This window comes from Salvelinus namaycush, chromosome 42 (genome assembly GCF_016432855.1).
Source record: "Salvelinus namaycush isolate Seneca chromosome 42, SaNama_1.0, whole genome shotgun sequence".
NCBI lineage: Eukaryota > Metazoa > Chordata > Actinopteri > Salmoniformes > Salmonidae > Salvelinus > Salvelinus namaycush.
This window is the reverse complement of record NC_052348.1, coordinates 5773779-5917957: the sequence shown is the minus strand read 5'-3', so window position 1 is coordinate 5917957 and position 144179 is coordinate 5773779. Positions and strand designations below refer to the sequence as shown.

The following is a 144179-nucleotide window of genomic DNA, read 5'->3' as shown; positions in this document are numbered from 1 at the left end:
TGGGTATGGCGCTACAAGCGTGGTACACCAGTATTTTGTGAGTTTCTCCCATTCTTCTCTGCAGATCCTCTCAAGCTCTGTCAGGTTGGATGGGGAGCGTTGTCTCTCCTGAGATGTTCAATCGAGTTCAAGTCCGGGCTCTGGCTGGGCCACTCAAGGACATTCAGAGACTTGTCCCGAAGCCACTTCTACGTTGTCTTGGCTGAGTGCTTAGGGTCGCTGTCCTGTTGAAAGGTGAACCTTCGCCCCAGTCTGAGGTCCTGAGCACTCTGGAGCAGGTTTTCATCAAGGATCTCTCTGTACTTTGCTCCGTTCATCTGCCTCATCTGCCTCGAAACATTCCCACAGCATGATGCTGCCACCACCATGCTTCACGGTAGAGATAGTGCCAGGTTTCCTCCAGATGTGACGCTTGGCCAAAGAGGCCAAAGAGTTCAATCAGACCAGAGAACTTATGTCGAGTCTTTAGGTGCCTTTTGGAAAACTCCAAGCGGGCTGTCATGTGCTTTTACTGAGTGGCTTCCGTCTGGCCAGTCTACCATAAAGGCCTGATTGGTGGAGTGCTGCAGAGATGGTTGTCCTTCTGGAAGGTTCACCCATCTCCATAGAGGAACTCTAGAGCTCTGTCAAAGTGACCATCGGGTTCTTGGTCACCTCCCTGACCAAGGCCCTTCTTCCCAGATTGCTTAGTTTGGCCGGGCGGCCAGCTCTAGGTGGTCTTGGTGGTTCCAAACTTCTTCCATTTAAGAATGATGGAGGCCATTGTGTTCTTGTGGACCTTCAATGCTGCAGACATTTTTTGGTACCATTCCCCAGATCTGTGCCTCGACACAATCCTGTCTCAGAGCTCTACGGACAATTTCTTCGACCTCATGGTCGTAAATGTGATCTGTTTTTTTTATGATTAATATATTTGCAACAATTTCTAAAAACCTGTTTTCACTTTGTCCTTATGGGGTATTGTGTGTAGATTGCTGAGGATTTTTTGTTATTTAATACATTTTTAGAATACTGAATACTTTCTGAAGGCACTGTACAAAACAAGTTTTGAAGGCCCATATTCAAAAATGTTTTTTTCCTAAAATTCATGTTCACCGCGATTGAACCGAAACCCAACTAATACAATGGTGAAGTGAATGCTTAGTTTAGTCAAAAATAATTGTTTAAATTAATCATATGAATCGTTCAAAAAAGTAAATCAACTTTTTCTGACCTTATTCATGAGTATTGGTGGAAAGTTTTTTGGAACATGATGAAAAGAGAAATACATGCTAATAATAGCTAAACAGTTAACTAGAGGTTACAACATATGTTTTGAATTGGCTACCTAGTTAATCTGTTCTCTATCATATTTTATAGGCTAGGCCTACCTGCTGCTGCAATGTCCGACTCGCTCGCTCTCCTTGAGCAATTGCCCACTAGTCTGGCACTATGGAGGTGATGTGCTCAAATAGATGCACTAGTGTTATTCTGATCCTGGCTGATATGTTGAATTTTATTTGATTAAATATTTTAAAACTGTGGCTAAATAAAATACATTATAAGAAATTATGAAATTCATTTCCATTACTTTTCAGATTCGATAATTTCCCCAAACTCTTCCAGGCCTGGGAAACACCATTTTAAAATTCCATTACTTTTCCAGGATTTTCATGATGCAAGAACCCTGCATCAGACAGAGCTGGGCACCTGGCTCATGCCTGGAAGGCAGCCCGGTTTCAAATCAAATGCAATCAACTTTCAGCCAGTGTGAAACACACCTACATGGGCGCCCAGGCGAGATTAATAGAACACCCTTAACCCTTAATTTATTTCTGTCAGGGTTACACCCCCCTCTCTGTCATTAACGCATTTTATATAATCTCCCCCTCCCTCTCTCTCTTGAAACTGTCCACAGAATATGCGCTCTTTCAAAGGAGTCCACAGCATGCTCTTGTTGTTGCGCGCCTACCTCTTTGTAATCTCCAATCAGTTAGTTAGCGGCTTGTTGTGTAGCTTCCTAAATATGTCTATGTACAATAAAAATGTGTTTATCACAGACATGGGGTGATATAAAAATGCTGTAACTTGAAAAAGGGAATTATTAATTCATGTTAAAAGACTGATGTATTTGGTATTTTATTAGGATCCCCATTAGCTGTTGCAAAAGCAGCAGCTACTCTTCCTGGGGTCCACACAAAACATGAAACATAATACAGAATTACATATTACTGAACATCATTAGACAAGAACAGCTCAAGAACAGAACTACTGATACGTTGCTGAGAACCATTCAAAATAACTGTATTTGACAAAAACTGGTACAACCAAATTCCCATGTGGTCTAAATTTAAAGGGCACTTAATTTAATATCATAATATAAATTCAATATGACTGCACAATGTCTACTTAAAATATTAAAGCAACGCAAAAGGGTCTCATTTCGCGGAATGACCCAGGTAGCTTACCCCTGGGATATCTTTTTGTGTCTTGTTTGTTTTGTGTCTTGTTTGTTTGAACTGGAAATGGATCCGAAATAATAATCTATGGCATAGACTTTCTCCCTCGAGGCAATGTTTATTTCTGTCAGGGTAATACTGTCATTCAGCGCGCTTCATCCTCCCCGCCTCCCTCTCGAAACTGGCCACACATAAGATGCGCTCCTTTCAAGACAGGAGTCCACAGCGTACGCAGTGCTCTTCTCTTGTTGCGCACAATCCTCGTAGAAAAAAAAGCCGTGGAGTTTTGCCAATATATATCACCGTTCAGTTAGTCAGCGGCTTGTTGTCTAGTTTCCTAGATATGTCTACTACTTGACGTGCGATACAATAAAATGTATTGATATCTAGGACATGTGATTTAAAAAAAATGCTGCAACTTGAATATAGGGAATTATTTCATGTTAATTTTCAAATACTAATAAGCTGATGAGAACCTTTCAAAAGAATGTATTGACAAAAAGGGGTACCATCTGAAGTGTAACGAATGCGTCTGTTGCAGATCAAGGTGAGTGGATTATTCTATAGCAGTTACTTGCTGATGGGAAAATATATGTTGAGTTAAGAATTCAATCAAATGTATAGCCTGTATGCTATATATTTTTTGTAGGCTACAACTATAATCTTGATATCACATCTACAGCATCCCCAACATTTCTGAATACCTTTTTGGGGTGGGAAATCAGTATCATGAAAGATTTCTTATGTCATATTTTCTAACCTTCTGTAGGTTGTAGACAAATGCAATTGAATTAGGAACGTCATAAAATGCCTATGATGTGAGACATAAATTCCTCATAATAATTTGAAAAAAAATCATATAGAATGCACTAAGATGTTGTGAATGATTTCCAAAGTAGACTTAGTCTATTTCTTGGTATATCATGCAGGATGCCAGTATATCAACTCTTATCATTACTCTTCATTCTGATTCAGTTGTCACGGGAAGCAATAGGAATTTTTGGTATGAGTTCCAAGTAACGTGTTATTATGAATTGACATGGGAATGGGAACAAGTGACAATTAAATTTGTCAGCCAAGAAGTATTCATGCAGGACTGTTTAAAATCCCAAGTTCACTCCTAAGATTCCTGCCAGTTAGAATACCAGCTAGACATCTACAGCAAAATTAATTTATTGATATTAAATGTAACCTTTATTTTAACAGGCAGGTCAGCAGATCCTAAGAATAGGTCATAAGAACAAATTCTTATTTACAGACACCAGGACATGCTGCTCATTAGGCCCATTTCCAGAGTGTATGTGGATAGGGCAACATTTTAAATGTTTCTAACAAAATAACTATAAAAAGCTTGCCTATGCATAACCAAGGTAGCAATTGAAAGACAACACGTTGGAGATTATGGCGAAATTATCAGACCAAAAAGGTGAGGTCACAACAGTTCACCGGACACAAGACTGAATCCAAACATTACACTTTGGAATTTATGTGCATTTGAACTTTACTGTACTTTTCACAGCATTTGTCAATAGCAAAATCTGAAAGTACTCTGGATACATTCAGTAACATAATAAGAATATGCAGTGCATTTTTGGAGTGCAAGATAAGAAAAAACGATTACAAGGGTTTGAGTGAGAGGTTTAACTGGTGTCTGTCTGCAAGTGGCCACACACCACTCCAAACTGTGCACAGCTCCTAGTTAATTTCAATGCACTTGACTCAAGGAAAGAGCCTTCAACTATGAGATGCTTTTTTTGAGCTCTCCTAGCTTTGCCACTGAGGAACTGAAGCAAGCACACATGTAGTTTTTTTGTTTGGAACACAGACCTGTGTCCCCCACCATCAGATGGGCATCATTTGAAAGCTTGCTCTTCACAACAAACATAGGCTCATTCTCTTCAGGCCAATCCAGGGTTAAACGCATGTCATCCTTGTAACTGTGGATTGAACATAGCTATCATAAAACGTTGATACTGTAAATGACATGAGTTCTCAAATATGGAAATGTGAACTGCACATATGGATTCATGGGTGTGGTTTGCCTGTATGAGATCATGGGTATTTATTATAATCCTCAATGTCTCATCTTTCATAACACATCGACTCCTCTCAATTTACAGCATTTCCCTCACTCAGAAAACAACAAATGTACAAAAGTAGCCCAATTAGGACGAGGGCATCTTCTTGTCGCACGCTGAAGTTTATAACGGCTGTCAGTCAAAACCCATACAGCACTGTGAAGCGGAAAACCTGAGCTCTGACGTCATGTATAGCATGTTACTGTACAGTCACTGCATTCCAATTTAGACACTTATCAATGATAGGCTACACTACGATTGCCACAAACGAGACATGATCTCGGAACAATAAGAGTGACAAATACTGGAACAGGCTACTGCCCTCGGGTTTTCACTGAGATTTGTTTTATGATTTTCCATATGTTTCCCATGCAGGCTATGCATAATTTGATAGTCCATTTACATCTACACTCAATTACCAAAGGTATGTGGACACCTGCTTGTCGAACATCTCATTCCAAAATCACGGGCATTAATATGGAGTTGATCCCCCCCCTTTGCTGCTATAAGAGCATCCACTCTTCTGTGAAGGCTTTTCACTAGATGCTGAAACATTGCTGCGGGGACTTGCTTCCATTCAGCCACAAGAGCATTAGTGAGGTCGGGCACCGATGTTGGGCGATTAGGCCTGGCTTGCAGTCTGTGTTCCAATTAATCCCAAAGGTGTTCGATGTGGTATAGGTCAGGGCTCTGTGCAGGCCAGTCAAGTTCTTCCACACCGATCTTGACAAACAATTTCTGTATGGACCTCGCTTTGTGCAGGGGGGCATTGTCATGCTGAAACAGGAAAGGGCCTTCCCCAAACTGTTGCCACAAAGTTGGAAGCACAGAATCGTCTAGAATGTCATTATATGCTGTAGCGTTAAGATTTCCCTTCACTGGAACTAAGGGGCCTAGCCCAAAGCATGAAAAACAGCCCCAGACCATTATTCCTCCTCCACCAAACTTTACAGTTGGCACTATGCATTGGGGCAGGTCGTGTTTTCCTGGCATCCACCAAAACCAGATTTGTCCGTCAGACTGCCAGATGGTGAAACGTGATTCATCACTACAGAGAACGCGTTTCCACTGCTCCAGAGTCCAATAGCGGCAAGCTTTACACTACTCCAGCCGACGATTGGCATTGCGTGCGGCTGCTCGGCCATGGAAACCCATTTCATGAAGCTCCCGACGAACAGTTACTGTGCTGGCGTTGCTTCCAGAGGAAGTTTGGAACTCGGTAGTGAGTGTTGCAACCGAGGACAGATGATTTTTACGCGCTTCAGTACTCGGCAGTCCCGTTCTGTGAGCTTGTGTCGCCTACCACTTTGCGGCTGAGCCGTTGCTGGTCCTAGATGTTTCCACTTTACAATAACAGTACTTACAGTTGACCGGGGCAGCTCTAGCAGGGCAAAAATGTTTGCAAACTGACTTGTTGGAAAGGTATTGTTTGTTGAAATTGTTTGTTGAACGTCACTGAGCTCTTCAGTAAGGCCATTCTACTGCCAATGTTTGTCTATGGAGATTGCAAGCCTGTGTGCTTGATTTTATACACCGGTCAGCAACGGGTGTGGCTGAAATAGCCGAATCCCCTAATTTGTCCACATATTTATATATATATATAGTGTATTTAAACCTATAGCGGTAGGTAAGATGACCCTTGGCTATTTGATCATCAAAGTGCAAACAGTATGATACAGGATGAGCAATCCCCTGCAGCAGTGTAGGTAATCGTATAGCTGATTTACAGCTATATCGCCTACACTCACATGACTGTGTTAAGGCCCGTACAAAGCTGGGCAATTTTTTTTTTTTACAGTTCTCATGCCCCTTCTACTTGGAACAAGCTATAAAAGGGCATGAAATTGCAGGAGCTCGTCTCTTTGAATGCATTTAAAGCTTGGGTAAAAACTATGGTTTAAAGTGAAGTGGGGGGGGATATCAATGTTTTCACCCCTAGATGCACCACACCTCCCCAAATCATCTTGCATGCTCAATGTGTAAATGTATGTTTTTAAAATGCAGTGCTTTGTGTGTTATGTGGTAAATGTATCTGACATTTTGTGTATTGCTATGTTATCCAGGTGTCTCTTGTAGAATAGATATTTAATCTTCCCTGGTAAAATAAAGGTAAAATATAAAATCTATAAATATATACAGTATTGAGACAAACTAGGTTTGTCAGGTGATCCTTATTACAATGTGCTGTAAAACAACCGAGTGAGAACACAAGTCATATTTTATTCAGTGGCTTGGGGGTGAGAGAAAATTTTTGAAAAAGGTTGTTGGAACGATTGTTATTTCTATGCTGCGAAATTCAACTAGTCTCCGGCTGCCAAATTCAACTAGTCTCTGAAGTCCGATGAGTCACTGTGATAGGCCCACCTCATGTCTTTGCCCTGCCCTGCCCTCGATGTTGCACTTTGATGATCAAACAGGTATGCCTCACACGAGACTAGCAGCTTGTACAATGGTCTTTAAACCTCCCAACAATGACATCATTCACTGCAGTCTAAAATATGAGCAGACAAGGAGCTTTAAAAATGTTTTTAAACAAATGTATGTCCTCTGTCAAAATGATCTCCCTCCTCTTGTTGCAGAATTTTTGAGGCCCGGAGAGGAACGATACCAATGGATACTGAAAGTCAAGTAAACATAACTCCAATGGAGGATTGGGCGAATTCGTCTAGACTTGCTTGTGAATTCTCAAACTGCCGCAACAACTTTCCAGACCTGGAGGACAGCACCAAGCTGGTGGGAGTGCAAGTGATCCTCATCTTGGCTTACAGCACCATCATACTGTTCGGAGTCATCGGAAACTCCCTGGTGATATACGTGGTGTACAAGTTCAAAACTCTGCACACCGTCACCAATTTTTTCATCGTGAACCTGGCTGTGGCGGATCTGCTTGTGAATACTCTATGTCTGCCCTTTACTTTGATCAATACTCTCCATGGGGAGTGGAGGTTTGGCCAGGCATTGTGCTTCATGCTGCCCTTCTCCCAAGGCATGGCCGTGCATGTCTCCACCATCACGCTCAACATTATCGCCCTGGACCGCCACCGGAGCATCGTCTACCACCTGGAGACCAAGATGTCCAAGGAAATGTGCGCCGCTGTCATCATCATGACGTGGGCCATAAGCGCAGTCCTGGCCAGCCCGCTCGCCATCTTCCGGGAGTACGGGACATTTGACCTTTCGCCCGAGCAGTCCATTCAGGTTTGCACGGAAAAGTGGCCAGGGAGCGGCATGGACGGGACCATCTATAGTATCTCCATGCTCCTGCTCCAGTACTGCCTGCCGCTGGCCATCAACTCCTTTGCCTACATCCGCATCTGGAGTAAGCTGAAGAACCATGTGAGTCCGGCAGGGAGGAACAACCGCCACCAGCGCAAGAGGAAGACCACTAAGATGCTGGTGATCGTGGTGGTGGTGTTTGCAGTGAGCTGGCTGCCTCTCCACGCCTTCCAGCTGGCCATTGACATTGACAACAGTGTCTTGGAAATGAAAGACTTCAAGCTGCTTTTCACCATGTTCCACATCGTGGCCATGTGCTCGACCTTCGTCAACCCCATCCTCTATGGGTGGATGAACAACAACTACCGGACTGCGTTTCTGTCAGTGTGTAAGTGCAGCCAACCTGTCAATTCTGGGTCGAGGAACATCATGAGCAGAAAGACACTGAGGGAAAAAGACATGAGCGATACAGATTTCAAAGCGACTAAAGTCTGAATTCATAATATCAACTCTAATGTCTGTTCTGTGCAACCTACTGTAAGGGTGAATTATGGATAAAACATTCCGCTTTTTTACATCCGTTTGTTGTCAAAAGGTTCAGTGAAGAACCAAGTGTGTTCAAAATGTGTAAATGATCAATTTCATGCAAGTGCCAAATGCATTGCTGAATTGTTCCATGTGATATTTAACTGCTGTTTAAAACTTGCTGTTTTGATATGCTTCTTACAACAAACTATTTTGGCCACATGCAAATGTTGATATTTAAATGCTGATCGTGGGACGAAAATGTTACATTGCCTTTGTGAATGCTACCATAGTAAATTATGTCGATAATTAATGATCAGGTATTCTTCTTTCCAAATGGATTCTGAGGCCTTATTTTGATAGATGTGCTTTAAATCACAAGCTGAGGTATAAAACAACACATTAGTTCAGAAGGCAGGTTGTCATTTATTGACACCTAATAGTTGTAAACTCAGCATGTAATAATATAAACTGACTAATCAATTTAATCAAGCTTTGTGTCAGTGCTGACATTTCCAAATTCAAACCAAATTTTATTTGTCACATGCGCTGAACAGGTATATAGACCTTACCATGAAATGCTTACTTACAAGCCCTTAACCAACAATGCAGTTCAAGAAATAGAGTTAAGAAACTTTTTACTTTAGTTTATTTAGTAAATATTAACACAAAAGTATATAACAATAACGAGGCTATATACAGGGGGTCCCGGTACCGAGTCAATGTGCCGGGGTACAGGTTAGTCGAGGTAGTTTGTACATGTAGGTCGGGGTAAAGTTACTATGCATAGATAATAAACAGCGAGTAGATGCAGTGTAAAAACAAAGGGAGGGGGTCAATGTAAATAGTATGGGTGGCCATTTGATTAATTGTTCAGCAGTCTTACGGCTTGGGGGTAGAAGCTGTTAAGGAGCCTTTTGGACCTGGTGAATCCAGGTGAAAGCTATGATCCCTTATTGATGTCACTTGTTAAATTCACTTCAATCAGTGTAGATGAAGGGGAGGAGACAGGTTAAATAAGGATTTTTAAGCCTTGAGACAACTGAGACATGGATTGTGTATGTGTGCCATTCAGAGGTTGAATGGGCAAGACAAAACATTGAAGTGCCTTTGAACGAGTTATGGTAGTAGGTGCCATGCGCACCGGTTTGAGTGTGTCAAGAACTGCAATGCTGCTGGGTTTTTCACACTCAAGTTTCCAGTGTGTATCAAGAATGGTCCACCACCCAAAGAACTTCCAGCCAACTTGACACAACTGTGGGAAGCATTGGAGTCAACATAGGCCAGCATCCCTGTGGAACGCTTTCGACAACTTGTAGAGTCCATGCCCCGACAAATTGAGACTGTTCTGAGGGAAAAAAGGGGTGCAACTCAATATTAGGAAGTTGGTCCTAATGTTTTGTACACTCAGTGTATATTGCAGCTCTGGCACAAACTAATATATGTACGCTATATTATTAGATAGTCCACGAGAGATCCGGAACCCCTCCCTCGCCTTTGGTTGTGTCACGACTCCGACCGAGGGTGACTCCCCTTCCCGTTCGGGCGAGGCTCGGCGGTCGTCGTCACCGGCCTACTAGCTGCCACTGACTCTTTTTCCTCCCCCTCCTTATGTGTTTATTTGGTACACCTGTGTTGAGGTGATTTATAATTAGTGGGGCTTTATTAGTCAGCCAGCCCGTACGGTTCTTTGTGCGGGATTGTTCAGCTGTATGTTGGATTCGGGAGTAGATGAACGTTTGTTGGTTTCGTTCATAAATTGTATTTTGGACTGGGTTTTTTGTCCTCCGTGTAGGGGACATTTGTTTGTTGCACCCAGTGTTTGTTCGTGTGGACGTTGTTTGCCAGTTGTGCATTAAAAGCACCAAAATTGAACTGTCTGTTGTTCCTGCGCTTGACTTCACACACCCCGACACCCAGAGCGTTACAGGTTGCAGCAAACTGTCTAATTACCGATAGTGTATGTCCTCACTATATTTCTGGATCCTTTAAGAGGCTGCCCTTTCTTCCTGTTTCTTAGTCCATCACCACTGTTGTATTGCGGGGATCGATTCAATGCCTCTGTTTTTAGTAACTCATTCATGGGCCATTCAGCACGTAAGCCAATAATGGTTTATCAGGCTGTCGAAAGCTATTGACCTGCGGCTTACAGAGAGCGGAGCCCGGGGGTGGGGGGGGGGAGCTGCCCCCGATCTAAATCAAGTCTGAAGGATATGAGCAATGGGGTTTAAGACTTATGTAATGTTCCTTTTGATTCGGTCTGTTCACTATGGAATTACATTAGGATGCAAACAGTGAAGTTGATGACTTACTGCTCGGCTAACATTTTGAAGTCAAAGTTTATGAACCGTGGACAGAATGGGAGTTATAGGCTAGTATGAGTATTTGTGAAACAGCATCAATATCAAAAGGCCCATTTGACATTTTCTCATGACAGATAAACATAAAAAAAAGTATTTGATGACATCACATGCTGAGTGTAGCATGAAATAACAGTATCAGTTACATCAGTGAAAGAATTAATGTCTGAAGGTCAAAAATATGTTTCCAAGATACATCAGAGAAATTAGTATTGATTCTGTCAAACAATGAGGGTTCTTACTTTCTGAAATGACTAAATAGACTATAGTTGGCAGGAGTAGCTAAGTATAAGTGTGCTGATGACAACACCTTACAACTGTCTTTCTGCCAGACAGATGAGTAACGGACAAGAATGAAAGCCTCAAGACATTATGAGATGTGAGTCATGAGTCGTACAGTCCCACAAAGCCCTACACTGATTGGCATGGCATGGCTAGCAGGGTATACAGAGGGACAATGTGCTCATCCGCCATCTGTGTAACCATAAGGAGTTACTTTACTTGGATAGTATAACGATCTGTAGAGCATCTACAGATGGACTATCAACAAACAATCTACTGATAAGCAACTGCTTGCTAGGGCTACAGTTAGGGTAAGGATTAAGTTTCGGGTTAGGATAAGGGCTAGGGTTAAGTTTAGTAGTTAGTTGACATGTTACTGATAGTCCATCTGTAGATGCTCTACAGACTATCCAAATAAAGTGTTAACTCAATGGGTGGGTTTCCATCAGACTTATTGGGTCTTTGGGTGCAAAATAGCAAACACTATAATGCTAGGCCTGACTATAAACAAGGGAATCAAATGTAAAACCTCACCAACTGGATTGTAATGCCCAGTGCATGCTTATTAGACATGTTAGTATGAATGGTGCATACAGCAGACTACATACTACCAACATAAACTGTGAGGACCCCTTCAATGTTTGGTTAAACCTTTTTGTTTTTTGAGGTCTAACAGATCCTAATAGAGGTGGCTCAACAACAACTGGATACAACAACTCCCCCTGCTGTTCAAAAATATATTTACCTTCTCCAAATGAAACTACATTTACATTTAAGTCATTTAGCAGACGCTCTTATCCAGAGCGACTTACAAATTGGTGGGGCATGTGCTGCACCCCAGCCACAAATAGAGCCGGGATGACACCAGTATCGCAATATTTTTTAGATGGCAAAATTTCAAACATGAGGCAGATCAGTCTCTTTGGTCCTTTGAAAACCTTCTGTATGAATGAATGAAAGACATTTTATTTGTGTGTCAAATCGCCAATTGGCAACCCATCCCTTATAGGATTAAGTGACACATAAACAAACATTACATTAAGTCACTGTGGTATTAAAATGATCATTCTTCTTCTAGTGTTCTCTGCATTGCGCATCGCATAAAGAGTGAAAAAATGTAAAGTAAAAATCTATACATAATAGTAAATAAGGTTACCAAACAATAATTATATCTCTAGAGCAGTACAATGTACATACATACACACTGTATATATATACGCATACATACATACATAACATAGAAACGGAAGGTATTTGAACCCAGTCTGGCACAAAGAGAAGATTCTTATGGGAGACAAGCCTATAGACAATCTTTATACACACGTGCCATTTACCACATAGAAGCTGAATATTTTTATAATTTAATTATAGGCAGCCCTTTTTCTTTTATTCCAGGCTTTATCTAAATATTTCCCAAACGGAAATACACAATGAACAAAAAAACATTTCAGTTAATCCTCATCGCTCAGCCACATAATGCTATGTCAAGGTATATCTGGTGTGCTTTCTGGAATAAGTCGTGGTAGAAAGGGCAATAGAGGATAAAATGAGTTTCATTCTCTATTTCTTCGAGGTCACAATAGTTACATAGTCTTTCCTCTTCCATTTCACCACAATACCGACCTGTTTCAATAAGCAGAGGCAATATACCTGATCTGACCTGTTTCAGTACGCAGAGGCAATATCCCTGATCTTACCTGTTTCAGTACGCAGAGGCAATATCCCTGATCTTACCTGTTTCAATACACAGAGGCAATATCCCTGATCTTACCTGTTTCAATACGCAGAGGCAATATCCCTGCTCCTATCTGTTTCAATACGCAGAGGCAATATCCCTGATCTTACCTGTTTCAGTACGCAGAGGAAATATCCCTGATCTTAACTGTTTCAGTACGCAGAGGCAATATCTCTGATCTTACCTGTTTCAGTACGCAGAGGCAATATCCCTGATCTTACCTGTTTCAATACGCAGAGGCAATATCCCTGATCTTACCTGTTTCAATACGCAGAGGCAATATCCCTGCTCCTACCTGTTTCAATACGCAGAGGCAATATCCCTGATCTTACCTGTTTCAGTACGCAGAGGAAATATCCCTGATCTTACCTGTTTCAGTACGTAGAGGCAATATCTCTGATCTTACCTGTTTCAGTACGCAGAGGCAATATCTCTGATCTGACCTGTTTCAATACGCAGAGACAACATCCCTGATCTTACCTGTTTCAGTACGCAGAGGCAATATCTCTGATCTTACCTGTTTCAGTACGCAGAGGCAATATCCCTGCTCTTACCTGTTTCAATACGCAGAGGCAATATCCCTGATCTTACCTGTGCACATAGCAATCTCTTGCTTTTAGGTAGGTTATACATAATATATCTCTCACACATAAATTCACCCTTAATCAAACAAAAGGTTATCAATTTGGGTTTATAATTAATCTCCTCCACCCATTTTTTTTATTGCATCATATCTATGTCTCCCTTAATTTGGTTTTCGTACAGATGTTCACAGTCAGACTGTTGAAAAAGGTCAGACATTTCAGTTGCCCGGGCTTCCCCTATGGATAGATCCCACTGAAAAACGTTACTAGCCATTCTGGCAGTTGGCATATCTAACATATCTATTCCAAAGTCTCACCATGCATGCCTTCCATCTCACCTCACAGGGTTCCCAGCGCACTTGTGGATACCTAAAAAGTAATGTACAGCTCTGTTATGGACATGTTCATTTATAAAAGACCTCTTAGCACCCCACACTCCTGCTGAATAGTCCAGAACAGGACACGCATGTCTGATACAGTTTGGAATACGTAACATAACCAATATCTTTGAGTGGTTTGTTTTTCCCAAGAGCTCTACTCGCTGAGTCAGCCAGGACAGATGTTCCGTATAGAAAGGTAATATGTTCATCAATAAAAATGCCCAAATATTTATACTTGCTAGTAAACTCAAGAAAAACACTTCTCTTAGTACCTGGTTTCTAAAAGTCATTATCTGTGTTTTTGTCTGGTTGATCATGAGTCTCCATCTTTCACACCAATTGACTGCACATAATAACATGTTCTGCAGGTCTTGTTCAGTTTCTGCCATCAAAATAATATCATCAACATACAAAAAGATACTTAGCACTTCATCATCATATCTCACTCCAATATTTAACTGTTTCATTTCTTTTGCCAAATAATTTATAAACACAGCAAACAATGTCGGTGATAAGGTGTCTCCTTGTTTTACACCCGAGGGTGTGGGAAACCAATCTGTACGATATTCATTAACACGCACACAGGGCAATTGGTACTTTGCAAAGAGACTGGATTGCGTGATCAAACTTCCCATCAACCCCGGTCTTTAACCAACTATAGGCTGAAATATCCCTATTTACAAAATCAAAAGCTTTCTGGAAATCAATGAAACATGCAAAAGTAGGCTTCTCTTCGTGTAATCTATTTCTGATTACTGTACAGACTGAGAAGATAGGGTCTATACAGGCTCTGGATTTACAAAAAACATTTTGTTCTTCCACCAGAATGTTCTGATCCTCCAAGAGGTCATTAGCCTATTGTTGAGGATGGATGAATATAATTTATAAACCGTACATAATAAACTTATGCCTCTATAGTTCAGTGGCACTCTCGGGTCATTTTTTTGAAGATTTGGGAATGGGATTCAAAATAGACTTATGCAAAGTGGATGGCAGTATAATGTACCTAAAACAAATTTGGAGCAAATCATGTAGGACGTCAATTAATTTAGGGGATTTTAAAACTTAATTTGCCAAACGCTTTCCCATTTTTTGCAGCGTTAATAACCTTCTTAACTTCTGCCACAGACTGCTCCTCATTTAAGTATGGGTTACATACAGTAGCAGTCAAAAGTTTGGACAAACCTACTCATTCATTCAAGGGTTTTTCTTTATTTTTACTATTTTCTACATTGTAGAACAATAGTGAAGACATCAAAACTATGTAATACCACATATGGAATCACATAAACTCAGCAACAACAAAAAAAGTCCCCTTTTCAGGACCCTGTCTTTCAAAGATAATTAAGGTCACAGTTATGAAAACTTAGGACACTAAAGAGGCCTTTCTACTGACTCTGAAAAACACCATAAGAAAGATGCCCAGGGTCCCTGCTCATCTGCGTGAATGTGCCTTAGGCATGCTGCAAGGAGGCATGAGGACTGCAGATGTGGCCAGGGCAATAAATTGCAATGTCCGTACTGTGAGACGCCTAAGGCAGCACTACAGGGAGACAGGATGGACAGCTGATCGTCCTTGCAGTGGTAGACCACGTGTAACAACACCTGCACAGGGTCGGTACATCCGACCATCACACCTGCGGGACAGGTACAGGATGGCAACAACAACTGCCCGAGTTACACCAGGAACGCACAATCCCTCCATCAGTGCTCAGACTGTCCGCAATAGGCTGAGAGAGGCTGGACTGAGGGCTTGTAGGCCTGTTGTAAGGCAGGTCCTCACCAGACATCACCGGCAACAACGTCGCCTATGGGCATAAACCCACCGTCGCTTGCCAGACAGGACTGGCAAAAAGTGCTCTTCACTGACGAGTCGCGGTTGTGTCTCACCAGGGGTGATGGTCGGATTCGCGTTTATCGTCGAAGGAATGAGCGTTACACCGAGGCCTGTACTCTGGAGCGGGATCGATTTGGAGGTAGCGGGTTCGTCATTTACATTTACATTTAAGTCATTTAGCAGACGCTCTTATCCAGAGCGACTTACAAATTGGTGCATTCACCTTATGATATCCAGTGGAACAACCACTTTACAATAGTGCATCTAAATCTTTTAAGGGGGGGGGGGGGGGTTAGAAGGATTACTTTATCCTATCCTAGGTATTCCTTAAAGAGGTGGGGTTTCAGGTGTCTCCGGAAGGTGGTGATTGACTCCGCTGACCTGGCGTCGTGAGGGAGTTTGTTCCACCATTGGGGTGCCAGAGCAGCGAACAGTTTTGACTGGGCTGAGCGGGAACTGTACTTCCTCAGAGGTAGGGAGGCGAGCAGGCCAGAGGTGGATGAACGCAGTGCCCTTGTTTGGGTGTAGGGCCTGATCAGAGCCTGAAGGTACGGAGGTGCCGTTCCCCTCACAGCTCCGTAGGCAAGGTCTACCACTGCAAGGACGATCAGCTGTCCATCATGGTCTGGGGCGGTGTGTCACAGCATCATCGGACTGAGCTTGTTGTCATTGCAGGCAATCTCAACGCTGTGCTTTACAGGGAAGACATCCTCATCCCTCATGTGGTACCCTTCCTGCTGGCTCATTCTGACATGACCCTCCAGCATGACAATGCCACCAGCCATACTGCTCGTTCTGTGCGTGATTTCCTGCAAGACAGGAATGTCAGTGTTCTGCCATGGCCAGCGAAGAGCCCGGATCTCAATCCCATTGAGCAAGTTTGGGATCTGTTGGATCGGAGGGTGAGGGCTAGGGCCATTCCCCCCAGAAATGTCCGGGAACTTGCAGGTGCCTTGGTGGAAGAGTGGGGTAACATCTCAAAGCAAGAACTGGCAAATCTGGTGCTGTCCATGAGTAGGAGATGCACTGCAGTACTTAATGCAGCTGGTGGCCACACCAGATACTGACTGTTACTTTTGATTTTGACCCCCCTTTGTTCAGGGACACATTATTCCATTTCTGTTAGTCAGATATTTGTGGATCTTGTTCAGTTAATGTCTCAGTTGTTGAATCTTGTTATGCTCATACAAATATTTACACATGTTAACTTTGCTGAAAATAAACTTAGTTGACATTGAGAGAACGTTTCTTTTTTTGCTGAGTTTAGTAAGCAAAAAAGTGTTAAACAAATCAAAATATGTTTTTTATTTTTGAGATTCTTCAAAGTAGCCACCCTTTATCTTGATGACAGCTTCACACATTCTCTCAACCAGCTTCATGAAGTAGTCACCTGGAATGCATTTCAATTAACTGGTGTGCCCTGTTAAAAGTTAATTTGTGGAATTTCTTTAATTCTTGATGCATTTGAGACAATCAGTGATGTGTTGTGATAAGGTAGGGGTGGTATACAGAAGATAGCCCTATTTGGTAAAAGTCCAAGTCCATATTATGGCAAGAACAGCTCATATAAGCAAAGAGAAACGACAGTGCATCATTACTTTAAGACATGAAGGTCAGTCAATGCGGAAAATTTCAGTCGCAAAAACTATCAAGCGCTATGATGAAACTGGCTCTCATGAGGACCGGCACAGGAAAGGAAGACCCAGAGTTACCTCTGCTGCAGAGGATAAGTTCATTAGAGTTACCAGCCTCAGAAATTGCAGCCCAAATACATGCTTCACAGAGTTCAAGTAACAGACACATCTCAACATCAACTGTTCCGAGGAGACTGTGTGAAATCAGGCCTTCATGGTAAATTTGCTGCAAAGAAACCACTACTAAAGGACACCAATAATAAGAAGAGACTTGCTTGGGCCAAGAAACACGAGCAATGGACATTAGACCGGTGGAAATCAGTCCTTTGGTCTGATGAGCCCAAATTTGAGATTTTTGGTTCTAACCGTCGTATCTTTGTGAGACGCAGAGTAGGTGAATGGAGGTTCTCCGCATTTGTGGTTCCCAATGTGAAGCATGGAGGAGGAGGTGTTATGGTGTGGGAGTGCTTTTCTGGTGACACTGTCCGTGATTTATTTAGAATTCAAGGCACACTTAACCAGCATGGCTACAACAGCATTCTGCAGCAATACGCTTTCCCATCTGGTTTGTGCTTAGTGGGACTATCATTTGTTTTTCAACAGGACAATGACATACCTCCAGGCTGTGTAATGGCTATTTGACCAAGGAGAGTGATGGAGTGGTGCATCAGATGTGGGAACTTCTTCAAGACGGTTGGAAAAGCATTCCAGGTAAAGCTGGATGAGAGAATGCCAAGAGTGTGCAAAGCTGTCATCAATGCAAAGGGTGGCTACCTTCAAGACGGTTGGAAAAGCATTCCAGGTAAAGTTGGATGAGAGAATGCCAAGAGTGTGCAAAGCTGTCATCAATGCAAAGGGTGGCTACTTTGAAGAATCTCAAATATAAAATATATTTAGACTTGTTTCACACTTTTTTGGTTTATTGCATGATTCCATATGTGTTATTTCATAGTGTTGATGTCTTCACTATTATTCTACAATGTAGAAAATAGTCAAAATAAAGAAGAATTTGTAGGTTTGTCCAAACTTTTGACTGGTACTGTATATAAGAGGGTTCTAACATTGTATTTTCCATTTTAGTTCTTAGGGAACATATGTCTTTATATAATTCTTCCTCAAAATATGCCCCATTTTCATTACCTGAGAACAAACTAGCAAACCCCTTCCTTAAGTACCTGTGTAATATCAGAGTTCAACCCCCCCTGCTCTTCGATTGGAATATTCTTATGTCGTTTTGGTCCTAACTTGTTTATTTGGCTCCAAAACTGTTGAGGATTTCTTGTCTGTATCACCTCAAGGTGTAATAAATGCCCTCTCTGATATCTCAGTTTGAATAAGTGCAAAACTTTTAAACACATTCCTAAAATGTTCTCTTGTAATTCCTATCTTTACACTGTAAAAATAAGTACTCAGCCTTGCGCATTACTGACAATAGAACCCTTAACTCATCATTCCGATAAGGCTTGTTCGGCTTGTAAACTTTCCTGGGCTTGGGGCTGTATTCTTTTTTTGCATCAGAATATATATCACAAAATGTTTCATACCACACAGCTAAATCAAATGGTGTTTCTTGGCATCTTGCAGAGTTTTGATGACTTCCACCAGAGCTCTACATGCCATTTTAGAACACAGTAAATAATTTGGCACATTTCTTTTCTTACATTTAGGCCTATGTGGGGTATGTATCTTTTGCCCCAAGTGATGCACAGTAATACCTGGTTGAGAAACAGAAAATATCATAAATAAAAGAGAATGATCAGGAAGTCTACTTTTTTCTTCAATTAAGTCAAAACATCCACATTCTACAACCATCTGTGGGGGTAACACCTTAAATTCCAAACAAGTTTGTAGACAGTTGTGGAGGGTAACTATATAGTCCACCACAGCTTTTTCTTTGCTAGATATGGATGTAAAGTTATCGCTTAAGGGGAATATCCTTCCATTAATGATATACATTTTAGAGTCTCGAAGGAATTCTAATAGGGTTTCCCAATGATGATTAACAAAGTCATCCAAAGCAACACGCGATGGAATATCATTAATATAATTTATATAGTCATCTAACCTCCCAATTCCACTGTTACGACTGTTAAGATCCCCACATATGTAAAATATTGTGTGCTTTAGCTTAAAAAAAAAAAATTGTGACTCTGGATAATGATGTTTGTTTCCAACATTAGGGCTGTTTTCCTAAAGAAGTTAAATCCGCTTCGTGTTTTGTTTTCTTGCCACATTACTAACGAGTATCGTAATACTTGTATCGTCCCGGCCCTGGCCACAAATTGCCTTGATATGCCATTTATCTAAAAACTATTATAAATGATAAATAACACTGACAAAATATTTTGAAAAGCATAATATAATCAGGGAATTAAAATCTGTACAGTGCATATGGTACATGACCTTGTGAAGGGCATATTGTTGGTAAAGTGATGCAAAGAGCTCTACAGTAGGCTACAGGATGCTTCACCTCTCTTGACCCCTCGTGGTATGGGAGGTAGAGGTCAACATCCAGTCTGCCTGGCCCACTAATCCAGCTTCAGCCTCATTCATTCTGATTGATGATGTTTTTGTACCTCTGGCCTCTCTGCTCCTCCTCCTCGAAACGCTTCCTTATATGAACAATTGCCTCTCCGCCTACAAAGTTCAAAGAAGAAGAAAGAAGAAGAGTCTTTCAAGACAGTTATGAGATCCAGGACGACTAGTGGTGATGTCTCTACTTTTAACATTTTCATCTTCTGTCAGCTAAATACATTTAATAATCGTATACAATCGACACAGTATCTAATGTTCAAACATTCTTTTGCATTCTGAATGACCTTGAATGAAAATGAATAACCTATTCAATAAACCTGAATTAAATGACAAACTGTTAAAATGCACTCTTTTTAACCTTACCTACAGGGCCATCCAGCATTTCTCTGGTAATAGGGCTGCTGTTCAGAGGCTGCCTTGGACTCTCTTGCTGCCTGGCTCCACTATCACTACCATCAGTCACCACATGTGACCCTGCTAATATCCTGGTACTGGCGATGGGGCTCCTCTCTCTCAGCTGCAGCGAGATGCTACTGCTGAGCTCGATGTACTCCTGGTGGAGCTGCCGCACCTCCAGCTGAAGCAGGTCTTTCTCCTTCTGCACCGTGAGCAGGCAGCTTTCCAATATGGCCTGCTCTTCCCTCAGCTGCTTGGCTCCACCCTCTGCCTCCTCGCCCCTCTTGACGCTCTGTTTGAGGTTCTCTCGTAGTGTCTTGTTCTCCTCTTTGAGATGGGCCACGGAGCCCGACATGGCCTTGCGCTCTTTCCCCACTCTGTCCAGGATGCGTTCGGCTGGGTGTTCATTCGTGCCCGACGAGGCCGGAAGGCTGCCGTCCCTAGTTGTGATCCCCTCAAGGGAGCTTCTCCTCCTGGCCCCCAGCCGATGGAGCTCGGCCCAACTCATATCCAGCTCATTCGTGAGGTGGCTGACCTCCCTTGCCAGCGAGGCTATCCGGTCCTCCAGCTGCCCCTTCTCCTGGGTGAGCTGGGTGCAGAGATCGTTGGCCCTCTCCAGTTGAAGCCGCACCCTGTTGTCACTACCACCTTCTTTAGGCTCCTGAGCCAGGCTGTGATCCCTGGATCTCTCCCCTGCCTGGCTCCCGGCCTCAAGAGCGTCGACGAGTCTGTGGTTCTCTGCGGCCTGCTGCTTGTTGAGCTTATCCAGGGTTTTATTCGAGGCTTTGAGGTCCTCATACTTTGGGAGGATCCTCTTGAGCTCGCGGACGCACTCCTTGCAGTAGTCCTCCGTCTTCCGCAACTTCCTCTGCAAGTCCTGTTTCTCTTTCTCCAAGTAAACACACCTGTCCTCCAAGGATAGGCTCTCCATTTTGAGCATATCTCCAATCCTAGGCTCCCCTATCTTGGATGGTGTATCTTGCCTTTGACTTTCTGGGTATGTTTTGGCCATGTTGAAAGTGACAGGGTGTGTATTGAGCTTGGAGGTGGGACTGTGAGTGAGACCACCAGCCATTTTCTGTGAATTGTTGCCACTTGTTGAGCCTGAGACATTGTGATTGGTCAAAAATGGGCGGTCTTCTGCCTTGTTTTCTCTTATCTTCTTGTTGAGGCTGAGGTTGTCCTCCTCCAGTGATACCAGAGCGTTTTTCAGTCTGTCCACCGTATTCTCCAAATCGACTATCATCTCATATTTGTAGTCTGTCCCGAGAGCTCGGTCTCCTGAGCCACTACGTATTGTGGAGCAGTCAGGGTCAAAAGCCCTCGGTGAATGCCTGTAGGATGCTCTACGCGTCTCCGATTCATTTGTTTCTTTCATCAATGAAACATTGTTAAACTTTTCTGAAGATATCCCTGATTTGCTGTTACAATTATGAAGAGGAGGCTGTGTTTTCTTCATGTGCTGTGAAACTGGTGTGGTCCACTCAACCTGAAATGAGTACAAGGAATGAGTGAGAGCCGTGTTGCATTCATTTAACCATGACCCATATAGTCAATAATACAATATTCTTGTGGGTTTAACACAGATTTGTACATACAGATGAAGTCGGAAGTTTACATACAGCTTTACCAAATACATTTAAACTCAGTTTTTCACTATTCCTGACATTTAATCCTAGTAAAAATTCCCTGTCTTAGGTCAGTTAGTACCCCTATTTATTTTAAGAATGTGAAATGTCAGAATAATAGTAGAGTGATTTATTTCAGATTTTATTTCTTTCATCACATTCCCAGTGGGTCAGAAGTTTACATACACTCAATTAGTATTTGGTAGCATTGCCTTTAAATTGTTTAACTTGGGTCAAACGTGTCGGGTAGCCTTCCACAAGCTTCCCACAATAAGCTGGTGTAACTGAGTCAGGTTTGTAGGCCTCCTTGCTTTTCAGTTCTGCTCACAAATGTTCTATAGGATTGAGGTCAGGGCTTTGTGATGGCCACTCCAATACTTTGACTTTCTTGTCCTTAAGCCATTTTGCCACAACTTTGGAAGTATGCTTGGAGTCATTGTCCATTTGGAAGACCCATTTGCGACCAAGCTTTAACTTCCTGACTGATGTATTGAGATTTTGCTTCAATATATCCACGTAATTTTCCTTCGTCATGATGCCATCTATTTTGTGAAGTGCACCAGTCCCTTCTGCAGCAAAGCACCCCCACAACATGATGCTGCCACCCCTGTGCTTCACGGTTGGGATGGTGTTCTTCGGCTTGCAAGCCTCCCCCCTTTTTCCTCCAAACATAACGATGGTCATTATGGCCAAACAGTTCTATTTTTGTTTCATCAGACCAGAGGACATTTCTCCAAAATGTACGATCTTTGTCCCCATGTGCAGTTGCAAACCGTAGTCTGTCTTTTTTATGGCGGTTTTGGAGAAGTGGCTTCTTCCTTGCTGAGCGGCCCTTCAGGTTATGTCGATATAGGACTCGTTTTACTGCGGATATAGATACTTTTGTACCCGTTTCCTCCAGCATCTTCACAAGGTCCTTTGCTGTTGTTCTGGGATTGATTTGCACTGTTCGCACCAAAGTACATTCATCTCTAGGAGACAGAAGGCATCTCCTTCCTGAGCAGTATGACGGCTGCGAGGCCATGGTGTTTATACTTGCGTACTATTGTTTGTACAGATGAATGTGGTACCTTCAGGCGTTTGGAAATTGCTCCCAAAGATGAACCAGACCTGTGGAGGTCTATTTCTTTTGATTTTCCCATGATGTTAAGCAAAGTTTGAAGGTAGGCCTTGAAATACATCAAATTATGTCAATTAGCCTATCAGAAGCTTCTAAAGCCATGACATAATTTTCTGGAATTTTCAAAGCTGTTTAAAAGGCACAGTCAACTTAGTGTATGTAAACTTCTGACCCACTGGAATTGTGATACAGTGAATTATAAGTGAAATAATCTGTCTGTAAACAATTGTTGGAAAAATGACTTGTGTCATGCACAAAGTAGATGTCCTAACCGACTTGCCAAAACCATAGTTTGTTAATTAGAAATTTGTGGAGTGGTTGAAAAAAGAGTTTTAAGTGTATGTGAACCTAAGTGTATGTGAACTTTCGACTTCAACTGTACATATTCAGCAGCCATTCTTTATTAGCCTACTCTCCAACAAGTAGGCCTAGCATGAGGTACACTAAGTCTTTCATCATGACAGGCTATGCTATATTCTTAATAACAATCATCGAACAATGTCTTTACATAAAAATGCCTAATTCAAATGCAGAACATGATATGTCCTCATTATTAACATTCAACCTGGTTGCCTTCTCTTGGAGACAGAGGGGCCTCAGGTGTGTAGGAGCTTTGTCTTCTCATGCTGATCTCTGGGGTGATGGCTGGATGGCAGCACGTTTGAACCCTGAACCCGAAATGGGCCTGAAATTACATTCACTGACAGGAACCTAAAACATTAATGAGCAGGGCTTAAATGCCATTTCATTTAGGATAGTTTAGATATTGTTCCAGATATCAAGGCTATCAACATTTCTGCTAACGTAGCTAAAGTTAGCTAACTAAATAACTCGCTAGCTAGCAGGCGTTGCTGGCTAGCTAATTAGCTAACGTTACAGTAAAACATGGTCAATAGGTAAATAAATCATAACTTACCCTCTGCAGGAACTCCGTTTGCTTGTAGCTACATGACACGTTCAAAATGCGAATTCATAATCGTAGCTCATTTGTTTCAAGATTTGCTAAACTTCGTTCTCTCTAATAAATCAGCGCGTAAGGTTACCACGGTAACCGGAATTCTGAGGTCCCTCAAATTTGAGCTAAACTCTGATTGGATGTAGTCATCAACAGTTCTTTCACACCATTTTTACACACTTTTCAATTTTGGGGGGTTTGTGAGCCTTTTGCCACTTTAATTAACAAGTCATGTCTTATCTATAAATATACTTAGTATCTTTTTCAGAAATAGACAAAAACTATTATATATATATATATATTATATTATATATATGCTTCAACTTAAATATTGTTCTATAGTAGGCCTATTTACAACGTTTCATGGACAACTGGGCTGTTGTATCGTGTGCCAACACTCACCCTTATGTCCATGTTGTAATACAGACTCTTGCCAGGGTACCCTTTTCCTATTACAGTTATAGCCAACGGGATCAACTTACCTGTGATCTCACCCTGTCAAATGTCTGATGTTTTGCCCCACTGAGAAATCATCTGGCATTATCTAGAAAAAGAGGGACGTGACACTTGAGCCCACCTAAAACTGTGGGAACTGAAAAGTTACCTACAAAAGTCACACAAGATGCAGTATTCAGAAAAAGAAAATGTATCATAGTCTGATTCACTGGGCCGAAGGGCTGAGGGTCTTTGGGGTGCTAATTGGAGCCAGGCCCTGTTTTAAAGGCCTCTCACAACTGGTGGAGGGATTTAGGCTACATCACTGTCAACTCACCTCCTAACATAACACCTCTCTGAGTTAACTTTTTTGAAAAGAGCACGCAAAACAAAATGTCATTGACTGTTATTGTGGCTAAATTGACACATCCAGGACCAACATGTCTTTTCAGACTACTACGTCACATCCATTCATTTCTTCACCCACACAGCTGTTGGGATGGCCACTGAACACCCGGGGAAAGTGTAGTCTCCTCGGGATAGAGGTTCAAATAATGTAGGCGAGCGACATGGATCAGGTTCCCTTCACTTCAGCAGTATGACTCCTCACAATCTCATAATGATCCGCTCGTGCACATAGTAGTTATATGACAAGCTCAACTGTTAGAAGACATGTAAACATCTTTTATCATCTCACTAGTTTTTGTCTTATCACAGTTGTCCTTCCTCGCGTTCATCCCTTTCCGTTGTCACCCAAACACTTGCTGACCTTACAACTCATTCACTGACGCTCGCCGTCTGGCTGGACGCCAAATCCCAGGTCGTAAACAGACAGTACCCTTTATGCCCACCGTGACACCCTGTGAGGAATAACAGCTGACACGGGGAAGGTGACACATTCACAGCTCCTCGTCGTCGTCCCCCGAGAGACTCTCAGTGCCCTCTGTGACACTGTGACGAGCCAGCACTTCATCTGCTGCGTCTGCCTATCAATCAGTCAGCCAGCCAGCTCAGGAAAGGGATGAAGAGTAAGACAATATGAGGCATTTCCACAACATGGAGTCAAAACCCCTTTATTTGAAGTAAGAGAATAGTATACATGTAAGTGTATTCACAAACAAATGCACTGTCAGGATGTGCAAAACAGAGCAAACAGACAATAGAACACAGGAGAACACAGATACAAACAGTTACAATCAATGGTGCCTCACTGGCAGACAGAATTTTTAGGATGGTGCGTGTGTGCGTGTTTGTGTGAGGAGGGTCCTATGCCGAGGGGAAAGCAGTGACAAGGTCATGGCCCTCCGGGGGTCTTGTCCGGGCTCGAGCGTGGGTCTCGCAGTACAGTTGGCCCTCCACGAAGAAGTAGCCCTTCTGTTTAAGGTTGACGTCACAGTCGGTGCACACGAAGCAGCTAGGGTGGCGGAACTTGTCTCTCGCTTTCACCACTGTGCCCCTATAGAAGAACAACAGAGGTAACAACAGGAGTAGGCTGAAGTTACCGCTGACGCTGATCTTGGGTCAGTTTAGCATTTCCCCCACTAATGGTTAGGGTTAGGATTGGGGGAGGGGAAGCTGGAGCAGGGTTGCCAGATTACAAAAGTACATCAATGATTTGGGAGGGTGCTGCCTACCTCATCTAACCACTCAAAGTACACTGAGTATACCAAACATTATGAACACCTTCCTAATATTGAGTTGCGCGTACAAACTCAAATTCCAACTTTCCCTTTCAAAGCCCAGTGCAGTATTTTACAACATTAACAATGTCTCCACTGTATTTCTGATCAATTTGATGTTATTTTAAATGAACAAAAAAAATGCTTTTCTTTCAAAAACAAGGACATTTCTAAGTGACCCCAAACTTTTGAACGGAAGTGTACATTTCTACACTATGAGGTTGGACTAATACTGTCAAATTGTGAGAATTATGATAATGCCCTTTTAGTGTAAGAGCTATTTAAAAAGATGGCCTGAAATTTCAGCCTGTTTCAGTGTGATGGAGTTTTGGCCTGGTTTTTGCCTGGTGACATCACCAATAACAGAGTTCCAAACCTCTCTGCCAATAACAGCTAGTTTTCCCCTCCCCACGCAAACCACTCCCAGAAAGTCCACAAAAATATTTTTCTTGAGAAATTGCTCTTTGCTTACAGTTTATTTGGACTATTTTAATTGAAAACAATCAAAGTAAGGTATTTAATTGTTGCCCAGAAATGATTTGATAATGATAAAAAGGGTCAACTAGTTTTTGGCAGAACTTTTTAGGTGTAACTCTTCTGGCTTGGGTACCAGTTTGTTTCTGTTATCATTATACTCCTTGCCACTCTTTGTCTGACCAAACACTTTTGATCAACACAACTAAGCAAACTCTCTGTAGAAGAAAGATACTGTTCGGCAACACAGGAGGTTGGTGGTACCTTAATTGGGGAGGACTGGCTCATGGTAACGGCTGGAATGGTATCAAAGACATCAAACGTGTTTAATGCTATTCCATTCGCTCCGTTCCGACCATTATTATGAGCCGTCCTCCCCTCAGCAGCCTCCTGTGTTTGGAATGACACAAAATAAAAGGAGTGGAATGTCATCTCAAAACAGGTTCTGGATTCCAGGCTATAACTCTTCTTATTATAATAAGTATTGAAAGAAATGGGTACAACTCAGTACCAACTTTTCATATGACATTCTCAGAGCAGCTTTGTCTTCGAAGTACTCACACAATGCCGTTTCCACACTTGTCACACAGGGGCAGTTTCTGCAGGTTTCCTGTGGGCGGTGGTGGCTTAGTCATTGGCGCTCTCACTGTCCTCGTCACCATGGGGCGAGTGCCTGGACAACACATGGGACACGCACTATTGGTACCCTAATCCCTATATAGTGCTCTACTTCGAGCTGGTCAATACAGTACATAGAGAATAGGTTACCATTTGTGACACAGAACAAGCAAATTATTAAAATTAGGAGCATACCGTAGTTGAAGGATATTAAATCATTTTTATATTGAAATACAAAAGGGAGCAGAGCGTTAGAGACATATACTGTATGATGTCACAGATATGATGTCACCATAGCACAGTATATTGATGATGACACCTTAGCACAGTATATTGCATGCACGGATACATCATCTCAATCTATTGCACACTTCCTGTATATTCACCAGCATTGAACCCCCCAAACAATGCAGTGCAATAGACAGTGGCGACCTGTCGTTCAGGGTAGGTGGGACAGAGTACCACCACCTGTTTTGAGCCCCACATTTTTAGCAAAATAATTAAATAATTAAATAAATAAATAAATATATATACATAAACATAAAGAAATAAAATGTTTTGGGCTTGCCTGTTTTGCATGTCATTTTGGCATTAATACGTGTCACATATCCGTTTGTAAACAATGAAAAAAAAAAAGAGAAAAAAAAAAGATCTATCATTGAGTTAATAAATCCGCATACAAACATGGTCTCTTTTTTGTTTTCTTGAATGAGGCAGCTCCAAAATGCAGATGTTTCAGCCTAGCTCAGTGCTTTCTGCGGTGGTGGTGCAAGCCAGCAGAAAATAGGAGCATTGCGCCGTGATTGGCTCAGTGTTCTGTCACTCATGGGGACACTACGTCATCACCAAGTTTAAGTCCTGAGTAAGTATAGACATCCAAAATTTCAACCCTTTGGGTCCTGCCATAGAGTTCTATTACAAGTACCCTTCCAAGAAGGCTCAAGGTCATTGGCCACAGATAACTTACGTAAAATCACGTTATATGTACAGTAGCTTTGATTGGACTGATCATGTCAACATTTTAGTTTCAAAGTCTTAGCTATCAGTCATCATCATGAATCAAGTCGACAATCTACTGACAAATCCTTTTTAATCCTTGTCATATGAAGAGAAAAAATGAAGAGAAATTAGATAAAACCTATCGGTGCTCATCGGCCATTGGACATAAAGATTACACAACAAGTTGGAAATCGCAAATTCAACAATGAGTGGTTTGTAAGGATTCAGTGGCTAACTGCGAGCATTGCAAAGCAACCACTAGCCTGCTATTCAATGGAGTGGATGTGTGTTTTTTGTGCCTCACCCTAATAATTTGGTCCATTTTCACCAACGTGGTATTGTAAACAAATCGTTCGTGGCCGATGTGTTTTTCAAACTTTTTTTGTACAGCACACACAACATTCTATAATAGGGAAAAGGGGATACCTAGTCAGTTGTACAACTGAATGCGTTCAACTGAAATGTGTCTTCTGCATTTAACCCAACCCCTCTGAATCAGAGAGGTGCAGGGGGGCTGCCATAATCGACATCCACGTCTTTGGCGCCCAAGGAACAGTAGGGTAACTGCCTTGCTCAGGGGCAGAACAACAGATTTTTACCTTGTCAGCGCTGGGATTCAATCCAGTAACCGAAAGGTTACTGGCCAACGCTCTGACCACTAGTCTACCTGCCTCCCCTAGAATTGTGTTATTTGATGTGTCAAATTAAAAGCTTATTTAACACGTCAAATGTGTTATGACGTGTATCTTTTTTGACACGCAAAGACCCAAACGGCGTTCAATGTGCCTCACCCTAATCATTTGGTCTATTTTCACCTCTTAATTTCGCCTACTGTTCTAACTTGGTGGTGCACATAACCTGTAGCCTATAACCTGTTTTAGAGAATTGTAATCATCGAATATTGTAAGCGCTTTCATTGTCTGTTTATATGCCCCTTTTATTTATCCTATGGTTCTGACTTGTACAGGGAGTACACTGTAAGAACAGCCCATGTTCTGAATTCTGTCACTGTACATTTCAAAAGTGCTGAACAAATAGTTATATTGACTACGTCCGTCGTCGTTCGCTCATTAATGTCTTAATCGAAATTACGAATGGCCTCTTATCCGCTTGTCGTCCCCTTATGCCATAGTTTGTACATCTCAATTGTCAGTAGAAACCACATTTGTTTAAGCAAGTCAGCCATATCAGCTGTTTTTTTTCATTTAAAGGCAGTAAATTAGGCTGAATAAACTGTTTCGCTGCCAGACAAGGCTCCGCTGATAGCCAGGTGTAGCAGTGGTAAGGTGTTGGGACTGCTGTACTGTATGTAGGCCCTAACAGTTTGTGGGCACCATTTGTCACCGTTATAGTGCAATTAATGTATTGTTTAGTGTTGTGTTGTGTAGTGGCTTTACTGGCATGCATCCCACTTTTTATTTTGTTTGCCCCACCAAGATTCACATGCTAAAATCACCACTGGCAATACAACAGATTCAGTTATTGTGTAATGTCTTTGCAGAATCTCTTTTCAGAAACACACTGTTTGACCATGTTCCTTTTTATGTTTGACTAATGTGTAACTAATACATGCTGCTATTTTGGACTATAGGGAAAACAGATGTGCCTAAAAAAGTGAAAAAGATTAAACCATTTATGGACTATATTTACATGGCTGTTCTGACATATTGAGATATTCTGCTCTACAGTCATATGAGTGACAAGTAAGACAGATGCAGATAGAGAAAAGTCCAGTTTTATTCAGTACAGATTCACATGAGTGACTTCTTAAAAGGGGCAATCTGCAGATGCTACGTCCATAGCTGCGGAAGGTAGAGGTGCTGAGGGTTCTGCAGCACCCCCTGGAAAATCTGAATTCAAAATCTTTGTAGATGTCATTTTTTTCCCAGCACAGCCCCATCTGTAGCACGGCTCCAAATTCTCCAGCCCTATATCCCTCAGCTTTTTTACTGAAACAGGGAGGACGCTTTGTTATTGTTTCAATAGCTGATTTCCACTTTAAAATTATATAACCTATCATCTTCTTATGGTTTGGGGGCAGTATTTCGACGTCTGGATAAGAAGCGTGCCCAAAGTAAACTGCATGTTACTCAGGCCCAGAAGCTAGGATATGCATATAATTGGTAGATTTGGATAGAAAACACAAAAATAATGTTTGAGTATAACAGAACTGATATGGCAGGCAAAAACCTGAGGAAAATCTATCCAGGAAGTGGGATTTTTTTGATGTGGGTAGTTTTCAATTTAATGCCTATAGAGTATCAAATGGGTTAGGACCCAGAATGCAGTTCCTATGGCTTCCATTAGATGTCAACAGTCTTTAGACAATGTTTCAGGCTTGTTTTCGGGAAAATGAAGAAGAATGAGACCTTTCTGTCAGTGGACTGTAGAATCATGCAGTGCTGGTTTGCGCGAATGACAGAGTGTGCGCCCTTCGTTGTTTTTACTTTCTATCGAATATGCTATTGTCCAGTTGAAATATTATTGATTATTTAAACAATTGACAACCTGAGGATCAATTATAAACATCGTTTGACATGTTTCAACGAACTTTACCGGTACTATTATGTATTCGTCTGCATGTTTTGACCGCCTTTGAGCCAGTGGTTTACTGAACAAAATGCGCCCCTCCCCAAAAAGAAGAGTTTTTGGGATATAAAGAGGGACTTTATCGAACAAAACAAACATTCATTGTGTAGCTGGGACTCTTGTGACTGCAAGATCTTCAAAGGTAAGTGATTCATTTTATCGCTATTTCTGACTTTTGTAATTCCTTTACTTGGTTGTAAAATGTTTGTATGCTTTTGTAAGCGGGGCGCTGTCCTCAGATAATCACATGGTATGCTTTCGCCGTAAAGCCTTTTTGAAATCTGACAAAGTGGCTGGATTAACAAGAAGTTAATCTTTAAACCGATGTATAACACTTGTATTTTTTATGAATGTATATTTTGACTATTTCTGTATTTTGAATTTGGCGCTCTGCAATTTCACTGGATGTTGTCGAGGTGGGTCGCTAGTGGAACGCCTGAGCCAGTTAAAGTCACTGTCTCCAAATGTGCATTATATAAAACTAGATTAAAACCACATTAAACTATACATATATTCCAGTGGTGGCTGGTGGGTGGATAAAACGGGCTCATTCCATTCTGGAAATTACGATGAGCCCGACCTCCTATATCTCAGCCCACCATCCTCCTCTGATGTGTTCAAATCAAGAGCTAATGGAAAATGTCTCAACCCAAAAACTTATTGTAGAGGTCATGGACAATACAATATCTCTTATCTTTTGCCATGTGTTAACAGGCACAACAGATGGGTTGATTGAACTCTTCATAGCGTTTCACCAGGTGGGAAATGGCCTTGAGGTACCGCCTCCACATGAAGTAGCTCATGTACGCATCAACGTTCTTGTCCAATTGGAGGAAGTCTGCCAGTGCCTTTGCATCCGGGAAGTCATTGATATGAATAAAGGAATCCACAGGAAGAAAGTCTTCGTGGTTCTGTCTAGATGGGCCCAATACTATTGGTACAGTTCCTGCCACGAGTGGTCCATTCACCTTTTCCGTGATGTAGTCTCTGTAGATTGAATTCTCGGACGAGAGGTAGAACTTGCAGCTGTCGATGGTCGAGTAATACTCTGTGCTTTTCAAACGACGGCCTGTAAAAGCAGTGCCGAAATGGGTTACTGCTCCTGATAATATTTTTCTCGGACTGACGTCCCTGTGTAAGGGTTATTATTGCTCACAATCCAGCAGACTAATTTATCTTCCTTGGGCAGCACAAAATCTGTCTCAGTCTTCATGGTTGTTAGTTCGTTTTTCGCACTACACTGACCCCAAACCGGCTGCGCGCGTGCGCCATCGTGCATAAATGCATTTTGTCCCCCCACACCAAACGCGATCACGACACGCAGGTTAAAATATCAAAACAAACTCTGAACCAATTGTATTAATTTGGGGACAGGTTGAATTGCATTAAACATTTATGGGAATTTAGCTAGCTAGCTAGCTTCCACTTGCTAGCTAATTTGTCATATTAGCTAGCTTGCTGTTGCTAGCTAATTTGTCCTGGGATATAAACATTGAGTTGTTATTTTACCTGAAATACACAAGGTCCTCTACTCCACCAATTAATCCACACATAAAACGGTCAACCGAATCGTTTCTAGTCATCTCTCCTCCTTTCAGGCTTTTTCTTCTCTTGACTTTATATTGCGATTGGCAACTTTCATAAATTACGTGCATTACCGCCACCGACCTATTTCGTCCTTCAGTCACCCACGTGGGTATAACCAATGAGGAGATGGGAGAGGCAGGAATTGCAGCGCGATCTGCATCAGAAATAGAACTGCCTTCTATGTTAGCCCTTGGCAACGCAGACGCTCGTTGGCGCGCGCGAGCAGTGTGGGTGCAATAATTGAATAATATTGACTTCTAAATTTATTTTGCAACGCTTGTGCACGCGACGCGAGCGGTGTAGTCCGCCTGTTAGGTTGAAGAGGTTTTCCAGACCTGGTATTTTTTTGTTATTTGTTGGTAATTTCATGTGATACCAGATCATTTTCTGAAAACCTGGACGAGGAGACCAGGGCAAGTCGGTCTGGTGCTTTTGTGAAAGAAAATGACAGCGTCCACTTTGTCGTAAAGGGATCTGTCGTCTGTCAGGACGCAACTATTGATGTTGAACAGGGTACACACCAATTGGCCAGAGCCACACCAAGACAATAGGCTTTTCAGTTGTTGTTTTTTTTAAATAGAGAAACTATTTTCAGTTCCAAGGATGGCGATTTTCCTAATCTGGATGGACAGACAATAGATGGTGGTTCAAAGTAAATTACACATAATATCACTGAACCCACAAGCCCTAGAGCAGCGATTAACGTTTTGTTGGAAGCTGCTGTTCTCGATTCTGATTACATTTTTTGCCCTGTAAAAAGGAAGAATTGTTTTTAATTATAATTGATAACCTAAATGATGTTAAATCTTTATATCATACCATAGGTACACATCACATTTAATTCACAGATACGTTCAGGGATAGCCTTGCAGCTGTCCATGCGGGTTATTTTAGTTATTACAGTACAAGCATTAATAAGAAGCTGTCAGTCAGTGCCATGTAAATCGGTATCATTGATGTAAGTCATTGTCTTATCGTATCTTATCTTAAACACTATAGGTTGTTCAGAGCAGGTTGCCTCAAGCAACTCAGTTCAACATTCAGGTTTATGTTTACATTGGTCTTTTACAATGGTGGACTTTAGAACGGATCATGTTTTGTTCGCAGTCAGTCTCTATTATGTAGAGTCACAATATGAGTTTGTGTGGTTAAATGAGGTTTGAGAGAGAAAATAATACATTGCTTAACACTGAAGATTGGTTTAGAGTTGGAAATCCACATGCATAGTTGACAAAATCAGACACTAACGAGCAAATAAACCACCTTGCACCTGGGAGGAAGTAAAAATAGACAACACTAGTCGGTCACAGGTCTGACTGGACAAATACGTTTTGCGTAAGCAAATCTGAGGACTGAGAATTCTTGCCTAAAGTTAGATTTTTTGTGACAAGGCAACAGACTGGGTATATAATATATACCGAACAAAAATATAAACGCAACATACAACAATTTCATTGATTTTATTGAGTTACAGTTCATATGAGGAAATCAGTCAATTGAAATGAATTAATTAGGACCTAATCTATGGATTTCACATGACTGGGAATACAGATTTGCATCTGTTGATCAGACTCCTTAAAAAAAATGAGCCTCGCAATGGGCCTCAGAATCTTGTCACAGTATTTGTGCATTCAAATTGCCATCAATAAAATGCAAATGTGTTCATTGTCAGTAGTTTATGCCTGCCCATTCCATAACCCCACCATCACCATCAGCAAACCGCTCGCCCACATGACGCCATACATGTGGTCTGTGGTTGTGAGGCCGATTGGACGTACTGCCAAATTCTCTAAAAACGACTTGAGGCGGCTTATGGTAGAGAATTTAACATTAAATTCTCTGGCAACAGCTCTGGTGGACAGTCGGCATGCCAATTGACTCTACCTCAAAACTTGAGACATCTGTGACATTGTGTTGTATGACAAAACTGCACATTTTAGAGTGGCCTTTTATTGTCCCCAGCACAAGGTGCATCTGTGTAATGATCATGCTATTTAATCAGCTTCTTTATATGCCACATTTTTGTTCATAGGCCTTATCTAGTACATCAGTACCACCCAAAGTGACCGTGTTAGCCTGCTGAACCAAAGCCTAGACATGTAATCTGTTCACTACTAATTCATTTGTATATAGAGTTTACTCCTTGTGTACCCACCTTTCAAGATCAGAACAATGTGAATTCTGAATTATCTCCCTCTACTTTGTCTTATAAAATGAATGGCCAACAAAATACTAATTTCAAGTGATATCTTCATTTTGATTGTGGCTCTTTCCAATAGTTTTTTCTTGGGGTCAAAATGTATGCGATATTGATAGCTAGAGGTTTTTATTAAACTATAGGTCTTGAAGTGAGTGAGTGGTAGAGAGCTAACCCACACTGACGACGACTTGAACACCAACAGGCTTGTCCTTGATATGTCTCATTGAGAAAGAATACATTATTATATGCAATCGTGAAGCTCTTCTTGAGAGCGAGACTGCAGCATTATAGCCTGGAATCCACACTGAATGATGATATCATTACCCACCCATATCATAATGAAAGGGAAGTTACTTAGTGGAGAACTGACCGTCACTGTCGACAAAGTCCTGCAGGGCCTTGAAGGAACCTGATTGCCGGGGCTCCTGGGGCTCCTCCTGGTCTTTCAGGAGCATGCGGTACACATCAGACTCCTCGATGGAGGTCAGCGTCTTGCTACTGCAGAGAGGGAGACACACACACACACACACATAGAGATGAGCAAAAATATACAGACACACAGAGGTGAGCATTAACAGATGCAGCACACACAAACACACAGAAAAATATCTCACATTTTGTGGAGACGAATTAAAAAAGGGAAAGGGTCAGTTGTACAACTGGATGCATTCAACTGAAATGTGTCTTCCCCTCTGAATCAGAGATGTGCCAGGGGCTGCTTTAATCGACATCGGCTGCACCTGTTCCATCCGAGATCGGCGGCTACCATTGAAAGCACTGTTCATCTACCCCAGCAGACACCAGTGTAGTCATAACAACACTATCCTCCATATCAGATTTAACATCAGAGTCGTATTGAGCCCTGGGGGTCCAGAACTCCCCAGCTCCAGGTTTAGGGACGGGCTGTAAGTCATGGGGAGAAATGATGCCTGCCAGCTGGGGCACTCTCACTCCAGGGCCCTGAGGCTTTTGGTTATCATAGGCTGCATCAGGTCAAAGGAGGCCCGCCAGACATTACAGAGACCAGACCTGGGGTCAAATACTATTTGAAATAATTTCCAAATACTTTTTCAGTGCTTTATTGAGCTTTCCTGGCTTAATGGACCAATAAAATAGTCCCACAATGGCAAACCCCACCCATGTGGTACTCCAGGCAGGCTAGAGCAAGCTCTCAAAGTACTTGAAAGATTTCAAATAGTATTTGAACTCAGGTCTGACAGAGACAAACACAGGCATCAGCAGACATCCATAAAAGGAAGTGAAGAGAGGGATAAACAGAGAGGAAGAATGGATGGGAGGAGAATGGAGAGAGGAGGTTAGAGATGACATGGGGTGAAGAAGCATGAGTGTGAAGACGCCTTTCGGATACACAGCTCTTTTTATAGCCACCACCCATAGCCAGAACACCAAGTAATCTAACCAGAATTTGCTGAAAGAGATCTACAGGCCAATAATACTACACATGGATTGAATATGCTACATATGTATATATACACTGAGTGTACAAGACATTAGGAACACCTTCCTAATATTGACCTAATTAGACCTCCCGGGTGGCGCAGTGGTCTAGGGCACTGCGATGCTAGCTGCGCCACCAGAGTCTCTGGGTTCACGCCCAGGCTCTGTCGCAGCCGGCCGCAACCGGGAGGTCCGTGGGGCGACGCACAATTGGCATAGCGTCGTCCGGGTTAGGGAGGGTTTGGCCGGTAGGGATATCCTTGTCTCAGTATGTAAAAATGTAATAAAAATGTATGCACTCTACTGTAAGTCACTCTGGATAAGAGCGTCTGCTAAATGACTAAAAATGTAAAAATGTAATTGAGTTGCACCCCTTTTTGCCCTCAGAACAGCCTCAATTCATCGGGCGTGGACTCTACAAGGTGTCGAAAGCGTTCCACAGGGATGCTGGCCCATGTTGACTCCAATGCTTCTCACAGTTGTGTCAAGTTGGCTAGATGTCCTTTGGGTGGTGGACCATTCTTTTTTTATATAAACTACCATTCAAAAGTTTGGGGTCACGTAGAAATGTCCTTGTTCTTGAAAGAAAAGCACATATTTTGTCCATTAAAATAACATCAAATTGATCAGAAATACAGTGGAGACATTGTTAATGTTGCAAATGACTATTGTAGCTGGAAATGGCAGATTTTTAATGGAACCTCTACATACAGTTGAAGTCGGAAGTTTACATACACTTAGGTCATTAAAACTTGTTTTTCAACCACTCCACAAATTTCCTGTTAGCAAACTATAGTTTTGGCAAGTCGGTTAGGACATCTGCTTTGTGCATGACAAGTAATTTTTCCAACAATTGTTTACAGATTTTTTCACGTATAATTCACTGTATCGCAATTCCAGTGGGTCAAAAGTTTACATACATTAAGTTGGACTGTGCCTTTAAACAGCTTAGAAAATTCCAGAAAATGATGTATTGGCTTTAGAAGCTTCTGATAGGCTAATTGACCTCATTTGAGTAAATTGGAGGTGTACCTGTGAATGTATTTCAAGGCCCACCTTCAAACTTTGCTTAACATCATGGGAAAATCAAAAGAAATCAGCCAAGACCTCAGAAAAAAATTGTGGGCCTCCACAAGTCTGGTTCATCCTTGGGAGCAATTTCCAAATGCCTGAAGGTACCACGTTCATATGTACAAGCAATAGTACGCAAGTATAAACACCATAGAACCACACAGCTGTCATACAGCTCAGGAAGGAGACACGTTCTCTGTCTCCTAGATATGAACGTACTTTGGTGCGAAAAGTGCAAATCAATCCCAGAACAACAGCAAAGGACCTTGTGAAGATGCTGGAGGAAATAGATACAAAAGTATCTGTATCCACAGTAAAACGAGTCCTATATCGACATAACCTGAAAGGCTGCACAGCAAGGAAGAAGCCAATACTCCAAAACTGCAATAAAAAAAGCCAGACTACGGTTTGCAACTGCACATGGGGACAAAGATCGTACATTTTGGAGAAATATCCGCTGGTCTGATGAAACAAAAATAGAACTGTTTGGCCATGGGGGACGCTTGCAAGCTGAAGAACACCATCACAACAGCGAAGCACGGGGTGGCAGCATCATGTTGTGGGGGTGCTTTACTGCAGGGGGGACTGGTGCACTTCACAAAATAGATGGCATCATGAGGATGTCTTGAGATGTTGCTTCAATATATCCACATAATTGTCTTATGTGGATATATTGAAGAAACATCTCAAGACATCAGTCAGGAAGTTAAGGCTTGGTCGCAAATGGGTCTCCCAAATGGACAATGACCCGAAGCATACTTAGAAAGTTGTGGAAAAATGGCTTAAGGACAACAAAGTCAAGGTATTGGAGTGGCCATCACAAAGCCCTAACCTCAATCCCATAGAATATTTGTGGGCAGAACTGAATAAGCATGTGCGTGCAAGGAGGCCTACAAACCTGACTCAGTTACACCAGCTCTGTCAGGAGGAATGGGCCAAAATTCACCCAACTTATTGTTGTAAGCTTATGGAAGGCTACCCAAAACGTTTGACCCAAGTTAAGCAATTTAAAGGCAATGCTATACCAAATACTAATTGTGTATGTAAACTTCTGACCCACCGGGAATGTGATGAAAGAAATAAAAGCTGAAATAAATCACTCTCAACTATTATTCTGACATTTCACATTCTTAAAATAAAGTGGTGATCCTAACTGACCTAAGACAGGGATTTTTTACTAGGATTAAATGTAAGGAATTGTGAAAAACTGAGTTTAAAGGTATTTGGTTAAGGTGTATGTAAACTTCCGACTTCAACTGTAGGTGTACAAAGGCCCATTATCAGCAACCATCACTACTGTGTTTCAATGGCACGTTGTGTTAGCTAATCCAAGTTCAGCATTTAGCATAAAAAGGCTAATTGATCATTAGAAAACCCTTTTGCAATTTTGTTAGCACCTCTGAAAACTGTTGTACTGATTAAAGAAGCAATAAAACTGGCCTTCTTTAGACTAGTTGAGTATCTGGAGCTTCAGCAGTTGTGGGTTCGATTACAAGTTCAAAATGGCCAGAACCTAAGACCTTTCTTCTGAAACTCGTCAGTCTTTTCTTGTTCTGAGAAATGAAGGCTATTCCAAGTGAGAAATTGCCAAGAAACTGAAGATCTCGTACAACGCTGTGTATTACTCCTTTCACAGAACAGCGCAATCTGGCTCTAACCAGAAAAGAAAGAGGAGTGGGTAGTATATATATACTGTTTTGCGATGAAGGTGTATATATATAGATATATATATATATATAAAAGTGGAGGCTCCTCAGAGGAGGAAGGGGAGGACCATCATCCTCAATAAAATGGCAAATATAAAAATAGTACAACATTAAAAAAGTTATCCTTTTTAGATAAAACTATACTAATTATATTCATATGTCACCAAATAATTGGTTAAAATATACTGTTTCGCGATGAAGGTCTACAGTAATTTCAACAGCACTGTCTGTGCTTGCACCATGGTGTAGCCGGAGGACAGCTAGCTTCCATCCTCCTCTGGCTACATTAACTTCAATACAAGATCTAGGAGGCTCGTAGGCCTCACTCCCTTCCATAGACATACATGGTAATTATGACCACTTCCGGAGGATGTCCTCCAACCAATCAAAGCTTTTGCAGTATGAACTGACATCTTGTCCATCCAATCATAGATGTAGGATCAGAGAATGAACCTAGTGTGTTGTATTGGGATTGTGCCACAGAGCATTATGGGGGTTCTATGTGTTGAGAATCTTGGTGACATTGTTGGATAGAGATTAAGAGTGAAGAGTGATAGTTGAGCATTTTTGGGACATTATTCAATTCAAATGAGTTTTTTCAAATTACAGGAGATGGAGGAGGTATATTATACATTGTTTTCTTGGGTTTAGAACTTTATTTTTGTGTTCAGTTAGTGCAATGTATTTACATTTGCCTTGCTAGCAAGCTACCAGCGCGAGTGTGCAGTTTTCTCTGCCAGAATGGTAGAATGGCCATTTTGTGGACTTTTTGTTGAAGAACCCCTTTTCATTCTCTGGGGTACACAGAAAAAGTGCGAATTAAAATCGTTGGTCGTCCTCTGCCTGAGGTCAGTTTCATGAAGAAGGATGAAAAGGGGAGGCTTCAATACCAACTGGTATCAAATGTAAAGCTGGTTAACAGGGAGCCTATTATCAAGCCGCCTGTAAATGCACGTTAAGGTTCTTTACACGTTAAGGTTCTTTACATCTTTTCTGAGATTTCGAAAACAATTCCGAATGATTTGATAGCTTCCATTGCATCATCCATTAAAAGTTAGATTAAAGAGAGAGGTTGATGCGGCACATTTTTTCTCATGCGCTCAAAGTAGGCTTTGCACTTTCCTCTGGTATTTATTTAGCAAAGATGATAACACAATCACTCCGGACAGACACAAGCAAAAACTCCTGACATAAATGTTGCAGCAGCCAGGCTATACCTAAACATTAGAAATCTGACATGCTGTATAGCATGAAAACAATACTTTTTCTGTCTGATCAACTGTAGACTACTAATAAGAGCAGATGCATACAGTCTATGCTCCCTATCCATCTGGTCAGGGTAAACTAATTGATAACGTTATGTATTTATAGTCCATTTGTGTGTCAGGAGAAATTGTGAAAGTGATAACATTTTGATTATATTCAAAATTGGGCTGGCTAGGTTGCCTATACATTTTTAATCCAAAATTATTCACTGGAATGAATCAATCAACATAATAGTGATGGCAGATGTGAGTCTTTTTGTTATAAGGCCTACAGTTGCATAGGCCTGCATGATGCAAACATGCATAAAGCAAGCTCAGCCCTGTGATTTCTATTGTCTATCAGTTGTTGTCTGTGTCTGTGTCGAGGAAATCCCCCTCCTAATCTAGTCTAAATACAGAGTTTTTAAAAACCATTAGGAAAAACTGCTCCCATCATAGCCCATATAAACCTTTTTACAACTGATTAATCACTGTCATACTTTATAGGGTCCAGAGTTTACCTAGTTAGGTTAACATATAAGGAAAAACTCCAGGCCCTAGGGGGTAAAAATTGCTCCACTGCTCTGGGCCCTATGGTGCCACCTTTCTGCTTGCAGCTGTCAGTTATCGTCAGGTATGTGGATGATCAGGGCTTTATTCAGGAACGTTTCTTGGGTTACATGATGTCTCATGTGCCCGCTCATCCACTGGCACATTGCATTTTTCCCTTCCAAGCACTGTGAGTACCCCTATCAATTTTCTCTCATTAATGTATGTAGAGTCAATCACATATACGATCGCATTAACACAAAGATTTTACTCCTTGCTTGGACATTCTTAGCTCTTTTGTTTAAAACCTTTTCTCAATAGGGGGTGCTGTTTGCGCTTTGTAAAAAATTCGTTCCCAAATTAAACTGCCTCGTACTCAATTCTTGCTCGTACAATATGCATATTATTATTACTATTGGATAGAAAACACTCTCTAGTTTCTAAAACCGTTTGAATTATATCTGTGAGTAAAACAGAACTCGAGTTGGAGCAATTTTCCTATGAGGAAGTGAGAAATCTGAAATCATGCAGGCTGTTCTGAGGTCAGTTTATTAATTTGCCTGTCTTCTATTGGTTGAGATGCACTGCATACGCCTTCCCCTGGATGTCAGCAAATAGTGAGAATTGTAATGGAGTTGCTAGGCAGATCTGAGGCCTTATAAATGGGCTCGGAACGTGGGGTCCTCTCTTTCCTTCATTCGCCATGACGCAAGACAGACCTCAGGATGGCGTTCTAGAAAGCTCCCGTTATAGCCCTTAGATATATCCGGCTCTGATTTTATTCGATATAGGTGTTAAAGACATCATAATGTTGTTATTTTAAACCGAGTTATATCAGTTTATATCAGTATATTGTGATTTTCGGATATTTATTTGTGCTGCGTTCTAGTGAGTTGGGCACGTCTGGGCCACATGGCTAATGTTTACTGCTAATTCCAAAGTTGAAGGCGACAATCTACAACCGAGCAACGATTATTTTGGACAAAGGACAACTTGCCCAAGATTCTGATGGGAGCTCATCAAAAAGTAAGAACTATTTATGATGTTAATTCGTTGTTCTGTTGAAAAATGTAAAACTCATATTCCGCCATTAATTTCGGTGCGGTCTCGCTTTAACGCACGCTGTATGTCGTAGTAACGTTAATTATTATTTTTTTTGATCAATGTTACACACTTTCAGCCATTCCTGAACCTGAGACCAGAAACACGCAAAAACAAAAACAAAACAAATGGTCTATTGATTCTGTATCCTCACAACAAAATCTGCAGAGCTATGATGATTGTATGTCCTAAATATTCAACATTTTGTTGGTGGCAAGAATTCTGTACAATAATGTTAGCTGAAAAGCACGAAGTCTTGAATCTTGCGTCGTTTTATATATCAACTCATACACCCTGTACCATAGACTCCATACATCAAAAATCTCTTCCCAACTATTTTCCAATCTGTATGGCACAGCTGTCAACATCCTGGTCCTCAAATGAAACTAGTATACTTTCCTATTTATGCTATTTTTATTCCACCAGTTTTGATCCTTTATATTGGGCAGACAGACTAGTTCCCGGGGCCTCCCGGGTGGCGCAGTGGTCTAGGGCACTGCATCGCTAGCTGTGCCACCAGAGTCTCTGGGTTCGCGCCCAGGCTCTGTCGCAGCCGGCCGCGACTGGGAGGTCCGTGGGGCGACGCACAATTGGCCTAGCTTCCGGGTTGGAGGCGCACTGTGTTAAGAAGCAGTGCGGCTTGGTTGGGTTGTGCTTCGGAGGACGCATGGCTTTCGACCTTCGTCTCTCCCGAGCCCGTACGGGAGTTGTAGCGATGAGACAAGATAGTAATTACTAGCGATTGGATACCACGAAAATTGGGGAGAAAAGGGGCTAAAAATAAAAAATAAAAAAAAATAAAAAAAAGACAGACCTCCATTTTTGGGGTAATGCTGTAATCATTTGGTTGTAATCTTGGATTGAGCAGACCTTCCCATATAATTATGATAACTCTACCACTCCAATTTACAATATCATTTAAAAACAAAACATATTTTCCATAAATACAGGTATTTTATCAACCAGTACATCTGAGTTCAGCCATAATATTTGTTCTATCTTTTCATGGGGATGACATTTAAATTGTAGCCAGCTTTGCAATGCTTGTTTGGGGGGAAAAATAATAATTTTCGATTAATCAAAAATGAGACATGGCAATCTGCACAAAGGCAAAAAGGTCATTTTTAAACAATGGATGAGCTTTTCTTAGTAATCTACTTGAACCATTTAGGGTTAAAGTTAAACTTTTGGATAAGTAAAGCTTTTAGAGAGAGGTTTAGTGCTTTTATATTTAATCATCTCAACCCTGCCAGTTCATACTCATTTTATAGATAGGCACGCTTCAGCTTGTCTGGTTTAGCATCCCAGAAAAAGCTAAATATTATTTGCTCATATGTTTTGAAAAATGAATCATCAGGAGTAGGCAGCGCCATAAGTAAACTAGTAAACTGAGATAAGACTAAGGAGTTAATCAGTGCATTTTTCCCATAAATAGACAGTTATTTCCCTCTCCATGGTTGCAGTTTTCTATTGAAATTCATTGTGGAGATCTCATTTATATATTTTGTGATATGAATACCAAGTATGTCTACTTGACTGTCAGCCCATTTTATAGGTAAACTGCAGGGTCATGTAAAAGTTGTATTTATTTAAAGATCCAATACGTAAAATTGTACATTTATTATAATTAGATTTTAGTCCAGAGAGTCCGTAAAAGTTATCTAGATCTTCAATGAAACAATGCAGGGATCTAGCTTGCGGACTTAATATAAAACTTGAGTCATCGGCATACATGGACACCTTCGTTTTTAAGCCTTGGATCACTAACCCTCTAATGTTATTTGATCTGATTTTAATAGCTAGCATTTCGATGACCATAACGAATAGATATAGTGAAAGCGGACACCCTTGTTTAACTCCTCTTGACAATTCAAAACTCTGAGAAGTAGTCACTATTTACTATTTTTCACCTGGGGTTGCTATACATTACTTTTACCCATTTCATAAGAGAATCACCAAACTTGAAAAAATCCAGGCATTTATAAATAAAATAAGTCTTTCCTTATCAAAAGCCTTTTCAAAAACTGCTATAAATACCAGGCCTGGCTTCTTAGATGTTTTATGTTGTTTTATTATTTCTAGTAGTTGTCATGTATTATCTCCAAGTGTGGACCATTCTTGATACATATGGGTAGAAACGTAGAAACAACGTTGATTCAACCAGTTTGTGCTCACAGGACCTCACTATTACAAGCACTCAAAAGTTTCTACTGAAACTTATCCTTTCTAGTTTCTACTGCACTACTTGATCAAAATAGGAAAAGTGAAGAGCCGCTGTACTGAACTGTACATTGTAGGCTGATGTGAACCTCGGCTAGCATGATTTATGTCTCTCAGAAACAGCTCCTGCTAAAGCCAGGGAAAAAGTAATTCCTGTGTGCTTGGGTAATACATGCACCGCGGTGACACCCCATATATCTGCTAGCTAGGCTAATGAGATCCACATGACTTCCTGGGAACTGAAAAACGAGGATACGAGGATACAAGACTCCCTATATCCTCCTCTGATTTCCATACTGTCTCAATAAAGTGTAAAATATACATATATTTATTTTTTTACACTTTATTATTTATATATTACTGCATTGAGAGACAAGAATTCAGACCGCTTGACTTTTTCCACATTTTGTTACGTTACAGCCTTATTCTAAAATTTATCAAATACATTTTCCCCTCATCAATCTACACACAATGACAAATACATAATGACAAAGTGAAAACAGGTTTTTAGATTTTTTTGCAAATGTATTAAAAATGAAAATAGAAATACCTTACTTACAAAAGTATTCAGACCCTTTGCTATGACACTCGAAATTGAGCTCAGGTGCATCCTGTTTCCATTGATCATCCTTGATGTTTCTACAACTAGATTGGACTCCACCTGTGGTAAACTCAATTGATTGGACAAGATTTGGAAAGGCACACACGTCTATATAAGGTCCCAAAGTTGACATTGCATGTCAGAGCAAAATCCAAGCCATGAGGTTGAAGGAATTGTTCATAGAGCTCCAGGACAGGATTGTGTCGAGGCACAGATCTGGGGAAGGGTACCAAAAAAATTCTGCAGCATTGAAGGTCCCCAAGAACACAGTGGCCTCCATTCTTAAATGGAAGAAGTTTGGAACCACTAAGACTCTTCGTAGAGCTGGCTGCCCAGCCAAACTGAGCAATTTGTTGAGAAGGAACTTTGTCAGGGAGGTGCCCAAGAACCCGATGGTCACTCTGACAGAGCTCCAGAGTTCCTCTGTGCAGATTGGATAACCTTCTAGAAGTACAACCATCTCTGCAGCCCTCCACCAATCAGGCCTTTATGGTAGAGTGGCACCTATAGGACTCCTAGACCATGAGAAACAAGATTCTCTGGTCTGATGAAACCAAGATTCAACTCTTTGACCTGAATGCCAAGTGTCACGTCTGGAGGAAACCTGGCACCATCCCTACGGTGAAGCATGGTGGTGGCAGCATCATGCTGTGGGGATGTTTTTCAGCGGCAGCGACTGGGAGACTAGTCAGGATCGAGGGAAAGATGTACGGAGCAAAGTACAGAGAGATCCTTGATGAAAACCTGCTCCAGAGTGCTCAGCACCTCAGACTGTGGCGAAGGTTCACCTTCCAACAGGACAATGACCCCAAGCACACAACCAAGACAACGCAGGGGTGGCTTCGGGACAAGTCTCTGAATGTCCTTGAGTGGCCCAGTCAGAGCTCGGACTTGAACCCAATCGAACATCTCTGGAGAGACCTGAAAATAGCTGTGCAGCGACGCTCCCCATCCAACCTGACAGAGCTTGAGAGGAACTGCACAAAAGAATGGGAGAAACTCCCCAAGTACAGGTGTGCCAAGCTTGTAGCGTCATACCCAAAAAGACTCGAGGCTGTCAAGGTGCTTCAACAAAGTACTGAGTAAAGGGTCTGAATACTTATGTAAATTAGATATTTCCGTTTTTTATTTTGCTTTGTCATTATGGGGTAGTGTGTGTAGATTGATGAGGGGGAAAAAATAATGAAATCCATTTTAGAATACGGCTGGAACGTAACAAAATGTGGAAAAAGTCAAGGGGTCTGAATACTTTCTGAATGCACTGTATATATTTAAAGTACCTTGACTTGACATTTAACATGTGTTTTAGAACAGCGCTAGCTACAATAGCCAAACTCTGGCAGAAACAAATGAACAGAAGCTATCAGAGAAGAAGACAGTGGAAGCTAATATAGCAATACTGGTGTCACCATGACGACAGATAGAAATCAGACAGACACCCACCCACCCAACAACCCACCGACCATCTCACCAACCCAGCCAGCCAACTCACCCCTCTGGCTTGTCCTGGACCAGGCCCCTCATCTGTCCGTGCATGGCGTCCTGGATGTTGCCTGAGGAGTAGAGGCCTATGGGGGTGTTGTAGGCTGTGCTGACCACCTGACGATGGTCGTCGATGTTAGCTGCAGCTATAAAGGGCTGGGCCTTGCGGTTGTGACCTGTACCAATGGGTTTGAACTCCTGAATGGAGAGAGAGAGAGAGAGAGAAAGACAAGGAGGCCTTATGTGATGTTCTCTGACGCATACAAACACCAACAGGTGTAGACACAAAAATATGTTGACAACTAAAACAAACAAATACACAAGCTATGCATACAAGCTATGCAGGTACACACACACATAAGCACGCACACACAGTCTCCCCTCCCCCCTAATGAGATCCACATGATATCTCTCTCTCTCACCTGCTGCTCAGCCTCCAAGTTGATTTTGAACGGGTTGGCTTTCCCGTCTTCCGTGACTTGAGGCGACCATAGCCTGGTTTCTGGTCTGGGAACAAAAAAACAGGTCATGATCAAACAGAGTTCACTGTCAACTCCCTCGACCGCAGGTGAAACGATTATGACCACAGACCGAACATCGGTTTTACATGGCAGCTGGGCCACAGTACACTGAGCACTCATAAATCAAACCCAACTTCATTGACTTCCTTTGGTGTGTGTGTGTGAACAGTATAAAAGTGTGTGTGTGTGTATGAAAGAGTATTTGTGTGAGTATGTGCGTGGGCATGTAGAAGTGTGTCTGTATTAGAGAGTGTGGGTGTGTGTAGCTCCTTTCTTGGAGTTCTTGGGTATGAAATCGTCGTTTGCCAGCTCTGGAACGTTCTACGTAAGATAGAACGTTCTATGTGGTATTAAAGAGATCTTGGGATTCATCAAGTACAGTAAGTTCTGTAGTTAGTCAAACATGAACGTGTGTTTGACTAGCTATGTGTGTCATAGGATACACCCAAACAGTGACAGTTCGTTTCACATCATTGGTAGTCACTTGTGTCACTGATGTTTGTACACACGTCTCTATTGTAATGGTGTGTGCTTTTATGTGAGAGGCGTGTGTGTATTTGTGTATGTGTGTTTGTGAGAGTATTACTGTGTGTGCACGTGAGTATTAGTGTGTGTGCGTTTATGTGCGATGTTTGTGTATTAAATTGTGCGTGTAAGTGTGTGCATGTCAGTGTGTGTGTTTACGTGAGAGGACTGTATGTGGGGTGGGCATCAATGTGTGCATGTCAGTGTGTGTGTGTGTGTATGTTAATGTGCGTGCGGGTGTGTGTGTGTATGTCTCCAGTGTGTTTGTACATATCAGGTGAGTGTGTACGCGTATGCATGTCTGTATCTGTATGCGAGTGTCCCACAGAGTGACCTCCGACCTCTGGACGGTGAGGATGAGCTGGTAGATGGCGTCTTTGATCTTGTTCTGGGCCTCACAGTGCATCATGTCCTCCGCCGGGATGCCCTCGATGGCCAGGATGACATCACCAGGACACAGGTTGGCCACCGCTGCCTTACTGCCCGGAGTGATCTGCCCAGAGAGAGAGAGAGAAAGAGAGGGGTGGACACATGAGATTAATCATTATTAATTCCATTGTCACAAATTATTCTAATAATGGTTGCTGTTATTAGTGTTGTCTTCGTTTACTTTGGTGAAGTAAGCAAACGTCTTCACTTTTCATACTTAGAAAGTGAACTGAACTGAACTGAGAGTGAGGGAGATGGAAAGAGATAGAGCTTGAAGTGAGAACCCGCTGCCAAGGTATATTTTTACGATTCTCTCCCATATACAACTCAGTAAGACTTATAAAACCCGATCATTCAGAGAGAGGGAGACAGAGAGAGAGAGACGGAGACAGAGAGAGGAGACGGAGAGAGATCAGTAAGGATCGGGTGTATGTGGCTGTTAGTAATCTACTATTAGCCAGGCAGAATTGTGTGCCATTTTTGTGTGGTTTCGTAGTCACACAAACATGGCACACAAACATGGCCTGCTCTATATCAGCGCCACCTCATCATCTATCTGACTGATTGTAGTTGAACAAACCTCTTTGGGCCTAATTGATACGTTTGGTTAACTGTAGGCCCACTTCTAGTGAAGTAGACCACCTTTAAGCACTTCTGGTCTATAGAACCTCTAATAAAAGCATTGATTCCATTTCCTCCTAACACTTTGTTGCCACAACGTTGCATATAGATTTGGGAGAAGGTTGTTCATGAAATTACCCTATGGCAACATGTTGATAGGGTTGCTGAATTTTGTGCACAACAACCCAACTATATGCTATTTGTGTTCATACAAATTAAGAAGCAATACCAAAACGCCAACTCAAAAGTAGATTTTGTTGCAGAATTTGAAATATACATTTGCTGGGAGTTTGCAGTTTGTTTTAGTAGCCCGTCTACTTGACAGTGTCCTGGCCTCCAGAGTACATGGTTGAAAGCGCTCTGTGTATAAAGTCAGGAGGTAAACCTCTCCTCTCTGCGTATAAAGTCATTTGCCCTCGCTGGTATTTGAGCTCGTGCAAACCGTTTATTTCGGACGAAGTAAACACGTGTTTCGTTCTGCCGATTGACAGTATACAGATGGAATACGGACACTAGCCGGGCGGAAATGATTGGGTTTTATAAGTTGTAACGAGTAACATACGGGAGAGAATCGTAAAAATATAGAGAGAGAAAGAGAGCGAGAGAGCAATTGAAGTTAAAACCTCAAAAGTAGCCAGGGTTTTAACTTCAAATACTCTCCCTATTTTTCGTCCATTTACTTCAAATGCTCTCTTTTCTGTGTGTCTCCCTCTCTCTCTCACCCCTTGCAATATTTCTTTCTCTCATTCGCTCTCTCTCTCTCTGATGGGTTTTCCTCTCCGGTGGAAGAGAACCATATTGCGTTTAAGACTCCACAGATGCAACGTTGTAGCCCTCACAGGGGAGACGTTACATTGAAGCTTGGATCACGGGCCTATAAATAACCCAGGATGAGAGAGTCATGGGATGTGGAGGGAACATGAGTGATTTACACGATTGAAAAACTTTGGCATTTTCCTTGACAACCATCTGCATCTCCCTGTGGCGTGCATCATTTTTACTACTCTCCTATCCATTCCAACAGTCAGTCCCAAATCGCTCCCTAACCCTTCATTTGGCCTTTTAAATGTTTGCAGATCTGTAAGGTGAAATCAATATGGTGGAAGCTCCTCCACTACACTGGAACCTATCCAGACTCTTCAGATCTGTCAACATTGAAGGGTTAGGGCCAAAAGGAGGGCTAGGAGGCGAATTGGGAGCGGCTCCAAAAGTCTCCTGCATGGATGGACCCCTGGGTTGTGTTCAGCAGGGAGAAAGCAATGGTTTGAAACAGGGAGCTACTACCACAACTTGTCCAATAAGAAGCCCTCATTTTCATTTTCGTTTTGCTATGCAGTACACACACACAACTGAAAACAAACCCTAGTTTCTTCCCTACTCAGCTTCCAGTCCCAGCCAAACATGCACGACCGCAGCTAATTTAAACATCACTCGTCATACGTCCTGGAGTCCCTCGTTTACTGGAACCGGGCAATGGACATCAATTAATAATGTTTAGTTTACGCTTTCACTTGGAAACAAAAATCAACCGTAGAAGGGGATGTTTGTTTTTTTTTAACAAAAAATGGCCTGGGAAGACATGGCTGAGACAAGGTCGGGGTTCAAGCTCTGCGAGCGAGAGGAATGTGCCAGTGGCTAAATCTCATTACAAGTGAACAGCCCCTCGAACGAGAGCTAATAAGACCACGTAAAGAGGATTTAAGAAGCTTTCGATCAACGACTGCTTTGTGAGAGGTTAGGAGTAAAGTGATGAGAGCTTGTCTAGTGGGTGGATGGTGAAGGGATACGTGAACACACAAAGGCACACACGGACAGGGTCGAGGGTACATGAGGAGATTTAAATCAATCAAGGAGAAATATTGAAACACAACGAATGGAGTCAGATTGTACTTCATCCCCCTGATGGTTAAGGTTAGGCTTGGGGATAGGGTAATCTGACCCTAGATCTGTGGTTAGGGGCATCAGCTACCTGCGGTGCCTTTGAAAAGGTGTTTAATAATAAACACTTGTCTGACATCATGGCCGAGACCCCGGTTTTTGCCCCTCTCTCTCGCCAGCCTCCCTCCCCTTCATCAGCTTGCGGGTTCTCTGCTCACACAACAGGTGTGTAGTGGCCATTAGGGGCCGATGATTCACAGATCTCACCGGTAACTCTTTTAGCTCCCGGCCCTGGTGCCAGGCCTAAACTTAGATACACGACAGGGATTACTGATACTCCTATGGTTACACACACACACGCACACACACACACACACACACACACACACACACACACACACACACACAACCTTGCCAACGTTAAAATACAAAACTCCAACATATACACACACACACAGACACACATACAAACAAACACACAATGTTAACACAAACAACATGACGATCTCTCCCACACACAGAGTTGAATGACTTAACTTGAGCTAAATGACGGGCATTCTCTGAATAACTCCACCTAGATGCCTACCCAGGAGATTGCACTTTGGTCGCCAACTATTAACCCATTCCCAGCAGCCTGCGTTCATTCAGCTGCTGTGTGTGTGTGTGTGTGTGTGTGTGTGTCCTAGTAGATGATGCAAACAGCTATTTCAAACTAAGCTGCAGATATTTACTGGAACACGGGTGTGTGTGTGTGTTCCCCCAGCCGCGCAGCCTTCCACCATATAGAAAAACCCCTGATGTATCACGGTTTATCACAACCCAAAACACACATTCCCAATCCAGTAGTCTTTCACTGTAAGTATCTGGGCTGTTAGGGAATGGCTGAGACGGTGCGTGTCCAAATGGCCTCCTATTCCCTTTATGGTGAACTGCTTTTGACGAGATTTCTATGGGCCCGGGTCAAAAGTAGTGCGTACTGTATGTTGCCATTTGGGACGCAGTCTTTTGGCAGTATTACTCTTATGGTCAGTCTGGTTGAATACACAGAGCTCTTCCCTGCTGTTTCTCATCCTAGCACAGCTATTTAACTGAGACAAGAGGTTAAAGGGAAGGTGAGCCAAGTATGCCGGCAGTAAGAGAGAGAAGGGGGGGATGGGGGGGTGAGAGACACACGCACGCCATAGGCTAAGACAGAGCGGATCAACATAATCCCCTACACACAGAATACAATGGTGGAACGGTTGAGTATATCTGACCATTTGTGTTCTGTGTAGGAAGACACACACACCTCCCTACTACTGCCTCCTCACCCACACAAACACCTGGCACCAGGCCCACTCTAAGATGCTCAAGCATACATCACACATGCAAAACATACTGTAAACACACCATCACCCACCCATTGTCAGTCTTTTCAGTCTAAAAGTATCAGGTACACTCTCTTACCCTGGAGATGGTGAGGGGCTGGTTGAAGTCCTTGCCGCCGGTCAGTCGGAACCCCCACGGGGCCGGGCCATTTAGGACAATGTCCAGTGGCATGTCCCCCTCTTTGTCCCTTGTCTCTGTTCCTGTAGCTGGAAGTACACTGGTGTGTGTCCCAAACACAGCCGGGTTCTCAGAAACAGAGCAGCGGGACGACTTACTCATGTACCCTTTTAAACTAGCGGAGGGGTGGTGGTGGGGGGGGGACCCCACCCCCTGAGTGAAGTCATTGGCCCCGACTCAGGACCAGAGGCAGTTCTCCCTCTCACTCTTTTTCCTGGCGACACTTACTCCCGTGTTTCTTTACTTCTGTTTGGTCTCGCTCTCTATCACTTTCTCTCTCCCGCTCCTTCTCGGACGTAGCAGCTCTTTCGCTCTTTCTGAACATGATACTGTACCTGTTACGCTTGAACTCAGCCAACTCATGTAGCGTCATCCTTCTCCAGCATTGTCTCGCTCTCTTGCTCCACCTGTGAACATCCAGGGGAAGAGTGGAGGTAGGCCAGTGTCTGTGAGCGTGCAGCCCACTCGTCTCTCCTCGTCCCCGGGTTGCCTCGGAGCCTGACTGGGTCCCCACTCCGCACTCTGGCTGACGCTCTTGTCCGGCTGCTCCTTCCCTTATTTGGTCTGCAGGCGCAGCTCCTCGCGCAGGCCCTGGGGGTCCCCCAGGCGCAGCAGCATTCCAGGGCCTATTGATCTTTAACGTGCCCAGAGCACTCCTCCCGCCTCTCTTTCGCGCTCTTCATTTAATTTGAGATCTCTCGTTATTTTTTCTGTTTGTGTGATCTGGACACGAACTAATCTCCATTCAGTTCTTAACGTTTCACTCACACACTCGCTCTCGTGAGTGTTTAACAGAAACGAGGTCAGAGGTGTTTGCATAACCATTAGTGGAGGCAATTTTTCTTCATCTCTCGCACTCCTCACAGAAATCGTTACAAAAATATCTAATGCAATTAAGTCATCCGTCAAAACACAAGCAGTTCTTATGTGTATATATGCATGACAACAATGTAAACGCACAGTAAGCATTGAAGCAAGACAAGCTAACCTATTATCAAGTTGTCAGCCCTCCCTCTGTGCATGAAGTCTGTTTCCATAATGTGTATGGGGAGGAAGAAAGCCAATCAAAACAATGGATGGCCATTATTTTTATTTTTTTAAATAAGCCCAATTATGATGACATTAAAGTCGTTCATTCTCCCTTCGGTGTCGATCTCCTGAAATGGCTAACATACCTTCCTCAAGACGTATCAGTCCGGGTTTGTTTGTACAGTTGCCATGGGGGCAGGTTTTAGGAAGGAGCTGACTCCTACACAAATAAAGGATGTTTGGGATGGTGTGTGTCTGTAGAAGGAGTGTACACACACACACACACACACGTCTCCAGATACGTACCTACTTCACATAGAATACTTGAGATTGTCTTGGTCCAACAATACAGTCCAAAACATATTGGAACAGCGTGAACTTTAACCTTTCCTGGAATATACACACAGTTTACCAATAGTAAACAGGTATTCCCAAACGCGCTACAGCCCAGCTTAAACAAAAGGCTCCGATGGAGACGATTTATGCCGAAACATAAGCCCTTTTGTTTGTTTGTCCCGTCAATAAATCTATCAGATTTACCCAGCAACAGAGGGCTCCTTTGTCTTTATCCTCCCTGCTAGTCACCAGTTGAAGTATCCTGGGGCAAATGTTTTTTTTGTTGGATACATACAGCTTAATTGCATACAGTCATTCCTACGTGGACCACACCAGAACTTAACTACTGTATAACCATGTTGTCACATCAGTGAGAAAAGGAGTCCGCCTGTTATCAGACTTTCCAAAGAGAGAAAAATACAGAAAGTATCAGGCAGAATTTATTAGGAATATAGTACGAAAAAAATCGTAAATGAAAGCAGTAAGACTTGTAGAAAGACTTGTAATAAGAATGTCATTGCAATGCATCCACTTGAGTTCACATTTGGACAAAGCTAAGAATCTGCACTTGTAGCCCCCCATTTCTGATTCAATATACACAACTCCAATCTAAGACGGGGATCCTCCAAAAGTCCACGTCTTCAGTCCAAAACCTTTAAAGTCCCCGAAAGTGGTAGCAAAGGCAGACTAGAAATATTTAAAACATTACATTCTATCCTTATTCAATTATGGGTAACGTACATTCCCTTATACTCCATTTTGTTCTCCAGAGCGGGTATCCCTGGTAACACGACAAGGTACCCTTCATAAAGAGCACCTTAAAGTAGTGTAACCCACTATAATTGTTTTCTATCTGTTTTTTTTTTTGCATACTGTATGGCTGTTTGGGGCGATTGAGGTGGATGTAGGAAAAGGTGGTGTGAAAAAGTGAGAAGAGAAAAGGCAACCCAAACGGATGGTGGGTGAGAAAAGAAGAGTTTATAAAGCAGTGGATCATGTCATCGATTTACAGCTCCATACAAAAGACGTACAAAAAACAGCACCAACAGACATGCAGTGCTCTCACATGCCAGGGTGGTGTTCATTAGGGATAGCAACGGGAAACGTTTGCAACAGAACACGAACATTTGCATTTCTTATTGGACATGTCCAGGTAGTCAGTTTTCTTCTGTTTGGTCCCTCATGAACACGACCCAGGGAAGTGTGAATGGAAAGGGGATGGTGAGAAAAATAAACGAGAACAAAACCAACCAAAGACAGAAACCAAAAATAAAGTAATTACATATTAAGGTGCTTAAACAATTGTTCTGCGGTCAGTGTCCTTCCTATGTGAATAGATACTCATTTACACACGAAAAAAAGGCAAAATAAATTCTTAAAATCACATTCATTTAACACAAAAAGTATGCCTAACAAATGTTATTCAAATACATTGTTACAAGCTATTGCATTGACACTAATCGTTTCATTCATTCCGGACAGTAAAAAGGTCACCGTCAGAATTATCTAGAGAGAAAAAAACTACTCCAGGAAGATAACTGTATAATTCAATTACGCCGCTTATCTGATTATATTAATTTAGAGTATAGTAAAACATCCCATTTGGACAAAGGCAATGAATGTGGCGACAACATTAGCTATGTAATTCCTAATACAGTATTCAACAGCGATCTTAAAAAGAAAACCTCGTCATAGAATAAAATAACACCATTTCAAAAAGGAGGGTTGTGTTATTGTCGACACCTGAAGGTTTGTTGTATATTGACAAAAGTAAATGTCAGACTTGACTGGGAACACATTTAGGCTAAGGGGATTTGCTGTGGTTGAAATTAGCCAAAAGCACACTTTACCATAGGCCACTTCCACTAGAAGAAAGAACACAAAGTAAGCTGAGAAACTTATGTTGCTCTATCCAGAGTTATATTTATGGACGGAGACATCTAAATGACGTCCTCTCAATATTCAATACTTTTCCCATTATAAATATCTTTACATACAAGAAAAGTGGGAAAACGGGTTGCTTTTGCATGTTTTTCCAACGGTATCAAACTCCTAAAGCCCTATCGACAATCCAATGTAGCTCACTTGTAAAATCCGTAGCGTACTCGGATAAAACGCCAAGTCCACCGATCAATAAAATCCCAAATCTATAAATATTATTTCCCATCTAAAGTACAAAATGTACTGTAATTGTTCAAACAGAAGGGCTAAAAATAAAATATTGCCACTTCCACATTTGAAATAACTCGTATAGGAGTTCGCAAACACTATAATGAGAAACTGGAATTGACTGTAGGCCCATAGAGGGCAGATATCCAGAGCCTTCCGGTGCAAATAGAAGGCTCTGCAAATATATTTATACGCTTTCAATATCAATGCATTTGCCTCCAAACATTTCTTACCCTATCCCGTGGTTCCCAGCAACACTTTGGGCATCGTGCATTAGACAGCGTCATCATTTTCACTGGGGGAAATAGGTGAGTGTTCCTGTGTTGGTGTATAACATTTATGAAGAAGATTTTTTACTAATAACGCTGTGGTTGTTTCATGTTGCTTATTGAAAGTTGCTGTGGATAAGAGCATTTGCCAAAGGATTAAACATTGAAATGTGTTGCAATGTCCTATGACAATATACTGCTCTGAAAATACCAACCTGCCCCCCTATTACAGATAATACACTTAAGGGGGGGGGGGGGGGGGGGGGGTCTCTGTATTGATTTAACACTGAGGAAAAAGGGGGAAAAAACATGTCCAAAACCAAGATGGCTGACATGATGACGTCAAGGCAATCCTGAGTGGCAGTTTACTTGGCATCTTTAACTCTTATCTTTACCATATTTGACCTTTCTGAATGTTACACAATCAACTTATCAATGGGTTAAAATATATCTAATAAATCAAATAAGAGCAGATGTCAACACTTAAAGGTGGCCATCTTGTTTGGCTACCATTCCTTCAGTATCTGAGGTGACAGGAATTCAAAAGTATGGATCTCTTCTACCGCTTCTCGATCATTTATAAAATAATTGTTTAATTAGTGGAATAGTCTCCTTTAGAGTTGGCTAGTTAGAGCTAAAACAAAATATTTGTTGTGACATTGTCACACATGCTTGGGCAAGGCTTCTTGGATGACCCGACGTAGTGGGGTCATCCTAGGGTCAGCTCCACCTCCCCCAAATCTTAACCTTAACCATTGGTGGGGAAAGTGCAAAACTGACCCAAATCAGTGTCTGGGGGCAACTTTACTCCGGGTTGGTTGTGTCCAATATGGGTTGTGCTAGAGATGGAAGGGTCCAAGTAAGGAGGGTGTGGGGGTGGACCGGATTCATCATTATAGTTTCTTGACGTAGTTTCCTGGAAAGGTTCCAAACTGCTTGCTCCGTCGGGAAGTCCCTTTGCAAAAACACAAAAACAGAGATGCCAATTTTCCACTATGTAGACACCCACGGTGACGTTAAAACACCCTTATAGGTCGTAATTGTAAAAGAGAATGTGTTTAATAAAGGCTAATAATAATCAACAATGAAATGTGTCCGTTTACATACTGTAGCCCACTCGAAGTGATTGATTCTAGAATTTCAGTGGTTCTTCTACGCAGAGGGAACTATCCAAAGAATTGCTGTATTAAATAGTGTATTCAAATATTGCAAAAAACACAAATGATTCCCTGCACCGTTAAAATAAACCCAAGACTACATTCAAACCAAAGTTTATTTTTCAGAAGCTGTCTGTCATTCCTACCAGACTGCAATGTAATCAGGAAATGAAAGATCTTGTCGAGCTAATTGGCAAGATTTCACAGAGGCCCCTTGAAAATCTCATTGCAACATGGCTGGACTTTGAGGAAGGAAGGAAATACAAGGACCTAGAAGTGAGGGGTCAAATTAATTCTCAGTGCAACCAGTCTTTAGTGGTAATATCACCGTTTGGTATCATGCTGAGTGGTCAAAATGGATTAAGTGGACATTTCAGAGTGGGAGAGGAAGGCCCTGTTCTGAAACAACTCTTACTCCCTAGGCACTTCCCCTAGCCCCGAGTCACTTCCCCTAGCCCCTAAACCCTAGGCACTTCCCCTAGCCCCTAGGCACTTCCCCTAGGCCCTAGGCACTTCCCCTAGCCCCTAGGCACTTCCCCTAGGCACTTCCCCTAGGCCCTAGGCACTTCCCCAAGCCCCTAGCCCCTACTCCCTAGGCACTTCCCCATAGCTCCTAGGCATTTGTAAATCTGAGAGGACTGCATAGATCTAAGTAATGTGGCAGAAATTCCTGCTTGTCTATCAGACTATTACCACATTTCTTATCCTTATCAAAGTCTTTGAGATGTACGCCCTAAGTGCCTATAGGCTAGCGGTTGTTTCAGGATGGAGCTGACGTGTGTTGTACTCAGGGCACAGGCAGTAGATCACACAAGGAACTCGAGCACCACCTACTGGTGAGAGTGGGGTACGAGTTGAACATAAATGCGATTCAGTATCCACTGCTGCAAATCTACTAACTGCAGGGCTCTCCAACCCTGTTCCTGCAGAGCTACCGTCCTCTAGGTTCACTCCAATCCTAATCTAGCACACCTGATTCTAATAATTAGCTGGTTGATGAGATGAATCAGGTTAGTCACAACTGGGGTTGGAGCAAAAAACCTACAGGAGGGTAGCTCTCTAGGAACAGGGTTGAAGAACCCTCTACTACAGCCTACCAGAGCATTGGTCTCCAAAAATGCACCCTTCGATCCTCCTTAACCGTGAAACTATTTCCGATCTTCTGTCATGACTGGATAGATAACAACAGCTTTGCTTTTCAACAATCAAGTACTGCGATCCTGTGAGGAAAAGGTGAAGTACTTATTCTCCTCTCTTACCGACAAACCAGCCGTCGTCGCACTTCTCCATGACGTCCACGACGTCCCCCTCCTTCAGCTCCAGCTCGTCCTCGTTACGGGGCAGATAGTTGTACAGGGCCTGGAACCTGGGGGGACACAACCAGGGCTGTGTGAGAAACGTGGCCCACACCGCTATAGCTTTGTGATAAGATCAATGTTGATGTAGGCAGGTAGCCTAGCGGTTAATTGGACTAGTAACCGAAAGGTCGTTGGTTCGAATCCCAGAGACGACTCGGTGAAAAATGTGCCCTTGAGAAAGGCACTTAACTCTAATTGCTCTGAATAAGAGAGTGTCAGGTCAAATGTATGTTGATGATAATGCTGATTGTACAAGTGATAAGGGGGCTATGCTCAAATGAAATAAATGTAACATAGAACATCTGAGATGATGTTGCTGAAGATATTGATGATTACAAGAACGACCGATGGGGCCACAACCATGGAAATATAACCCACATTGCTACAGTCCTATGATAAGAATATTATTGTTGTGTCAATGATTGAGATTCTACTGTTACTTACAGGTCTCCTCCACCATGGAGCGAATCCTGCACAAACCTCTGAGACAGAGAGACACAGAGAGAGAGAGAGAGAGAAATAAGTACAGCGTGACAAACAGTTGATGGTGTTGATATAAATCCACTGCTTTGGAGAGGCACACTTATCATTTGGCTCCATTCCCCTTTCAGATGAGAACAGAATCAAATAAACCCCCAAATCCACTCCTTAACAAAAAAACACACCCAATCTCAATGTTCAATCCCCCACAAAGAAACAAATGCACTACAATGTGGTCAAACAATATCATGCACTGAAATCCAGGGGTAACCAACAGGGTATTATTAGAGAACAAAGACTACATTCCCCACAATGCACAGCTGCTAGTGTCACGCCCCTACCCTTCGACCTCTAACAGGCGACAGACAGGACCTTCGGGTCGCGACGGGGCTACGGGGGGGTTTACCGTCGACCGCGAGGAGGTCGTGCTTAAAAGGAGGCTGAAAGAACCAGAAATGCGACAACAACAACAACAACAACAACAACAACAACAACAAGACAGACGGCCGTCAGCCTCCATTTTCAGAAAGAACAAGAGCAGCCATTTTGACCACAGAGAATCACTGGTATTGTCCCAAAGGACACCCTGTTCCCTATATAATGCGCCATTTTATGTTACAAAAGGTAAAGGTTAGTGCATTATATAGGGAATACGTTGTCATTTGACACAAAGACAATTTGGTTGCAAACTCCTGAGCACTCATGCTGTAGGCAAGGGCTGTCTTCCCATGCATACAAAGGCATACACCGTTTATACAGTATAGGTGATTTATACACCTCTTATAGGCTACACACAATACATCTAAAAGAAGCTCACCTAGGTACACACTGGCACTCTCTCATATTAACACGGAGCATATGGGCATCTGCAACCAGACTTCCAACATGCTGCTAATTTACGCAGTGTTATCACACAGCCGCACACACACTTCACTGGTCCAACAGGTGATTCATAAAAATGTATTAGGGCACAACACACACACACAGTCCGTCAGGGTTCATTTGAGTTAGCGTTTCTTATAAGTTGTTGTAGCACAATATGAGCACCTGCAGTGTCTTTTACCTTGATCTTAGGAGACCTAGGCTCTGGAAAAGGTACGAGCGGAGGGGAGGGAGAGGAAGGGAGAGGAGGAGGAGGAGAAGAGGGGGGAGGGGAGGAAGGGAGCGCCTGTTGTGCGTCAGGGATGGGGGAGGTCGGAGGAGAGGGATGGGGGGGAGCAGGGGAGACCAGGGGTGGGATGGGTTGATGTGAGGCCAAAAGGGAGGAAGAGAGAGGGGTGGGAGAAGTGGGGGGAGGAGGAGTAGAGGATGGGTGGGAGGTAGGGAGGGGTGAGGTGGTGGGAGGCGGAGAGGTGAGAAGTGGAGAGGAGGGTGAAGGAGAGGAGAGGTGAGAGGTAGAGATGAGGGAAGTGGGGGGAGGAGAACAGGGTGGCACAATCTGTGGCGAGGAGGAGAGGGGGATTGGGGGAGGGGGAGAAAGACGGGACAGTGTAGGAGAGGAAGAAGAGATAGCCAGGGCTTCAGCTGGTTGTGAGGCAGAGTAAAAAGCGGGGGATGGTGAGGAGGGAGGAGAGACGGGGGGAGGGAGGAGGGTGATGGGCTCTAACTGTGCCGGGTTGCACAGAGTGCTGTGACAGCGGGAAGGATAGACATCAGCCTGGGAAGGGAAGGAAAATGTGACACCAATCACACCCAGCGTCAAACCTCGAGCTGAATCACCATTCCAAAATGGAGGTTCATTATTGAAGCATTATTCTGCATAATCAAGTAAACATGAGCCAGAAAAGGCAAGATGTGAAACTACAGGGGTTTAGGGTCAATTCCATTTCAATTCATGACTGAAAAGCCTCCATATATCCAAGCCCTGGTTAACCAGGTCTTTTTAATCATAATAAGTACATCTTAAATGTATTATCAAACTGTGTAAAACTGCTTGGAATTGGCTCGGGTTAGGTGTTAGCAAGCATGTGCGTATGCTTCAACGGAGTCTGAAACCTGGTCCACACTTCATGCGCTACCTTTGTTTTCAGTCCCTCTCTGTGGACAGTTATAGTACCACAGTCTTCTTCTTCCTCCTCCTCTTCTTCCCCTCCTATAGCTTCCTCCCCTTCCTCAATGTACAATGTCATCGGCCTCTGAGAACCCGCCGTCCTCCTATTCACCCTTTTTGATTGGCTGTCCTGCGTGATGGACATGGGCTGTGTAGTCACGGGCCTATGAAACTCCGCCTCGAGCCTAACCCTGCTCTGTGATTCGTTGGTCAGTGCCACGTGTGGGGGTTCCACGGCCGGCCTGAGAACCTCCCCCCCGTCTTCGTCACACATGGGCTGATCCAGGATCATAGACAACAACTGATCATAGGGATCTTCCACTTGCTCCTGAAGAGACGGGGGTTCTGTTTCTAGTTCTAGGGATACTGGCTGAGCACTTGACCTGTACCACGGCAACAAATCTGCGTGCGTGTCCGCCGGCTCGGGTTCAGCGCAGAAGAACCCCCCTCTGCCTGCTAGGGACAGTGGTTCGTTCTCTTCACTGTCTCTTAGGCCCCTCTCTTTGAGGTATCCCAGGAAGGTGTCGGGCACGGGGGAGGCGGAGGGAGAGGAGGAGTCAGGAGGAGGGGGCGGAGAGAAAGGAGGGGCTGAGGGGGGGGAGTCTAAGTCAAACAGCCACTGCTTGACAGCCGGGATGGAGGCAGCGAGACGACTGGATGCGTTTCGGGGCGGAGGGGTGAGCCCTCGTTTGGGCGGCGCGGGAGGGCTGGCCCTCCGTTCTTGAGCTTCCAGGAAAGGGAGGCGGCTCGGGGGGATGGGGTACGGCGTGGGTGGTACGGGGCTATTGGAGGAGGGGGGGCCGAGGGCGAGCCACTCGCCGGTGACAGCCTGCAGACGCTGGGTCTTCACAGGAGGAGGGGTGTGGGGTGAGGGGGGCGTGGAGCAAGGAGGGTGGTGGTGATGGAGGGAAGGGGGGGTGGGAGATCTGTCGAATGGCTCCGGAGGGAGGGAGAGAGAGAGAGAGAGAAGGGGTATAAAAGAGGAAACTTACACACCAGGAGTGGAGAAGGTGTGAGGGACTGAGGAAAAGAGGCGATGCACACAAACTCATCCACACTGCTAGTCCCTCTGCCATCCAAACCCAACAGTACCCTCTCTCCATCTCATTTCATTCTCTAGCACATACACATATTTCACCAGGCTCAAAATGTTCTACATGCGTCTGGGTCCACTTGTGTGAAAGCCTCTCCGTTAAAGGGAGAGTACGGAGATTTGACATATTTAGGTATTTGTTTCCTTACCGTGAAAGCAGTCTGTGGACAAGGAGGAACTGTAATCCACACTCAATATCCCAATTAGCATTGTGATGCTATCCCTTTTGGGTGGACATGACTTCACCTTTAAGCCACAGCATATCGACAGCTACTTGAGATGGCATGGTACATATGTAGGTTTCTTAAAGGGGAGGTAGTAGGATCCCTAACACATTTACAGCGCACATTTACACAACGTCCAGAAAGAGGACACTGTGCAAGTGACAAGACTTGCTTGCTCTTTGGGGTTTTAGGCTGGGTATCTTTAATGCACTGTGACAACTGCTGATGCAAAAAGCTTTATATATATATATTTTTGGGGGTTGAGTGATTCAGACTGAAAGGTGGCTTCAGCGAGATGACATCATCATACACAGCGGGGCAACTTGTTGCTCACGGACATAAAAAAACAACAGAATTCAAATCTGCCAAAACACACGGTCACAATTGGCTTACTCCAGTTTGGGCCCTCCCCTGAGGCGTGTCCCAACGGTGGCTGAATAGTGTTTGGAAGTGTATAACACTAGTTACAGATCTAGGATCAGCTTCCCCTCCCCCAATCCTAACCTTAACCATTAGTGGGAGAAATGCTAAACTGACCCAAGATCAGCGTCTAAAGGGCAACTTCACCCTGCACCAGATAACACGTGGCTGGAGTAACTTTGAAAATCAGAGGACGGGCTCATTGTAATAGGTAGAACAGAACCCTATCAAACACCTGTTCCAGCCATTACCATGAGCCATCCTCCCTTTCACCAGCCTCCACTGGTGACTAAATACTGTAACAAGTGACCTGCTCATTGGGCGCCGCACTGTGGCTCCCCTCTGCTTCAGCCTAATGTGTGTATTGTATACTGGAGCAGAAGACAACATTTCCAGTCTTTTCTGGACTAATAAAATCATTCTTCTTCTTCTGTCCCTACCTTGGCGGGCGTGGAGCCCTGTGTCCTGTTGCTGGGGTAGCCGTGTGGGTCTGGGTGGTGGGAGGGGGCGGGGCTCTTGGATGGCGAGCGTTTGACTATGTCTATGTAGGCCACGGGGAAAATGCCCTGCTTGGTGGTGTCTGGGATCTTCCCCTCGTACCAGTTCTGGTCCACCTGTCTCAGCAAGACTACCCGCTCACCCTGCAGATTGTATACGCAGGTGAACACACACGGACAGACGCACAAATATATGTGCACATCAACGCACACAAACACGGGAATTTGAGACACTTCAGTGAACAGACATGCGCATTGAATCATGCACCAACACGCACACACACACACTCCTCACCTTGCGGAGGGACAGCTCCACGTTAGTGTCAGCGTTGAAGTTGTACCGGGCCACCCCCTCCCCGATCTCTCTGACGTGTGCTGGTGGAGGAGGCCTGATCGGCTGCTGCTTCTCTGGCAACGCCATCTTCTGTGTGTGTGTGTGTGTGTGTGTGTGTGTGTGTGTGTGTGTGTGTGTTTGGAGAAAGCGCGGGGAAAGCATAGGTCAGAGAAGTAATCAATTAAACTGCAAACTGGGTGATAACACACACACACACACACACACAACACAATCATTATCATCTGAAACACACACACACACACACAGGTGGGCGACAGGTAGCCCAGCTGTTAGAGTTGGGCCAGTAACCGAAAGGTCACTGGTTCAAATCCCCAGAGACGGCAAGGTGGAAAAATCTGCCTTGAGCAAGGCTGTTAACCCCCCAACAACAACAACTCAGCTGATTCAGAGGGGTAGGGTTAAATGCGGAAGACATTTCGGGTTGAATGCATTCAGTTGACTAGGTATCCCACTTCCCTTTCACCCCACACACACTCAATGTGCTCTACCTCTATGTAGGAGATGGGGAAGATGCCCAGTCGTCCGCGGTGCTCTCCCTCGTACCAGTTGCTGTCGATCTGTCTGATGATGTTGACCGCGTCGCCCTTCTTGAACGTCAGCTCTCTGAAACAACGGTCACAAGATGCTTCTTAAACCCCCAAACACCTGTCTCTATGGGCCGGTTTCCCAGATGAAGCATAGTCCTGAACCAAAAGGATCTCTATTGAAATTGCTTTTCAGTCCAGGACTGGGCTACCAATGACATGTATTGATTATATGTGGCCCACGCAGGAATTAAGCCCAAAACCCAGGTGACGGCAGCACTGTGTTATAAGGGTACACGCATTGAGTCATATGGAATCGTCAATGTGACATTGTTAACCAGCCAGGAACTAGTCTCGAGCCCAAACTCTAGGCGTATTAAGCCGGAACATTGTGGGAGGCAAGCTGGATGTCTAAGAGACTAGCCAAGCACCATTTTAGTATGAAGAGCAATGGCAGCAACACTCGTCCATGCATGCCTTTCAAGGTCGGGATATGATTAAGCAGGCGGATGTGAAGGTAAGCAAGTCACTGCTTTTTAACCTAAAATGAATTACCCACTGCACCATACCAGTGTCTATAGTACAGTATGTGAACAAAGCAATTTTCTACGTTACGTAGTAAAAAAATATGAGGTAGAGTCCTAGAAAACCAATTTATCTTTTTGATTAAAAATAAATAAAAAATTCACTTGTAGACACTGGAATGGGCTGGAGATAACGATTATGAGGTTATTGCCCATAACTGGCCCCCTCAAAGAAAAGCGGACTGTCTGTTTCAAGCGCCGCGCGTGCCCAGCCTACATGCGTCCAAACCAGTGCAGCACACGCCAAGGTCCCTGTATCTCCTCATTGCGTTCAGCCGCTCTACTCACTTAGCAGTCTGTGCCTTAAAGTCATATATAGCTCTGGCAGGCTGTTTCTGATGGAGGAGAGAGAAGAGAATGAGTTGGGTCATCTGCTTATGGGAGACCTATGAAGATGGAGATGAGAGAGAGGGAGGGAGGTACATAGAGAAAGGGGAGAGAGCAGTCTTGTGTTACCAGATATGATACAATTATGTTGACATGTAAAGCTTATCAGGACAGTGAAACAATTCTTATTGAATCAATCAACAACTAGGTAGAGGTGAAAACCACTCCTTTGGGCCAGTAGTGTAATAACATGTTAAAAATACAATACATCTTCTAAATAGGAGTACCAGTGTTTCCCCTAGAATTGAATAGACGGGGTGTGTAGCTCTTTGGACCCCACCTAAAAGAATGTGGCTTCAATTGAAAATGTTGCAGATTTAATGTGCCCAGCCAGGAAAATAAATAATCCATGGGAAACACTGGGATGTACTGGTTTAGCTAGTCTCGCGATGCTATACTTCCAAGTCTCATTCATCACTCGGCTATTGGGGCCTCAAAGTTAGTCTGGAAAATCAAAGTTCTGGTTTGGCTACCTCTCTGTCCGGGGTGGCTCGTCTGGTCTGCCCCCCTCCCCCGTCGCTGGTGGTTGTGTTGTACCCCCTGGAGGCATCCTGCTCTGTGAGGGGGAACAGCACAGGGGTCAGGGGTTATCGTCAGGGTCAACAAAACAGTGTTACCATGGCGATGGGACGACACATGCACAGCGACGCCAGGAGGCACGTTCAGAAGGGCGAAACCGTTACAGCATGCTCAGATAGAAATGTATTGTGCAGAAACTGACATGATGGTCTTTTATGCAGAATATCATGTTGGCTCTATTCGTCACATTTCCCATGGGAGGATTCAGAAGGGTGAAATGCGCAGGTGGACATGCAACACTATAGAGCTGACACAAGTATCTATTCTCCACGATTAAAAGAGGAATGTCCGTTCTATTCAATATATTCTGTGTCTTAGCGTTCTGTAGCGTTGCGGCCTCCCCGAGTAAACCACGTTGGTATACGTAATGGTATCATTCAGGGTAGTGACGTCATCCAGGAAATGAGTGTCGGGCAGGAAATGACTAAATCAAATAATGAATGAATTAAAATGCATTTTATTTCCATTTCGGGGTAAACACATGGTTTGGATAGTGTAGCACAGTATGATTGAAAGGAAAAGCATGCACGTGACAAAACCGGAACAGTACATTTGAATAGAATAGAACAGAAGGATAAGTCATTTATACCAGCAGGCACATACAGGGAGCTCCAGAAGTATTGGGACAGTGACAATTTTGTTAATTTGTCACTGTCCCAATACTTAGAAATCACTGGACATTCCAAAAATATAATTATCCAATTGATAAATCGTCCATATCGGGATGTCTCATGGTCTGACAAACAGCAAAAATGGTGCCACTGTCCCAATACTTTGAGCTCACTGTACATTTCAAAAATATTTCAATCCAATTGATAAACCATCCATAACAAAATCATAAATACAAGTGGTTCAACGTAACAAGGCACGTAACAAAGGGGAGGGAAACAATACAGCAAAAAGAGATATACGCCAACAATAACACAACCAAACCTAGCCATGGATGGACCGATACATCTCTAAATAATAGGGAACCAAATACAGTCAACAACAAAATCATTTAACCATAAGGGAATGAAGAGGAAGCATGCGGTCCCTGGGTGTCTTGAGGATGAGCCAATAGGAACAGGGCTTCTTTAACCTCAGCTCTGTTCATTGGCCCATTGCTGGAGCACAGTGACTGGTAGGAGGGAGGTGGTCGCAGGCAGGCAGTACTGGGGGAGTTGAGGAGGGAGAGGGACTGAGGGCTGGTGTGTGTACTGTGTGTGTGTACTGTGTGTGTATGTATGTGTGTGTGTATTCTCCACCTGCATTGCCGTTGCCTGGCTCCTCTCCATAGTTGTCATTATTGGAGGCGTCGGTATGACGACTGTAACAGGCACTTAGCGGCGACTGTAGCCGCGGCGACGAGCCGTACACGTTCGGACTCCCGTCGGGGTACGAGGCGTTCGAGGGACCCCCCTTGCGGCTCCCCCTCTGCCCCCGTAACGAGGAGCTCCTCTCGGGCACATCCGGGAGGATCTCAGCCAGTAGCCTCCGAAGGATGCCATCGTCTGGTAGCCTAGCGCCGCTCCGGCCTCGCTCCGCTTGGATGTGTTCGTAGATATCCCTCAAGGCCGCATCCAAAGCTTCATAGACGGCTTCTTTAGACTTGGGCCTGGTACTTCGACCTCCACTACTTCTTCTCGAAGTGGGTGGAGAATCACCCTTTTTCCTCCGGAAAGGCACGGGACTGACGAGGAAGGCCAGCTTGGACATCCCCTGCTGGGTTTGGGCTGCTTGGGACGAGGGGGGTAGAGCATGGTGGTCCCCTCCCCTTCCCCCGTGTCTGGTTTGCTGTGTCTGGGGGGGTTTCTGCCGGAGATCCTGGCGGGCCCGCTCCCGCTCGTGGCGCAGCATGGTGGTGAAGCGGGTGTTGGAGGCCGGGCAGCGTCCTTTACACGAGCTGATGAGGTGACGGTGCTGGTAGCCCTGACCCTGACCGAGAGACTGATGACTGGGGTTGTGGTGGCTGTGGTGGTGGCGAAGGTGGTGGTGGGAGGAGGGGCCGTAGAAGCTCTCGACTGACGAGGTGAGCGAGCAGTGGTCGAAGTCACTCTCGCTGCAGAAGGAGGATCCTTCGACTTGGACAAAGTCACTGAGGTCTGAGGCGGCTGCATCTTGCTCAGACTCAGAGTACTCAGCCCCCGGGACAGCGGCCCGTCGATAAACGAGGGGGTCGGGGAAATCGTGGGGGTCCAGGGCGAGGCGGGGCTGACCCTCGGGCGGGCTCCTTGCCCCCTGGTGAGCGTGATGGGACGTCCCGTTCCCATTCCCGTTGTTAATGTCCTCTTCTAGCAGAGACTCAATGGAGAAACGGCGTTTGGGGTATCCGGGTGTCTCCCTGCCCCCGCCGCCTCCTCCCCCACTACTACTGGCGCGGGACAATGACCCGCCGGGCGTGGTTGTACCAGACGGGACCTCGCTATCTCCCAAGTCGGGCATGGACTTGGACTTCTGGATGAGTTGCTCGTATGTGGAGATGCGCGTTGGCACCGTATCGCGAGGGACCTCCAGGCCCCACGACGGCCCCCAGGGGGAGAGTTTTCGGGGGAAGAGGTGCGGCTGGCGCTCCAGCTCCAGGATGCGGGCACGGACCGAGCGGATGACATCAGAGGGCAGCAGCTGGGCGCGGTCGATGTGGTGCATCTTGCGGTAGAGCTTCAGGAAGCCTGGCGCGTCGTGGGCACGTCGCCGGTGCGGGCGAGGCAAGGAGCGGGTAGAGGACGATGCGGTTTGCCCCAATGGGTTGTCGAATACCAGTGACCCGGCGCTCTCCGAACGGGTAGCCTTGTGCCCGCCGGTGCCGCCCGGGTGCCCGTCGTTGAGCAGGTTGTCACAGCTACGCGACCTCAGCTTTGCGGGCGAGGGCGGCGCGTCTTCGGCGCTGCTCCATGTCTCGGCGTCCTGCCGCCGCGTCTGCCAGCCATTCTTGAAGCAGGCGATGCGCTTGAGGGGCGCGGAGGCGGCCCCCGGGTTGGCATCGTCGCCGTGGCGACGGTGGGCGAGGTTGGAGGGCACGGGGGAGAGAGGGGAGCGGAGGTACGGGCCCGGGGAAGAGCTCAAACGGGGGGAGCAGGTCATGTCGCACGCGTCCCCACCTTTCAGACGATCCCATAAACCAGAGCAGCGTGGTAGAGGGGAAAAGAGGAGAGGATATTAACCGCGAAGAGAGCGAGAGGAATAGAGAAAGAAATAGAGAGGGAGAAATAGACGCTATAACAGAGCACTTGAACATACTGTAGCCTTCATCATGCAATGGTGGAGAGGGTGAGAATGAGAGAGAGGCTAAAACAGAGCACTTGAACATCAGTTCCATTGTGCCAATCACAGAGCACAATGGTGGAGAGAGAGACGGGGGGATTTACAATACACATCTCACATCCTTTTCACGATATACTGTACACAAAACATTAAGAACACCTGCTCTTTCTATAACTGATCCAGGTGAATCCAGGTGAAAGCTATGAACCCTTATTGACGTCACTTGTTAAATCCACTTCAATCAGTGTAGATGAAGGGGAGGAAACAGGTTAAAGAAGGATTTTCAAGCCTTGAGACATGGATTGTGTATGTGTGCCATGCAGAGGGTGAATGGGCAAGACACTGCAACGCTGCTGGGTTTTTCACATTCAACAGTTTCCCGTGTGTGTCAAGAATGGTCCACCACCCAGAGGACATGCAGACAACTTGACAACTGTGGGAACCATTGGAGTCAACACGGGCCAGCATCCCTGTGGAACGCTTTCGACACCTTGTAAAGTCCATTCCCCCGACGAACGGAGGCTTTTCTGAGGACAAAAGGGGGCTGCAACTCAATATTAGCAAGGTGTTCTTAATGTTTTGTCAGTGTACATGCAACAGTAATCTTTTCTGTTGCCGCCACACTATGAGACAAAACCTGTGAACATAATGAACGGAATTAGATGCCACACAACAGGCTTTATTTCCCAATCCATTCCTGGGGGGGTATCCCGACGGGGGGTGGGGGTTCACATTTTTGCTCCAGCTCCGTATTCACACACCTGATTCGACTAAACAACGGCGTGGTTATATGTTGACTTGTCGATTTGTTTGGGACATGTGTTAGCGTTAGCCTGTAATCCTAGCAGATTTCTTCCATTGGCTATGTTTAATGTTACATTTTTTAATTTCACCTTTATTTAACCAGGTAGGCTAGTTGAGAACAAGTTCTCATTTGCAATTGCGACCTGGCCAAGATAAAGCAAAGCAGTTGACACATACAACAACACAGAGTTACACATGGAATAAACAAACATACAGTCAATAATACAATAGATCTATAAACAGCATGTGAAAACGAGGTAGGATAAGAGAGGTAAGGCAATAAATAGGCCATGGTGGCGAAGTAATTACAATACAGCAATTAAACAGCGGAATGTTAGCGCTGGGCTAGGACAAAAATGTGCACCCCCTGAATTGGACTGAGAAACACTGAGTTAGAACGTTCCCATTAGCTCGTGGAACATGGTTGTTTGTTTACAGTGGCAACACAAGGCTATTTAGACTGGGCTGGATGCTCCTTGACCTGGAAGAGGCCCTCAGCATAGCGTGAGAAGAGGAGATTTGTCTCTCAGTGGGCTTGTGTACGGTCTGATTGCTGTCGGGCATAGAGTGAGTGAGCACAGAGAATGTGTGTGTGTGTGTGCGCAAGCGTGTGTGAATGCTTGTACATCTGCAAGGGAGAGGTTGTTAAGATTGAGTTTGTGTGTTTTTGTGTGTGTGTGTGCGTTTGAGAATGCTTATACATCAGAAGAGAGGGAGGTTGATTGTATTAAGTGCGTGTGTGCGTGTGTTTGAGAGTGCTTATACATCGGAAGAGAGGGAGGTTGATTGTATTGAGTGTGTGTGTGTGTGTGTTTGTGTGTGTGTTTGAGAGTGCTTATACATCGGAAGAGAGGGAGGTTGATTGTATTGAGTGTGTGTGTGTGTGTGTGTGTGTGTGTGTGTGTGTTTGTGTGTGTGTGTTTGAGAGTGCTTATACATCGGAAGAGAGGGAGGTTGATTGTATTGAGTGTGTGTGTGTGTGTGTGTGTGTGTGTGTGTGTGTGTGTGTTTGTGTGTGTGTGTTTGAGAGTGCTTATACATCAGAAGAGAGGGAGGTTGATTGTATTGAGTGTGTGTGTGTGTGCGTGTGTGCGTGTGTTTGAGAGTGCTTATACATCGGAAGAGAGGGAGGTTGATTGTATTGAGTGTGTGTGTGTGTGTGTGTGTGTGTGTATGTGTTTGAGAGTGCTTATACATCGGAAGAGAGGGAGGTTGATTGTATTGAGTGTGTGTGTGTGTATGTGTTTGAGAGTGCTTATACATCGGAAGAGAGGGAGGTTGATTGTATTGAGTGTGTGTGTGTGTGTGTTTGAGAGTGATTATACATCGGAAGAGAGGGAGGTTGATTGTATTGGGTGTGTGTGTGTGTGTGTGTGTGTGTGTGTGTGTGTGTGTGTGTGTGTGTGTGTGTGTGTGTTTGAGAGTGCTTATACATCGGAAGAGAGGGAGGTTGATTATATTGAGTGTGTGTGTGTGTGTATATCCTTTATGCGTTTCTCATTCATGGCCGGTTTCCTCAGGGTGCAGGCTCTATAGGGGTCCAGTGTGTGCATGTGTGTATATGCCTATTTATGTGTGAGTGTGTGTGCACATACGTCTCTCTGTTTGCATTGTGTGTGTGTGTGTGTGTGTGTGTGTGTGTGTGTGTGTGTGTGTGTGTGTGTGTGTGTGTGTGTGTGTGTGTGTACACACCTTTGGCTCTGGAAGGGGAGGAGTGGAGGGCAGGTTTCCTCAGTGTGCTGCCTTTGTAGGGGTCCAGTGTTTGTGAATGTATGTACCAGTATGTATGGTCTCTCATGTATGTACCAGTATGTATGGTCTCTCATATATATATATATATATATATATATCTCTGTGTGTGTGTACCTTTGGCTCTGGAGGGGGAGGAGGGGGAGGAGCGTGTGGCTGGTTTCCTCAGTGTGCTGCTGCCTCTGTAAGGGTCCAGTTGTTTTGGGGAGACCTGGTTCTTGCCCTGGTCACCCGACGGCTCCGACTTCCTCCTCTTCCTGTAGTCACTGGCAGCACTGGAACACAAAGTGATAGAACACACGGTTTTAAAGCCACATTTCACAGTCTGTCACCTGTTCAGCCATTATTTCTAAATCTGTTATTACTTCAAGGCAGGAAGTAAGTTCCCAAATAATTCGAACGGGGCCTGTGTTTCAGCCCAACGACGGCCCCACCACTTTGTTTGGGACAAAACAAGATACGATGGGACATGTTTGCCAACTACTCTCACACTTCAATTACTATTTCAATTCAAGGAAATATTACAGATTGTTCCTTTGACCCAGTTCATATAATATCCTGGGTTATAATTCCCTCTGGTATAATAGCATTCATCGCCCTTTTGTGGTTCAACAAAGAGACCCTTAGCAAGGAACAAAAGAAAGCGGGAAAATAGACCTTTAAAAGAACAAAGCTAAGTTGTTGAACTTGACTAATTCATGTAAACGGCATCGCCGTCGATTCTATTCACATTAGGATGATGGAGCACGACTGCTATTGCTCCTTAAAAACGCCCTAGACCTGCGCCGACCCGGACTACACATGCCCCCTGGCGACGAGAGAGTCGAGTCCGGGTTCGGCCGACTGGCTGTAAACCTCTCCCAATCTAACTCTCAACTGCCCTGTCAATACATTTTTTTAAAAGCCTTCAGATCAAGACTTCTAGTGTGGGTTAAACAGGCTACTAGTTCTTTCAACAACACCGAATTACAATCCCAGTCAGTCTTCCATGAATAACATCCTCTTTTCAACCATCTCGGAGCAAATCGAACTGATTAAGCCTAGCATCGGTGAAAGGGAATGGGAGGCAGAGGGGGACAGGGTTGAAGGACAGAATCAATAGGCTGAGTGGATAATGTATGCAGGGTTGGGGAGTGTGTGTGTGTGTGTGTGTGTGTGTGTGTGTGTGTGTGTGTGTGTGTCTGTGTGTGGAGAGTCAGCCGTCACACACACACATTGACACAAACCCACCCCGACGTATGTTCAATCAACAGAGCTACAAAACACTGAGTGTCCTTGTGAAGGTGATAATATGAGAGAGAGAGAGAGAGAGTTTGGGACGCCGTGCCGCTAGAGCGAGAGGGAGGAGGGGGAGAGAGCGATGCAGAGAATAAGAGAGAGAGAGAGAATGAGAGAGAGAGGGAGGAGGGGGAGAGAGCGATGCAGAGAATAAGAGAGAGAGAGAGAATGAGAGAGAGAGAGAGAGAGAGAGAGAGAGAGAGGGAATTGAAGACTCACCTCGCCGGCCTCTCTGGAACCCGGTCAGCAGTCGGAGTGAAGTACAGCGCCGTCTGAAAGAGGGCAGACAACAAAAGGGAGGGAGAGGAAGAGTGAGAGCTGCACGAACAAAGACTGGTGGAGGAGGTGGTGGCGGTGGTACACACAATGCTCAGCTCGCACGCCGCCACTACCGCCGCGGCGCCACGCTCAAAACGCTCCCCCGGCTGACGGCATGACGGAGGTAGGTTCCACATGGCGTGTGTATGGAAGCTCGGATGGGCCTACCGGTGGAGCTGAGAGCAGTGACCGCTGATTCTGTTGAACTCTGACCTTGGTCTGTTTGAGGGGTTCTTTCAGGAGGGAGAAAGGACACGAGTGAAGTGAAGCACTAAAGGGGAGAGCGAGAGAGGAGCTCTTTCACGCTTTGAGATTAAGACGCGACCCTGGAAGACCCGAAATGGACTCTTTGGATCATTGGATTAGCTCCATGTGGTAACAAAGTATAAAACGCAGCAGTTTCTACCCTATGCTACAGACCTGAGCCCTGTGCTGATCTAGGATCAGGTCCTCTCTGTCCATATCATCTTATTCGTTTTGATTCCAACAGGAAAACTGACCCTAGATCAGCAGATACATATTGAATCCCAAAGCTGACCTATTCAAATATGAGCTTTACATGTGACATGATATACATGGGTTGACAGCAACCTTTACAATTTATACAGTCTTGAGATTCACATCAATAATACGCTGTCAACAGATCAATCATGATTAGAGTAAGTTTTTCACGAGTATACTGTAAATACATAAGTGCAGTACTGTTTATGCTGTTATATTTAAGCAATAAGGCACGAGGGGGTGTGGTATATGGCCAATATACCACGGCTAAGTGCTGTTCTTGGGCACAACACATCGCGGAGTGCCTGGACAAGACCCTTAGCCGTGGTATATTGGCCATATACCTCAAACCCCCAAGGTGCCTTATTGCTATTATTAACTGGTTACCAATGTAATTAAAGCAGTAAAAATACATGTTTTGTCATATCCGTGGTATACAGTCTGATATACCACGGTTGTCAGCCAATCAGCATTCAGGGCTCAAACCACCCAGTTTATAATGAAGACATAAGGCCCGAGGAGTTGTGCTATATGGCCAATATACCACGGCTAGGGGCTGTTCTTAGGCAAGACACAACGTGGAGTGTCTGGACAGAGCCCATAGCCGTGGTATATTGGCCATATAACACAAACCCCTGCTATTATAAACTGGTTACAAATGTAATTAGAACTGCCAATCACCATTCAGGACTCGAACCAGCCGGTTTGTACCTAGTAATAACACACTGAAATGAGTCACTAGCAGAGCGGCCATTGTAAATACAGGCAGTTGAAGACGCAATAAAGAGATGACTATGACTGATATGGATGCTGAAAGATGAAAATGTCCTGCTATGGTGTACTATACATGGTGACAACTGCCCCCATCAGTCCTCTAGTGACATAGGGACAGTGTAATTACAATGGAGGTCCATGTTGTGCCTGTGTCGACGTAAGGTGGCCTAATAAAATGTAGAGTCACAGTAAGCATGGTAGCTTTCATCCAAATCACACAACATGTAGGTGATCAGTAGTAAAGCCATTTAAGACTACAGTTGATTAGCAAGGTTTGCGTTAAACTCTGCTTATCTCTTGCCAACTCCTTATGGAATTGCCGTGCCTAGGGTTGCAAAATTACAGTCTCTTTCCCCAAATTCCCTCGTTTTCCAGAAACCCTGGTTAGAGGATTCCCGGATTTCCTGCTTCTTCCCTCGATATTCCAGGAATCTTCCATCCAGGGTTTCTGTAAAACTGGGAATATTGGGAAAGTTACTAGGATTTTGCAGCCTTAGTCATGCCTAACGAGTTTGGCGTGACAAGGAGTTGGCAAAACAGCACAGAATTATCTAGAACCAGACTATTCAACTCCCTCCCATTCCCACAATGCTGATGAATGCCAATGTTTACCTCGGTGAGTCGGCCAGGGCAGATGTCTGGATTATAATCCAGACGTTTTTTAGGAGGCTTGAGCCCCAAGCAGCGGTGAGGAGGAAGAGGAGGAGGTGAAGATGGAGTGGTGGAGGAGAGGCAGTGGCGTCATGGGGGGAGAGAAAACGAGGCGGAGAGAGGAAAGTGACATCCGTTAGAGCACAGAGGAACTGAAGACTGACGAGTTTCAGACACGCTGCACACACACACACACACACACACACACACACACACACACACACACGCAAATGCATATTATGCACACAAACACACATTGCAGTTATGATTAAGCCAATTTGAACACATCTAGTACATTATGTGAGCTCCAACACACACTCACTACTGCTAGGCACATCTACAAACCCATAACCATAAAGCAACACACACATGCAGATTGTGAGAGCAAGAGGCAGAAAGCAGAGTGAAAGGGCATATATGCACTACAGTGCAGTGATTCGGTTGTGAAGACAGACTAGCTAAAACATGACGTTTGTGGAACCATCCCTCTCAAAACTAACCTCCAGCCATGCGCATTAAGGAGCCTTTTCTATGTTCTCCAGGGTTTATTCAGTGGTGTGGTCCGAGTGCAACATAAATAATATTACAGCTAGAAATGTGGTATAGAAATCTGATCGCTCCTTATTCTGCGTGACATCAGAGTCGTGTCTTTTCTAGACTGCATATTTCTAGCTGAACATTCCGAATAAAGTCAGTTTCCTCGACCTAACAACAGACCAACTTAGAACATACGTGTTTCTCGCCGTTCTCCCCAAAAGTGTACACTTGTACACTTCCTCTCATGGATTTCCAAAGGAATGGGACTGGTGCAAGGAACATGGTGGAACACGGGAACTCAATCCAGCCCAAGTTTAAACCAATCCACTACCTTTAAACCCTTAGGTCGCCTCAAGTTTAGGAGGAGTGAACGAGTTGACACTTTGGGAGAAAGGGTAGGAACCAAAATCTCTAAACTAGCAAACAGAAAGAAACCACACAAGCTGCAACAAACAAGAGGAGCATGAAGAACGGTGCAGAACGATGCTCTGACCAGATGCTGCCGATTCATTTGTCGATTTTAGCATGTCATTTCGATTGATCTCTGTTCTGCTCAGTTCTACCAGCTGCTCCACTAGCTTATCAACAACGGTAAGCACACACTGCAAAAGAACCTGCATTTTGTTTCTGAAAAATAGGAAATTATACAAAAAAAAGAGGTCCCCCTTTGTAGGAGGATTTTGTGATAAAAAAAAAAGACCAATCCATATGAATTTGGGACTTCCGTTTTGTTTTGCAGTGGTTTCGAGCTTTCAACGTGTCGCAGGGCCAGCTGATAACGAGACAGCCACACTACGCAAAACCAACTGACCAAGACGCAGAGACACAAGCAGACCAGCCACAAGGAGCTACACACAACAGGCGACCACCACAGCACCCAGCACCCAACAGCATACCGATGCAACTACAACAGGAAGGACACCCAGACTCCGCTCCTGGAGATCTACTGGCGCGCAGGCCTTTGTTCCAACTCAGCACTAACACACCTGATTCGGGCCAGTCTCTGTCCAGACTGAAGACCGATTATGCTCTAGTGCTACGTTGCGAAATAAAACAAACAGCCTTTCATGTGAATCAGGTGTGTTACTGCTGGGCTGGAACAAAAGCATGCATACCCAACTAGCTCTCCAGTCCGAGAGTTGGACGACTCCTGGACTACATTATTCCCACCCAGCTACAGTGGGGTTAAGACTAAACGGGTAGAGGGGAGTGGGGGAGAGAGGGGTATACCTAAGGCGTGGGGTGCCGAGGTGGGAGTTACGGACCCTCACTTACCGGACGGCCGAACTCCAGCTCGGAAAAGAACTTATACCAAGGCTCGTTCTCTAAATCTATGTCATCTGGGTTTAGCTTATAGGTCTGGAGAGAGCAGAGGGTGACAGAGAAAGAGGGAGGGAGAGAGAGGAGGAACAGAAAGCACAGAGAGAAATATGGATCTCGTGGTTAGGATAGGGTGTGCAGCGCAAAGCTGCAGGGGTTGATGGGTAAAGAAGGGTGGGTCCAGATGGAGAGTTTAACACCAGGGTAAAGAGACAAAAACAGTGTTGCTAACCAGGGCACACACCATTGCACCCCCAAATTTTTTGGGGGGGGGGGCGAACTATGACGCTTGTCAAATAGAAAGTATTGATGTGCAATTCATTTCACTCGGTTACTTTTCATATTTCTCATTCAAATAATGGAAAAAGGGATAAAAAGTTGAATGGGTTGAAGGAGAATGGTCAATTAAATTGAGCGTTGAAAGACATAACATTGGCTCATAAAGTGTCCTGAGGCTAAGAAGCTGAACAGTCCTGTATGAAAAGTGTCTTTGCTGCCTTTAGTGTGTGACAGCACACATGCTCTCTTCACCAGTCACTCACTATAAAGCACGAAACCAGAGCAGAAAAAAGTGTTGTAATGTTTAAACTATTCCAGCAGAGGGCAATATCTTCTTGTCATAAAGCCTTTTACAACTCTGGTTCATTTCAGCACACCTGGGCCACGTTCAGTGGCCGAATGTGATCAAACGTTTCAGATAGAAATCCCAATGAATAGAGCCAACGTGATTCCTTATTCTACATGTCAGAGAGTCACGTTTGTTCTACAAAGCATACTTCTATCTGAACATTCCAAAACGCTACGTTCTGTTGAACGCGCCGCGCCCCCAGTTGAGCGCAATACGTTGCGTGCGCCGTTCTTCAACTGTCTTCGAGGTTCGTTTGCTCTCGTTTGGTCGGTGTGGCGGCGTGTGACCTGATCAACATGGTTATGACCATTCTGAACTTGTGCAGCACACATCATACAAAATCGCCCCCTGGGAAAGGACAATCACAACGTTCAACTGATTGTTCGGGAACAGCAGCATATCCATTGAATTAAACGTTGCACACAACTTCATCCTGCTGAGCGTGGCCCTGAGTAAGTGAGCTAAAAAAGTAACGTTGGTTTAACTGTTAATACATTATTTGGCTGGATTCTTTCTAAGTCTCATTTAAACCTTCACCATGTACTCTGCCCAATACACTGTACTCTGTGCTTAATATTAAAGTTCACTTTTATACCTGCAGCAAAACTCACCTTAACTGAACATACAGAAACTCTCGCTCTCCCACCTCCTCTCCTGAAGGACTACAGCTAGAACGACTCCTACACACCAGTCCTGGGGCTTATTCCTCAGTCACTTTCAATGGAGGTTTACCTTGGAGCAGAGGGGTGATTCACTGCAGTGCCCAGCACACTGCAGGCTGGCTGTGACATTTACCACCCCCAGTGTCTACTGGGAAGTGTAGTTTATGAGCTGCTGGGGGAAAAGGCTGCCCACTTTTATTGGAGATCTTGGAAGTGCTTTTTGTATTGGACTTGCAAAACAGCTACTTTAGCTCAGGAAGAGGTGAATTGCACTGTGGAGTGGAGTGTAGTCTCACTGATGTCTAATTGGAGTATATCTGACCTCCTTAGGCGGTCCATAAAATGAATAGGAAGGAGCTGAACGGGAGGCGGCTCAATGTGGGCCGTGCCCAGAAGAAAGTAGAGCACCAGACGGCTACAGAGGTCAACCAGCCGCCCCCCTCTGGCTACTTCATGCCACAAGGCCAGAACACTGGTGCCTTTTACCAGCTGGCTCAGCTGAGCCCCAGCCCTCGCTGGGTGACCCACGTCTAGGAGCTATTTAAAGGGATACTTTGGGATTTTGGCAACGAGTCAGACACATTTTTATGTCTCTGTGTCCAGTACGATGGAAGTTGGAGGTAGTTTTGCGAGTCAATGTTAACGAGCGTTAACACAATGCCTGGAAGTCTATGGATACAGTATCTGCTAGCATGCTAGTAGCTACCCACAGACTTCCAGTCTTTGCGCTCACTGGCAGTGATCAGACTCCACAATCCAAGAAGTGGACCACGAGATCTTAATAACAGCCTTCTTTGTGGAAGGCCATATCCAGACAGAGGTGTGGATGTGTGTGAACTAGTTTCTCATCAGCAGCGGAGAGACCCGCACCACGACCAGAAACACACACGAAGGTGATGTGACGAAGGCTAGAAACATGGTTTATTGTGGCTTTCTTAGAGAGAAGCAGGGAAAGAGACAGCATAGTTGGGATGCATAAGGGAGCCTATAGTTCACCCAGACTTCCCTGACTCAGTGATATTCCCCCACGCCTGCTCCTCTCCTCTCCCTGCGCTCTACTTGGATTAATTCCCACATTAGTGTGTGTGCCAAATGGCTCCCTGTTCCCTACACTATAGGGCAGATGACCCAGACTTTGAATAACACTGCTATAGGGAATTGGGTGCCCGGCAGGAAGCAATGTAGTTCTGGAGAACCTGTCTAAAGACATTAAAGGGACAATACAACCATTTTTATCTCAATATCAAATCATTTCTGGGTAATAATTAAGTACCATACTGTGATCGTTTTCAATTAAAATGTTCAAAAAGAAACAAAAAATAGCTTCTTAGCTCAAATACATTTCTCAAGCAAGAAATTAGCTAGCTGTCTGGGAGTGGTCTGAGTGGGAAGGGGAAAACTGAAAACAAACTGTTATTGGCAGAGGTTTGGAACTCTCTTTCTTATTGGTCTATTAACTAATTTACCACCTGGTGATGTCACCAGGCAGGCCAAAACTCCATCCCACCAAAACAGGCAGAAATTTCAGGCAGCCTTTTCAAACAGCTCTTACACTAAAAGGGCATTATCATAATTTCTACAATTTCACAGTTTTATTCCAACCTCAGTGTGGAAATATATATAAAACACAGGAAAATCATGTTTATGATTGCAGAAACTAAACACGTTTTTGACTGCTTTAAGCTAAACAACATCCTTAACTTCAGAAGAGTTCCCCCTTTCATCCCCCTCCTCCTTTACCTCTTTCTCCTAACCGATCACCCTCAAGTCCATAGAGCAGACAGACTAGCACGTGGGTGGCCGACCCTCCTCCTGGAGAGCTACCCTCCTGCAAGACGTCGCTCCAAACCGAATCAGGAGGGTTTACAACAGGGTTGGAGCATAACCCTGCATAGCGACAGGATCTCCAGGAGGAGGGTTGGCCAGTCCAATACAGCTCATACAATACACAACTATCCCTCACTTCACCTCTTGCCCTCAATTTCATGTAGCAAATAGCCCCAGCCTCACCAATACAATGGGTGACAGACAGACAGGGAGTGAAAAGAAGATTCCAACCCTTTGCCTTTGTGATCCATTTCATTTTTTTTTTAAAGGTCACTGAAATGCTTTATGAGGAAACCCTAGAGAAAGTAAATTATATAAAAAATATATTCTACAACGGGTTGGTCAAAACAAGCATTGTGATTGGTTGAGATGCGTTCTAAGGCATACTAAATAAACAGTTCGGCACAGGTAAGCCTTTGACGCCAAAAAAGGCATCTTGTTTTCATTTCCATCTGAGAAATCCCTGGGCATCCACTGTACCATCAGCCCAGCCAGCCAATCCATTAACTTGATCTCCACTGTAAAAAGCATCTCGACATTATTTCCCCTTGCTCCTAGCCTAGCCACAATTGCTTTATTTGGGCTCCGCTTTAGTTTGACCGCATCAGGAAGGTGATTGCGTGAAACGGAAACCATTTAAAAAGGAGTGAACACTGTCTGTTGAATAAATGAAAATGGGTACACTTTATGAAAATATAAATATAAGCTTGCTTCTAGGCCTACAGTGCGCCTTCAGAAAGCATTCAGACCCCTTGACTTTTCCCACATTTTGTTACGTTACAGCCTTATTCCATAATTAATTAAATTGTTCGTTTTTTTCCTAATCAATCTACACACAATACCCCATAATGACAAAGCAATACTTTTGGCAAATTTATAATAAAAATAAATACATGGAAATTTGACATTTACAAAACTATTCAGACTCTTTACTCAGAACTTTGTTGAAGCACCTTTTACAGCATCGAGTCTTCTTGGGTATGACGCTACAAGCTTGGCACACCTGTATTGGGGAGTTTCTCCCATTCTCCTCTGCAGATCCTCTCAAGCTCTGTCAGGTTGGATGGGGAGTGTTGCTGCACAGCTATTTTCAGGTCTCTCCAGAAACGTTCGATCGGGTTCAAGTCCGGGCTCTGGCTGGACCACTCAAGGACATTCAGAGACTTGTCCCGAAGCCACGCCTGCATTGTCTTGGCTGTGTGCTTAGGGTCGCTGTCCTGTTGGAAGATGAACCTTCACCCCAGTCTGAGGTCCTCAGCGCTCTGGAGCAGGTTTTCATCAAGGATCTCTCTGTACTTTGCTGCGTTCATCTTTCCCTCAATCCTAGTATCCCAGTCCCTGCCACTGAAAAACACCCCGACAGCATGATGCTGCCATCACCATGCTTCACCATAGGGATGGTGCCAGGTTTCCTCCAGACGTGACGCTTGGCATTCAGGCCAAAGAGTTTAATCTTGGTTTCATCAAACCAGAGAATGTTGTTTCTCATGGTCTGAGATTCCTTTAGGTGCCTTTTGGCAAACTCCAAGCGGGCTGTCATGTGCCTTTTACTGAGGAGCTGCCTCCGTCTGGCCACTCTACCATAAAGGCCTGATTGGTGGAGTGCCCAGAGATGGTTGTTCTTCTGGAAGGTTCTCCCATCTCCACAGAGGAACTCTGGAGCTCAGTCAGAGTTACCATCGGGTTCTTGGTCACCTCCCTGACCAAGGCCCTTCACCTCCGATTGCTTAGTTTGGAAGCTTTAGGAAGAGTCTTGGTGGTTCCAAACGTATTCTATCTCAGAATGATGGAGGCCACTGTGTTCTTGGGGACATTCAATGCTGCAGAAATGTTTTGGTACTCTTTCCCAGATCTGTGCCTCGACACAATCCTGTCTCGGAGCTCTACGGACAATTCCTTCAACCTCATGGCTTGGTTTTTGCTCTGACATGCACTGTCAACTGTGAGACCTCATATAGACAGGTGTGTACCTTTCCAAATCAAGTCCAGTCATTTGAATTTACCACAGGTGGACTCCAATCAAGTTGTAGAAACATCTCAAGGATGATCAATCGAAACAGGATGCACCCAGGCTCAATTTCGAGTTTCAAACTTGTTTTCGCTTTGTCATTATGGGGTATTTTGTGTAGATTGATGAGGGAAAAAGGTCATTTAAACCATTTTAAAATAAGGCTGTAACAAAATTTGAAAAAGTTCCCTAAAAGAGCATCTATATCATTCATATTCAAAGGCCACTACCTTTCTAAAAATACCTCTTTTGAGGATGCATCCCCCCTCGAGCTTAAAAATAACACTTATATAATTGCTTTCCTACTCAACCTTAACAAGCATATCCGCCCAAATTAGCAGTAAGTTAGACCACTTCAGAACACGTAATAGAAATGTGTTTATCCCTCTAATGGTTCAGGTACAGTACCTCTAAAGGCTTCTTCCTAGAGCGTAGGTCAGGGGTCTCCGACTCTGTCCCTGTAGACGCTCTGTCTACAGAGCGCTACGCTCTTTGTGTGTAGAGGGTTTTGTTCCAACCCAGCTCTAAACACATCTCTGATACACTCTGGACCTTAATATCTGGAATCGGGTGTATTCATGCTGGGCAGGAACAAAATCCTACACATCCATTTAGCTCTCCAAGACCGAGAGTTGGAGATCACTCACTTATTAGGAACCAAGGATGCTGTAGAGGGTGATTATGGGTAATGGAGTTTTATTAAATGGCTTGGATAATGACAATGTAGGCCAGGGGTGTCAAACTCAATTCCTGGAGGGCCGAGCGTCAGCGGGTTTTCGCTCCTCCCTTGTACTTGATTGATTAGTTAAGACCATTGATTAGTTAGGAACTCCCCTCACCTGGTTGTCGGATTAATTAATTAATTTCCGGCAGGCTAATTGGACACCAATTGAATGGGAATAACAAAAAACCAGCAAACACATGGCCCTCCAGGAATTGAGTTTGACACCCTGATGTAAGCTAATAAAAAAGAAGTGACAGACGTGCTTTTGGACACTCACCGGCCTCTCCTGCTCCAGAACGGATGATTTCCCGGGCTCGTACTCAAAGATACTCCGGGGTTCAGCGCGGTACTTTCTAGTGTCCACTTTCCTATCGGGAGGACCCCACTGATTCCTGGTCAAAATAAATAAATAAAGACATCAGTGTGATCTTGGACCTAGTTTAAGATGTCAAAGGCACACCACTAGCCTAGGTATAGGCTCTAGGTCTAAGGTAACCCCTAAGGTGAGGGTCTCAAGGGAATAGGTAAGGTCCAAGGCCCATGTCTAGGCCTACATTGCAGACTAGCCTAAGTCTAAGCCTAAGATGCAGACTAACTAGCCATTGGTCTAGGACCAAGCGAAAGAAAAACCAGACTGCGGTGTGTCTTACATGGTGTCGGGCGAGTCTCGCTCCCGGTCGCTGTCTCTGGACCTCAGCTGGAGGAGGGAGGGCTTGGGCGGGGGTGGCGGAGGCACGGGGGAGGGCTCCCTAAAGGTCCCGGGGCTTCCGCTGTCCGACGGGCTCTTGGCCAGGGGCCGGTACGTTTGTGTCCTGGGGGGAGGGTACGCCATGGTGGGGTTGGAGGACTGACCATATGTGTCTAGGGGGGGAAGGGGAGAGAGACAACAGAGAAAGGACGGGGAGGGAAAATAGAGAGAAAAAGGGGGAGGAAGAAGAGAATGAGAGAGCGAGAGCGAGAGCGAAAGGATGCAGGAGAGAGAGACCGAGGAAGGAGAGAGAGAAAGGATGGGGAGGGGAAAATAGAAAGAGAGAGAAGGGGGGGGGGTCGCAAAGTATTCTTGCAAGTCAGGTGTTTGAACACAGGACAACGTGACAAACCAGTAGCATACGTTTGAATCTTCAAAAAAGAGATCTTCGAGATTCTTACCGCTGTCACCGATGACAGTGCATGTGGCGTTGCGCGTGTCGGCATAGTCGTCATCTGTAGAAACACGGAAGGTGAGCAGAACAACACACACACACACCCTGCTGAGAGTACCCTTTTCCCTGCATCCATTTGTGCGCACACATACAGATTCCCTACTTTCATCACTGCAGAAATATTCTGCCCGTCTCAGGGAAAACCTCAGTGGGCAAACTAAGGCTCCCTAGGTAGCTTATCAGCAAGGTGAATACTGAAGATCAAAGTATAAGGACCCAGGAGAACGAAGGGCTGACTATTGAAGTTATCCTTTGAGAACTACAATGAGCTGTGTGTGTGTGTGTGTGTGTGTGTGTGTGTGTGTGTGTGTGTGTGTGTGTGTGTGTGTGTGCATTGTTAAGAACAAATATGCCTTGTATTGACTATTTGATTTGGTGAAGCCCACACAACGGAGCAGAGATCGCGGCAGTGCATCTGTAGGTTCGATTAGACACCGCTTCTCCCACTCAATCCCTCTCTCTCTCTCCTTCCTCTTTCTATTGCTCTCGTTGTATTCATCTCGGTCTCTCCCCTTCCACACTCTCTCTCTCTAATGAGTTCTGGCTCTGTGGAGCTGTAGTGTTCTGGCTCAACAAGGACACACAGAGAGAAACCCACACACACAAACACAATACATGCATGTCCATCCACACACACACTACATGACCAAAAGTATGTGGACACCTGCTCGTCGAACATCTCATTCCAAAATCATGGGCATTAATATGGAGCTGCTATAACTGCCTCCACTCTTCTGGGAAGGCTTTCCACTAGATGCTGAAACATTGCTGTGGGGACTTGCTTCCATTCAGCCACAAGAGCATTAGTGAAGTCGGGCACCGATGTTGGGCGACTAGGCCTGGCTCCCAGTCCGCGTTCCAATTAATCCCAACAATGTTCGATGGAGTAGAGCTCAAGGCCAGTCAACTTCTTCCACAACGATCTCAACAAACCATTTCTGTATGGACCTCGATTTGTGCAGGAGGGCATTGTCATGCTGAAACAGGAAAGGGCCTTGCCACAAAGTTGGAAGTAGAGAACCGTCTAGAATGTCATTATATGCTGTAGCGTTAAGATTTCCCTTCACTGGAACTAAGGGGCCTAGCCCGAACCATGAAGAAACAGCCCCAGACCGTTATTCCTCCCCCACCAAACTTTACAGTTGGCACTATGCATTGGGGCAGGTAGCTTTATCCTGGCATCCGCCAAACCAAGATTCGTCCGTCGGACTGCCAGATGGTAAAGCGTGATTCATCACTCCACAGAACGTGTTTCCACTGCTCCAGAGTCCAATGGCGGCGAGCTTTACACCAATCCGGCCGATGCTTGGCATTGCGCATGGTGATCTTAGGCTTGTGTGCGGCTGCTCGGCCATGGAAGCCCATTTCATCAAGCTCCCGACGAACAGTTCTTGTGATGACGTTGCTTCCAAGGGCAGTTTGGAACTCGTTAGTGAGTGCTGCAACCGAGGACAGACTGTTTTAACGCGCTTCAGCACTCGGCGGTCCCGTTCTGTGAGCTTGTGTGGACTACCACTTCGCGGCTGAGACGTTGTTGCTCCTAGACGATTCCACTTCACAATAACAGCACTTACAGTTGACCGTGGCAGCTCTAGCAGGGCAGAAATTTGACAAACTGACTTGTTGGAAAGGTGGCATCCCATGACAGTGCCATGTTGAAAGTCACTGAGCTCTTCAGTAAGGCCATTCTACTGCCAATGTTTGTCTATGGAGATTGCATGGCTATGTGCTCAATTTTATACACCTGTCAGCAACGGGTACGGCTGAAATAGCCGAATCCACTAATTTGAAGGGGTGTCCACATACATTTGTATATATAATGTACACACATGATGCATGCATACACACACATCCACAGCCCAGGTGTTTGACCAATCTTGGTGAACAGCAAGGAAAGACAGACCGTAAAGTAAGCATTTCACGGTAAGGGCTACACCTGTTGTATTAGGCGCATGGGACAAATAAGGCGGGATTTGATCGTACATACTGCAATGACACACTGTACTGTCTCCTCCAGTCTACTGCACTTCTCCCCACCTGCTTTGTGAACCATGTGGATCTGCTTGAACATGGTCTTGTACCAGTCCTTCGGCCTATCCACCGTCTGTGGGGAGAGGGAAAACAATCACAAATCAATGTAGGCTACGGACAGACGGACACGTCGGCAGACATATGGGCGGACAGACGGATCAATAGATGGATAGGACAAGGAAAAGTCTGTGTCCATAGCCACGTGTTTTTGTTTGTCCCACACTCAGTCATGTGTCATCGGCTGACAGGGGAAGTTCATCTCTTGGCAAGTCGATAACATTGACCACCACCGCGACATGACTAGGCAGAAAAGTGTTTATTTCCAGTCCAGAGTGTGTGCGTGTGTTTGACCAGACGTACCCAGAAGGCCCGAGCTTGGCCACACCTCCGCTAATACCATGGTTACCAGCGAGGGGCCAGAAATATTTGCCACACAGCACAGTGCATCTGTCTCTCTCTCTGACTATCTGTTTTGGTCTCTCTCCCCCTCCTTCTCCTTCTCTCCCAGTATCCATGCTCTTCACAGCCTCTCAATAGAGTGTTGACTAGTGTCTGAAGTACTCTTATACACGGCTGAGATACACACCCACCCACACACACACACACACACACACACACACACACACACACACACACACACACACACACACACACACACACAGAGGGAGAAAGGCTGCTCATTGCCCTGTAGTACAATAGCGCGGACTTTGACTAAGTCCCTAATTACAGCTAGCGTACATAGAGAGAGAGCTGAGAGAGAGAGAGAGAGAGAGAGAGAGAAAGGGCTCTGAAGAAGAGGTCTAAAGCTGCTGACATCTCAAAAGCATTCCTCCCACTTGGTCCTGCTCACATATCAGACAGCAGACAAGGCTAGTCAAGGCCAGAGGTACTCCACACACCGGTGAGTCATGAAACTCCACAACACACATTGTGTGCATCCCAAATGGCACCCTATTCCCTATACAGTGCACTACTTTTGGCCAGGTTACATAGGGTTCTGGTCAAAAGTGGTGCACTATAAAGGGAATAGGGTGCCGTGTGGGACAGAGCCACTGTCAACAACCACAAGATATGAAATATAGGTTTACTTCTCTGTGGCGAAAATCATCCCAACTAAAATGAAACAGAACTTTTAAGCCTTCTCAAAATGTGCTCTTAAAGTACGTGTCCAGAGAGTTTTTTCCCCCACTTGTCTTGTCGTGTGTATGACTGCATGTGTGTCCACGCCTCACCGTGCGAATGGCGATGGGGATGCCCGTGTCATCCACGGGGCCAATGCCCTCGTAGTGGGGCGCCTTGATGACCGACACCCTCTTCTCCTCCTCTGAAAAGCGGGCGACGGGCACCGTGCTGCTCATGCTGGTGTGGCCCGACATCACCGACTCTGAACCTTCTGTATGGTGTGTGTGTGTAGTGCAGTGTGTGCAGGGGGAGAGAGGAGGAGAAAAAAGGGATGAATAGAGGGATGGAGGAAGGAAGAGAGGACAGTAAACTGATGGGCAGGATTTGGATGGGCTGGCCCAGAAAACACACAAATACACACACACACACACACACACACACACACACACACACACACACACACACACACACACACACACACACACACACACACACACACACACACACACACACACACACACACACACACACACACACACACACACACACACACAGCAGCCCCTCACCACACACACACGCACACGCTCCCATCCTCTCATCTACAATGTTGGATAAGCACTTCACAGTAGCGGGGAAACAGTTTACTAGAGATATCCACTGAGTATGCCAAACATTAGGAACACCTTCCTAATATTGAGTTGCGCGTGCACCCCCCCCCCCCGGCACCTACTACCATACCCCGTTCAAAGGCACATACATCTTTCGTCTTGCCCATTCAGAGCGTGGCACACTGAATGGCACACATACACAATCCATGTCTCAATTGTCTCAAGGCTTAAAAATCCTTCTTTAACTTGTCTCTTCCCCTTCGTCGACACTGATTGAAGTGGATTTAACAAGTGACATCAAGAAGGGATCATGGCTTTCACCTGGTCAATCTGTGTCATGGAAAGAGAAGGCGGTTCCTAACATTTTGTACACTCAGTGTGTATACAGTACATCGTAGTAAATGTAGGGATGTGCGACGCCGATGTGAGTTATGCCCCGATAAGCATATTCCCACTGCCAGGTCCACTTTGTCAGCAATTCATTTCCCATTGTGTTCCCCTATCGAGTAGTTCCCTTCTGCCTCTAATGGGTGTAAATACATCATATCCTGCAAACAACATTAGTCCCCAATACATCAACTAACTAGACAAGTGCATTAAAGGGCCATTATTTCTGGGCGGTAGTAAGAGTGAGGGGATCAATATCAGAACAAAGTGAAAGTATGAGTTGAGGTAAATTACCACAGTAGCCTGATGACGTGTAAATTCATAGAAAGTTATCAATTGGCTTAATTTGTGTGGAGGCGTACATTGTGGTTCAGGATCGTTCTTAGCGTAAGAGTGCTTGGTTATGCAGTGGTTGTCAAGCCTTATTCTGTGCTCATTATTTTGTTAAAAGGTAAGACTCGGTAATATGGCATTGTGGTTCACAGCAGGGCAGCTGCCTGCTTACACAAGTCAACAACAAAAAATCTAAAATCAGCCCCGACACGGTCGGGATCCCCACTCTCACCTGCGTTCCGACTCCGCACGCGAACCCCCCCTGGGCTGAACGAGGCGGGGAGAGGGGGGTAGGCCGGGGGTGAGGACGGTCTCTGGGGGTGGGGCGCACCTCCATTCATTGCCACTTGAATAGCTTGGCCCTGGAGGAGAGAGATGCGAGAGAAAAAGAGAGAGTGAGGGGAGGGGTGGGGAGACAGACAGAGGGGGGGTGGGGGGGGGGGGGGGGCATCAGAACCAGGAGGGTAAAAACAGTGCACTCCCATTTGCAAGAAACAACATTTATAGTGGTCAAAACTGATGGGACAGACACCCACATAATGTTATCAGCTGGTTAAGACTCAAAGACTGTACTGAGAATTGATTCGTCTGTAATAACAATAGGTTTACCAGTAAGACTAAAATGGTTATACGAGTAGATTGTGATGCAGGTCAAAAAGTGATTGTTATGAGAGGAGTGCAACAGACAGTATTGGAAAGTCGTGCTGCATCAGAGAACACACAACGGGTTAGTTAAAAAGAAGTAGTTGAGAAGTCGGAAGTCAACAAACATGGGCTTACGTCAAAAATCAGGCGTTTCATTATTGGTTAGAAACGACACGTAAAAGACCGTGTCAAATCCTTGTCACATTGAAAAGACCCACAATCAAAACTCCCACAACGAAATAAAAGACTTAACAGGCATAGGAAAGAAGATGTTGTACCTAAAAGTTAATGACAGTTGGACAAATCCTCACATTTTTGGTATGTGAGAAACACACACAAAAGACACGCTACATAGGTGGGATCACGGTACATAAAGACGTTGTTAGACTAAAACCATCAGAAGAGTGCAAAGGGAGATGTTATGACAGTGGGACAAGGGGGTAGGGCTTTCAAGAGCGCCTCACTCAAGACGGGTGAGTGGATTAGTTGGAAGAGCTTGTAAACACTATATTGTTTGGGTGTGGAACAGTTTTGGAGGTTGGGGGGGGACTCAAGCTTCCTTGGTGTAGCCAGTAGTTAGCGACGTTGTGGGGGGGGGATAGTTACGTTAGTGGCAGCAGCGGCGGAGGTTAGCGGCGGCGCCTCGTCGGTGCTCGTGGTGGACGCGGAGGTCGACATGTGGCTGAGGGTGGGCGAGGGTGTGGGAGACATGCCGGGAGAGTCCAGGCTGCAGATCTGGAGCTCCTCCAGGAGGCCCGCCGTGGAGGACGAGTACTGGCTGAGCGCTGACACTGTCACGGGGGAGAGCGAGGGTGACATGCCCCCCATACCTCCACCAGCACCAACCATGCTAATGCTAACCCCGCCGACTACGGCAATTTTGTCCATTCGGTCCCGCCCGCCGCGCTCCAAGGTGGCGTATGGGGACGGGGCGTACGGGGTGGGCGACAGGGCTTTGAGGCTCGCCAGGTAGTCCAGTGAGTCGGCGCTGTGGCGGTTGTAAGGGGAGCGGCGGGCGCTGTGGTCGGGGGAGCAGGGGTGAGGAGGCGAGCCCTGGTAGGATGGAAGGGGGTTATGTAGGAGGAAGAAAGGGAGGGGGAGAGAGTTTAATGATGCAGCTGTGCATGGTCGGGTGGTCCAAACAGGGCAGGAAGTGACACCGTGTGTGACATAAAATGATGTGCTGTTTTGTCACACTGCATTATAGTGTGCAGACTGTTGTTACCTTCACTGTGGGGTAAGAGATTGGATTAGTGCAATCACAGTGTTTGAAGATATTGGACATACTGTGCTCTAAAATCTGGCCAACCCTCTGACAAACGCACAAACACACGCACAATCCCTGGTTAGTCTGGTTGATTGGTTGTGCCTGACAAACCACTGTGGTGCTGTTGAAGAAGAACTGACAGAGGTTGATTAGAAAACTGGAACTCAGTTATAGTACCAGCACATTCGCTTCGGCCGGTCGAGGTGGAACTGGAGGAGGGCCCTTCACCTTCTTGCCCTCCCCAGGGTCAGAAGCTGGGGCCTTGGAGCCCGGTGGTTTGGGGCTCCGCGGGGCCATCTGGACGGAGAGAGAGGCTGTGTGATGGCTTTGGGGGCCGATGGAGGAGTCTCTACGGGGGGGAAGGTTAGGGGGAGGAGGGGAGGTGGTGAAATTCTCACGCTGGGGGACGGGTTGGTGGGAGGGGGGATCAGGGATGGTGACGGGGGTGAGTCTGAGGGAGGACACCTTGCGCTCTGCGGCCTGAAGCTGGGTGGTGGTGGAGGAAATAGCAGTGTAGGCTTTGACCTTGCTGGTGTCATTGGGGATGGGGTTGGGTTCTGGTTCAGATTGGGGTACAGAAGTGGCGGTAGTGCTCCGGTGGTGCGAGTAAGAAGACATGCTCTTGACTGTGTAAGACTCTTTGAGGACGGCCTTCTCGTTGGAGAGGGCTAGCATCCCGGGTCCGAGGGTCTCGGCTAGGAGGGAGCTGTAGGAGGGGGGGATAGCGCCTGTGGCGGGGGAGGGGTAACTCTCTCTCCTAGGGGGCGGGAGGGGGACCTGATAGACAGCCTGTGCAGCCAATGAGAATCAGAGAAGGAAAACAGCAACAAATAATGTTTATCAATGGAATGATTGAAATAAAGATATGAGACGGACAAAATCCCGTCCCAAGTATAATACAAGACCAATACACCCTTGACTGCAATATATTCACGTTTTTTTTCTTCTCTACGTTGTAAACATTTTATGAGGTTGTGGTGCGATTTATTTGCCACTTTAAAAGCCGACGTCATAAAAATGTGGCCTGGAATCAAACAGAGATCGTTTTAGAAGATTGAAGAGATGTGTGGAGCAGACTGCTTCCTTACTGCGTTTATTATCCCCAAATGACACACACACACACACACATACACACACACACACACACACACACACACACACACACACACACACACACACACACACCCACCCACCCCTCTGGGGGAGGAAAGGAATCTTTGATTAGTCTCTTCATAGCCGCTGGAAAACAACATAAACATATCAACTTGAATCAACAGAAAAACTTGACAGGGGAAATTCTCTGGAGGCACTGGTGGTGAAGGAATGAAGGAATAACACTGCAAGATTTATTCACATTATAAACTTCCTGATAAAGAACGATTCACACTGCTTTAATACTACAGATTCAACAATGATAGCTTTGCCACTGAACTCAGTGTGGTGTGAACACTCTGGTTAAACCGATGAAACACGTTAAAATGCTGTATAGGAATTCAACAATGCACAGTGTGTGTATTCACCTGTGTGGGGGACCTCTTGTCTTGCAGGTTGGGCCTGACGCTGCGGAAGCCCTTGGCGGCCAAGGAGGAAGTGATGTCGTCGCCGTTCCTTAGGCCATCGGTGCTGCGTGACCTCCAAGCATCTGGAACACACACACACACACAATTACAGGTCACAGTCACACATCTCATAATACAATTATACGTGACAACTAGACCCCTTGACGCCAACCCATGATGTATCCCTTTTCACTGCTTAGAGTGCAAGATAAATTGGATGTGAGCATCGTGTCAAGATAAGACACACCACATTGAACTGCAATTACCTGAATCTGACGAGTGAGACTCACTCCCTGTGAGGAGAAAAGAAACGCACATTAACGTTACTTTTGGTGTGCATGTCTAGATGCAGGGTCCTCATCAATATGCAGCAAGAGAGACATTTGAATGGTGGGTTCAGTAGTTTGAATACATATCCAAATTAATGAGACAGACTTCTGAAAGAGGGGGAGAAGAACATTTAGGGAAGGAAAAAGGGATAATTCAATGACACATAGAAGGTATACGGTTAATATGGAGTGCTGTCAGAGGTCTATTCTACACCATCGATTTCTAGCAGAACGTTCCCCAATGTTGTGTTCTACACAATCTATTCTCATCTGAACGTTGTGCCCTTCTGAACGCAGCCCTTACAAAAGCCAATAGAGCTGAGACAAAGCCAGGACATTATGACAAGAGAGATAGACACCAGGGTCATGTTCTTTCAGCACCAAACGGAACAAATAAGAGTGAAACGGGGAGGTACCATCTGATCATTTCCAATAACAAATGCTTGTTTTCCCATTGCAAAACATTTTGCCACGCTGTGCCCTATTGAACATGACCCTGTGTTACCGTCCACATATCCCAACTGCTATTAACTCGAGTGTCAAACAGAATATAGATTATAAACCTATTATTAGAGGTAAGAGGACATACAGCATCTAACCAGCTAGATACACTCAACGGGGCCCAAAACAAAGTAACACGGGCTAACTAACGAACAAATATTTATAGTTACCAAATAAATAACTGCAATCGCTAAATGTATTTTATCAGAGAACACCATATTGACTATATAGATATAGCCAAGCTGCATACGGACATATGATGGTGTATGATATGTTTTTATCTTCTAGCACAGCGGACTAAACTAATTACCACACCAGCTGAATCAGGTGTGGTACTGGAATAGATCAAATAAGTGGAACTGGGGGTACTCGATGAAAGGTTTAGGAAACACTACTGTAGAAGATGGGAGAGGTTGCTGTTATTGGGGGGAGCCTACTGAACACTGATGTACAGTACATCAGCCTAACTAATGCACCTATTTCATAGGTTTGCCTATGGTTGGCTTTGGAGAGCGCAGCAGAGTGGGAAACTGATGACAGAGAAGACAACACAAAGCCAGAAAAGAAAGGAATCTCCCGACCAGTCAGAATTAAAACCCTTTACAGGCTTGGCTAAGTTAGTGGTCTCCTACTTCATAAACTGCTATCAGAACTACATTGAAAGAGGGATGAGACAGTCGGGGTCGGGGAGATGAAGTGTGTGTGTGTGAGTGCATGCCTGTGTGTGTGTTGCAAGAGAGTGTTTCTCTGTGCATGCGTGTTTGTGTGTGCACGCTCCTGTGTGTGTGTGCCTGCATGTGTGTGTAGCCGGAACGAGCGATGGAAATTTCACGAGGCGCGGAGGGTGTTTTTCTATCCCTGGCAGGGCTTAATAGCTCTCGCCCGCTGCCTGCCATCGCCCAGGGAATTCTGGGTATCCGGAGATATTCGGCGTTGACAGGATATGTTGTTAATAGCTGATGCCGTCGCGTGCGAAGCCGTCGCTGCCTTGAATTTTCGGGGGAGATGTCTTTCACTTTGTTACCCATGAGCAACAGGGGGGGGAGCGGTCTATTACTTTTCACGGCAGGGAAATGAAAATGCTAAAGTGTCCTGTCATGTGGTTTCCACCCCCCATTGAGCGCTAGCTGGGTCCCTAAAATGAACAGCCTGAGGCAGACCGCACTTGAATCTGTCAACTTGTTCTATACAGCAGATTTGAGGTACAAGTTGTGCTTAACCACAGATCTAAACTCAGATTATCGTACCTTTCAATCCTGGCTTTAGTCATTGGGGATGGCATAATATCTGACCATGTATCAGTGATTAAGGCCAACTTTGATGCTAGTTCACCACACCCTTTAGACCAGGGATTGTCAAATAGGTTTGACAAATTTTTTTCTGAGCTAATAGTAGGTGGGACAGAACATAATTAGCATATAATATTAGCATATATATTGGCCTACATTACAAATTGAACAACATTTTTGACACATCTGATAGTACATAATAAATTCAGTGACTAACAATGATTTCGATCTGATTACGTTCCTAGGTTCAGGGAAGAACGTACACTTCATCTCATCTTTCCCCAAAGCCAAGCCAGCGTGTCTTATTTGCAATGAAAATGTCGCTGTTTGCAAAGAATTCAAACCTCAGATGTCATTATGAATCTACGCATGGAACTTTCAACGTGGCCTTCCCGCCCCAGACAGAGGCCCGACGCAGAAACATCGAAGCGTTAACTGCAAGCTACACCACACAGCTTTATGGGCTGACATATTCTGTCACTTAAAACGGGTTAAATCTGCAGTTACAAGGAAGAGGAAAAACAGTCATGGACATGGTGGAAAAACGCGCGGCGTCCAGGTGGAGAATTATACTCTCTTGCTAAGAAAAACGATACCCTCGCTGGATGAGGCCGCAATTCAAACTGAGCTGATTGAATTCCAGACATCGAGCCAAATCAAGGATGCGCTCAGGAGTGCTGAGTTTTGAGCGTCATGCTCAGAGGAATACAGCACAATAAAGAACCTTGCATTTTATGTGCCAACAATGCTTGGGTCGCCTTACACCTGCGAGTCCTCATTTTCCTCCATGAACGCAATATAGACCATCTCACCCCGACATCCACTAGATCGTGTCCGAGGGGAAACACAACTTTTCCCATTGAGTAAGTAACTTAGAGGTCTGTGAATACTAACATTATTGTGAGTGCTTACCTTCGAGATATTTAGATCTCAAGCTGACTGTATTTTATGTTTGATCTGTCCTTAAAGGAGCAGGCTATCCCGATACAGACATTCAGACATCGCCTTTTTTTCCTTTAAATTATTGTTTTATGTAGGATGCTACATTTTTGGTCAGTTGAAATTGTAAATAGGCCTAATAAATTTTTTAAAAAAAACTTATATTAGGCCATATTTGGTTCTTGTGAAAGACGCCGTTAAGCCTCATAGCCTACCTCAGCCACTTAAGTTATTTTATATGGGTCTAGGCTCGGAAGAAATAGACTCCAATTATGCCCTCGTTGTTTGTAAATTAAAATTAAGATTATTGTTGAATTACTCGACTGGTGTAGTTTTTCTCCATCTGCTACTGTGCAACACTTGCATAACAAGTTAGCTATATTTTCAGCACCTGGCGCTGTTCACCTATTGATTGCGCTGCGGTTGCAGCTTTACGTTTCAGCACCCCAAAACGGTCCGCTACCTGCTTTATTAGCTGACTGTCTTCTGCATTCTCTTGCCTCGTGAAGGAAGTTAAAATGTAACTATAGCATTATTTAGGTAGCGTAACTTTAATCTTTAATGAAAAAAAAAATCATAATTAATTTGGGGGGGCCTAATAACATTTCTGGCAGGCAAGACTTGGCCCGCTTTAGACTATGCAATACCCTCACAAGCAATATTTGTGTTTGATGTCAGTCCATGAAGATTAAAGTCAAAGACAAACACACAACATCCCTGTCCGTTTCCCACTAGATCCAAGCCCAGAGCCAAAAGAGGGGTAAGAGTGAGTCGGGGTTGCCATGGTTTCGAGCCACCACAGTACCATTTCTAAATTGGTCACGCCCAACCGTGTACAGTGCACACATCCGCTGCAAAGCACGTTGGGAATTCCCTCGACTCGAACAGAGCCCAGTCTTACCCAATCACAGCAAAGCTCGGAGAAACTGACACAAACCATCTAGTTTCTCAGAGGAATGAAAAAAAGAACAAAGGGGGAAGAAAAGAGAGTGATATTGAGTGATAGCAGAGGATAAAGGTTGAGGAAACGGAGTGGCAGATGGTGAGAAGGACGCTGGTCCCAGAGGATGACAAACGACGGTTGTCACAGGGAGTAAGACAAATGAAAGCAACAGGAAGTGAATGATATCAGGGCGGTGGAAGGGATGAGGTGGAAGAAAAGACAACATTTAAACAAAGGGGACATTTTATGTCTTGATAGAACATGAAACCCCACGAAGGAATCTATTAAATAGAATGGTATGGGGTATTAACAAAATGAACAACTGTTACAGTGCATTCGGAAAGTATTCAGACACCAACTTGTTCCACATCGTTACGTTACAGCCTTATTCTAAAATTGATTTAAATGTTTTTCTTCTTTCAATCTACACACAATACCCCATAATGACAAAGCAAAAGCAGGTTTAGAATTTTTTTCAAATGTAAAAAATAATAATAATTGAAATATCACATTTACATAAGTATTCAGACCCTTTACTCAGTACTTTGTTGAAGCACCTTTGGCAGCGATTACAGCCAAGAGTCTTCTTGGGTATGATGCTACAAGCTTGGCACACCTGTACTTGGGGAGTTTCTCCTATTCTTCTGTGCAGATCCTCTCAAGCTTTGTCAGGTTGGATGGGGAGCGTTGCTGTAAAGCTATTTTAAGCCCGGGTTCTGGCTGGGCCACTCAAAGACATTCAGAGACTTTTCCCGAAGCCACTCCTACGTTGTCTTGGCTGAGTGCTTAGGGTCGTTGTCCTGTTGGAAGATAAACCTTCACCTCAGTCTGAGGTCCTGAGCGCTCTGGAGCAGGTTTTCATCAAGGATCTCTCTGTACTTTGTTCCGCTCATCTTTCCCTCGATCCTGACTAGTCTCCCAGTCCCTGCCGCTGAAAAACATCCCCACAGGATGATGCTGCCACCACCATGCTTCAGCATAGGGAAGGTTCCAGGTTTCCTTCAAATGTGACATTTGGCATCAAGGCCAAAGAGTTCAATCTTGGTTTCATCAGACCAGAGAATCTGGTTTCCCATAGTCCTTTAGGTGCATTTTGGCAAACTCCAAGCCATCTGTTATGTGCCATTTACTGAGGAATGGCTTCCGTCTGGCCACTTTACCATAAAGGCCTGATTGGTTCCCCAATTACCACAGAGGAACTCTGGAGCTCTGTCAGAGTGACCATTGGGTTCTTGGTTACCTCCCTGACCAAGGCCATTCTCCCCCGATTGCTCAGTTGTCTGGCGGCCAGCTCTAGGAAGATTCTTGGTGGTTCCAAACTTTTTTCATTTAAGAATGGTGGAGGCCACTGTGTTCTTGGGGACATTCAATGCTGCAGAAATGTTTTGGTAGCCTTCCCCAGATCTGTTCCTCGACACAATCCTGTCTCAGAGCTCTACAGACAATTCCTTTGACCTCATGGCTTGGTTTTTTCTCTGACATGCACTGTCAACTGTGGGACCTTATATAGACAGGTGTGTGCCTTTCCAAATCATGTCCAATCAATTGAATTTACCACAGGTGGACTCCAATCAAGTTGTAGAAACATCAAGGACGATCAATGGAAACAGGATGCACCTGAGCTCAATTTCGAGTCTCATATTTTTAATACATTTGCAAAAATAATACATTCTAACAACCTGTTTTCGCTTTGTCATTATGGGGTATTGTGTGTAGATTGATGAGAATTATATATTTTTTTAATCAATTTTAGAATAAGTCTGTAACGTAACAAAAATGTGGAAAGAGTCAAGTGGTCTGAATCCTTCCCGAATGCACTGCATGGCTTATTTGCGCAAAGTCAAAAGTTGCACATGCTTTGTTAGCATGGCCTTCACTTACCCCCTCCAACATCAGTGTGACTCAATGATCGTCTGTACAGGCCTGCGTATGTGTGTTAGGCATAAGGGTTGTGTTTTGTTGGTGTGTGTGTGTGTGTGTGTGATAGTGGTGTGTATTAGGTGTGTGTGTTAGTACCTGTAGCCAGATTCGGGACACTCTGGACCCGCTTCATGTGGGAGCGGGTGACTAGCAAGGCGGCGCTTTTGCGCGTGCGTCCTCCGCTATCTGAGAAAGCACAGCCAGCAGCCACGGCAGCAGAAAGCAGCGCACACACACACACACACGCACACAAACACACACACACACACACGCACACACACACACACACACAAGCCAAAAGGCCCCCCAGGAAAGAGAAGGCAAAGCACATGCATTACAACGGCTCCATTCTCATAAGCAAAATGGGAACGGGAGGAGGATGACGGCTCATGTCAAGATGGATGGAGGGAATCGTCTGAACTGACATACGTCATAGTATCCTATAGTTACACAGCAATGTGGACTCGGCAATATGATGCCATTATACACAGTGTTGTTGTTTCTGTCAGCAGGAAGTTGCCCACTGTGATGTCATATCGCTGACTGATTGTCTATGTGTCTACTCTCTTAGGTTGTCAATACTGAATAGAACTAAAAACTATAAACGAGATTCTATAACAATCATCACCAAATCTGAACCGATTTTGTGTTCGTTTACATTCTGGTCGATTCAGGCAGTAAAACACACAGTAATTAAACGTCCTACTTCATATGAACTGTGACCTCAGTGCAGATTAACGTTCATGCTTGCTTGGTCATCGACGTGGGAGTAATGAAACGCTGTTCATTTCTCCAAGAGGGCACAGAATCACTCTGCATGCAGAACGTTTCAGCACACCCCGCCATTTCGAAGGCAGCGTTCTGTAGGCTGTGGGATGTTCAGTGACTCAATAACTCGTGATGTAAACATTTACCAAAGCTGGAGCAAAACTCTGATTGCAATGTCATGGAAACTTAACGAGGGGATATGCCTGGCGGACTTGATAAGAGCATTCTAGATTGTGCGGAGGCTATTGGCACCTCGATACGTCTTGTGCTGGAAACAATTACCATAGCAGGAACAAATCCAGACTTTCATTGGCAGAGTAACAGAGGGCGTGGGAGTGTAATAACACTAAGTGAAGGATCTGTCATCATAGCTACTGTAATGAAATAGTCTATACATTTTGGGATGCGGGCCAAGTTTAAGATGGAGCTTTAGAGGCCGATTTATGAATTAGAGGCCGATTTATGAATGAGAGTAATTACGTGGGTGTATAAGTAGACCATAAAGCAATGGAATATGTGTAATGCCTCTATGCATCTACATTATAGAGCAGGGGTGGCCGTCACCCCTCCTGGAGAGCTATTGAATGGGGGGGGGAGCTTTTGCTTCAACCCTGTTGTAACACACGGTCCTATGAGCAGCTGATTGGTAGGGTTGGGTTTGTTAGAGCAGGGTCGGAGTGAAACCCTGCAGGAGAGTAGCTCTCCAGGAGGAAGGTTGGCTACCCTTGCTCTATACGCTTAATTGATCAAAGCTGGAATCGGCCGTTCTTCATTCAAAACCTTTCTGAATGCTAGGCTAATGCTAGCAAGATGTCGATACTCTAACAGCTCTAAAAGTCTTCAAACAGATCATTTATTATAAAAAAAAAAAAAAAGAGATCTGTTGCGAACTTGCTTCAATCTGAATCTTCAAATCAAATGAGAGTTGGTTGAAAAAAAAAAAAAACGATGATACAGCTAAGCAACTCCGGCAGCAAGCAGTACTCAACAGCTGGCAAATGTCAACAAACATGGATATGCGCAATGCCTTGAGTTGTGTGTGCATGTGTTGCGTGGCGTTTAAAAACAGGCCTATCACATACCTGTATTCATGTCGAAGAGGTCTCCTAACAGTTCTACCGTCGCTGGGTACACTTTCCTGGAATAAAAGGAATCAGCGATAGAGGTTGGATTATTACCCACCGTAAAGCCCTCAGAGAAACAGAAATCCTACTTCTCTTTCACAGTACCTGGCGCAATTCAGCTTGACATGCCATGTGAACCGCCAATGTGCATTCGTGAAATGGACATTGTGAATAATACATACACTGTACCTCAAAAGTTTTCCCATCAGAAATAACTTGAGATTCTGACTCAAAAACTAAAGTCTCTTAAAGGGGGACGTTTTGATTACAAAAAGTAGTGCGGTTGTACAAACAGACCTCATTTCCTCAAATAGCTCCAACATGCATTCCTCCCATTGGTGTGAAGGGCAGCAGAATTAACATTGCCCCAGTTTTGTGCCAGGCTCAACACGACGTGTAGCCTAAAATGAACATTCATTCTTGTTTGTTTGTCGTTTTCTTGACTTCTGAATCAGGTGGATTACTGCTCGGCTGGACAACAGTCCTAACAGTCATACAGTAGCTAGGGTAGCTGTATCTCTACAGAGTAGCTCCTGGATTTGAGTATCACAAAAGCATGTAGTCGTGGAATGTGAAACATTTTCATCTTCCTTCCTTTAATCTATATTGTATGAGGAAACCCCCTTGAGTTGTGCAGCTCATTTCCCAGGGGGACATAACAAAATATCTTATTTATTTTTTTACATCTAATTTATTGGAGGTAATAAAATAAATATCATGAATTTTAGCAACTATGTGGACGATAATATAAATTCAACTTGAAGCACTGAAAATATATTATACATGGAAAACTGAATTTATAAATCAACAAATCTATAAATATTGTATAATATTATAGGCTACACATAGACCATCGCACAAAAGACCATACAAAGAAAACCTACTTCCTGCTTCACTGAGCACAAGGGCTCTGTCACAAGTTACATCTACAGATACATAACTCGTTATGACAGAGCGCCAAACAGAGGGACGGGCAGAATCAAACTGCTTCACTTGTGGAGCGATGAGCTCGCGGCTGACGGGCGAATCAAAATCAATTAGTGTACCTCAGATCTGGCACGTCTTTATGCATCCTCCCTGCCTCACTGTCGACTGAAAACAAAGCTAACCTTACTTTTAAATGAGGCCATTTCCAACTTACAACAATAGGGTAGGTATCTTCCTCCGAAAATCCCTGGCAGAACGGAGCAAAATATCACCTTTGTATGAGATATTCCCTTTGAGTGTCTGCTATGTTTTTTTTTTTATGTCACTCAATGTCCACGCTGTCACACTGGCATAACATCATGATAAGGGACTGATAAATGCTACAGGCCAACAATACAGCTACTTAACTGTACCGTATGTACCCGTACCAAACGTACACCAAATGTAATTCCTTAATGCTGTACACGATGGGTGATGAATCAGCTCGGAAAATACTCTTGTCCATGATTGATATGGAAAGGCGAGAGTCGGTGTGTGTGTGTGTGCACGTACGAGTATGTTTGTGTATGTGTGTACACGTTTTTTTATGCGTGTGTGTGTATAAGTACGGTGCCTTCGGAAAGTATTCACACACCTTTACTCTAATCCATAATGTCAAAGTGGAAATCTGTTTGTAGAACATTTTAGAAATGTATAAAAAATGAAAAGCTGAGATGTCTTCAGTGAATAAGTATTCAACCCCTTTGTTATGGCAAGCCTTATTAAGTCCAGGAGTAAAAATGTGCTTAAATTGCATAATAAGGGGCCTCCCGGGTGGCGCAGTGGTCTAGGGCACTGCATCGCAGCGCTAGCTGTGCCACCAGAGTCTCTGGGTTCGCGCCCAGGCTCTGTCGCAGCAGGCCGCGACCGGGGGGTCCGTGGGGCGACGCACAATTGGCCTAGCGTCGTCCGGGTTAGGGAGGGTTTGGCCGGTAGGGATATCCTTGTCTCATCGCGCTCCAGCGACTCCTGTGGCGGGCCGGGCGCAGTGCGCGCTAACCAAGGGGGGCGGGTGTTTCCTATGACACATTGGTGCGGCTGGCTTCCGGGTTGGAGGCGCGCTGTGTTAAGAAGCAGTGCGGCTTGGTTGGGTTGTGCTTCGGAGGACGCATGACTTTCGACCTTCGTCTCTCCCGAGCCCGTATGGGAGTTGTAGCGATGAGACAAGATATTAATTACTAGCGATTGGATACCACGAAAAGGGGGTAAAATAAAATTTTAAAAAATTGCATAATAAGTTGCATGGACTCAGTGTTCAATAATAGTGGTTAACATGATTTTTGAATGACTACCCCATCTCTGTACCCCACATACAATTATCTATAAGGTGCCTCAAATCGAGTAGTGAATTTCAAAACACAGATTCATCCAAAGACCGGCAAGGTTTTCAATCCCTTGCAAAGAAGGGCACCGATTGGTAGATGTAAATATTACATCTTTTTTTTAATAAGACGCTGAATATCCCTTTGAGCATGGTGAAGTTATTCATTACAGATGGTGTATCAATGCACCCAGTCACTACAAATATGCAGGCGTTCTTCCTAACTCAGCTGCCGGAGAGGAAACGACATTGAATGTTCCTGTGCTTGAAATTCACTAGTTACAATTTTGATTTAAAAATCGTCTTGAAAATCTAAAGTCAAGACTTGTAAATGGTTGTCTAGCAATGATCAACAAATCAACTTGACAGAGCTTGAAGAATTTTCAAAAATAACAAAATGGGCTAATATTGTACAATCCAGGCATGCAAAGCTCTTAGAGACTTACCCAGAAAGACTCACAGCTGCAATCGCTGCCAAATGTGCTTCTACAAAGTATTGACTTAGGGGTGTGAATACTTATGTAAATGAGATTTCTGTAATAAATTTAATAAATTTGAGGAAAAAAAAAAATATATATATTTTTTGTTCATATGGAAATAATGATAGGCCTGTATACCAATTGATTCTGGAAGAATATAATTTGTAAATGACTTATGACAAACACATAATTCAGCTACTTAACTATTCACCCAGACCCTCTATTAGTTTAAATGAGAACGTGTTAGTGCTGGGTTAGAACAAAAATGTGCGACGTCAAGGGTACCCCTAAACCGGAGTTGAAAAGTACTACTATAAAACACCATCACACCATTATTTATAGCCAATCATTTACAATAAAACATGGTCACAAAGAAGCTAAAAAGGCAACGCACAGTAATGCATTAAGTTACAAGCCTTGTAAACGTTTTGTTTACAAATGCACAAGCTAGCAGTTGTGACACAGATGATTAGGTTAGCCACAGAGAGATGTTACGAGGCAGAGGGCACATAATTGTCACGAGGACAGCTGCCACAGAACCATTTAGTGCTCTCAAAGTTTTCCAATCAAAACAAAGTGTTTTCCCCCCCGAGCTAAATTACAGAGAAAAGTCAGTGATGGAACCTTTAAATATATCCAATCCCAGAGTAAACAAGAATCCATAAATCCTATTTGTCAAAGTAAATACATCTACAGAGAAATTACAAAAACAAACTTTTTTTGCCATGCTACTGTAACTAGGGCTACTGTACAAACTGAGCTGCAATGCTGTAATGGGGAAAGTCACTCAAACTCTTGTCGGGCTAGTATTCGGACAATGTGAGTACATGCTGCCAGACCTGGGTTGAAACACTATTTGAAATCATTTCAAATCTGTGCTTGATTGAGCTTCACTTTATGGATCAATAGAATATACCCAAAATGGCAAACCTCACCCATTTGGCAATGGCAAATGCTCAAACTCAAAGTATTTGAAAGATTTCCCATACTATTTTAACCTAGGTCTGCATGCTGGTCCTTTCCATCAGTATGACTGTATTGTAACCTAGGTCTGCATGCTGGTCCTTTCCATCAGTATGACTGTATTGTAAACTAGTTCTGCATGCTGGTCCTTTTCATCAGTATGACCGTATTGTAACCTAGTTCTGCATGCTGGTCCTTTTCATCAGTATGACTGTATTGTAAACTAGTTCTGCATGCTGGTCCTTTTCATCAGTATGACCGTATTGTAACCTAGGTCTGCATGCTGGTCCTTTTCATCAGTATGACCGTATTGTAACCTACTGTAGGTCTGCATGCTGGTCCTTTTCATCAGTATGACCGTATTGTAACCTAGTTCTGCATGCTGGTCCTTTTCATCAGTATGACTGTATTGTAACCTAGGTCTGCATGCTGGTCCTTTTCATCAGTATGACTGTATTGTAACCTACTGTAGGTCTGCATGCTGGTCCTTTTCATCAGTATGACCGTATTGTAACCTAGGTCTGCATGCTGGTCCTTTTCATCAGTATGACTGTATTGTAACCTAGGTCTGCATGCTGGTCCTTTTCATCAGTATGACCGTATTGTAACCTAGGTCTGCATGCTGGTCCTTTTCATCAGTATGACTGTATTGTAACCTAGTTCTGCATGCTGGTCCTTTTCATCAGTATGACTGTATTGTAACCTACTGTAGGTCTGCATGCTGGTCCTTTTCATCAGTATGACCGTATTGTAACCTAGTTCTGCATGCTGGTCCTTTTCATCAGTATGACCGTATTGTAACCTAGGTCTGCATGCTGGTCCTTTTCATCAGTATGACTGTATTGTAACCTACTGTAGGTCTGCATGCTGGTCCTTTTCATCAGTATGACCGTATTGTAACCTAGTTCTGCATGCTGGTCCTTTTCATCAGTATGACTGTATTGTAACCTAGGTCTGCATGCTGGTCCTTTTCATCAGTAGGACTGTATTGTAACCTACTGTAGGTCTGCATGCTGGTCCTTTTCATCAGTATGACCGTATTGTAACCTAGTTCTGCATGCTGGTCCTTTTCATCAGTATGACTGTATTGTAACCTAGTTCTGCATGCTGGTCCTTTTCATCAGTATGACTGTATTGTAACCTAGTTCTGCATGCTGGTCCTTTTCATCAGTATGACTGTATTGTAACCTAGGTCTGCATGCTGGTCCTTTTCATCAGTATGACCGTATTGTAACCTACTGTAGGTCTGCATGCTGGTCCTTTCCATCAGTATGACTGTATTGTAACCTAGGTCTGCATGCTGGTCCTTTCCATCAGTATGACTGTATTGTAACCTAGGTCTGCATGCTGGTCCTTTTCATCAGTATGACCGTATTGTAACCTAGGTCTGCATGCTGGTCCTTTTCATCAGTATGACCGTATTGTAACCTACTGTAGGTCTGCATGCTGGTCCTTTTCATCAGTATGACCGTATTGTAACCTAGTTCTGCATGCTGGTCCTTTTCATCAGTATGACTGTATTGTAACCTAGGTCTGCATGCTGGTCCTTTCCATCAGTATGACCGTATTGTAACCTAGGTCTGCATGCTGGTCCTTTTCATCAGTATGACCGTATTGTAACCTAGGTCTGCATGCTGGTCCTTTTCATCAGTATGACCGTATTGTAACCTACTGTAGGTCTGCATGCTGGTCCTTTTCATCAGTATGACCGTATTGTAACCTAGTTCTGCATGCTGGTCCTTTTCATCAGTATGACCGTATTGTAACCTAGGTCTGCATGCTGGTCCTTTTCATCAGTATGACCGTATTGTAACCTACTGTAGGTCTGCATGCTGGTCCTTTTCATCAGTATGACCGTATTGTAACCTTGGTCTGCATGCTGGTCCTTTTCATCAGTATGCAAGCTGAGAGGCTCAGTAAAGGTTTCCCCCTTTACTGCTGATAATTGCCCTCTTTTATTAGCATGCTTATATAGGGATACGTTGAAAACAAACTCCTTTTGAAGTAAATGGGGATATTGCCTTGTGTGTTGACTTGAGTAATGGTTGGTGTCAAACGCACACTCTTCTCCATGCTGGCAGCTTTACAGCAATGCCTCAGACGGCTGTCTACACCGAGATCCTCACCACTACAGCGGTGCTTCTTGCATCTGTAATCTGTTTGATTAGAATGTGAGCGATAGAGGAATATATTTGAGGCTGTAAAACAGCAAAATCTGGTAGATCACTATTTGAAACGGTTTACTTAAGCTAGGGCCACACAGACTAGTCCAGTTGAGATGGATTATCTCAGATGGTTTGTGTGGCCCTATAAAAGGTACTCTAACTAGTCCTTGCTCTCTGAACATGTCGAATCATACAAACAATGGTGGTGTACTTCCGATACAGGAAAACATTTTTTTTGCAGGGGATTGCCTTTCAAGTGGTAGCCGAAATTCAAACATTAGGGCAATTCCACGGTAACGGAATTAAGTTTTGACCAATTTCTTTTTACATTTAAATGTATGCCAAACTGTATTTTGGTTATTGGACTACAGTAGGGGAAGAGGATTTACATCTGGTAATGGAATTACACTACCGGTCAAAAGTTTTAGAACACCTACTCATTCAAGGGTTATTCTTGATTTTTACTACTTCTACATTGTATAATAGTGAAGACATCAAAACTATGAAATAACACATATTGAATCATGTAGTAACCAAAAAAGTGTTAAACAACTCAAAATATATTTTATATTTGAGATTCTTCAAATAGCCACCCTTTTCCTAGATGACAGCTTTGCACACTCTAAAGGACACCATTGCTCGTGTTTCTTGGCCCAAGCAAGTCTCTTCTTATTAGTGTCCTTCTATAGTAGTTTCTTTGCAGCAATTCGACAGTGAAGGTCTGATTCAAGCAGTCTCCTCTGAACAGTTGATGTTGAGATGTCTGTTACTTGAACTCTGTGAAGATATTATTTGGGCTGCAATTTCTTGTTGGTAACTCTAATGAACTCTGGGTATTCCATTCCTGTGGCAGTCCTCATGAGAGACAGTTTCATCATAGCGCTTAATGGTTTTTGCGACTGCATTTGAAGAAACTTCCAAAGTTCTTGAAATTTTCCAGATTGACTGACTTCATGTCTTAAAAGTAATGATGGTCTGTCGTTTCTCTTTGCTTATTTGAGCTGTTCTTGCCAAAATTTGGACTTGGTCTTTTACCAAATAGGGCTATCTTCTGCACAACCCCCCCCCCCCCCCCCTACCTTGCCACAACACTACGGATTAGCTTAAACGCAATAAGGAAAGAAATTCCACAAATTAACTTATCATGCATTTTCCATCCTCATGATGCCATCTATTTTGTGAAGTGCACCAGTCCCTCCTGCAGCAAAGCACCCCTACAACATGATGCTGCCACCCCGTGCTTCACGGTTCTTCGGCTTGCAAACCTCACTCTTTTTCCTCCATAACGATGGTCATTATGGCCAAACATTTCTATTATTGTTTCATCAGACCAGAGGACATTTCTCCAAAAAGTACAATCTTTGTCCCCATGTGCAGTTGCAAACCGTAGTCTGGCTTTCTTTTAATGGAGGATTTGGAGCAGTGGCTTCTTCCTTGCTGAGCAGCCTTTCAGGTTATGTCGATATAGGACTCGTTTTACTGTGGATATAGATACTGTTGTACCTCCAGCATCTTCACAAGGTCCTTCGCTGTTGTTCTGGGATTGATTTGCACTTTTTGCACCAAAGTACGTTCATATCTAGGAGACAGAACGCGTCTCCTTCCTGAGCGGTATGACGGCTGCGTGGTCCCATGGTGTTTATACTTGCGTACTATTGTTTGTACAGATGGTACCTTCAGGCGTTTGGAAATTGCTCCCAAGAATGATCAAGACTTGTGGAGGTCTACAATTTTTTTCTGAGGTCTTGGCTAATTGTTTTTGATTTTCCCATGATGTCAAGCAAAGAGGCACTGAGTTTGAAGGTAGGCCTTGAAATACATCCACAGGTACACCTCCAATTGACTCAAATGATGTCAATTAGCCTATCAGAAGCTTCTAAAGCCATGACATCATTTTCTGGAATTTTCAAAGCTGTTTAAAGGCAGTCAACTTAGTGTATGTACACTTCTGACCCACTGGAATTGTGATACAGTGAATTATAAGTGAAATAATCTGTCTGTAAACAATTGTTGGAAAAATGACTTGTGTCATGCACAAATTAGATGTCCTAACCGACTTGCCAAAACTATAGTTTGTTAACTTCAACTGTATGTATAGTTGAAGTCAGAAGTTTACATAAGTTTTAATGACTCCAACCTAAGTGTATGTAAACTTCCGACTTCAACTATATGTATGTATGTATGTATGTATGTATGTATGTCTGTACACACACAGTATATGCCTTAATTTTGACTCTTAGCTTTCATTTGACATATTGGTGCTCATGGGTCCTTTTAGATGGAAATGCCCATTACTAGTGGTGCAACGGAGCACAAAACTCACGGTTCGGACCACGGTTTTGAGTCACAGATCGGATCATTTTTCGGATCAGCATAAAAACAAAAAAAGGGAGACAAATATAACTTTTCTTTCCATTTATTACTTAAAGAAAACAAAGGAAGGAACTTTTCACTGTTTAAATAAAATCTTAAAATAAAAAATGCAATACTCAATTGTTAAATTAAAGTGCAATATGAGGCATGTAACCTTCCTTTGAACAATAGTGAATGAAAAAAGTGCCTGTCTCCACATCATTAAAAAAAAAGTTAAAAAAGAAAGCAAAGCAAAGCAGACCTGAGCTTATAACTTCAAATTATATTGAAAAAAAAGAGGATGTCTACATTGTCTGGGGAGAGGGTAGACCTCTTTGCAGTCACTATGTCCCCTGCCGTGGAGAACACCTCGCTAGGAACTGAAGTGCCAGGCACAGCCAGGTAGTGTCTAGCCATCATGGCAATGTGAGGGTATTTACTCATTGCTTTTCCACCATGCCAGTGGATCACCATCCACTGGAATTCCGCTTGCTGCCTTGTAGGATGCCTCCTCCTCTTTGATGGTGTTGGCAAACGTCTTGCCTGTGTCCTTGCTCACAAAGGTCTCCCCGAAAAGCTCCTTCATGGCCAAATTATTTTGTGGAGGACATGCCTCTGAGTCTGCTCCTGTCGGCTCTGTGGCTTGACCCTGCAGAAAGAAATGACTTGATCTAACTAACTATTTATGATCATAGAACTATAATTGTGGCAATAACATTTAATAAAAAGACATTATTACAAATCAAAAATGGATGATTCTAATAGCATAGACTAAGATTAGACTGCAGTATATTATTTAAGTAATTCACTCTTACTTTTTTACCTCTTCAGTGGCCAGATGTCCTCCGGTGTAGGGCAGGGTCTAGGTGAGACAGGGACTTGAACCTTGGATCCAGTGCAGTAGATCTATGAAGGTAGTCCTGTACATTAGGGGGTTATCTGGCGTTCAGGTCCTCTCTAATGGCAGCCTTGACATCTCTAGTGATGGTGCCGTCTTCCTCACTTGGGGCCATGGATTGTAGGATCCTTGTTTTCAGAGGTAGGATCATGGACACAGACGGTGCAGTTTCAGCGCTCAATAGGGTTGTAACCGTTCTGAGGGGTTTGAGAACCTGGAAACGGTGCTGCTCAAGATGGAACTCCACTTGTTGGAGAGCTATCTTGTTGTGACATCGTGTATGAGCTTGTGGGTCGGTAGCTGTAACATTTCTTGCTTGGTCTTAAGCACATGAGCGGCTGTTGTGCTTCGGTGGAAAAAGAAAACCACCTTCCTGATCCTCCCAAGGAGGCGGTCCATCTGGTTCACTGAGATTCCCCTTTGGGATGCTAAATTGATTACATGTGCAAAGCAAGCTATCTGTGGCCCCAGTCCAGCTTCTATCACTGCATTTACTTGGTTCTTGGCATTATCTGTGGTGGTTGGGATATTGCTATTGGGCCTCTAGCTTCCATTCTGCTACTGCTCCTAGCAGTACCTGCACCAGGTTTGTGCCTGTGTGACTCTGAGGGGACGTGTCTGTAGCACCGGACTTCGCATCTCCCACTCCTCTGTGGTGTAGTGAGCAGTCACGTAGCTTTCCGTTGCCCTGGAGGTCCACCCGTCTGTGGTAAGGGCAACAGAGGATGCCTGGGATAATTCGGTGACAATTTATGATCTTTTCCTGTTCATAAAGTTCTGGCACGATCTCCATACTGAAGTGGGTACGCGAGGGGATTTCGTCGAGGGGATTTCGTACCGTGGCCTCCGCTGGTCATGGCTGTCACTGCTTTTTTCTTCTTTGCTTTTTGCAACGCGAGCATTCAGGATTGATTCATTGGGATTCAACATGCCGCATTCACGTGAACAGAACACACAACTGCTTAAAAAAATAATCATATCAACCTTCAGAGTAAAACACAGCACACATCTGTCTTGTCTTTACCTTTTCACTGCAACTCTGCGTCGAGATTTAGGGAATTAGATCTTTAAAAAGTAACAGCGGCAGTAAACCTGTATTTCACACTATGATGGTTAAACTTTGCAATTGATCTGCGGTTCACATGCGTGCCGAACCGTGTGGGGGTGATCCGTACGGATCAACTACGGTCCGTTACACCACTACCCATTACCCACAATCCTTTCCTGGCAGCCAGTACATGGCAAACCACTTAGTCTCCTATGCAGCATTGAAAATAGGCAAAGGTGGATAAATATACAGCAGGTGAAAATGGAACCGGGAGGTTGAGAACATAGTGCAGCAGGAAGCCGAGGACTATGTTGCATTCTGGTTACGGCAGGAGCCAGGAGGACATGGGTTGCATCTCAATACACCAAAAAATGGTCTCCATATCTGCACTGGCATTAAAGAACTGGACAGGTGAAAGCAACTTACTATAGCAGGCATCCGCCACATTGCCTTCACCTATCCTGTGTTTTCAGAACGTCGCAGAGGGTGAGGAGATGTCACTTTAGAAAAAGGTTATGTCCACGCACCGCTTGTTTGCTGCTCCCACAAGTGACGTTTCACTAAAAGCTAAAAAAAACAGCGTCTCCTCTGACGCGGTTGTCGTCAGGTAACCAAACCCACGACACACAGGATGAAGCCATTTTTAGACACGTCTACAGCTTAGTGGACACACCACGCCAGGTCTGCCATCGAGGCGGACGGGAATGGAAACAGAACGATCTTAAACATTCATCCCCAAATGCACCATCATGGATGGATTAAAACATAAAAGGGTAGACTCAATCATTTAATGGCTAAAAACAGAACCGATCGATTTTGGGTCCTTTTAGAAGGGTAACAAATAACCAAGCTCACAGACAGCCGATAAAAGCCCATCCAACAACCGGGGCCAACTCTAATTGGACGGCAAACTGGACAATTCATCTCTCCATTTTAAAGAATGTGCGAGAGAAGCACTTAGGACTCTATTGACTTTTAAAAAACACAAGTCGTATGTCTTGCCAACACAGCCAGTGTTGGTGGTGTTAGTCAAGGGGCCAACACTGATGGGTTTCTATAGAGCCCCAATGATAGATGCTAAATTCTGCTATACAATGGCTAGTTGTCTGTCCATTTAGAAATCTCACACAGCTACACACATTGGGGTAAATCACGGCGTCATGGCTTGTCGCCATCCAAACTAGGGCCAGAAAGGATCATGTTTCCGGGGGACAGACCAGCGGCGACACAGCAGCTGTGGCCACCATGGCCCACGGGGGAAGTGTTATGGTGGGACACTGGATCCTCTCTCTCAGTAATATTCAAACTTTCTCAGCAAAAACTAAATAAAACTTCAGAAACTTGTATCCAATATTATTTCACAAAGCAAGTTGACTGAGAGAACAATTATAATTCACAACTTGTGTCCAATTGGAATCTGGGAATACGCAGGTATACTTAAAAATGTCTTTCCACACCGAGCCCCATCTCCAACTGCAATTCCACCGAGTCCCTCTAGGGGGGGCAATGTCACACACTTTTCCTAGCCTACATCTGACCCAGAGAATCAGCATGGAGCCATTCGAATGTCTGAAGCTGTAATGCCTATAAAACAAGTCACAGTCCTCGTATCAGACGGTCATGGGGACGGTTGTGACAGCGGCTGTAAATATTGAAGCCTGGCGCGTACTGCTGTGATTTTAAAAAATAAAAATAAAATCGCCAAGTGCGGCGACGCTATGTTTACGAGGCATTAGATGCCAGCACCTGATGAATCCCCAGACAAGCCAGTTGCCGCATATCAACGAAATAATCATTTATAGAACAGGAAACGAGGAAGGCGGGTGGGAGGATAAAAAGAGGGTCGGGAAAGGGAGGTTGGATAAGGGAGAATACAATTGAAGAGAGTGAATGGCCGATCACTGCTTGATGCTCTCACCAGAGCTCCTTATTGCATGTGTGAATACATACAATGTCTGAACTATTACATTCATATCATGAGACTACCATGGTTGAATTGTGCAATTCTATGCCACTGCAATGGCCACTTAACTTTGAATCAATGCAGTGAAAAGTTATGCTCAGCCTCAGTGTTACATTTTTGCTGGGTCATCACTATACAATCTCTTCACTTCGCGTCGACGAGCAGCCATGCAGTTTTTCTGTGCACTTCTCACACACACGCACGCACGCACGTGAACAAGTTGTAGCACAGGATTAGCCGTTAGGTATCGGTGTGTCTGGGCTATAGCTGGGATGAGTTTAGAGTGAGGACGAGAGGTCTATTTGAGATGTGTCTAGAGACGTATCTAGACACGTAATTCTGACACCACTCGCAACATTACTGAGAGATAAACAAACAACATCCCAATGAAACACGGTGACGGTGTGAAGGTAGAACATCCTAGCCCTCTCAGTTTGGCCTCCTGAGAGTGGCGGGGGATTTCATTACACAAGATGTCTTCGTCCCGGGTGATGCGTGTTTGACTACGTACGCTAGTAGGTCTTGACAAACGCACACCTTTTGCAGTTTCCTACCCAATTTCAAATGGACCCTTTACCCATAACTCTGAACGTTTTGGTCCGGTTTCCCGAGACACAGATTAAGCCTAGTCCAGGACAACAACAAAAAATACAACATTCTAAATGGAATTTCCAGGACTAGACTTAATCTGTGCCTGTGAAACCGACCCCCACTGTCTAGTTTTTTGTCCGAGTACTACACAGCTGTTTCAAATATCCAACTTTGACTATTTGAATCAGCTGCGTAGTGCTAGGGCATCGAAATTCCATCAATAATGTTTTTTGTTGTTGTCCTGGACTAGGCTTAATCTGTGCCTGCTGAGCGCAAACTTGAACGTTGTGAAAATTCTGCGCAACTTTCAGTGTGCGTTTACTTACGAACACTGAGGCTGTACCCGCTTTATGTCAAGTACGCTACCGTGGATGAACATAATGTAGGCTTACCAGAGTGGCCTACCATCAAAAACAATGGAGAAAATGCATCCCATAACATGTAAAGAGCTGTTCATTCAGCCTACAGTAGCAAACAATGTGTGGTGTTCAATGAAAAAAAACATGAAGGGCTTGAAATTAACCTGTTTATCCTCTTATCCTTCAGACAAGGAGGTGACCGAAAATGTTTTCTTGTTTGATGCAAGAAACCACTTTACAAAATAAAATGCATTATTATTCCCATACCATTATTACAGAGTATCAGACAAATGCCACCCTTTGCCTATTGGCTACTTAGCTTATTCAAGCCTGTCTCAAAATACAACACTGCCCCTTTAAGACAAAAAAAAAGCTCTTTAGCTGACTCGCTTTTCAAAGATGTCTCGAAATGTACACGTTTTGTGCTCTTGTAAGAAGCAATCACTCCCCCATTATGGACTACAAATGATATATTACTGGGCTAATAACTCACTAACTAGCAAAGGATATGCACAAATGACCACACATGGCTACACGCAGTTCTTGCTCTGATCTCAAAACAAGCACATCTACTCACAACCGCTCATGCTGTAAACACAGTCCAGTTCAAAGTGAATGGCACAGATGCGTTATGGCAATGGTCTATTTGCATATAGGCCTACTGCAGCTCTGATTGGTTATGGTGCACTGGTCTGTGTAGAGTACGGGCCTGAGTGGTGCCTGTCAGTGCAATAGAATCCTACTCTGATGCAGTCTGCCTACAACAAAACCTCTTGCATAGTTAGTTTTGCATACTAATAAGTCTTGCATGCCTCCCGAGTGGCGCAGCAGTCTGCGTCACTGCAGACCCGGGTTCAATCCTGGGCTGCGTTGCAGCCGGCCGCGACCAGGAGATCCATGAAGCGGTGCACAATTGGCCCAGCGTCATTCGGGTTAAAGGAGGGTTTGGCCGGTCTGGACATCCTTACCCCATCGCGCTCTAGCGACTCCTGTGGCGGGCCGGGCGCATGCACGCTGACATGGTCGCCAGTTGTTCAGTGTTTCCTTTGACACATTGGTGTGGCTGGCTTCCAGGTTAAAGCGAGCAGTGTGTCAAAAAGCAGTGCGGCTTGGCAGGGTTGTGTTTCAGAGGACGTACAGCTCTCTACCTTTGCCTCTCTCGAATCCTACGGGAGTTGCAGCGATGGGACAATTGGAAATCACAAAATTGGGAAGAAATTGTCTTGCCTAGTTTGTTTGGTTTCTGTATGTTGCATTGAAAGTGGCTAATATTGCGTTGATTCTATCACAATTCCCACAGTCAAGGGAAATGTTGATAGTGTTAACTAAATGGGGGAAACTCTAGAAAGTTGAATCTCATGCTTATCTGTGCGGGCTGATATTTATTCTGCTTCGTCAGTCCCAGGGGAGCTGCGCAGCTTAGAGGGGACATTGCTTAGAAGGCGTTTCACACTTACAAAAGTGGATGTGAAACGATCCATTAGAGATCGTAATTAGGCATTGTGAGTATGAAACCATTGTGAATCACCCTGGATTAGGAAGACCCTCAGAGCAGGTGGATTATTTCAGTCGGATAACCATCAGACTCTTACAGATCTAGATAAAGTCCATAAGGAATCTGAGTCCATCTGGGGGGATAATACACTAAACTATGATCTGATAAGAAATAATGCCTTTTCCATGATGTAATATGATTAATGGTATTAAAAACAGTGGATTAGTCATGAGTCTATTGTTGGCGTCAGAGTCTAGAGTGGCACATTATCAGCTGATTGACACTGCAGTTTTCACTTAAAGTGGGGACTATTTCAGTTTTATAATTTGAGTCACCTTTTGTAGCCTTAAGAAAATAGATGCCTTGAATCAAGATGGGGGTTTAAGTTATGGTTTGGCTTATGATTTCCTGAAGTTTATGGCAGAATGTTACATTTCTATAAATATTCACAGCACCAGTCCTAGGGACACTTCAGTAGATCAATAAAATCAGTAAACCTCATATCAAGGGACCTGCTGTGCACAACGAGCCGCTATCAAAATGTTGACAACTAAAATAATGTCCATAATAACTTCCAATTGTGCTCTGGGGCAAGCAATGGAACTGTAGTTCCTTCCCAAAGTTCAGACATAAAATGCCAGACTCCAGCTCGCATAAATAGTAGTAGATTTTTTTTATTTCTCTTGTTATTTTGTTGGCTTGTTCTTGAGGGAAAACTCATAACTCTCAGAAGTCTATTGATATAGCAGCACTATGCGCAACTCCCATACCCCCGTGCCCTTAGAGGACAATCTCATTTAGACTAAAACGTCTGGGGTAGGCCTACGAATCATATCCAGCTGACACTTCTAGTACCACCGAGTATGTTATGAGCGTAGCGTCACTCTTTCTATACCACAGATGTTTTGAATGATATAAAAAGGCGATTCAATCTGAGCCTAATGTAGAAGCTCTGTACGGATAAATTATGCATTTCCTTTAAACTCCATGTGGGAAAATACTTTTTCATAATTGAATTTATTCAGTTCTCGGCTTTGCAATTGATTGAATTATTAAAAGAAACTGAGCTAACGACAGAATCTGTGGGTAATACCGAACAGAAAGCATGGAGAGGAGGAACTCCAAATCTCAAAGAAGTAGTATTCCCTTCTTCCTCTCCATTTTCAAGCCCTAAAAACATATGTTGAGATTGCATAGAGCTGTTATATTTTATTGGGTCACAGTGGTTTATCCGTAGATTGTAATTTAGGTGTTGGTGGAGACCTCTGGAAAATGGTGTATATAATTACTGAATATATACTGAACAAAAATAAAATAAAAATTCCAACGATTTTACTGGAGTTACAGCTCATATAAGGAAATCAGTCAACTGAAAAACTCATTAGGCATAATCTATGGATTTCACATGACTGGGCAGGGGCGCAGCAATGGGTGGGCCTGTGAGGGCATAGGCCCAACCACTGGTGAGCCAGGCCCAGCCAATCAGAATGAGTTTCTCCCCCAAAAACAGGGTGGCTCCTCAGTTTCATCAGCTGTCCAGATGGCTGGTCTCAGACAATCCTACGGGTAAAGAAGCCAAATGTGGAGTTCCTGGGCTGGCATGGTTACACGTGGTCTGCGCTTGTGAGGCCGGTTTGACGTACTGCCAAATTCTCTAAAACGTCGTTGGATGTGGCTTATGGTAGAGAAATTAACATTAAATTATCTGGCAACAGCTTGGTGGACATTCCTGCAGTCAACATACCAATTGCACACTCCCTCAAAACTTGAGACATCTGTGGCATTGTGTTGCGTGACAAAATTGTACATTTCAGAGTGGCAATTTATTGTCCCCAGCACAAGGTGTACCTGTGTAATGACCATGCTGTTTAAATCAGCTTCTTGATATGACACACCTGTCAGGTGGATGGATTATCTTGGCGAAGGAGAAATGCTCACTAACAGGGATGTAAACAAATTTGTGCACAAAATTTGAGAGAAATATTATTTTCTCCAGTCAAGTTCTATCAGTGAATCGAACCACTCCCAATGCGCAGGGGTGTTAAATGTAAAATGCACTCCAGAGATTAGATAGTGACTTGTGTGAAGAGCGTCCTCCCACCATTCTCCACTTGAGAGTCCTCGTCGGTGTGTGCTGATAACCTGGGAGAGAGAGGAGGTGACTATTAAAGCGTTCTCTGTGGCCATTTGTGGGTTTCCCTCTCCCCCTCCTCCCCCGATGACTTGGCACTTTTCCAACCCGTCGGAGCTAGTGCTATAATAATGATGACCTCAACAAAACTTAAGTGGCCACAATTTATTTGAGTAAGAGAGAGCGGTCGCAGATGCTTTAGACGGGCCCTCTGAAATGCATTTAAGCGAGCGGAATGCAGTTTTTAAAATGGCTGACTTTAATGGAAATCAAGACAGGCCCTCGTCACAGTTAATATGACTGAGTGGGATATAATGGACTTGGCTGCAGCCCTGAGGAGAAAAAAAAAACAGCAGAAAATGACACTAAGCGCCATCCGCTAGCATCACTCAGTGACAGTAAATATAAGGGAAGTACATTGGAAACAGACTTAGGGTATGTCCCAAATACCACCCATTGGCCCTGGTCAAAAGTACTGCACTAACAGCAACTAGGGTGCCATTTGGAACGCACTCTTATACGTCAAGGAAGATCGGGGAAAAGTCTCCAATTTCTCCCTCTCCAAATACAGATTTTTCAAATTGAAAATCTAATCATATTAGAGGCTATGGTTATATCTCAAAGGAGCTGGTTGGTGTATTTTAGTGGAAAGGCCTGATTAAATAATGGATGCAAAAGAGACATGCTATATGCTGTTTGGCGTTCGTCACTGTCCGTGACCAAGGTAATAACACTGCAGTTACGCTCAGTGAAATTTTCATATAAAAAGTCAACAGGGAGGCAGAATGTTTGCCATTGAAAAATACCAGGCGCAGATGGTGGTTAACCTCTCTGTGTTCCTTGATACACACGCGGTCACACGCACGTACACACACATTCAAACATACAGCGTTTCAAAAGAGGATTGTGTGTCTGTTTATGTTCTCAGGTTGGTTAGTGTACATGGAAGGTTCCTGTTTGTGTGTGTGTCAGTTCAGGTTAGTTGGTGAACATGGCCAGACTGTTTGAATTCGTACAGTATGCGCGAGTGTCTATGTGTTTGTGTGTACGCAGACACATGAGCGACTCGGACAGCCGCTGTTAGATAAGCTGACTATGTTCTCATCTACAAGGGGTCACGACCCCACAGTGCCCACTCAGACTCACGCGCTAGCAAGATGTCAGCAAGTCCTAAGGGGGCGGGGGAAGGGCTATTTAAAGACGCACGCCAAAAATGCAGCCGATAGCCTTTTTTTGGTTTGGTCTATTTTTAAGCACGCAATAAAGAATTACTTAAACTGTCTGTGATGTTGGGACAATGTTTGGACAATAATGGAGGTTGACTAAGAGCAATATCCTGAGGTAAATGTGAAATTAGTTCATTTTATTATTACAGGCAAAAGAGCCCTAGAGATTCAAAGTTTCAAAGTCCCAGTTCATTTTCTGTGCGGTTGAGAATAAACCATAGCCTGGCAATTTGGTGAGGATCTCTACGACAGAGAATGAGCGATGAAGACCAGAAATGTAAAAGCAAAGGAATGTCTGTCAAGTCCAGAGTAAATCTCAGTCAAGACATGGTGAGTCTGAGACTCCCCTTAAATCGACCGATGCCGAAGGGACACCTCAACGCCACGGCAAAAAAAGGATAGAATCCACAATTACGCTCTCCCACAATTAACAGAATTGGGGCCAAGTTATTTTTGTGGGAAATATGTGGGGAGCTCGGGCCGGTGGCACAGGAAAAGAGACGCCTGGGAAACAAAATAAGAGCTTGAGAAGACTGGTATGCTATTGGTGGATACGGTCCATTTTATGGGTTGCTCGGGGTTTTAGCTGTGGGTATTTAGGTGCGTTACTTCAAAGCAGTGTTGTCAGAGCAAAAGCATGATTTGCATTCAACTTTGAAATGAAATCCAATAAACCCAAAACAATGAACAAAACAAAATACAAGAATTTTAAAAGCTCTAATTGTGGTTTTAGATGTGGGTATTTTGGTCCGGCACTTCTAAGCGGTATTGTCCGAGCAAAAGCATGATTCCCATTAAGCTTTGAAATGAAATCAGATAAACCCAAAACAATAAACAAAGCAACACACAAAAGCTCCACTGCTGTACAGAACAACTCCTGAGAAGGAAATGGATGAAAATGTGGGTCGTAATCTGGGATTATAACAGTTTCTTATTAACTGATCCTAGGTCAGTAAAACCCACTGTTGTCCACACATTGAACACGTTCTCGAAGAGCAACATCTGATCTAGGACCAGTGACCGTAACAGGACAAAGCAGTCGCGCAATTTGTAAATTAAAATGTGCCCATCAACTAAAGCCTGTCATTCAAACGGCTACCAGTGGATTTCCTTCATATATGTCAGATACAGGGCATTCGGAAAGTATTCAGACCCCTTGACTTTTCCATATTTTGTTACATTACAGCCTTATTTTAAAATGGATTATATTGTTTTTTTGACAAAGCAAAAACAGGTGGACATTTTTTTTACTACAGAAATATCACATTTACATAAGTATTCAGAGCCTTTAAATCAGTACTTTGTTGAAGCACCTTTGGCAGTGATTACAGCCAAGAGTCTTCTTGGGTATGACACTACAAGCTTGGCACCCCTGTATTTGGGTAGTTTCTCCCATTCTTCTCTGCAGATCCTCTAAACTCTGTCAGGTTGGATGGGGAGTTTTGCTGCACAGCTATTTCAGGTCTCTCCAGAGATGTTCGATCAGGTTCATGTCCGGGCTCTGGCTGAGCCACCCAAGGACATTCAGAGACTTGTCCCGAAGTCACTCCTGCGTTGTCTTGGCTGTGTGCTTAGGGTCGTTGTCCTGTTGGAAGGTGAACCTTCGCCCCAGTCGGAGGTCCTGAGCAGGTTCATCTTTCCCTCGATCCTGACTAGTCTCCCAGCCCCTGCCGCTGAAAAACATACCCACAATATGATGCTGCCACCACACTGCACCATAGGGACGGTGCCAGGTTTCCTCCAGACGCTTGGCATTCAGGATAAAAATAGTTCAATCTTGGTTTCATCAGACCAGAGAATCTTGTTTTTTTATGGTCTGATAGTCCTTTAGGTGCCTTTTGGCAAACTCCAAGAGGGCACTCATGTGCCTTTTACTGAGGAGTGGCTTCCGTCTGGCCGATCTACCATAAAGACCTGATTGGTGGAGTGCTGCAGAGATGGTTGTTCTTCTGGAAGGTTCTCCCATTTCCACAGAGGAACTCTGCAGCTCTGTCAGTGACCATTGGGTTCTTGGTCACCTCCCTGACCAAGGCCACTCTTCCCCAATTGCTCAGTTTGCCCGGGCAGCCAGCTCTAGGAAGAGTCTTGGTGGTTCCAAACGTTTTCCATTTAAGAATGATGGAGGCACCTGTGTTCTTGGGGACCTTCAATGCTGCAGACATTTTTTGGTACCCTTCCCCATCTGTGCCTCAACGCAATCCTGTCCCAGAGCTCTATGGCAATTCCTTCAACCTCATGGCTTGGTTTTTGCTCTGACATGCAATGTGGGACCTTTCCAAATCATGTCCAATCGATTGAATTGAAGAGTACTTTTGGGTGTCAGGGAAAATGTATGGAGTAAAAAGTACATACTTTTTCTTCAAGAATGTAGTGAAGTAAAAGTTGTCAAAAATATAAAAAGTAAAGTACAGATACCCCAGTATTTTTACTGCATAGTACATTGATGATAATTTGGTTAAAGTCCTCATACTATTTAGAAGGCTTTTAGTACTGAGGTACAGCACTAAAGTAGTATTCAGTAAACAGTATGTAGTATGACAATCCCGTCACAGCCCCGGCCAAATAGGCAGCTAGTGTAGAACACTTGAGAACACCTTTATCTCATTTTAGTAAAGCGGTGTGGGCTAAAGGCTGCTATGGTATAGTAAATTTGAGCAAGACACTTCACCCTAATTGCTCCTGTAAGTCACTCTGGATAAGAGCGTCTGCTAAATGATGCTTAGACCCCATATCACATTTGATCCCCAACAGGCCCTCCACTGGACTTAACAGTTTTAAATAAAATAATATCTCCCTGTTACCTGGCATCTGTTTCTTCAACCTCTCCACACATTAGCGAACCCCCCTCTGTGTGAACAAATTATCCCGGGAGGGGGGGGGGGGGGCAATACGCTGACCCCCTCGTGCCCACTACCCATACTGGGTCCGAGGCAACAACAGAGCCCTGCATCAGATCATCGAGCAGTAGCCACTGCCCTGAGAGTGCTAATGTAAGCTAATGCAACTACGCAACACAAGGCCCTGCTCTGTGCGTTGTGGCTGGGGGGGAAAGCAATAGGATGTGACAACCTGCCATGTTGCTTCTGTCCAGTGTGGGTCACTGTGCTACTGTTATAGAGCAGCAGTAGAAACCTGTGGAGGAGCAGGATGAGGATTAGAAGAGTGAGGAGGGAGACGGGAAAGGGGGAGAGGCGGGAAAGGGGGAGAGGCGGGAAAGGGGGAGAGGCGGGAAAGGGGGAGAGCGAAAAAGACAGAACGAGAGATGGAAATAGAGACAGGGAGCAGAATAGGACTCGTTCACGTCACCACTCCATCCCGTCAGGCAGAAACAGAGAAAGGGCATTAGCGTTAGCGAGGGTATTAGCGCTAGCTACGATTAGCATGGTAGAGTTGCGGCCGCAGTCTCCTCTACCCCACTGGGACACGGCCATAGCGATTAACAGTCAGCGATAATGGGAAGTAATTGCAGTATAGAGATGGATCGCTATCCAAAACAAGATAGAACTGGTTCATCAGAAAAGTAGGTATTTATCATGAGTAATTTGTCTGAATTCAAAATGCGATTCTCTACCAATGTGTGGAGATGTGGATAGCGATAAACAAGTCAAGGTAGCCTGGAGAGAAAGGACTGCCTATAAATCTTGCTCAATTTGGCACTCTTTCTGTTGTTCTGTCTGCCCATCTCTGTCATTATGTCTATCTGTGGTCCTGTCAGTTCCTAGGTCAGTCCCTCTATCTCTGTAGATCTACAAAGTCTGCAGTCTGGCAGGACTGTGTGTGTGTGTGTGTGTGTGTGTGTGTGCGCGTGTGTGTGTTGGTGCTTGCATGTCTGTGTGGCCACGGTGGAGGAGCCTCGTCAGCGGCGGTATTTCAGCACACATCTTTATTCTACTGAAGGACTGTCTGTCCACAGGCCATCATGTCCATATTGCATACCCTGATGAATAGACCTGGCAGACGTTGGCACCATGTGACATCACAAAAAAAAAGAAAAAAAAAAAGAGTGGAGTCAGCAGACAGAGTATGACAGAGCTCCAATGTAGACCGCTGTCTCGCAATCATATTTCACGTTTCACGTACCATGCTCACTCAGTCCTATGGAGTCTCGTGGAATCGTCTACTGGAATGCTGCAGACGTGGCAAAACGGTTTATTTCAGATACAATAGTCAACAAATATTCAAAACCCTACTTTTCATTTTCAAGCCATCTTGGAATGTGACAGGGCCTTCGATCCCTCTGTGCGACACAGTGCATGGGCTGACTAACTGTTAAAGCAGTTTCGTTATCTGCCCTGCCAGACAGTCTCTTTATGGAGACTTTCTCTGTAAAACAGCAGGCATTACTGACAGGCCAAGGTTGGTAAGTCAAATCAGTGAAAACAAGTCACTGCTAATCATCTGAGAAGGGTCCTAAAACGGGCCACTGCTAAGAAGGGTACTAGCTTCTAAAGTCCTAGGAGGGCATAGAACGCAGAGCTTTTCAACTCCATGCTTGGAGGGCCGAGCCCCAAACACGGTGTCCCTCTCTACGATTCTAATCGTGACATGAATCAATCCATTGGCGAGCAACTAGGTAGAAAAGAAAACAGCAGTACTTCAGCTCTGCAGGCCTGCAATTAAAAAGCCTTGGTGAGGGCCTCTATACTGTCTTTCAATCTCTGTGAATCCGACCTGACATCCATTTAATAGGCTTGACCTTTCCTATTCGCGGCTAGGCGGTGAGGAGGAGACAGACGTTGCGGGGGAGTTGGGAGCAAGAGCACCGTCTGTTAATTGGGTGTTTAGCCTTGGAAAGAAGACCTTTCGTGGCGTGCGAAGAGCTGAAAAGCCCCACAGGGGACTTGCGGAGTCTTTGGACAGCAGGCTAGAGAACCTCATTTTTCTAAAACACTCCTATGCTAATGCTAACACTAACTGCTAATGAGTTTGAAGGTGAAGGGAATGTGGTAGTAAGAGTGAAGCAGCTAGCCTAGTGCTGAAGGAAATGCCCTTTCAGTGTAGAGAGGATCATTATTCAGGCAGGCTTAATGCTAATGCTACATCGCTAATGATAATAGCTAAATGCTAATGCGAGAAAGTGTAATGAGGGGTGAAGCAGCTAGCGCAAAGAGAATTGCCCTTCCAGTGCAGAGAATGCTAATGCTACGTCGCTAATGCTAATGATTTTGAAGGTGAATGCGGCTATCTGCAGGAACGAACCAGGAGGGGTGATGTCATGCTAAGACAATTGCCCTTCAACTGTAAAGGGGGACAGCGTTCCCTTCATCCTTAATTTAGCGGAGTGGCTAAGGAAGTGGCTAAGGAATTCCCCCACTCAATGAATACATGGTGGATATAACATTGATATTGACATAGCCTACCATCAGGCTACTAGACAGGCACGATTAAAAAGAGAAGTAGATGACAACAGACCATTATTTAATTCTTCAATTAGCTGTAGCTAAGAATGGTATTAACTCCCCATAGATATACTGAATTACACAGGTGCAGGGTGAACTACGGGTAGTAGGATGATAAGGTGGTCTTTATACAAGGGCGAGTGGGTTATACTTACATCCCTTAGACCGGTCCTTTGCCCTCCGGAGGGGGTCTGGAGCAGGGAGAGAACTCTATTTGCGTTTACATTCTAGTCAGTTAGTAAATGCTCTTCCAGGAGCAATTAGGCAACTTCCTCCCAATTCAGAATTTCACCGTGAGGTCGTAGGGCACGTGGATCAAAAAGGTCACCGGTGCAAACAAAGTTTATAGACTCAGAGGTTAAAGTATCTTGGAAAGGTGACAAAGTCAAAAGGTTTGAAATGTAAAGAATGTCAAAGACAAACTCTTGGTGTGTCGAGTTGGATTGGGGAGCCCTTGTTTTGGTACCAGTCTCAATCTTTTGATTCTGTGTACCAGAATAATACTTTAAGTACCCTCCTGGTGATTTGGGCTCTTGTTACAGACAATCATACGTCTATTTTCATCGCTGTCATCAAATAGCAACAGGCCTAAAGAGTTTAGCTGTGACACAACCCTGACACACCACTCTCCCAGCTAACGGGTAAGCAATAGCAGACATTACATAGTCCTGAAAATGTGTGTGTTATTGTGTGTGCATGTCTGTGGGTGCTGTGGGTGTTTTTGCTGACCTCCGTGTGCGTGTGTGTGAGCATACATGTGTTTGTATGCGTGTAGTTCGGTATGCACGCATAAGTGTGGGTGTATCTGTGCATACGTGTTTGCCGAGTTCCACATTCTTACACGGCATTGTAACTCAAGAGGGTTGTTTTTCACTGCTCGCTGCAAAGCAATCTTTGGAAGATCTTTTGTCCTTGCGTACGACAGGGCCTTTTAACAAATTACCCTAAACTGGATGGTATGAGGAAGATGAAAAAAAGAAACATGAGTTGCCAAACCAGACACATTTATCTTCAACATTTTTCAACCTAACTGAAATCTAACTAATGATACATCTGCAAATACTTCAACTGAGCCCTCTTGACTATTTGTCAGTCAAGCCCTCTTCTTCCTGAACTAAACTGAAATCCTTTGCCTCTAAATAAAACTGAACCACATTCCATCCATTAACGCCCTATCGATTGATCACTGTGCGTACACAACCCTGCAGGGGTAAACATGTCTCTGTCCCATTCGCCAATGGGCATGCAACAAAGTGTCCCTGTGTGTGTGTGTGTGTGAGGTCAGGGGGAACGAGGGCCAAGCGAGCTGCATGCTCTCTCTCTGCATGTGTGTGTGGTGGGGGGGTCAAGGTGGCATTCCTCAACACCTCAGAGACTAGCCTAATGGACAGATCCTTGTAGAGGGGGAAAAATAAAATAATCTGGTGTTGATGCACTCTGTGAAAGTGAAAAGGGTAGAATGAAGTAGGAGAGGGAGAGAAAAGGCAGGGGAGGGTTTGGGGAATTGGTTGGTTTTGGTTCTCTTTCAATATGGGTTCAAATTGGAGAGTTATGGAAGTCTTCCTGGTACTTCACAAAATTGAATCCATCGCACTCCCTCCATCTTCCCCCCGTTTTCCCTCTCTTTCAATATTTTAGCCATGTTGTATTTGCAATATGATGACACATCAGTGTTCAAGACAGCCAAGTGGCACAGGATCAGTGAGGCTGTGTAAACATGACGAGCATTGACAAGATTGCAGAGGCGAAAGCACTAAAGGCCATACACCATTTGGACAGGCAGCCAAGATGTTAGAAGTGAAAATGCAAGCAACATATTGTTTTTGTGCCTGTATTGTAGGTTATTTGAAGAGCCTGGTTTGGGATTGACGTTTCTGTGTTCCAAATGAAAGCGGAATACTGTTTTGAGGTTAGGGAAGAAAAACCTCGGGTTTTCATTGAAACCATTTTTGTCCTGTCCACTGTTGGGTTTGGCTATGGTGCAGTGCTGCGATGTAGTGGTACTGTTCTGTTCCAACAGACAAATAGTAGCCAATCTAATCATATCACAAAAAAAACAATTTAAAAAAAAGGTACAGTTCTCAATCAAAAACAATAAATTACCTAAATCAAATACTATAATGCAATACTAAACAATGCAAATTAACTTTTAAAAAAGTAAAATAAATACTTGTTTATCACTCCTTAATGAATTATTCATACTTTGAGTGCAAATACTTACTGCTGGACTATTCCATTCACATTTGCCCCTCATTGTTGATTTGATGACAACTTATGAATTGTTATCAACATCATACATCCAGTCCACTAATACGCAAGTGGTTGACAGCCTATGGTTTGTGAGGCATGTCCATTCAAACAAAGCCTACTATGACTGACATTACACCTGCAAACACAGCAAAAACCATGACCTTTCATTTACAGACAGCAAGTGCAAGAGTGCCCCAAAAAACAAATCTTACCGTCATAAAAATCAAAAGCAGGGAGACTTATTTGGGAGAGACGGACATCGGCGATCTCAATTCCACACTCCACCTCAGGCTTTAAATCCAGAGTCTAGTCTGTCCGTTCCTGGGAAGCACACAGATGCAACAGAGAGAAGAGAAAACAGAGTTAAAGAGAGTTAAAAAGAGAGAGAGAGAGAGTTCCCTGTTTAGGTGAAGCAGTGATGAGATAGCATGTCTGCGTCTCAAAATAGGGCTGCAACTACAGGACTGGAAAGTTACCCCTAGAGTAGGGGGGTCAGAGTGTGTGGAAATGTGTATGGGGGGGGGGGGGGGTGGATAAAGTGACAGGACCTGCTTCTGAATATACATACATACATACACACGTACAGCCATCACACACCTCCCCATCCCAGGCATGAGCTATACCAGCAGTGCAGTAGCTCAGTAGCAGACAGGCATTCCTCTGGCCAGATCAGCAGCACAGTAAAAATAAATGATGAATAGGAGAAGGGGGACGAAATGGGTCGACTTTGTGGAGTGAGGTGTCAGAGGTAGTGCACAACCATCTCTCCCCAGCGTCGCTATTTGAACGGCTATGTCCGTGCCACTAACTTATTGAGGGCCATGGAAAGTAGTTTCTGTACAGAAACGAAGCTGAGCAACAAGCCACATTTGATATAGCCCATGCAGTCTCCGAATGGTTTATGGAACATGCCGTACACAATCTTTCGCTCTCTGCTGTTGACAGTTTGATCATCTGTCAGAAAAGTTGGCCAGGCTCAGTGTGATGATCCGCGCGCACATAAACATTAAGCACACACACAGACACACCCTCCCTTCCAACCTATCCCGACCAGCTATTCGCAGGCAAGTGATGTAACCAGAGCTATATTCACCTTGCATTTAGAGGCTGGTCATCGCATGCCGAAACACAGCTACTGGACAACTTCCACCTCTCTAAACGCAGCAGTAAACCAAACAGACACAAATAGATGCAGCAAGGGGGACACACACACAACATAACATAAGCTTCATCCACCTGGTCCCTGAGATGTTCATTAAGTTCCTTTAATGAAGCCTTTGGATGAGTGAAATTAAAAACTCACTGGTGGTCACTGATGAGGTAACCAATACTGATCAATGATTCAACATATTTAAGAAAAGGAGTTAGCTATCGTGGACGAGCCTCAATTCATTACCGCAATTTCTCCCGTGAACTTCACCGGCTCACACTCAAGTGCTCTCTCATGGGCTTCGTCCCAATATAATACATTAATTTCCTACTTTCCAATCAAAACAGATGGATGACAAGACTGGATAGGTTTTCATTTAATTGTTTTCATCAAGATGAGTAATTTAAAATCAGTGGCCATGAAGGAAATGAGGAAGCTTTCAAGGAAATAGCCGAATGGAGAGATGTTTAACTTGTTTCCAATGGTTTCCACAGGCAGAGGCTTCCATAACATACATGCCTACAGAAACTGCTGTGGACAACCACTCCCTTTTCTTGTGGATTTTGGGTAACTCCTACAATTGCCAACCACAAGAGCTACTTTGGCCATTTGGGGTGCAGCTTTTTCCTGTTGTGAGGCCTGCTGTTTACAGAAAGGCACATTGACGTACAGCACAGTGCCTATTACGTGGTTCCCACTGTGGACGTGCTAAGAGAAATGGAGATTTTCATGTTGTTGGAGAGGACAATGCTTTCATTTTTTGTGATGTGAGAGAAAAAAACTAGTTGTGCTCCATCCACTGCTATAAGTTTATTTTGCGTTAAAAATGGTGCCAATGGTCTGTATAGATAACTTCAGAACTTTACTTAACATCATGTATTCGTGAGCTATAAATATGACTCGCATGTGAAGGTACCGTACAAAACATAGACTAACTTCATTTCACAAAAAGTATATTTGCATAATTATAAAGGTCATGCAACCTGAATTGCAAGTCTTTTGATCATCCACATGCTTTGAGACACAGAACTCACTGTCAATCGAATAGGTGTTTAAATGATTCTGATGCTAACTAACGTGATGCTAACTAATACCAGTTTCTAAACCCAGTAGCGCAACATCGCAAAACGTCCGGGAACATTTGTCAAGCAAACCAAGAAGACGGGGTTTGTGGTTTGAAAATTCTTAAGTTGTTCATTTTCTCAAAATCTAAAAAAGCACAACCCTAGATTGGAGCCAATGTCTTCAAGTAGTTGAACGTGTTATTACTCCAACTTTATGAAAGTGACAAACTGACACGTTTTTTATTTTAGTCCAAAACAACTCTATATCAAAGGAGTGCCTTTGATTTGATGGCATGAACAAGCGCAGTTCGGCACGAGACGACCGTTAGACACGATGACGTGTTTCTGCACATGAGCTTAGCTAGCCAATGTCACGAGAAGCAGTTTCTGCCTGTCTTCATACTGTGCCATCTTTGCTAATACTTTCAACTAGTTAGCTTGACGCTAATGGATACTAAACAACAAGCTAACTCCTTGCGATAGAGCTAGCAACAAGTCAACCGCAAACTGTGCTAACAACAAACTAAGTCCTTGCAATAGAGCTAGCAACAGTTGAACCGCTAGCACAGTGATAACAAGAAGGCCCAGAGAAACTATCATCCGCCTGCATGTCCAGCAACTATGCAGTGTGACAAAATAGTAAATGGAGCATCGATTCAGCCAGCTGCCCGTCCCGGATCAGCACAGTCTGAGTCCCCCTGTCACCCTGCCAATGATGGAGTGGTAACGCTCAAATCCCCTCTAAAAAGGTACCGACGGCCACCATGGAAACAAGCAGCGCTGACGACATGATAACATGTCTCCTGCCACTGAGGTAGTCCCCTTCTAAGCCTGAGACCTTGAGGACCACAGCGATTGCGGCGTCAGCTGTCATGATTAAGTGGCAACTGGTAGCGCTAAAAACCGCCGATCGAACACGTGCCGGGGATAGCTGCGGTATCTCGGCGAGCTGAGAATTGACATGTGCTAATGATGTAACATTGGGGGGATATTCAGGTCGATCATGGACCTAAAAGGAGCGGTCTGTCATTCTGTCTGTTATTTTGAGGGCCAGAAGGAGAGCAATTTCCAGTCTGTTCCATTTCAGTTCTAGTCATGAAGAGAGATGCTGGTACTGACTAGTCTTACGGCATTTAAACACAAATTGGGCATTTTCGTGAATGCTGTTCAGGTAGAAACTTCAGTAATACAGATATTAAAAAATGATTAACCAAATATGGTGCACAAACAGCTCTGGAATTATCTCATTAAAGTACCAGAGACCAGAAAAGCTGGCGCACGCGCACACACACGAGCCAATCAGGACTAGACGGGGCACGTCAACATCGTCTCACTGGCCTGATTTCAACACTCAATCCATTATCAGCACCAATATGGGTCCAGCCATTCCCAGCTAAGTAAGTGACAAGTTATAAAAAGCAGAGGAGCAGGGTAAACACAAATTACAGTGACACTGTGTGTACCAAATGACACTATTCCCTATAGAGTGTACTTCCTATAGGGCTCTGGTCAAAGTAATGCATTCTCCCTGGAATAGAGTGCCATTTGGGGCACATCCAACCTCAGTTTAGGGATGGACCAAAAAATATAAAAACAGGGCCCTAGGCCTATATTTCACCCCACTAGCAAACATCCCAGAAAATAACCTTAAGCCAGTGACATTTTTATTTATGGGTGGTTGGCTTCATACAAATATAATTACTCTATGGTTGGCTTAATATATATGTCACCTATGGATAACGAGGAACACTGTCCTGGTATGCTGATTATATAAAACCTGTCATAATAGCCTGTTTATAAGTTGCCGTGGTTAACGCAACATAAACTAGGCCTAAGTTAAATCATATAGAGAGCTACAGTATACAGTAGTCGGCTATGTGACCTTTGCCATGTAAAGGTTAGATACAGCACTATAAGATTAATGGCAAAATGGCCCCGAATAGAATTCAACATAGGCTATGGCTAAAGTTGAAATACCCTTGACATATAAAATAAACTGCATCCCACTGTTGAGCCTGAACCTTACACGTGTTGGGAGATCGATGTCATAAGTGGGAACATTATTCTCCTATGATAGGAGTGCTGTAAGAACATTATGGACATTATGACACGAGTCATCCATCAATCCTGCTCAACCTCTCCCAGACTCCCTCACACCTCTGCCCTGGGACCCACCGACGGGCCCATTTCCTGCCGCCTCGCCCGGCAGCCAATCGGGCACCCACGCTCACTACTTCCCTCGCATTCTGCCCGGTAACAGGATCCAAACTGTTGGCGGGGGCGCTCTGGCATTTTGGCTGAGGACGTGTCAACCCCGGGATTTACACATACTTGACTGGTGCAGGGTTTAGAGACGGGAGGCTTTCTTTAGCGCCACACCTCTTTCATCAAACCGGGAGAGACAGGAGCAAGGAAGGGAAAGAGGGAAAGCCAGAGAGAGGGAGAGTGGCATGGCATTTAGGATGGGTGTGGCACGGGTGGTGTGTGTGTGTAGCACGTACTTCCTTTACATACCCAAATGCCAGTTCCGCTATACCGGCACCTATTGCAGAGGCGTTGGCGCAAACTACTCTCGCAGCTGGTACACCGTCCAGTCGCGTGTGTCATCGCGGAAATAGAATACACAGAGAGGAGAGAAAAAGAGCGAAACGGATGTCGGATTATCATTAATACTTTCCTCCCCCGTAATCTTTACGGCTCACTTTCACCGCCTACCCCGGGCCCACAAAGGTCACAGAGGAACAAGCATTGGGCCAGGGCCAGAGGGGCACCACCACTGTGCCTTTTCAGAGAGAGCTTGACCTTTGACCCCCATGAATCACTGCACTTTTCCCCACATGCAACAAACAGGACGTAAACAAACGAGACCCGGGAAGGGAGTAGCTGGTTTGACACTTTGAAAGCGGTCTTATAAAGAAACTTAGGCTTCATACATTCAATAACCTCAGAAAGAACTCCTACAATCGAAACACTGCAGGCTTAAGCTTTCAGTACTTTGTGTTGATATCTAGAATATTCTACAGCGCCCTAAAGCGTTATAGAGGATTTGCTTGACTCAGCAATAGCTGTTTCTAGACTGTAGCACCCACTGTAGCACTTCAGAAAAGTACAATAGTCCTGCTACATGTAGAGAGAAAAAGCTATTGTGTGCCCTCTTTCACACAGAGAAGATCTGGTTGGTGTTCTGGTGACATCGACCCCTCTTGAAGCTGTGAAAATAGTGACCGGCTCCCAAAGGACACCCTAACCCCTATATAGTGCACTACTTTCGACCATAGCCCTATGAATAGGGTGCCATTTGGGACAAACACACAACGTGTCATATCCAGCTGCCTGAGGGTAAAGGTCAATTGGGTCCTTTGTCACAAGAAACTCAGCCGTGGGACTTCCTTATCCAGGTCATGTCCATGTAAAAGGACCCATGAGCACCAACTTGAAGTTCATAGGAGCAAGTTCATAGGAGTATATCAAATTGGGTACCGAATGAAAGCTAAGGGTCTATATAAAAATAAAAAAATGAAGGCATATACACACTGAGGCACATTGACTGACCAGGTGAAAGCTATAACCCCTTATTGGTGTCACCTGTTTAATCCACTTCAAATCAGTGTAGATGAAGTGGAGGAGACGGGTTAAAAGAAGGATTTTTAAGCCTTGAGACAATTGAGCCATGGATTGTGTGTGTGCCATTCAGAGGGTGAATGGGGAAAACAAAAGATTTAAGTGCCTTTAAACAGGGTATGGTAGTAGGTGCCAGGCACACCAGTTTGAGTGTGTCAAGAACTGCAACGCTGCTGGGTTTTTCACTCACAACAGTTTCCCGTTTGTATCAAGAATGGTCCAGCACCCAAAGGACATCCAGCCAACTTGACAGAACTGTGGGAAGCATTGGAGTCAACTTCGGCCAGCATCCTTGTGGAATGCTTTCAACACCTTATAGAGTCCATGCCCCAACGAATTGAGGCTGTTCTGAGGTCAAAAGGTGGTGCAACGCAATATTAGGAAGGAGTTCCTAATGTTTTGTACACTCAGTGTGTGTGTATACTTTTTATAGCTATTGTTTACAGGCTTCCTGGGCCGTATACAGCGTTCCTCACAGAGTTCCCAGAATTTTCAAATCGGACCTTGTAGTCATGGCAGATATTGTAATTTTTGGTGACTTTAATATTCACATGGAAAAGTCCACAGACCCACTCCAAAAGGATGTTGGCGCTATCATCAACTCAGTAGGTTTTGTCCAACATGTCTCCAGACCGCATCATTTCCAGACATACCCTGGATCTAGTTTTGTCCCGTGGAAAAAATATTCTGGATCTAAATGTTTATCCTCATAATCCTGGCCTATCAGACCATCATTTTATTACACTTGCAATCGTAAACAAATAATCTGCTCAGACCCCAATCAAGGATCATCAATTCTCGGACAAACCAAAGATTCCAAGATGCCCTTCCAGACTCCCTCCACCTACCCAAGGACGTCAGATTACAAAACTCATTTAACCAACTGATTGAAGATCTTAATTTAACCTTGCGTAATACCCTAGATGCAGTTGCACCCTTAAAAACAAAGACATTTGGTCCCTGGTATACAGAAAATACCCGAGCCCTGAAGCGAACTTCCAGGAAATTGGAAGGGAAATGGCGCCACACCAAACTGGAAGTCTTCCTACTAGTTTGGAAAGACAGTACAGTCTGCACAGTCAGTCTGGTTTTAGACCCCATCATAGCACTGAGGACTGCACTTGTGAAGGTGGAAATGACCTTTTAATGGTGTCAGACCAAGGCTCTGCATCTGTCCTCGTGCTCCTAGACCTTAGTGCTGCTTTTGACACCATTGATCACCAAATTCTTTTGGAGATATTAGAAACCCGAATTGGTCTACACAGACAAGTTCTTGCCTGGTTTAGATCTTATCTGTCAGAAAGATATTGGTTTGTCTCTGTGGATGGTTTGTCCACTGACAAATCAATTGTAAGCTTGTGTTCCTCAAGGTTCCGTTTTAGGACCACTATATATTCTAGTTCTTGGGGATGTCATTCAGAAACACAATGTCAACTTTCACTGCTTTGCAGACAACACAGCTTAAGCCTACCCTGGACGCCTGTGTTTCAGACATAAGTAAGTGGATGGCGGCAAATGTTTTACTTTTAAACTCGGACAAAACAGAGATGCTAGTTCTAGGTCCCAAGAAACAAAGAGATCTGCTGTTGGATCTGACAATTAATAGTTGTACAGTCGTCTCAAATAAAACTACTCTGCACCCTCTTTTGACAAACATATCAAGACTATTCTAAGGACAGCTTTTTCCATTTTAGGAACATCACAATAATCCAAAACTTTTTTCCTAAAAATTATGCAGAAAACCTAATCCATGCTTGTCACTTCTAGATTAGACTACTGCAATGCTCTAATCTCTGGCTACCCGGATAAAGCACTAAAAAAACTTCAATTAGTGCTAAACACGGCTGCTAGAATCCTGACTAGAACCAAAATATTTGAGTAGAACCAAATATGTGTGCTAGCCTCTCTACATTGGCTTCCTGTTAAGGCTAGGGCTGATTTCAAGGTTTTACTGCTAACCTACAAAGCATTACATGGGCTTGCTCCTACCCATCTCTCCGATGATTTGGTCCTGCCGTACATACCTACACATATGCCACGGTCAAAAGACACAGGCCTCCTTATGGTCCTTAGAATTTATAAGCAAACAGCTGGAGGCAGGGCAGGATTTCTCCGATAGAACTACATTTTTACGGAATGATCTGCCTATCCATGGGAGAGACGCAGACTCTGTCTCGACCTTTAAATCTTTACTGAAAACTCATCTCTCCAGTAGATCCGATGAGTGAGTGTAATCTGGCCCAGGGGTGAGAAGGTGAACAGCGAAGAACCGCCCTTGCGGTCTCTGTCTGGCCGGCTCCCCTCTCCCCACTGGGATTCTCTGCCTCTGACCCTATTACAGGGGCTGAGTCACTGGCTTTCTAGTGCTCTTTCATGCTGTCCCTCGGAGGGATGCGTCACTTGAGTGGGTTGAGTCACAGACGTGATCTTCCGGTCCAGGTTTGCGCCCCTCTCAGGCTCGTGCGGTGGAGGAGATCTTTGTGGGCTATACTCAGCCTGGTCTCAGTGTAGTACGTTGGTGGTCGGTTGATATCCTTCTAGTGGTGTGGGGGCTGTGCCTTGGCAAAGTGGGTGGGGTTACATCCTGCCTGGTTGGCCCTGTACGGGGGTATCGTTGGACAGGGCCACAGTGTCCCCCGACCCACCCCTGTCTCCAGTATCTATGCTGCAATAGTCTGTGTCGGGGGGCTAGGTCAGTCTTATATCTGGTGTAACTATCATGTCTTATATGGTGTCCTGTGTGAATTCAATCTAATTTTCTCTCTCTCCCCCTCCTCTCCGGGAGAATCTGAGTCCAAGAATCATGCCTCAGGACTACCTGGCCTGATGACTCCTGGTTGTACCCAGCCCACCTGGTCGTGCTGTTGCTTCAGTTTCAACTGTTCTACCTGCGGCTAGGGAAGCCTGACCTGTTCACCAGACGTGCTACCTTGTCCCGGACCTGTTGTTTTCGACTCCCTCTCTCTACCGCATCTGCTATCTCGACCTCTGAATGCTTGGCTATGAAAAGCCACCTGACATTTACTCCTGAGGTTCTGACCCGTTTCACCCTCTACAACCACTGTGACTATTATTTGACCCTGCTGGTCATCTATGAACATCTTGAAGAACAATCTGGCCTTAATAGCCATGTACACTTATAATCTCTACCTGGCACAGCCAGAAGAGGACTGGCCACCCGTCAGAGCCTGGTTCCTCTCTAGGTTTCTTCCTAGGTTCCTGCCTTTCTAGAGAATTTTTCCTAGTCACCGTGCTTCTACTGTACATCTGCATTGCTTGCTGTTTGGGGTTTTAGGCTGGGTTTCTGTGTAGCACTTTGTGACATCTGCTAACGTAAAAAGGGCATTATAAATACATTTGATTGATTGAACAGTTGAAGTCGGAAGTTTATATACACCTTGGCCAAATGCATTTAAACTCAGTTTCACAATTCCTGACATGTAATACTCGTAAAAATTCTGTGTCTTAGGTCAGTTAAGATCACCACTTTATTTTAAGAATGTGAAATATCAGAATAAGAGAGAATTATTTATTTCAGCTTTAATTTATTTCATCACATTCCCAGTGGGTCAGAGGTTTACATGCATTTGGTAGCATTGCATTTAAATTGTTTAACTTGGGTCAAACGTTTTGGGTAGTCTTCCACAAGCTTCCCACAATAAGTTGGGTGAATTTTGGCCCATTCCTCCTGACAAAGCTGGTGTAACTGAGTCAGGTTTGTAGGCCTCCTTGCTCGCACACGCTTTTTCAGTTCTGCCCACAAAACTTCTATAGGATTGAGGTCAGGGCTTTGTGATGGCCACTGCAATACCTTGACTTTGTTGTCCTTAAGCCATAACTTTGGAAGTATGCTTGGGGTCATGGTCCATTTGGAAGACCCATTTGCGACCAAGCTTCCTGACTGAGGTCTTGAGATGTTGCTTCAATATATCCACATAATTTTCCTGCCTCATGATGCCATCTATTTTGTGAAGTGCACCAGTCCCTCCTGCAGCAAAGCACCCCCACAACATAATGCTGCCACCACCGTGCTTCACGGTTGGGATGGTGTTCTTCGGCTTGCAAGCATACCCCTTTATCCTCCAAACATTACGATGGTCATTATGGCCAAACAGTTATATTTTTGTTTCACCAGACCAGAGGATATTTCTCCAAAAAGGTCCTTTGCTGTTGTTCTGGGATTGATTTGCACTTTTCGCACCAAAGTACGTAATCTCAAGGAGACAGAACGCGTCTCCTTTCTGAGTGGTATGACGGCTGCATGGTCCCATGGTGTTTATTCTACAATGCAGAAATAGTAAAAATAAAGAAAAACCTTGGAATTAGTAGGTGTGTCAACTTTTGACTGGTACTGTACATAGTGTTGTTTTGCTCTACTGTGCTGTACTTATGTCCAAACATAGACGTCGATGTTCGTTTCAGATTTGGTCTGACCCGGACCAATCAAAGTTGGTCTTGTTTAGGGGCAGGGCTCATTAAAATAATAGCGAGTGTGTAGAATAATACCCAAATATGAAAAGGAGGATATTGCATATTTATACATTTGTGCATCCATTTAGGATACATCACCATGAAGAGAATGACATATACATAATTATGCATTTCTGTGTAGCACAGATCAGGGACCCATGATGAAATTCCGTTACCATAATTCTGTTACCGGCTGTAAATCCACTTCACGTTCAATAATCAAAAGAGATTTTTTCAAAGTCAAGGTGTCATAACTGACACCGCATTCTTTCTGCAGACATCTTTTAATCTTTAAATCAGGGAAGATATTTCGTAACGTTTTGGGGAAAACGTGGACGAATAAAACAGAATTTATGAAATTCTTTGCACAGTCCTTCAAGTAAATGTGTTTTTATCAAATGTTCTGTGGAAATTGTTAAAAGTGCATTGAGTTGTATGGTTTCTTAAACTTTGACATTAATGGTTTCGTTTGGCATAGATTTTAAGCGGAAAAAAAATCGGGAGTTTCAGCGCAATTCTATTTCCGTGGAATTGCCCTACATTGGATCCACACTGCAGAGGTCTACAGCTGATTGGACGGATCCCTTCTTCCTGCTTCCTCTGTCACACTATAGGCTCTCAAATCCTTGCATCCCATCTCCATTTGGAACAGAATGCAGCCCGTTATGATTCCTATTTGGATTCCCATTAGCTGTTGAGGAAGCAGCAGCCATTCATACAGGGGTCCACACCAAAAACACAGAACATTAAATGGACAACAGCAACACAAATGTAAACTAAGAACACTATGACTATTTAAAAACCAGACAAGAGACCATTCTCCACTGATCTAGCCTTGTGTGACTATGTAATCCCACTATATCTAATCAGGCTAAGGGCAAAAGGGCAACTCTGAGCTGCTTACTCTGAGGGAAGCCCTAAAGTCCACAGCATGCAACCTTCAACTTCACTTCATCATTTTGAAGAATTCGCAATTACCGTGACATGTAGTCGTTTTACTTACTTTAGTTAAATTCACTGACTAAATCATTGTAAGTAAGAGCGTGCTCAGAATGACTGAAATGTAAACTGATGGCAAACACATAAGATAGTTGGAAGGGTTTTACTAAGACGAACGTTTCTGTGGAAAACTGGCATGGGAAAACTACAGTACATCTGAATAAAAGGTCATCGAGTTGCTGTATTGGAGATCAGTAAGTATGCTCCACGGCCCTTTTGTCAAAAGGGTTCTGAGAAACAGTCCAGGCAAGCTTTTCAAAGACAGACCACTTGAGCCACGCCATCAGCTCTTCTTCTACAGCAGGAAAGAGCGAGACAGAGACAAAGGAAGAGTGAATGGGCAAGCAAGGGAAATAGAAAAAGGAAGAGCGCTGGAGAGAAGAGGGAATAAAACAGAGCGAGAGAGAATGTGCGGCCCGTTTTGTACTGTCGACAGAAACCGTATGGCATTCTCCAAATCCCAGATAGCCCGCCTAGATCCTGCACCACTCCCCTCTGCTCTCACTCAGTAACTCAAACGAGCAGGTAGCAGGTGCAGCCACATAGCTGTAGTGGTGGGTGACCGTAACACCATCCCTCCCTGGGCCATCAATCAAGTGAAAATGCGATGATTGTCCCATTAATGTATGGTTATATTTAAGCCGTCCCTCCGGACTGTTTATTGGCTAGCTCGTCTTAGTGACATCCATTCAAACGCCAAGTTGCCAACTGTTGATTCCCATTATGAGTTTCATTGGACAAGGTTGGATTTCTCTCTTGTTCACACACAAACACACGTTACAAAGTAGTTTCCAAATACACACAACTACATCCAGAATTACACACAAACCCTCCTGCAAACACACACACCCCAGACTCGCTCTCAGGTACACTCATAGACACGGTATGCGGTTCCCGTAGTGATAGCATTAGGAAAGGAAAGGAGGGTTACCTAGTCAGTTGTACAACTGACTGCCCTAAACTGAAATGTGTCTTCCGCATTTAACCCAACCCCTCTGAATCGGAGAGGTGCGGGGGGCTGCCTTAATCGACATCCACATTGTCGGCGCTCGGGGGAACAGCCTTGATCAAGTGCAGAACGTCAGATTTTTACCTTGTCTGCTCGGGGATTCGATCCAGCAACCTTTCGGTTACTGGCCCAACGCTCTAACCACTAGGCTACCTGCGGCCAAACATTATACACTATTCATAAAAAATAAAAAAATTGAGCAGGAAGAGAGGGAGAAATTGAAATGAGTGTGTGTGTGTGTGTGTGCTTGTACGTGCGTGTCTAACTAAATGACTAGACCAACAACAGGAAGTTACCATCGGCCTTTCACTTTTCCTCATTACATCATCCCTTTATTTGTGGGTGGGGCCGAGTTACAGTAAAAAAAGGATTCAAGCCTCTTGAACATTTCCTGTCAGATCTGGGATGTCGACTCTGGGCATGAGTGAGCTCACTGAGCTACCGTATGTCTGAGACACAGCGGCTGTGAAAAGAGACTAAAGTATTATGGCTGACTTAAATAGCCTACATGACAGTCCAGCTGTTCTATGTGACAGCATTCATTTCTCCAACTGAATATGCCATGATAAGCCATCAACTTTCTTAAAAATAAAATTCAAACGTAAAACAAGTCATTTATTTTGTGCTACCGCATAACTTATCAACTAATTTGATACAAAACATAAACCAACACCCTATGATCTTTAGGCAAATAATTATTAGAATTTTATGACTCATCAATAATTGCCTACTATGGCATATGTTAAGACTGATTGCCATTGTTGAAGGGCATAGCAGTGAGTGGAGGAAGTGAAACCCCAGTAATGCTGCAACAATTGGCCAGGGTAATCTTCTTAATGTGCACTAAGCCTTTGATGCCCATGCAGTGGGGACGGTGTAATGACACAAGACCATTCTGCTAGAGCCCAGTGAGTGAAGGGTGGTTAATGAGCATTTGAATCCAAAGAAAGTGATTTTGTTCATCAGTGAAAGTGAGTGGGTGACAACAATTTCAAATCAATTTTATCACTATGGTTTTAAAATGTTCAATGAAAGAGGGAAGAAGGGGGCATTATTTGGAGGTATGAAAAACTGGAGAAAATATAACTTAATATAACTGGTTTTCCAAGTAGGCTATAGTCGTTTCATTCAATATCTCTTATACAACTTAGAAAGTAAACATGGATGGGGTTGATTGCTGGCTTGGCAAATGGTCACCCAGTCCAGGGTTTCCCAAACTCAGGCCTGGGCCCTCCAGCCCCCTGGGAGCATGGGTTGGTTTTTCCGTAGCACTAACACAGCCGATTCAACTCATCATCACGCTTTGATTATTTGAATCAGCTGTGTAGTGCTTGTGCAAAAACGAAAATGTACACCCAGGGGCAACCTGGTCTCAAAGCATTTCGTATTATTCTGTACGTAAACCCATGACACTCCATTTAATTAAAGGGAAAGGGGGATTCCTAGTCAGTTGTACGACTGAATGCCTTCAACTGAAATGTGTGTTCCACATTTAACCCAACCCCTCTGAATCAGAGAAGTGCAGGGGTCTGCCTTAAATCAACATTCCACGTCTTTCATCAACCGTATGATATGTTACGTTTCGTATAGTATGCATTACTTTGTGGATGTTCATCTCCCATTTTGTATGATATGTTACGAATTACAATTTGTAATATATGTTACGAATTTGAAAATTTTATTTTACGAATTCTAGCTAGGTGGCTAACGTTAGCTAGCTGGCTAACATTAGCTAGGCTAGGGTTTGGGTTAAGATATATGCCCACCCACCATACTTTCGTTTTTGCCTTAAGTAACCATCTGTTTTATGTAACCATAACAAAAGTAACATATTATACTAATTTGAGTGTGCCGGATTTACATGTACTATGTTACATCTAATCTATGAGACCAGGCTGCCAGCGGGGGCCCCAGGACCGAGTTTGGGAAACACAAAAGCAAGAGCAGTGCAACAATGTCATTATTGTATTCAACAAGACATCCCCTTTTCTCCTCACAACCCCCGGGCCGGTCTCCACTAATGACAGTTTAATGATGGTCCTTGCCTAATTGTTATGTTAATTAAGGTGGCCAAATATTGGCGCATCAACTCGAGTGCATCCTTTCTTGTTCAAGAAGGTCACGCTAGATTGGGTTACCGTAATCCTTCTTACTCATTGCCAAGAACTGGCAACACCGGTCCATTGGAATGTGATCAAATCGAATTGAAGTCGAGTTATCTAGAAGTTGACAAGGAGAAACTCACCATAATAAAAGATCAAATTTGTTGTTCAAATTATGGTGAGTATTTTATAGGCTACAGTATAGCAAATTAATTGGGCAAACTAACAACCATTCCGCTATGGCAGAGGACATTTAGGCTCAGCATCAGCACTGTTGTTTTCGTGAATGCATTCCCAAATAAGCAAACTGCAAAACACGATGTTCCATTGTTGCATTCCTTTCAACATTGGCAACATTGTCTACTCTGCTCAGGATATTGGATAATAATGCTTTATCTTTGATATGAAACTCAGTTATACTAGCTACAATATTATCAGATGTGCGCTAATTGCCGTAGCGGCAGCTTGCAGTGGCTGTTACATTGCTTACCTCAATGCGAACGCGGAGACATCTGAAGAAATTCGCTCTGCAACAAAATACTGTATCAACCTAGTCGACAGGAGCCTGCTTGACCGGAATTAAAGTCCATACAAATCTGATATGAGACGAGAAAATGGACAGCGTATACCCTTTTGTCAAGAACAATTCCGAATGACACCTGCCTCGACTTCCTCAATTGGCTCGGTCCGATTTCAAATAAGCAAACGCGCATGGACGTTGCTAGTTCACGGTGCGGCCAGGCAAAAGCAAGGCACCACCCTTTCTCCCGAGTAACTTGCTCTCACTCGGAGCTATGGAGAAAGCATTGCAGTAAAACTGTCCCTTTACTCCTGGCAAAACGCCGTCCCACCACGACAACACCTCTTGACTGAAGAGGGGCTGGCTGAAGAGGAGGAGGAGACGAGCGCTCACATTTTTCCCGCATGCTCTGTGCGTCGTGGGTGGGTGCCCCCAATCTGACAGCCCAGGAACAGCTCGCGTTTATCAGATATCCAATAGCTCAAGCCTGCCTCATTGTTTCCCAGGGAAAGGGCGGTTGTACGCGAGGATGATGATGCTATATGCTGTGAGCCCCTCCATGTGCAAAAATGGCCTCGTGCAGTAGGTTACGGGGCAGCCGCGAGCAGCTCATTGGTCCCTCCCGTAGTCATGGCAACGACAGTGGCTCAATTATGTGCTCTTCTGAGAAGATGGGATAGAGATGAGAGATGTGCAGGTCACCTGTAATAGGGCAAAATGCATTCCCCTACCTCTGAATATAGTTTGCAAAATACCTTCATGTGCTTTCATTGCAGTGGCCTATATTGAAGCCTTTAGCCTATACAGACGTATTCTCTGCACTACTGGTTAGGATGCACAAACTGAGCCTGCAGTGTATGATCCATAGCTAGACTAATAGAATACCTGAAGATGAAATGCACATCTTGATAGATAACTGCGCATTGCAAATACGCACACACACACATTGTATTACCATGGCTATGAAAGTATACTCAGATGAAGTGTGAAGGGGTTGCCCATGACCCATATAGTGGATGTCCTATGAGGTTTCTGGTCATGGCAGGGGAAAGCACATTGCTTTGAGAGCAGGTTTGACACATGCTGCATACACACAGTGGACGCTTCATACTCACTACCATAACCTTGGTCATTGTCCAAATGGCTTTTGAAAGCTATATGCTCTGAATGAAATTAGATATGATACTCCCTGTGAAACATAGGGCATCATTTGTGTGTAGTGTTTCACAAAATGCCTCCTTGTACATTGTACATTTGAGATTTTTTATTTTTTTGAGACGAGTGTCCAACCAGCTATCGAAACCCAAGCTTCCCAACCAGCTCTGCCAGCCTTCGATACATCACTCTGGGCCTTTCAAATGATAGAGATGACCTCAACTCCACAGTGATTATTATTTGACCCTGCTGGTCATCTATGAACATTGGAACCTCTTGAAGAACGATCTGTCCGTAATGGCCACGTGCTCTATAATCTCCACCCGGCACAGCCAGAAAAGGACTGGTCACCCCTCAGAGCCTGGTTCCTCTAGGTGTCTGCCTTTCTAGGGAGTTTTTCCTAGCCACTGTGCTTCTACATCTGCATTGCTTGCTCTTTGGGGTTTTAGGCTGGTTTTCTGTATGAGCACTTTGTGACAACTGCTGATGTAAAAAGGACTTTATAAATACATTTGATTGATTGATTCAACAGATAAGGAAAAATTTAGCCTGAGTGTCCAGGGCTATTCTTTACATTATCTGCTACATTACCAGTCCTTATAGCAGACGCTAGACCGCTAGTGTTTTGCTACACCTGCCCAGACAGTTGTAAACCCTTAACGGGTGTCGTAGTGGAATAACATGATTAAGAACAAATAGATTTTACCTGGAGTACTAATGCATCGTAACAGCACTGGGACAGAAGCTAATGAGACTAGCGGAAAGGGGGCACACACACACACAGACACACATACACTTGCACACACGCACGCACACACGACCAGAGGAACCCATATCGCTTATGAATTCTTCAAATGTTTTTCCAGCGTAGGTCGTTATGAACAGTCTAGTGGGCATATCAGTGGGGGACGACTTCATAAGGGAGTGAAGACATAAGAAATGCCCCTGAAAGAAAAACGATAGTTGAAAGAGAGGAGAGTGGCCTTATCATACTGTACATCTCTCTCAGGTGTAGTCATGTTGATTGATTGGTTGATTGAATTTATTTGATAATGAGAAGTAGCAGGCTGCTCCAGCCAGAAACAACATTACATACATTAAACATGATCTAGGATAAAACCACAACAAAGCTTGAAGGCTTATTTGCATTGTGGTCCTCCGAATGGATTTGGTAGAAGTTGGCCATACCACTGATCTAGGGTCAGATGTTATCATCCCCCTGATGGTTAAGGATTGGGGTTCAGGGTAACTGATCCTAGATCTGTGGTTAATGGCACATTGTATATGAAGCGTCCATCCAGTTTGGTGTCCCCAGCCCCTCCCTCTACACAAGATCAAAGATGGCCAAATATAACCATTCGTTGATATGACCTTTGAGGGGTGCCAACAACATCAAAGAGTGTGTGTGTACGTGCATGCGCGTGTGTGTCCAAATATGTGTGTGTGGTCTGTTTAGTTTCTGCTAGCATCTTGAAAAAATATACTCATACTGCAAAATCCAAAAGCATCCCACTGTTGTCAAGTGGAGCCCTTATTTTAGGAGGGTGTTATCCGCGGGGCATAGTGGACCCTTAAATAGCACCCTTATCCAGTCCCGTCGACTCCAGGGGGACAGACATGGGACAGGCCCCTCGCTGGGTCTGGAGAGAGAGGGTGACGCTGCGGTGGCATCAAGTATGCAGAGACCCGCCGGTGACAGGGACACAGGCAGATATACTTAGGGGTGGCGGCTGGGGCCATTCCAATACACTGGTGGTTCATGGAAAATGCAAGCTCGTTTGCTGGAGGTCAGGCTTGTCTGCTGGATCTCTTGGCTTGATTTGCTTTTAACTCATACCCAGTCGATTGGAACTAGGCCTCACTGAACCAAGGATTTAGAAACTAAAATGCATCCTTTTCTTTCATGGGAATAATCACTGATAAGACATGACAAGTCAATACTTCCAATCTGACCCCAGCACTTAGCCCAGTAGTCACTTCAATGCGGGGAGGAAAGAAGGAAATATGTCTTTTCAAATGGCCTGAGAGTCTAAGAATTAAATGTTTAGAATCAAACCCTTGGTCCTTGGGCAGTGAGGCCTAGTTCCGATGCTTTGAAAATACATACTTCCTGTCTTGAAGGTGTCTGTGAATGTCGGCGCTAATAGCAGAAGGTCGATTCATAAACACAAAGGGTTCAGCAGTCAGTCTGACATAACAAAGGTGTGACATCATCCGGTACCGCCCGTCCCACCTCTCAAGTAGACGCCATCACGACCGACCACAGTGAAAAGGGGGGCTCCCTGCCCCCCCCCGTGTCTCTCTTTAATTATCTCACATCCAAGGGTTAAACATAGCGCCATGCCTCATCTGTGGTCGTTCACACAGCCTACAATTAAAGGGCTAGAAAGGTCAACTCGACACTCCATAGGACAAAATAACTTCTTTATCTGAGATTTTCCTCTCACATGGCTGTTCCCATCTGTTGGCCTCCAGAGGGGTACACATTCCAAAATCCGATATTGTCTTTATCGGTGGCCTGGTGAGCGTTAAGGGCACCGCCGTGTGGTGCTGAATGGATGGTTGGCAGGTATGTGGAGAGGGCACAGGCAGGGACATTGTTGGGGCACTACAGTATGTTGCCACTTCCACTGTAAATTCCAGACAGACTTGTCTTTGATGATATTGCTTTGAGGGCTGGCCACATCAAGTGCCTGACCGGAAATGTGATAGACCAATGCTGCTGACGCAGGTCCTTTTAGGGTTATGTAGTACAAATAATTACACTGAAAATAATTAACATTTGTGCATTTTGATCTGAGGTATTTTACTAAAGTGGTGAATTGAAATATACAGCACAACAAATTCCATTCTGTCTTTAGACCATTTTAATGTTAATCTCATAATGTACATTTTTATGTTAATCTCAACCGATTTAGTATGACTCACTTGGAACACAGTTGATCGGGTCGAGGCAAATCTAATATCTCCTGAATCGCGTTGGAGTTGGTTAACTGTGCTACGTTTTACCTTTAAATTCAGGACCTGTATTATACATTGTCCCTGTCATCTTGACCCTTTTATTTTCCTGTCAGACCCTAACCTCCCTCCTATACTGTCACGACTTCCGCCGAAGTCGGTCCTTCTCCTTGTTCGGTCGACGTCGCCGGCCTTCTAGCCACCGCCGATCCGCTTTTCATTTTCCATTTGTTTTTTCTGTGTCTTACACACCTGGTTTCACTCACCCAATTACCTGTTTATTATTTAACCCTCTGTTCCCCACATTTGGTTGTGAGTGATTGTTTGTTGTATTGTGGACCGTATTTGTGGGCTTGGTAATTCTGTTGCATTTTAATGACTTTGAGTAAAGTTACCTTTATTTACTCATCTCTGCTGTCCTGCGCCTGACTCCTCTGCACCAGCTACACATAGAACCTTACATATACGCTGCATTACCTGGTCCTAGTCAGACCTCCATCACTGTCATCGAATTTCCACCTCGCTCCGGTGGAGTGGAGGGGCTAGAGATGCTGATTTTGTCACCCACCCAACTCCCTTGACCAGCCTAGTACAGATTATGCCCGCTATGCCTTTTCCCCAAGCTCTACCCCCCCTGCCTGCATTAATCCATACAGCGGGCACTGCCAGCTGAAAGTGGCCATCTTATTCATGGCACTTCATTTCACATTAGGCCAGCTGGCGTTCTGCTGTTATTTGATGTACGTCAGTGGGGGACAGACAGAGAGAAAGTATGGAGACAGAGACAG

General features: G+C 44.2%; 3 protein-coding genes and 1 long non-coding RNA gene across 5 annotated transcripts; 1 reads left to right on the top strand and 3 right to left on the bottom strand.

Annotated features, from left to right (window-relative positions):
* Positions 1-7126: 7126 nt before the first annotated feature.
* On the top strand, positions 7127-8227 carry LOC120034695 (neuropeptide Y receptor type 2-like). The gene has a single exon (XM_038981299.1). It carries the CDS (start codon positions 7127-7129, stop codon positions 8225-8227), a length of 1101 nt encoding a protein of 366 aa, XP_038837227.1.
* A 16960-nt stretch (positions 8228-25187) lies between these two features.
* Positions 25188-51568, bottom strand: LOC120035015 (PDZ and LIM domain protein 3-like). Of its 2 annotated transcripts, XM_038981759.1 has the most exons (7): positions 51137-51568; positions 47104-47255; positions 46139-46223; positions 45727-45914; positions 34655-34782; positions 26853-26964; positions 25188-25594 (listed from the first exon to the last, which is right to left on the bottom strand). In XM_038981759.1, exons 1-7 carry the CDS (start codon positions 51335-51337, stop codon positions 25405-25407), a joined length of 1056 nt encoding a protein of 351 aa, XP_038837687.1. In that variant the 5' UTR covers positions 51338-51568; the 3' UTR covers positions 25188-25404. The 2 variants fall into 2 exon arrangements, with proteins under 2 accessions (XP_038837687.1, XP_038837688.1); XM_038981760.1 differs by lacking the exon at positions 26853-26964 and having other exon boundaries at positions 25465-25594; positions 51137-51562.
* Positions 51569-55300: 3732 nt separating this feature from the next.
* On the bottom strand, positions 55301-91215 carry LOC120035124 (sorbin and SH3 domain-containing protein 2-like). Its single transcript, XM_038981918.1, has 19 exons — positions 91191-91215; positions 90886-91007; positions 88705-89151; positions 87686-87815; positions 86236-86396; positions 85010-85076; positions 82920-82973; positions 82421-82631; positions 82048-82162; positions 72040-72092; positions 70660-70817; positions 64641-64723; positions 64069-64115; positions 63161-63275; positions 62613-62741; positions 62261-62461; positions 57998-58035; positions 57455-57561; positions 55301-55993 (listed from the first exon to the last, which is right to left on the bottom strand). The coding sequence occupies exons 3-19, from the start codon at positions 88984-88986 to the stop codon at positions 55932-55934; spliced, it is 2013 nt and encodes a 670-aa protein (XP_038837846.1). The 5' UTR covers positions 88987-89151; positions 90886-91007; positions 91191-91215; the 3' UTR covers positions 55301-55931.
* Positions 91216-96948: 5733 nt separating this feature from the next.
* Positions 96949-139603, bottom strand: LOC120035125. Its single transcript, XR_005474112.1, has 4 exons — positions 139249-139603; positions 124556-124664; positions 98696-98751; positions 96949-97031 (listed from the first exon to the last, which is right to left on the bottom strand). It is a non-coding gene; the product is annotated as an uncharacterized LOC120035125 (long non-coding RNA).
* Positions 139604-144179: the final 4576 nt, after the last annotated feature.

Bases quoted from the DNA above. Each gene is read 5' to 3' on its own strand.
- LOC120035015 (XM_038981759.1), bottom strand. From the start codon at position 51,337: ATGAGTAAGTCGTCCCGCTGCTCTGTTTCTGAGAACCCGGCTGTGTTT. The intron at 47,256-51,136 runs GTAAGAGAGTGT...CTCTCTGGGCAG, and splicing joins AGCCCCTCACCATCTCCAGG to ATCACTCCGGGCAGTAAGGC. The intron at 26,965-34,654 runs GTCAGTTCTCCA...TGTGTTGTCCAG, and splicing joins GGACTTTGTCGACAGTGACG to GCACTCGCCCCATGGTGACG.
- LOC120035124 (XM_038981918.1), bottom strand. From the start codon at position 88,986: ATGGACAAAATTGCCGTAGTCGGCGGGGTTAGCATTAGCATGGTTGGT. The intron at 62,462-62,612 runs GTGAGGAGTGTG...TACAATCTGCAG, and splicing joins TGGAGCTGTCCCTCCGCAAG to GGTGAGCGGGTAGTCTTGCT. The intron at 55,994-57,454 runs GTAAGAGAGGAG...GTTTTTGCAAAG, and splicing joins CGACGACGGCTGGTTTGTCG to GGACTTCCCGACGGAGCAAG.
- LOC120034695 (XM_038981299.1), top strand. From the start codon at position 7,127: ATGGATACTGAAAGTCAAGTAAACATAACTCCAATGGAGGATTGGGCG.